Source organism: Myripristis murdjan, chromosome 16 (assembly GCF_902150065.1).
Source record: "Myripristis murdjan chromosome 16, fMyrMur1.1, whole genome shotgun sequence".
Lineage (NCBI taxonomy): Eukaryota > Metazoa > Chordata > Actinopteri > Holocentriformes > Holocentridae > Myripristis > Myripristis murdjan.
The window spans coordinates 11332721-11476899 of record NC_043995.1 but is presented as its reverse complement, the minus strand read 5'-3'; the positions used below and the strand labels follow the sequence as shown (position 1 = coordinate 11476899).

The 144179-nt window shown below is 41.4% G+C and overlaps 4 protein-coding genes across 9 annotated transcripts; 2 read left to right on the top strand and 2 right to left on the bottom strand.

Annotated features, from left to right (window-relative positions):
• Window positions 1-11774: 11774 nt before the first annotated feature.
• Window positions 11775-25985, bottom strand: pomgnt2 (protein O-linked mannose N-acetylglucosaminyltransferase 2 (beta 1,4-)). The gene is made up of 2 exons (XM_030072949.1): window positions 25695-25985; window positions 11775-15880 (listed from the first exon to the last, which is right to left on the bottom strand). The coding sequence occupies exon 2, from the start codon at window positions 15793-15795 to the stop codon at window positions 13987-13989; it is 1809 nt and encodes a 602-aa protein (XP_029928809.1). The 5' UTR covers window positions 15796-15880; window positions 25695-25985; the 3' UTR covers window positions 11775-13986.
• Window positions 25986-32627: 6642 nt separating this feature from the next.
• On the top strand, window positions 32628-93963 carry snrka (SNF related kinase a). The gene is given in 9 exon segments (XM_030071598.1): window positions 32628-32858; window positions 33710-34417; window positions 65034-65175; window positions 78073-78285; window positions 82746-82880; window positions 88741-88942; window positions 89237-89352; window positions 89725-90304; window positions 90307-93963. Coding segments are annotated over 8 exon segments (2673 nt in total). The 5' UTR covers window positions 32628-32858; window positions 33710-33744; the 3' UTR covers window positions 90919-93963.
• Window positions 93964-94657: 694 nt separating this feature from the next.
• ano10a (anoctamin 10a) lies at window positions 94658-123007 on the bottom strand. 3 transcript variants are annotated; one of them, XM_030071599.1, is made up of 15 exons: window positions 122925-123007; window positions 122400-122467; window positions 121168-121323; window positions 120635-120832; window positions 119674-119808; window positions 118283-118402; window positions 117783-117967; window positions 117090-117474; window positions 116023-116078; window positions 115828-115902; window positions 115454-115642; window positions 114985-115176; window positions 114195-114323; window positions 105638-105754; window positions 94658-95907 (listed from the first exon to the last, which is right to left on the bottom strand). In XM_030071599.1, the coding sequence occupies exons 3-15, from the start codon at window positions 121301-121303 to the stop codon at window positions 95866-95868; spliced, it is 1959 nt and encodes a 652-aa protein (XP_029927459.1). In that variant the 5' UTR covers window positions 121304-121323; window positions 122400-122467; window positions 122925-123007; the 3' UTR covers window positions 94658-95865. The 3 variants fall into 3 exon arrangements, with proteins under 3 accessions (XP_029927459.1, XP_029927460.1, XP_029927461.1); XM_030071600.1 differs by having other exon boundaries at window positions 122400-122464; window positions 122925-122967; XM_030071601.1 differs by lacking the exon at window positions 122925-123007 and adding an exon at window positions 122552-122594.
• A 165-nt stretch (window positions 123008-123172) lies between these two features.
• On the top strand, window positions 123173-132510 carry abhd5a (abhydrolase domain containing 5, lysophosphatidic acid acyltransferase a). 4 transcript variants are annotated; one of them, XM_030071602.1, is made up of 8 exons: window positions 123188-123228; window positions 123803-123883; window positions 125245-125330; window positions 126147-126522; window positions 128395-128549; window positions 129294-129405; window positions 130095-130281; window positions 131289-132510. In XM_030071602.1, the coding sequence occupies exons 1-8, from the start codon at window positions 123197-123199 to the stop codon at window positions 131376-131378; spliced, it is 1119 nt and encodes a 372-aa protein (XP_029927462.1). In that variant the 5' UTR covers window positions 123188-123196; the 3' UTR covers window positions 131379-132510. The 4 variants fall into 4 exon arrangements, with proteins under 4 accessions (XP_029927465.1, XP_029927462.1, XP_029927463.1 ...); XM_030071603.1 differs by having other exon boundaries at window positions 123192-123228; window positions 123842-123883; XM_030071606.1 differs by lacking the exon at window positions 123188-123228 and adding an exon at window positions 123576-123608.
• The last annotated feature ends 11669 nt before the right edge of the window (window positions 132511-144179 follow it).

Genomic DNA, 144179 nt, shown 5'->3' with positions numbered 1-144179 from the left:
ACCACGGTGGAAATTTCCAGGCAAGCTAGCCTAAGGTTGGGAAACTGTTTATCTTTGATTCAGCTGCTTAATTTCTGATTGAACTACTGGCATAGCTGTGATTACAGTGTCGTTTTCTAATCACGGCCATGCTCATATTCAGTCTAACAGCACAACCTCGAGTGTGATATTGACTAATTACACTGCAGAACTACACCCAGCCATACTATGTATGTATGTGAAACATTTGTTCATCTGACATTCATTTTGTATAAGCAAGCAAGGTAGCCATTATATGCCTACCTTGTAGCTATAAGCTCATTGACTCTCCTGAGATGCTTTTAGGGCAAGAGGTCATAAACCTGAGTGACATCAATAATGAAAAAAGCTTGGTTTCATGCTGTTCAGCCCTTTGGAAATCAGGCCGTTGAGTGACATGAAATAGCCTTGGCTGGCCTTGTTTGGTCTAAGAGACAGGGCTATTGTTTCTTGAAGGCCTGCCAACCAGGCTGGCACATTTGATGCTACTGACTCCTGTCCCGATCCTCTGTTTCTAGCATGGCAGCCTGTCAGCCTGTGACTTCACTGTTTCCTTTATGCTCCTAAAGACTGCCAAGTAGCAGGTCATTATTCCAGTTCTGCCTTGAGTATATTGAATTATTCACAGCGTTACAGTCAAGTGGCATTGTATTCATTAATTTGCTCCCATGGTGCATTCACTTAAGTGAAATATTCACAAGATCAAACAAAGGTATAGGTAAGGTACAGTACAATAATGTGAGCTTTTCACTGGCCAATTTGAGATGGCTTGAATGTATATAATGCACAAAGGAGAAAACTAACACATTCACTAGTGAAAAAACGCATTTTAAGTCAAAGACATCACACCTTGAGCTGTAACATCTGTGAGATGCAAGTGTATTTTGTTTTTGAGGGAGAGAGAGAGAGAGAGAGAGAGAGAGAGAGAGAGAGAAATTGTCTCCATGTTTCTGTTTGTGGTCTGCGTGACCTGACTGATTCGCATAATTCTTGAAATATAAAAAGCCCATATAGACAATGACGCTATGCAACATTGAAGTTTGTGCTTCAGTGATGTTTGTGCCTGTCTGTGTCCTTTGGCACACAGCAGCAGCAGCTTGCACACAGTGGCACACAGACGTCAGGCTTCCTTTTTCTCCACTTTGCAGACATCTGAAACCAGACAAGGACAGTGGATGACTCAACACATCATTATGGAAGTCACCATTTGCCTTATCTGAGTCAAATTAAAGATGGACAGAAAATGTTTTTTTTTTTTTTTGAGTTTGATGTTGCATGCACTGGTATTTTGGTTGTTCTATCGTGCAGTGTCTTATGTTGCTATTTTTTATGTGTGAGCAGTTCCTCTTGCCTCTTTGCTGTTCTTTAAAATCCCCTTAGTGATGGCGACAGGCATTTCTGTGACTTTCAGTGACTCAAACTTGACACAGATTTCCACCAGCATCACATCAACTTACAGCAGTCAGCAGCTCTGGTCCAAATCGGTTTAGTTCTTGGATGAGGAGTTCTGGGATGAACCTCTCTGACTTTTCCTGGAATGGAGAGCACCTTGTCATCCCAGATGGAGGGGGAAAGGAGGTCAGATGGTCTGTGGTGCTCAGCGAGCCAGAGATCTTGTCCAAAACTGCCTTGGTGACTTCAGCAGCTATGTCATCAGCCGCAGAGAGGGCAAAACAAATGTCACGCTGGGTTGATGGAGCCAGAAAGCCCAGAGCACATTGGGGACAAACAGCACCACTGCTTCCCTCAAGCTGAAGAGGCTGGAACTGGGCCCTTCATCCATCCTCTCCATCATTTCTGTCACAGCCTGGTCAGCCTGCTTACAGGAGCTCTTCATCAACAATAAAAAAATAAATAGTCCCTGCTTAACCCTAATGTAATCTGTCCATCTAAGTGCTCGGGTGCAAAGAGTTTCGTTGGGAACTATTTCCTGAATACCGGAAAACTATTCTAATCTATTAGCTCCATCAAGTACAAATCAGAGGCGGGTAGATACAGCTTGAAAATGTTCAAAATAATTTCTTCTTTGATTTTTTTTTTTTTTCCGATTCTTCCACTGTGTCTGCTATCCATGTGATTGTCTTTGGAAAGAGCTTTGGATGGGTTGAGCACCACAAAACAGCACCATTCATCTGGGTCTTTTGTAGTGCGGTGCTGGGCAACAGGGGAGATTGCATTAGACTGGAATCCTCACCCAATCACCAAGAAACTATCCAGATGAATTACACTGCGGCAGGTTAGCCTAGGTGGGAAAGCATCGTTTTTCTTGTATTTTGGGTGAACTGTTCCCGTAACAGTCTTTGGCTCTTTGTATATCAAAGTGATGGGGAAATAAAAGACTAAAAACACATTTCTGTGGATCGCAGTATCACAGTATAGTAGTAAAGTCTAAACTGAGTGGTTTATCTGCTGATTTACTGTTGACTCTTTTTCAACAAGTCACATTTGACTTGATGCAAAATCGGGATTTCTGTCATCTGGAGAACTGAGCTCCATTTGGGCTTCAAATGCAATATCACTCATTTTCATGCCGCTGTTATACCTCCCACATCTGAAATAGGAAATGGGACGCATCATTCACCTTTAATATATTGACAGGAAGCCTCCAGTCTCACTGTAGGTGGATGTGTTTTGCATATCTAAATTTGCCAACATAAGGACAAATATACTGTCAAAACCAAAACCAAGCCACCATAATACAATCTTCCATCTCAGACAAAACATCATATTTCCTGTTGCTTGTAGAAACAGACATAACCAGAGGTACTGATGTGGATTTCTGGGTGGACTGTGTGTCTCAGTAACTCTTTCCGCTCTCTGAGATTTTTCCTTTCTCTTGCCCCAACAGCCAGTCAGCCATGTCTTTAGCTGTCAGCTCAGATGGGACCTGGATTTACCCCTGAACCCCAAATTTATACAGACGATATCAGAGGTTTAATTGAGTTTATCTGGTGTTTTAATGTGGGTTAGGTCTGAAACACATGCAATCTTTACTTGCTGATGGTTGTATTTTCTCTTCCAGCAGAACTGAAGAGTCCTTATAACAGAGTTGTATTGCCACTGCTGCTGTTCATTATCAGTTCATTAGTTTCACGTGTTCAGCTTAGTATATAAGTTGGTCTTGGTCCTTTGTTCTGTGCTTGGTCATTTTGCTTGGATTTCTTTATTTCTTTACTTATTTACTTATTCATTGATTCATCCATCCATTTTCTGCCAGTTATCTGGAACCGGGTCATTCTGGCAGCAGGCTGAGGGTTAGATTTATTTATTTATTTACTCTTCCTGCGTTTAGGTGCTCGCCTCCACAGCAGCCTTTTAACAGGCATAAAGTAATCCTTTAAAAATTACCCCAATTTAACTTGAAGGGCTTGCACAAAGCTTTCAACACCATGGATATGGGTGTTGCACAGTATCAGGATTCAAAGGAACAAACTAATAAAAAATAAAACTAAAATAAAACTACTTCCAAACTAAAAAAAAAAAAAAAAAAAAAAAAAAAAAGTTGATGATTGAAAACTATTTCCAAATTAACTACTGTTACCTCTGTTCCTTTAATGAACTGGAGGCTCTCTAACCTTTCAGGATGAAATACTGGACTGTCCACTTTATGCTCCATCACTATAAGAAACTATGTGGCTCTGGCTCTTAAGGCTGCAGCATCCAGGGCCAATTTTTTGGCAGCAATGATGTGCAAGAGTCTTCAAGAGCTGCATCAGCATTATTGCTGTAATGGCATAGGAACATCGTTCTGCAAGGACACTAATCTTCTTCTCACATTGTGTTAGTTATTAATTCTGCAGCCAAGCAAGTCATATTGTGCATTATAACTCACAACAGTTGTTGTTTTTTTTTTCCCCTTAATGTCCTCACGACACTCCAACATCGAGTAAAGTAAAACATTTAACACTTCAACCAAGCGGGTCATAATATTCAAGGAGGGAATTCAATCTATTAAAAGAATCACATAATTACAGCCAGGCAGGAGGTATTCTGTGAAGTAAAACATTCACAACATTATAGCAAAACAGGTCATATTCACCAGAGGTGGTTTCAGTCCTGTGAAATATTCATGACGGCCTAACAGTTTGCCTCCGTGTGCTCTTGCTGCTGAAAATCTTTTATTTCATTACAAGGGCTTTTTTATTTTGCCATCTCATGAGCATAATTCTTAGTCTATGTTTAAAGCCCACCTCACAATGCTCTCTCTCTCTCTCTCTCTCTCTCTCTGACTTCTTGACTTATGTGCTGAATTCATTCCCAGAGTTCTGAATTGTTTTGTCGGGCTTCTTGGCGTCCCCCTCCTTCAAAGAAAACATGAACATCCTCCCCGGGGAACCCTTACCCTGTGCTCCCCTCCTTCTGTTGAGCATGTGCTCGCTTGTGTGTGTGCGTGCGTGCGTGTGCGCATGCGCGCGCGCGCGTAGTAATGGTACACCACCTCATGCCTTATTTATATTGATGTCTCTGTGCAGGCTCCCCTGGCTTGGAGGGTAAAATGGAGCGATAGATGGGGAGAATGGCTGGAATGGATGGATGAGAAGGATAGGAAGGGAGGGAAGGGAAGAGAGTGGGAGAGTGTGGAAGAGAAGAGAGGAGATAGAGAGAGACTAGACAAGGCAAGGCAAGAGAAGTGATGATGGCACTACACAGAGGAGAAGAGCAAGACAACAACATAACGATGAGAGCATATGAGAGCACAATAAATGATGTAGAACCACAGTAAGACCAGGCCAGGAGGCTGTAGAGAATGATGGAGCAGTTTTCTCAGCTGTCATCCGTTACCATGAAGCGTTGAAGCAGGAGCTGTCTCATTAACCAGCCCGAACACACAGCTCCTCCCTCAGGTGCATCGCCATAACCATGATGAGCGATGCATCTCCATAATAACTCTCACACACAGGGATACTCTGCCATGGCAGTAATGAGCACAGGGATCTGCGTGTTCTCTAATTCCCATGTACCTCCACAGAAACTGCGTGAAAATGATTGGTGGAGAAATGAAGCTAATGACAAATCGTCTCCATCTGTCCCCACCAAGGTTGAAATCTCAGAGACAGCATGGTGCGCTCATCAGATCCCAACTCCGAATATTTATCTTTTTTTCCATTGATACATACACAGCAGCTCTATTATTCAAAGTACACTCTCCGAACATCAGGATGCCACAATGTCCTGTTGAGCCATTTGGAGGTGTTGCGCGCTTAATGCAGCCAAACATCTGTAAAGGGAGGTGCTCACTCGAAAGCTTCAGCAACATGCCTGCTCTCCCACCCCACCCCCTCCTACTTCCAAGCTAAGTTTACACACTCGGGGTTTGATTCATTTTCAGTACATGAGTCACTGGTTGGTGATTTGATTTAAGAACTTTTTTTTATTTTTTTGGAATGAGTCAGTTCAGCTGAGATTTTATACCCATTTTTTATACCCATTTCATTCCCAAATAAATGTACCACAATGTCAGACAATGATGTTTCTTTTGCAATGTTAAAATTAGTATTCAGACTGACATTAACACTTTTTATTTTTGAAAATAATTTTGATTAAAAAGTTGCAATTCATAATATTCTGTTCATCACCAGATTTGTTTTTGTTTGTTTGTTTTTTCAAGACTTGTGAATCATTCGATTCAAAGCATTTCATATACTGATTCAGACAAAAGTCTTAAAAATTCATTATTTATTTATATTAGCAGATCAGTGCAGTTGAATTGGTGGCATTTGTAATCGATGCACTGATGCAATGAATGAATCGTTGCACCCCTTTGACTACTACTATTCAGAAGAGCTGTATGCTAGATAAAGCAAGCATGGATTTCAACTAACAATAAACATATGTACCTAACAATGAGTTAATAGTGACTTAATAGTCATCCCTCACCAAGTAAAATCATAACATAATTATATCTTTGCAAATTCATCAGCAAATGATTCATTAAAACAGATGATGATCATCATTTCAGGCTCATAGTTCTAATTGAGAATTATTGGCTGTACTGATCAGCATCTGTTTTAATGAATCATTAGCTAATGATTTGTGAAGATATCATTTTGTTATGACTTTACTTAGTGAGCTACATGAGTATTAACTCACTAATAAGTCACTATTAAGCACATATGATGATGGTTATTGGTTTTGATAGTGCCTGACAGGCCACACATCCACACTAATGTTTGAGGTCTGAATGATTTTGAGCTGTTGAAATGGTAAAACCCGGCTGCATGTTCTCTGTGTCCCGCCTCCCACCTGTGTCCCGCGTTCCTGTCCCATGAACGACAAGGCATAAGATAATAAACAGATGCACCAGTTGATCTGTGTTAATTAACACATGAATTTAGACTATTAATTAATGCTAGATGTTCATAGGGAATTAATCCACAATGGCAGACATTATTAATAGTGATCCTATATGAGTCAGTCTGTTAATCAGATAGATTCTTTATTAGTTGCTGATGTGGTAAACATTGATGCATGGTTTACTTCTTCATGGGCCATACATTAACTCACTATGACCTGTGCATTAAATAAGCACTGATGAATGCATATTTGTGCATCGGTATTGTAAATTGTATTGTATTGTATTGTATTGTTATTAGCACCAGTACTTTGATTAACAAAGTCTATCTCTGATGCAAAAACATGGTGTAGGGCTTAATTTGTGATGGTTTAATTAAAAGGACTCATGAAGCGCAATTACTGTAATAATATGCATGTACTAATAAAAGTGTGCACGACCTATGCAAATAAACCATGAACTTTTATTATGCTATCAGCTGCATTGACAAAGCCTCCCTAACGTGAACTTTACACACTCCCTGCTTTGCCGAATCCCCCAAAGTCACCTTAACCTTTTAACACAGATCAAAGAGGGGTGAAGAAAAAAAATACAGCGAGAGACACCAAAAAGCTTTGGTCCAAGTTCAAAGCGCTGATGCGAGTGTGCAAGTAAGAGAGAGAGGGAGAAAGAGACGGAGAGAGAGAACATGAGAGAACAAGAGAGGTGAAGAGAGAGAGAGAGTCAATGAGGCACAACCCTGACTTCAAACGCTTACAGATTAACCTTACACCCTTCCTCACAGCAGCATGTTGTTTCTCTGAAAAGCCAGAAACCCATTAGCGAGTCCGAGCTCTCTTTTGGAGGATCGCGATGGGGTTACGGCAGCATTGTCTGAATACAAAGCTTAATGGGGAAATCCAGCTGAAAACTGAATTCACACACTGTACAGTATGATGGACCTGCAGCCCTAAATGGTTCAGTCTTGGTTTGGCATCAACAAGCCAATAATACATCGACAAATGTCATCCAAAGGTGGCTGAGAAAAAAGAGAACCGAGACTTTTCATAGTGTCGTCAAGAGGCAAAGACTAAAGCCGCCCTGCTGATATTGAAAAGTCAGCTGACACAGTGGGACCTTGATCTTGATCTTGGGACTAGCACACAGTGGGTGAATTTTGATTTAGGGTGGATTTTCATTTGAAAAACCCTACTGCAGTTTCAAAACAGATGAACATTTGGCCTCTGCCGTGCTCATCTAGGATCATGGTAGAAAGGACATTTGCATCCGATCCTGTGTGCTTGAAATGACGGAAACAAAAAAAAAAAAATCTTGGTTCGGCTTTTGATGTAGGTGTATGAGAGTCTTGGGGAAAAGAGCAGGGAAGGGTTAAGTAGAGGATAAGTAGTGACTGTCAAAATGTGCTCAACTGTGACGATAGGTATTCTCAGAAGAGATGATTTGATTATGCGGATGTGCTTTGAATGTTTATTGTTTAATGATAGCCCTGTGTGAGATGTGAGAGGCCCAGATGTCTCGCCTGGTCAGGTCAGATTTGTCTGTGCCCGGCTGATACAGTGGAAACATCTTTATGTTTAACCTTTGAGCAACGACAGCAAATTCATAACTTCAGTGTTGGCCCGGAAAAGGCCAGGGGTCAGCAGAGGGTGAATAAAGGCCAAAGAGCCGTAAAGTGACAAGACACTTCAGTAATAATAAAGGGCAACATGTCGCAAAGCAGGACAAAGAGAATGAGCATGGCAGGATCGCTTTTGTGGTCACTGAGCCCTTCAAGGATCTTACAAGCCCAATTAAAAAAAAAAAAAAAAAACATAAAATAATTCCACATATTATGAGGTACAGCTGGGTAATATATCAATATTATATCAATGTTGTGATATCAGACTAGATATTGTCTGATGTTTTGGATATTGTTTATATATTTTATTTTCTTCCTTTAATGTTAGCACATACAAGCTTCCACCTGTGAACTAGCCGACACTGTAGAGTAATAGAAAAAAGTAAAGTTGATCATGCCGTATTTTTTTTTTTTTTTTCAAGTGGGCCTGCAGAGATTGATGTACATAAATTAACACTTCACATTTTTAAGCTCAAAATAAGTTCCCATCCCCCACATAAACACTTTTTCTATGACATAGAAATTAGGTATTATGACAAGAAAAGGATCCAAAACTTTTATGACCTGTAGATAATTCCACCATATTCCAAGCAATATTTTCCCCGATGTGTTACCCCATCCATATCACCCTGTCACCTGCAAAAAAAAAAAAATCTCGAGAGGGGCTTGTCTAGAATTCATTTACACTTCATACATACCTGATAAAAATTTTTTTTTTTTCTAATCGGTTTCTCCTAAATGTGTAAAATGTAAATCATCAGAGGGATCAGCAGCATATATGTTCTGGTTGTATCCAATGATACAGAACTATTGGACAAATGCTGCATATTTCACATTTCACTTGATTACAACAGTCAGTTAGAAAATATACAGACTATAGAGACTGAGATAGAAGAGCTGATGCTCGTGATGGTAGCCGCACAAACTGCACCGCACCACCTTCCTTTCAAAAGTGTTTAGATGACATTGCAATTAGACCCATGGAGGGAATATTATTAGAACTGATCATATTCAACTGACAGACTGATTAAAATGTGAGGAGCACTTATTATATAGATCAATGAGAGATAGCTGCTCCTTGCAGGGTGCACTCTCAGCACATTTGCAAACAATCCACAGTGCATCATGTATATCTGATGCCTTTTTTGTTTCGTTTTAGTGTCTACGGTTGGATGTCTGCATTTGTTTGTTCCCATCGAATGTGGAACATCTGAAACCCTTGAAAAAATTCAGCTTGTACCATGCTGTCACAGCCTCCTCTCTCTACCGCTCTACCCTGTGTGACTACCACAAAAGCTAATAAAATGTTGATGGAGGGTGAAGGAGGGAAAAAAGTACACATCTGGGAGGCTGATTTCATGTAATTTCGACCCTAATGATGATGAATCAACTCCAGGGGGCTATTCAAGTAATCAAGGCTCGGGATGGAAATGGAAATGGAAACATTTTCTCGCCCTACAGGCTCATGAAAACACTCCATTATTATTGTCAGGTGAAAAAACATATCCACATCGACTTGGATCCCGACCAGTGTTAGAAAAAATGCTGGTTCACATGTAAGCCCCCAGTCGCCTCCATATCCAGCACTCTGTCTGCTTGACAGTGCTTACAGTGTTTAATGTAAGTCAAAGAGCACAAGATGAGGTCCACTTAACTCCTCTTACCCCCGGCTACCTCTTCATACCCACCACCATTCTGTGTTCCTTATCACACAGACACACACACACTCACACACTCACACAAACCATTACATTACAGCCAGCCTCTGTCTCCCCTCTCAGCACTGCCGCTGCAGGCTCCCTCCTCTCCCACTCCTGGGAAGGTCATTGTCACTTAGCCTAGCGCTGCCCATCTGCACCTGTCACACAGCATCTTGTCTCTGCAGTTAAGCTGGCAGAAAATAGCCCTGGGAAGAGAGAGCACTATGGCATCCAAAGAGAGGAGGCAGCCCGAGTCTCAGCTCTGACCAGTGAGATTCGCCAATTGTCTGGGTGCTGCACTGGCTGCCTGTGCACTCTGCATGCTTTTTGAACTGGAGTCACTTGTGCCACTTCCTTCTGGTTGTTTTCTGGGCAGAAAATACCGCCTGTGCCCAGTGAGAAAAAAGGTTGACTACAATGATTCAGTGATATACATGGACATACAAGGATGTAGTGGTAAACTCAGTCAACACTATTCATGTAACAGATTTTACCTTTATGACATTAACCTGTTGGTAAGTTGCATCAATTTGTGGTATATTAACACAGGGAGCTGTGGGCATGTGGGAAGGGCATAAACTATTGCTTTTCTAAAAATATAATCAGTATATCTTAATTTATTTTTTCATTCATTATATCATAACATTGTATATGTGCATTTGTGCCTGAGACTACAATAAATCTGACAAGGTGTGTCACTTTCCTCCCACAGTCCAGACACATGCAAGTCAGGTGCAACTCCATGCAACTGTAAATTGCCTCTGGCCAATTTTGAATGTGGAGAAAACAAAACAAAACAAAACAAAACAATGCACTATAACATAACATACATATTACCCTTAATGTAAAAAAAAAAAAAAAAAAAAAAAAAAAAAAAGCAGATAAGCAAAAGAATGAAATGAAAGATCATGGTGATGGCAACGGTGCCTGTAATATATTCTCAATTTATAAGCCCGGTTTTTGTTTCTTTCAAGAGAAGCATTTATCATCAGTTTACCATCTGAGGTATCATCCATAAGGAGACACCACATTAACAGATTTTTAGGAACAGGAGTCAAGGAAGTGGCTGGCTCCATTCACTTCAACACATCGACCTGGTATTGCAGTGCTGCAGGGAACAGCTCATTCATCAGTGTGACCTAGTGGTTTGGGAGGCTGCGCTCCAGCTGGAGGACCTGGGCTTACAGCATTTGCACTACCTAAGTGTCGTTGAGCAGGACACTGAATACCTCAGAGCGCTCGGCTGCGGCTGACCCTGGCCTCTGATCTACCTGTGTGGGTTAGGTAAGTGCAAAGACAATTTCCCTACAGGGCTTATTCAAGTATCACACTCAGCTGGCTATAAAACACCACACACAGCGGCTTGGGACTAAGGTGGCATGTTGAGACTGCAACTTAATAATAATTTCAGTCAATTTAGGTACAACAGATTGATTTCACATAATAGTAAACTGAGCCCCCCTCAGACTCATAAACTGTTATCTTCAGCTCTTGCACTATAGAGCCCACTGCATTCTCGTGCTCATATTACATTCAGGTCAAAACCACTGAGATTTCTCAAGGATGCTTTTAGCCATCCCAGTGCACATTAGGCTATTATTTCAAAGTGTTGTAAATAGGGTCGGGCTGTCGAAAGAGTGTCCGGGTCTGATTGCCTGCACCTGTGTGAGGGCTTTTAAAAGAGTCCCTATGCAATGTTTCACCACCTCACTGATGAAAGCCACGGGCTGGGCTGCAGACGCCTGTGTCCATCTCCAGCTCCACCGCTCCACACGCCCTTGTCGTTCACATTTGCAAACCTCAAGGTTTAATTATTTTTGGTGATGCAAGCCATAGCGAAGCTGCTTAGTTTTCTGAATGCCTTTGCTTTAAAACTGTGCCAAAAATAATTGTATAATGAGCTAGAAAATCATTTTTAATAACTTCCACCCTCAGGGAAATCTTCAGGGCAATCATCACTTATTTTAAAAAATCTCCAAACCAACCAGCTATTACAAGTATAGGATTTATTCATGAGGCCAAAAACACTCTTCTAACCCTTTTTGACTTCTGGAAATCCATGACAGATTAATCTACAACATTTAAGCCATAGTATGAGTGGATGGAATAAAACTGACATTAATAAAACACATAGCAATTCTGCAGATAAGAAATAAGCTTCTTTATTCAATCACAATTAATCCAAATTAAATTCCAACTATTTGCTCATGTAGAAAACAGAGACTTATGCACTCTCACTTCTGACACTCAACACATAGAATTTCTCCTCTAATAAGGGATGGAGGAGGGAACACATAGATCTAACAAACAATACAAACACATACATATCTAAACTGTCACATTCTTCTCACTGAACAGTGGTTCAAAATAAATAATCTCTTGAATGTTCACTGACAACAGAACTGCATCTGAGAACTTTAATGTATCAAATAAAAATCTATCAGTGAAGTAAACAATTGAAAAAGGGAAACATGGCAAATTCCACTTTAAGATTGCAGGTTATCAGAACATCATGTAGCCTAAAATCAAGACCCTTGAATTTGGCCAGCAGACAGAACAATAACAAAAAGATAATTGTAGATAACTGGCAGAGGATAAAGTACATGAAAAGTTGACATCATTAGAAAAATGGCACATAGAGTTAACACATAATGGTGGCAGTGTATTGTTATCAAACTGTGCCACTCAGTAGGCAAAGACCCATTTCTCTGCTATTTTTCCTGCTACCAATTACTTATAACCACCTCTAGCTCCAGTTTCTGGAAAAAAAAAAAAAAATCCCAAACAAAGATGTTTGCTGTCTAGCTAGCAACAAGTACCGGTTCATTAGCAAAAAACACAAACAACTGCAACAACCGGTTGTGGATTTCTCTTGTTTCTCCCGATTCAAAATCCGGCAAAAAACTTGTTCTTACCAGCGAGAAACCCTGTGAGGGCTCTGGGGAAAGTGAAGAGAGATAAATCTGGGAGTTTTATCTTAATTAACAGAGTTTCACACAAGGCAGTGGAATCCAAGAGTGCAACATACCTTGTTATCTTAATTAAAATGGTTTTGCACAAGGCAATGAAATCCTCGGTCCAGCACAGTGCTGCTTAGCTCCAAATGTACAGTATTACAGTAGCTGGCTGACTCAATTTATGTGCCAGTGAGACCTGTGTTCACATGCTATTTAGAGCAATGTAGTCTATTTTTAATGGAAAAAAATAAATAAATAAAAATAAATAAATGAAATAAATAAATAAAACTGGCCTACACTAATTATATTATGGGTAAAAAGATGTATACAATCTGCAGAAATTAGAATTATTACAGTTGTTATTGGTGCCAAACAGTGAGTGAAAATTTAAGTTCATTTACACTGTAAAACAAATGCAAACCAGTGGTGGTTGGACACTCCAGCAACACAAAAACACTCGTCTTGCTATATTCATAATTACATGGGAGAACTACTCAAATCTAGTGGCATGAAGGAACAGCATCTTCCACCACAAAATGTCACATAAATTATTATTAGCTTACAGATTTTTCAGGCTACAAATAATACACCTTTTCAGATACAATTATTTTTTTGATACACTTCTATTCCCTTTTAAATTATGAGACTTTTGTGAGACATTGGGTAAAACTGAATGGGTCATAGAAACAGAGTATAAAAGATCCGCAGTATGAGAAAGCATTAAAAAAATGAATGATTTATGCTGATGTTGGCTGATACTAATTTGAAATTTACTTTGGTTTTGGCAAGATTCTGGAAATACAGGTGTAATTAAGCAATCCATAAGGAAACTAAGCCACATGGGTATCACACACACAGTAGACATTGGTCAAGACAGAAAAAAAAAAAAAAAAACACATATAAAACTTTGCTATCCTAAAATCTCACTTGCTCTCCACAGAAAAGCTACATTGCATACTGTAAAAGGTAAGGGATCAGTGTTTTGACGACTACTAAAAAAACATGTTATATAATATTAATTTGCACATAAATAAACCTGTTCATTTGAATTTTATTATCATGAGTAGAGAAGTGGTATTTAGCACTTAACTTCCTTTCATAGGTACAGGTGATACGGTTTCCATTTGCGCATTCATCCAGTTTTTCTGGCCTTGTGGAACAGTTCAAGACTTCTTCGGTGTTGTCCATGAGTAAGTAACAACTGTACTTATCTTCTATGGTAAGCATAGGAACATCACGGTGCAAGAGTTCATCACAGAAACAGGCCAAATCACATTTATCAACTCCCGTTAGACAAGCTGCAATCATACTGTCCACTGTTCCAATATGTGATTGTCTGGAACATGTGTTACTCAAACATTTGTGCAAACAGCACAGCATCAGTTTGACAAGTTGTTTCTACTAGGTCCTGCACATAAGAACGTCTGCAAAGGGCCCCAAGAGGTTCTTGTTGAAGATACATCTGACCCAGACTAGGTAAGTGGTGAAGGGCTTAATGTTCTCTGAAAAAGTGTAGTTCTGCTGGGGAAGAATATAAGGCATGTAGGTGTTCTCTCCCTGCTCCTGGATCCACACCTCATACTTCACCTCTCTTACCTTCAGGTATTTCAGATTCCACGGGATCTGCCAGGAAACTGTGAGTTTAGCCTCATTGGTGGCTTGGACCGAGGTGTGGCACTGAGGTTCTCTTACTCGGCCTGGATGAACTGTGTTGGCCAGCTTGGTCTTCTTCAAGTTGGGCCTGGTCCTCAAGCCCTCTTTGAGGACTTCCAGGAATGAAGGGATGTCCACCAAAGTGTCCTGATAGATTCGGAAGAGCCATTCTGGGTTGCGGCAGCACAGGTGCCTGGGAACATCCTTGCTTGCCAGTATTCGTTCTTGCTCATCCTTTTCCAAATGGGTGATGCCTCCTTGTTCCCAGGGTCGATCTGGGTGGGTGACAGTGTTCTCTTCCATGGTGTTCCTCCAGGAAACATACTGAAGGTCCATGCCTGGTAGGGAGGCAAGGGTTTTATATGGAGTGTACTGTTCTGGGTTCACAGCAAAGGGGAAGAGCTCCACCACTGCAGCTCCTCTGGGGAGGAAGAGTGAAGTGACAAGCTGAGCTCCATGCATACTAACTAACATTGAGGCCCTGCTGATAATCTGGATGATGCTGGGGAAAGACTGTTCCTCCAAGGATACTGTAACCACTCTCATCTGAAATTCCTGGGCTAGAGCCATGATTAGCTCCGCTTCATTCAGAATCAACCTTGTTGATGAACGACTAAACACCACAATGTATTCATCCTTCTTCTCTTTCTCCTTCTCCTCTTCAACGCTCCCAGCATCCTTCTCTGTCTCTTCTACCATTGTGATGTTCATCCTCTCCATCATAGCCTTGGCAAACTGACGGATCTCATTCCCTGAGACCAGGATGTTGGCTTTGGGTCCCTGTGGTTGGACAAAGCCATACTGATACCATGTGGTCATCTTGGACAAGCCAACATATGACTTGGTAAAACACATTAGCTTGCCAAAGTTCCTTAGCTGTTCTTTGAGTAGTGGCTGCTTGCTGCTGAGAAGTCGGTAGAGATCAAAGTGTGGACCTTCACCCCAACCCTCCATAAACACCAAGCGGGCCTCATCATCCAAGTCTGAATACTGTTTCATAGTATAAAAGGCTGGGAGCAGGTCATCATGGAATACGTGCATTAGGTTGTCGGGATTGAACCGGTTTAGAATCAATGTGACATCTGGTACGAACACAGGCTTGGGCATGAACTTTAAAGCAGCAGCAGGGAGCTCCAAAAAGTTGAAGTACTGTGTGTTGTGATCCTCTACTGAGGACAAGTCCAGCAGGGCAGGCTGGAAGCGTCTGGGCCCCAGGTTAGGCAACATGACAGAGGAATTGGAGTGGAAGAACACAAACTCCTCTGCCTCCGAGCAGTAGCAGAGGTAGTCAAAGCGGCAGATGCGGTCGGTGTGCATTTTGCCAGTGCAGACCATGCGGGTGCCGTGCTCCTGGAGAGCCAGCAGGGCGGCATGATAGTCGATGCGGGCCTGGGAGACCTCCTGGGACTGCCGTGTCAGGTGCAGCTCCTCCTCCAGCAAGGCAGCATGCTCACTCAGCATGGAATATTTCCAAAGCAGCGCTGCAACCACAGACACCAGCAGCCCATTGAGGAGTGCACCCACGCTCATCCTGCAGCCCGCCACTGAAGCCCGCATCACTGCTGCTGAGGACCCACCTCCCAACTCCAACCGGCCACCGATCTCAGGGAAAGGCAACGAGACATCCGCCGACACGCGATGACTGGGGAGGAGAGGTTGGAGCATAAGAAAAGAGGTTTCAAAAAAAGGGACGGGGAAAGGGATGGGTGGTGGAGGAGGAGAGAACAAAGGGTAGGCACACGAGATGAAAGGGAGAAGGACAGAAGAGGAGAGATCCAGGACACAAGAGGAGAAGCAGGAAAGGACAGTGTGGCAGAGGAGAACGGGAAGGGAAAAGAAGAGAAATGTTAATGTACAAATCATAAAGCTACCCTACATACATAATAAACAAAGTCAATATGCTCACCTACAATTTATGTAAGCTTTAAGGCACGACAAAGCAGAGCAGCCATGAGAGAATTCTAATGTGGTCCAACAAAAGCAGGGACTTAAGTCTATAAAGCTGCAGTGTCAGTGATGTAGTCAATACAATCCAGCGATTAATCACAAAATGATTCAGAGCACTCGCCTTTCGAGAAAGTTGTTGTTTACCTCCGTGAATAAAGACAGAAAGACATTTTCTTAACCTCACATCCCCTCCTCCCATCCTTCCTGGATATGTCAAGACAAATTACATTGTGAGGAGGCAGAGAGAAAGGAAAGAGAGTATTGCTCTCAACTCTACTCATCTGCATATTGAGAGAACAAGTGAGTCATTGAGAGACTCTAAATCAAACCAGCGGCTAGTGGCCAGCAGCTGCCTGCCTGCAAACACGAGGCAACTAGCATGCTAAATATCCATCTGAAGGCTAGCCTCACTACCTTAAAACAAAGGTTTCCATGAGAAGGCATGGGATAAAATATCACTTTCCATTTTTACTGGCCTGTTAGATTACTGCTCTCACTTTTCCCTTCCCAATGCATATTACATATACACATGTACACACACAAACACACAACTTGGAGTAGGGAAAAGGCACTCAAGGCAATGCTTTGGTGTGACCTCCACTGTGTGACAAAATGGGATTTTGAGAGCAGAGCAACTCTTCCCTTCTCTGAAGTGTGTCCTCAAGCAAAACTAAACTAAATCAGGCCAAACCAAACAAAGCTAAACTGCACATTTGCTCCTCAGTTTTATAGATTATCCACAACAGAGGAATCTAGGTGTACACATGCACACATAATGCAGATATTCATATAGACAGGGAGAACAGGCTATCCAGTCTATTGTCTCCACTTTTTTTTTTTTCTTCACTTTTTACCCTTTCATTCTATTTCCATCCTGCTGTCAACTTTCTTATCTCACTCTCTTTCTGTTACTGCAATCAATGTCATCTGATGCTGCCTCTTATCCTATACACTGTCACTTTCTATTGCTGGTTACTGTCTCTGTGGTTTAATTGTTTTCATAATTTTGCTTTCACTTTCTCATTTGCCCCCTTGTCTTTCTCTTTTCATAGTTCATGTTTTTCCTCTCTCCCTTTCTGTTCTGCAGTAGCCGCGCGGAGTCCCTGGGCTATTGCTGACATCCCAACAAGTACAATATGTCACTGGCAACAAGGTCAGTCTTTGTGATCAAACTCTGCAGTGAACACACAGCCGGAATATACAAAGTGCAAAATACAGTAAACTAGAGTTACTCCAGAAAAGCAAGAACACTGGAAGCTGACCCCAAAATGCACTGTATCATACTGAGGTCTTACTGGACACAAATGTAGGCACAATGGTTGACTTTTAAAGATGCAAGCAGCATTGGTCTAAGATTGAAACAGAGCATATATTTATTACAGTTCACCAATCAAACACTTTTTGAATTTATTGTGAGTTACTTTCCGATTCAAAGTGAGTTGAATGCTTGCGTGGTGGTGGATGTAGCACTGAGAACTCTGTGATGGAGTCCCAGAACTATCAAATGTTTGCGTGAGCACCAAAACTTTTTAAGCTCATAAAAATGGAAGACTATGATTTACTAACCAGACACAGCGGGCGCTTTGCATGTCTAAAATATGGAGTGAACCAGGGTGTAGGATTTTTGCACGTTAATCCTACTACATGCTGTATATATTAAACACAGAGGACTAAATGGAGATTTATCAAATAATGTAGACAAGTATGTCTTTGCTTAACTCAACTTATTTCCAGGCTGTAGAAGAAAGGCTTACAATTGCAGGAATAATGTTTTTTTTCCAGATGTAAAGTTAAAAAAAAAAGATGACTTTTCTCTTTCCCAAAAAAGAAACCAGAGAAAGTTGATGCATGAACAAATTAGTAGAATTGTAGAGTGGCAAATCTGTTTATTACTATTTAAGAAATATCTTATTAAATGATGGGATACTGTAGTATTGGTGCTATTAAGAATAAAGGACTAATTAGGCTTTAAAAACAAATGAAGGAAAAGATAGAGACTATGTTTGCTCCATTGTCACATAAGGCATGCTATTAAAATACTGTCCAACAACAAAAACATCATTCTTCTTTTTTCTTCCATCTGATGCAGTGTATTAAGCACAGTTAAACCTCTTCAACTGTGCCAAGCTCATTTGCATGGCAGATGAATGCAGCAGAGATTTTGGAGCACCTACTAGGACCTAGCCTATGTATTTCTGCAGCATTATAGTGGTTTCTGTCAGGCTTGAATTATCATCACTAAATCCACTTCTTTCCTGAATTGGCTTGAACTATTATAGGCTTCACAAAAGGAGTGGGTAAAGGTCATCTGCTCCCTCTGTATCCTGACATAATGGTGACTGGAGGCCAGTGGCCATAGTGAAGGCGGCAGTGTAGTAGAAATGAAATCGAATTTGTGCTGCTGTTGACCCTCACGGCTCTCCGGCTGTTGACCTTAATGGCCAAACTGCAGACAGGACAAGACAATATGGCTGGCGCGGTTATCTCTTAGGCTGTATCACATAAAAATAATGTGTTGGTATTTGAGCTTTTAGTCAGAAATCTCAGAGAGACATAAAAAAAAGATAATAGTGAATCTAGATTAGCAGCCAACAAAAACTGCAAGGATAGTAAATTCATGGAGACAGTAATACATGTCTGGAAGAGTGACATATAAACGCTTTGTCTCCACTTTCCAAAAGTCACACGCCACATAATAAGCTAATACAACAAAGCACGATGCTGGTTCCTACTGCAAAATGTCACCGAGAAAGCACAGTTTCTGAGAATGTATACGCATCATATAGTAGAGTCCTCGGTGCTGAAGCAGCAACCAAGATGAAATGAAATGAAGTGTGGAGAGAAGGCTGCTAGCGAGACTAACATCGGGCAGACATCCTGCTGCTCCTTCAATCCGCAAGGACAAGAGCTGCGCTAGCCGCACAGTGCCAGTGGTGCTGGTTAATCCCTCTCACTGCACACTGGCTCCCACAGGGATGCATGTGGATGCCCACTGCTATTTGCCCATGCCAAGAAACCAAGAGCTTCAAAATGTCAAAGCTGCTGCATGACAAGTTAGCGCGCAAAAACTGTTACACACCCCCGTTTGCATTACCATAAGCTGTGGGCTACAAACAGAGACCTGGAGATTGTAACCTGCCATGAGCCTGTTTTCTGTTAAATACACTCAAGTTATTCAGAACAAGCAGGTTTAAAACAGGCTTAGGGATTACCTGTGATCATGAATGAGAATGCCTACAGCATGAAGGTTGCTTAACTATCTGTCACAAACAAATATTTTATATTCTCAATAAAGAATGTGTGTGTGCTGCAGCTGGTAGTAATTTATGCTGACCTTGAAGACAAGTGGCTTTTGTATCTCATCAGCGGTGTGAGTGAGTGAGCCAAGATATTTCCCAGGAATAAAAATGTTCAAATTAGGAAAAGGTCACAGCAGCTCCAAATATAATAAAATGCGAGCTGGGTACCATCTCTCGGGCTATGTTAACACTGGGGAATGGTTTCAGATTTATATTCTATTTCAGAGTACTTTTTCCTTTAAGTTACCCACTCATTCGGTGCTCCTGTCGCTCCATTGTGTCTTCTCCTCCATCTGCATGCAGCAAATGTCCCCTGAGCTCCCACCGATCTTTCCAGAACTCACCCACCTCCAAAAGGTGTGCTCGCATATCAGCTTTGAGATCAGTCCAAACATATTTGTTATCCTCAATATTTAGACTTAATGAAACTATCATTTGATTTAGAGCAGTGTATTCCCTAAAAAGACTACCTACCAGCCCGTGCCTGTGTACACTGCGGACAAGAAAATATGTTTCTGAAACAACAGCAGCCTAGCTGACTGGCCAAGGCCTCTGTTACGCTAAGAAAACAGCACACCCCCATTTCTGCTTTATAAATCTTTCATTCTCACTTGGCTTTTTACAATGAAATCAGCTTTTGTCTCCTCGAGAGGAAAACAGAAAAAGTCTAAAGCTGAGACAAAAGCTGCTTGAGGGATGACTATGTGTGACCAACTGAAACCCTGCCCAGTGATGTTGTCTTCTTTACTGAAACAACACAAGACAAAAAAGGCTCCAGGTATACGATTTCTATGTAAAGGCACACCAGCTGCTACAGTATGCAGATGCAACAGCAGCTAGTCACATCAAAATGTGACTTTGTTCTGGCCATCACTTTCAAACAAACAATTCCATAAATAGATGCATGGGGTGGGAGGATTACTTAGACCAGTTTAATTAGAGCAGTATAAAATGTATGCACTACAGATTGATTTTCTTTACATTCAAATAAAAATTCAAGACCACACCTGAACACACTCCGCTGCACACCACTGTGCCTCGACACACAGGTTAAAAACCACCTTTTGAGCTATCTAGCAAGTTATATCACATACACCCTTTTTGCAAATCAGCACTTCTGCACTTAGTTTTCCCTGAACATTAAACCTTGAGGCAGCACACCTACATGTGCAGTGTTTTTTTTTTTTTCCAGCTGCCGGAAAGAAAGAAATTCAGCGAGCTAGAAGCTGATATCTGTTCCAACCAAGAGGATTTTGGGCTGAAACTATAAAAATACACTTTTGGTGTTGTGTGTGCCTGTGCGTGCTTGTTCCCATTAACTTCTCAACCCTCCATCCTCAAGCAAAACCAAGCACATTACTGATCTTACTGCCTCAGACGTTCTAAATTTTATGAAAAACCATTTCAAAATTTTATGTTGTGGTCAGTTCAAGCACCTGGCGTGAACTATGCCAAATGGGGGCTTTGCACTCACCCTGGCAACCGGCCAAAACAGGTCAAGAACTGAGTCAAGATCCCATTCAGTCCAATAAATCACATCTACCCACTGTCACCTAGGGGCTGAGTCAGAGGATGAAGCTACATAATTACATCATTACATCAATTTTGAACAGTATTTTCCACTCTTTTGTGTCTGTCCACCTATATTTGTGAAAACAATACTGCTGCTCATTTCAATAGCCTCACTGCAGCATCATATTAGCTAGACAGACAGACCTAAATTCTAATCATTAAAAAGACTGCAGACAGTCCAATCAATAATTTAAAGCACCCTTCCATTGACCTGTGACATGAATGACTTCAGCGGCTGCGGTCTGCGCCATTTCACATGGAACATTCATGTGATTTCTGATTTTTGTTTACTGCTTCTACACCTGTTTATGTAAAGACAGCGGAAATCAGGCACAAAATTGAGTGCAGCCATACATACAGAGGCACTGTTTCAGGAAGAGTTTTGAAAATGGCATTTATGAAGTCCCCGGAAGGGTCTTTCACTCTCCCTTATCCAGAGACAGTCACATAATGTTTGTCAAGAGTGTTCCCAACCTCATGACATTGAAGCACAGAGCGTTTAACGGCTGATATTTTGCCCCATGGTTGCACTGTGCAAGTTCATCAGTATAAAATGAACTCTGCTTTGTAAATCTCATGCTACAGTGGCTTTCGTAAGGGTTTCCTTCATGAGCAGGGGCGCTTATCTTTAACTGCCCTGCCTATTTGACCATGTCATTCCTCATGATCTTAGATACTGGAGGTTCAGGAACATCATTCCCCCCTCCAAAAACCTTTACACGCGACCGGTCTCACTCTGTCTCTCCACCTGTCAGTCAGCCGCTCTCTCGGTGCTGCCTTCGATGCTGACACTAAAGCGCAGGCTTCCCCAGTGTTACTGGTTAGCATATCTGTTTGCTCTGGAGATGATAAGCACCCCAATGATGTGGTGGAAGGCACTGCGGGGCAGCCTGGAGAGTCTAATGCATTTTAATGAGAATCCTGGAAAGCCAAAGCTAAGGGGGAAGGGGAGGAGAGCAGCGGCAGTAGCCAAGGCGCTGTTGCTGTTCATTTTGTCTGTGGTGTTCATCATTCCTTGCAACGCACTGCTCTCTCTCTCGCTCTCTCTCTCTCTCTCTCTCTCTCGCTCTCTCTCTCTCTCTCTGTGAAGTTTAGCATCTCTCGTTCTATATATTTCTTTCCCTATTGGATCACCTTGGAGGCCCTTGATAACCCCTTCAAGAGGAAAAAGTGACTCAAAAAATATCCAATTAGAGAGACAGTATCTCTTTTGACCCTGCTCTTTGTGCGTCCACTTTCCCTCCTCCCCTCCGGCCACTTGATAGCCTATCTCTTCTGGCCCTGATGATGCGCCCCTATTCGTTGTCATCTTTATTCCTGGACCAAATGTGGCCTGTCAGGTTGTATCAAGCTGCTTGGTGCTCAGTGTGACACTGGGGAGAATTAATGGCCCAGCAGCCATTATCTCGCTGTACAAAGTCTCTTACCCTTTCTCTCACTCTGCATCTCTTTCTAAAACACATTTGGACAGAGGGGAGACACACACAAACACACAGACACACACACAATTGTTTTGTTACAAAATATGGAGCAATTCTATTGTGGTTTAGCGGTGAAAAATCGGCTTGCTGCTTCAGAATGACTGGCAGTGGGTGTCAGAAAATGCCCCTAGCCTGTTAGACACATCATGTGTCTGACTTATTCGGCCATTCCAAATTATGACTGATTACTTGCTGAACTGATAGCCCGCTGGTTAATAACATTTTGTCATTCTCCAAATCATATGCTCAAAGTGGCCCACAATCCCTTGCATATACAGTAATTATCAGGCCAGCACTGTGTATCACACATTAAAGTCCCTCCCTGTCTAACAGAGGGCACGTGAGATAGCAGGGTTGATGCAGGCATTCTGCAGTGTGTGTGTGTGTGTGTGTGTGTGTGTGTGTGTAAATGACAGACAGAGTCAGAGGAACAAAGTGAGAAGGACATCCTTTAAAAACACCGCAGCACAGCACTTCAGCAGTGCCCCAGGACAACAGGCACTATTCCACACAGGCACAGAAATAGAGTACTTTGGGTGGACGCACACTTAAAGATATCCGAAAGTGATTTAGCTCCCAAGCTCTGCTCCCATCCATTTTGGACACTGTGGTGATTGGAGAGTACCTCAGAGGAGGAAAAAAAATATATATCCATCCATCCATCTTGTCAGAAATGCATGCAGGACACTCTAATCTCTTGTTCATAACCTTCCAGTGCACATCAATCCCAGGATACTGTGTTGCTCTTATGTCAACTGATGTCAACTAGTCAGTTATGTAATTATACCCTAGCTCAAAACAAGACAAAGGCACAAAAAAACACTTCTTTGTCCCATTGCTGTAACCAAAAGGACCACAGCATATGAATAAGATAGGACACAGACAGACTTGTTTAAATGTCAGCTTCAGAGCTGCACTTCTATATCTATATTTTTAAGGATTTTTTAAAATAGACAGTTCAAATTTGGATGAGGCTGTTGTATCCTGTTTCCAACATGAGGCATGCTGAGGAAAATAATGACTCCATTTTAAATCTGAATCTTTAGTGCGTCCAGAAAAAAAGTACTGCAAACAATTTGGATAAATTATTGTTGTCAAAAAGTCTTCAAATTACAGCATACATGGTCCATAATGAGCTGATCAAAACTGGAGATTCAATTTAAGTTGGATGGGATTTCATTTTTTGGAATATATGATGGAAAACTAGCTGCCGTCTGGACTTAAGTTGTTCTACAGCAAATCCGTTCAGATCTAGTAGTTTACTCAACAAGAAAAACAGAATTGCCACCAAAAATGCCGACAGCCACAAGTATCTTATTAAACAAAAAAAAAAAAGATCAAAAATAAAAGTTAGACAGACGTACATCATGCACCTCGCTGCTTTCAGATTTCAAAAGCACAAAACTTGTCAGAGCAGACCATTGTTCTGAATGGTGCATAATCTGTTTTCTGACAAGCTACTGAAACCAACTAAGTGGGAGCATCCAGTGTGACAATTTCGAAAGCTGTGGGAGTGAGTCTCTCTCTCAGCGGCAAGGAGACGTGGAAGTACATAAAATATCAGCTGTTTTAGAGAGGGCACTGCTGTGCAATTTCCTCTTAAAAGGCAACAGTATTCATGGAGGGTGATTCAAAGTCATCTTTCTTGCCCCAGTCAGCCCTTCAGCTTTGTGCAAAGTTTCAAAGAATGGCTTTCAATTATTCTCAGGGACAAGAGCAGAAATGCAGATAAAAGCCGCAGTCTAATAGAGAGAGATCTGTGCAGTGGCCTGTACATATGTTCCTTCAATTTTGGGGTCAAGACCTACATTTGGATGGTAGAGGGATTTAAGCAAGCTGAATAACTCTTAAATGAATAATTCGAATTTCATGAAGCTTCCGGCTGTGTTATTTTTCCATGTCTGTAAGGTGGGCTGAAGAGAATGTTGTAAGCTAGTAGCTGTTTAACATCAATCTTGTTAAACTAGCCCACAAAGTAAACCAGTGCATAACCTGTTAGGGTCATTTAAAACATCTTGCACAAATGTGGGCATAGAGAAAATAGTTTGTAAAACACTGACCAGTATAAATTTCTAAAAAGTAGTATAATTTTATCTTAGATGGAACCTATATTGGCACAGGACATTATGAGGATTAACTGACTGGTAGACTGATAATGATGGACCATAAATCCCATATTTTTGATCAGGCGTGACACAACAGCAGTTTAGCACCATAGCATTTCATTGTCACAGCACCGGTGTCACTGCTGTGGAACAGACCTTTTTAAGAAAAACAGTAGGATAAAAATGACAAGTGATTTAGAGGCAGGAGTCAATGGCTGTGGATTGATGATCGCTCTTTTTGCAGTTACTGAAGCATCGTAGCTGTGGCACTGCCCAGCGGCACACAGTGATTACAAGAGCAGCAGTGGTAAAGCGTGTTGGTCCTCTGTGCCATGCACCGTGCCACTGGACGTAATGGATATGTGATGAAGCTGGGTATACACAGGTACGCAGTGGGTTCACTCACACTCTGATGCCCACCCTTTTATACAGACTAGAGTTCACCCATCTTTTCAGGTTCTTTACATCAAATATCTGTGGCATATGAAATAATAAATAATATCAAATTTTAGGTTTGAAGATGATAATCTTACAAAACACTGGCTGAAAGTCAGTGTTTAACTACACTTTCATTAAACTCTACATGTCTGAGTACGCCCAAGTGTGTAAAATACATTTCACATGTACTGTGGAACATGTTAACAGCTTTGTTTCAACATATTGGCAAAAGCCATGCACCTGTACATGTTGATGACATTCATCCAAAATACATATTTTGGGCAAAAGAAACATTTTTTTCTTCCTATGCACAGCTGCCCGACATTCATTTACAGAAAATCGAGGCATATTTTGGACATGCAGTTTAGATAGACATGATATTGAATACAATTTGGGACCACTTTGTTAGACTGTTAAACATATCTGTAATAAAGTATTTGTATGCTTTCTCCAAATGGGAGCAGATTGGCACACTTTTTCCCCCCAGAAATATCAACACATCCGCAAAGGCAGAGCCCTGTGGCACCAAAGTTGAAAAGGTTGCATCTACAGAGCAACATATTTCGGTGACAAATCAAACAAATGAAGGCACGCCAGCGCATGACTGTTCTTACCTTGTGTTTGAATGAAAATGTTATTGTCTCTCCAGGCAGTTGAGAGGTTAGCTCAGCTAGGCAACATCAGTGCCTCAGTGTGTTGCAGAGACGATCCTGGAGAGGAGCAGGGGAGATACTGTGGGAGGGAAAACAACAACACTCGCCGACACAGCGACTACCGCTAAAAACAAAGGCGCACTCATTCATTAGATTTTCGGAGAGGCAGCGGGGCTTTTTGGTGTTGTTTACAAGCTAGCCTAGCTGTCAAACGGCAGGGATAAGGAGCAGCTGGCTGGACACCCGACTCCACTCCGCTCTGCCCAGTCTCCTCCTTCCGCGCGGCAAATCTCGCGCTCAAATCTCGCGATGACAGCATATCTCCCTAATCGCCACATTTACTGTGTAATACAGCGATTAGGAGACAGTTTATCAGGTGCTGTGCTTGGAGGTATGGAGTTAAACATATGAAGGGGAAAAAAATAACAAATAAAACATTAAACAGAAATTTGGCAACAAATAAGGTGCTATTACTAAAAAGTAAGTCAATCGAATGTGTTTAATGAGGTGATTTAAAAGGTCGTAGTAGACTGACGTGTGTGTGTGTGTTTGTGTGTGTTTGTGGTCAGGCTTTCTATATATGTGGTGTGTAGCTGCATGCAAAAGCTCGGTAAATAAATGATGGATGAGGTTTTGTTTAAGGATCATGTTTGGAGAGTGCTAAATGAAATGAAAATGAAAAGTATTGCTTGATGTACTGTTGTGATTATAATCAAAAGTGCTGTATTGCCTAATCTTTAGGTAGTACAGTACGTTAATGGAGATGGATCATAATGGATGTCATCTGAGATCCTTTACCATCTTGCACCTCTGCTACATCCTATAGTCTTTTCCATGGAGCTCCTCAGGAACCAAGCTGCAGAATAGATGAGGAGAAAATGTATTGATCCTCATGGGGAAACTGGGTCATAGTTGTCCTCAAGAAATGAAACCAGCCACATCATAGAAAGATAACATTTATTGTAGTTTCCCTCCATCAAACAAACGTGGATCCCCAAGGAAACAGAATCCCCATTCCCATTTTGACAACTGGGCGTAAGCGCGCGGGGGTAAGTCAAACGCAAAGCAACACTGCCCCTTTGAGTTTGAAAAGGGAAAAACAACTAAAATATTCCATGCACTTGGTATCATTTAACTAATCAAGCAATCGTCCTTGGCCTTTGTCTCTCAACCAGTATGGTCAAAAACCAAATGAGTTAACAATGTAAATTCAGTTCAGAGCCAAGGTCTCTGACAGCTGACACAGGCTTACTGCTTGCACTCCTCAAATGATGACAGAGCCCAGTGCACCACTTGAATAATTAGTTGACAAGTCCAGTGGTTGATTATTATCCATTAATTAAATGAGTATTAAAATGGCTTGGTCATGAGCTGCAGAGGGGCAGATTAACTTTTCATTGGCCAATGGGGTGCTACAGTGGGCGTGGCCTATCACAACAAGGTGCAAAACGCTGAATGGATTCACGCAACATGGCAAAAGTTTGTGGACAGCTGGGTCTGGCTTATTACAAAAAAGGTTCACAACTCACTAAGTCGCACTCCCTAAATCAACCACACACATACACACACACACACATACACACACACAATTTTGTCAACTTTGTGGTGTGGAAATGGCATAACATGAGAGGTGCATAATGTTGGTGGTGGAGGTATGTCTTCTACAGAGAGCCATCTTTATGTTTTTGCCAATGTATCCACTGGTTGTTGCTTTACTGTTATGGCTAGTGCACCCTCACCTGTTAATGTCAGATTTTGTACATACCCATCAAATCAAGGCATTCTTTTGAATAATTGCAAGTAAGTACTATAAGTGTGCCATGTACTTTGAAGCTCACGTGTTCTTGTTTTTGGTCCATTGTGATGAAGTCTTATATCCAAAGCATGTCTTATTCTAGCTCGCTCTGTCAGCTTGTTGTGCACTCGTGTAGTTTTCTCTGTGCTGTTGTGAATACTGAACTGTTGTGGTATTTTCCATGGGAATCTCTCATTCAACAGATCATCTGCTCATCTGATCATGCTGTTCTGTGATCTCTAGATGATTCTACTCTTTTAGCCTTTCCCATTCACTCCAAAGAGATGCCCAGCATTAAACAATAAATACCTTTCATGTTTTATTTTCCTGCACTTTGCCTCAGACTATTTGTGAAAGAACCCTCACTGTCAACATTGAGTTTACACCAGTGTTATGGCTCACCCATTCTTAACCATTTAAACTACTCCAGTGTACTTATTCTAGTCTTATCTGTGTGGTCTAGTGTGGCCTTTTTCTAGCTCAGAATGATGAAGTTCATATGTACAAAAGATTTATTTCACTAATCCTAAGAAAATTGTACATCTATAGTACTTACAGTTGACTTAAAATTTAGATTTTTACAAGCATTTAACTTTGTCTTATCTAGAACATACAGGTCATGTTAATGAACATGCTGTCTGCCTCCGTGTAAAGGCAGCGTTACTTGTAGCTGTTGTTATTCTGTTGCACCTCAACTGTAATTCAGCTCACCAATGTGAGGTTCCATGTTAACAACGAGCCAATACCAACAGTTCTGGAGAAGCCTGTTAAAAGCCTTGGGCGCTGGTACAGCGCAGAGCTCAAGGACTCGAAACAGTTGGAGCAACTCAAGCAGGATACCATCAGTGGCCTCAAGCAGATCAACAGCACGGCTCTGCCTGGAAAGCTGAAACTGTGGTGCTTTCAGTTCGGGCTGCTGCCCCGTCTCATGTGGCCAATGTCCATCTACGAGGTCACACTGTGAGGAAGTGGCTTGGTTTGCCGAAATGCCTTAGTAGCATAGGTCTTTATGGCAACGGAGTCCTCTCCCTACCGATATCAAGCTTGGTGGAGGAGTACAAATGTGCCAAATCAAGGCTGGAGATGACTCTCACTGAATCCCGGGATCCATGTGTCAGAGGCGCTGCTCCAACCCTAGCAACGGGGAGGAAATGGAAACCATCTGCAGCAGTTGCGGTGGCAAAGACCGCCCTCAGACACCGGGATATCGTGGGGCATGTCCAACATGGCAGAGGCGGCCTTGGATTGGAGGCAACAACACCCACTTGGAAAAAGGCTACTCCAGCTGAACGGCGGCACATGGTGGTGGAGGAAGTGCGCCACCAGGAGGAAGCAGCCAGGTGTGCCACAGCAGTCTCCCAAGCCCAGCAAGGCCGCTGGATGAAGTGGGAGGGCGTGGAAAGGAGGAACATCTCATGGAGCGATCTGTGGAGCATGGAGTCCAACAGGATAAGCTTCATCATCAGAGCTACATATGATGTCCTGCCTTCTCCAACCAATCTACATGTCTGGTATGGAGAGGACCCAGCCTGTCCCCAGTGTGCAGCCCCGGCGACCCTAAAACATATCTTGGTGGGTTGCAAGGCCAGCTTAACACAGGGAAGATATACCTGGCGCCACAACCAGGTGTTGAAGTGCTTGGCTGCCGAGCTAGAGAGCAGAAGGGTAACCACCAATGCCATGCCTCTAAACCCCCAGCCCACCATCCTACAAAAAACATCCTTCATTCGGGAAGGGGAGAAAAGAGGGACCAAGTCATCTCCTCCGGATCCAGGCCCACTGAGCGCAGCCCGAGACTGGGAAATGCGCGTGGACCTCAACCAGAGGCTCACCTTCCCACCCGAAATCGCAGCGACCAACCTGCGTCCAGACCTGGTCCTCTGGTCCAAATCCTGCCAACGTGTCTTCATCGTCGAGCTAACCGTCCCATGGGAAGATGCCATCGATGAAGCATTTGAACGGAAGAGACTGCGATACGCCAACTTAGCAGCTGAGGCAGAGGGGCGGGGCTGGAATGTGAAGGTGTGGCCAGTGGAGGTCGGCTGTAGAGGCTTTGTAGCCAGGTCCACCACAAGGTTCCTGAAGGAGGTAGGGATTAGAGGGCAGGCCCAGCGGAGGGCAATTAAAGAACTCGCGACTGCAGCAGAACGGAGCAGTCACTGGCTGTGGCTGAAACGTAAAGATGCAGTATGGGCTTCCAAATGACCGCGTGGTGCCACCGGCTGCCACACACCCAGGTCTGATCACCCTGTGGTGGGCCAACCCCAGCAGAGGGTGTCTTGTTGTAAGCGGCCGAAACACCCAATGACGTGGGGGCAAACAACTGATGATGTGCCGGGCTGGTGGCACCACGTGATCATTGCCAAATCATCGCCAAAGCGCACCCCATCCAAGAAGGCATCTCCATCTCCAACAATGGCCCAACCGATGTGCTGAATCTTAGGGATCTTTAACATCTAGTCCTATTAAGAAGTTGAGGTACAACAGGAGTATTATTCAGTTATTATCTCAGTTATTATTCAGTTAGTTAGTCAGTTATTATTCGTAAGCCAGACCTGCTTCATAACTCACGATCGACATTTTTCAAGTTTTTCCAAATGTTTATCCTTATTTTGAAATCAACAAAAAGTTTTACATCTTACAAAAAGCCTGGAGAGCTTAAAAAGGGTTTTAAAGGTGAAATTAAATTTAAAGTTTTGGATTAATCTCTAAATTTGTCACTCCCAATATGTTTTCTACTCTCAGATTTATTTATGATGTATTCAAATATTTTCTCAGTCTTTAAAAATCAGTTTTTCATTCAGATCTTGTTGGGGCTGTTGCGATGTGGGTGCAGTGCAGAAGAGGGGGTGTGGTGAGGGTGCACTTTGACAGGTCGATCTCTTCTCTCCACCCATTAGGCTGAACATCTTGCTGAGCCAGCAGACTGATCAGTCATCCTGTCATGACAATAGCTTATAAAATTAATATTTTGTCATTTGAGTAAATTGTAGCACATGTACTCTATTAACTTTAAACCTTTCACACATGAAATATCAGTGAGGGCCAATGTGATTCTGTGTGCACTGTATATGCGTAAATGTTTAAATTATTTGTAAATGAATCATGCATTGTTCATAATAACCTACACCAATACATTACAGACAATGTGAGTAATGGTATAGTGCAATAAATGCCAGTCTTTATGTGAATATGGGATCATGATCATTCGGCCTAAACATTTTAAAACTCTAAACTTTCCATTGTGCAACATATCAGTACCTAACCTCTACTCCATACTATCCTCCTTCAAGACTCATTTAACATGATGAACAATGATGAAAAGGAGGAGTTTGTTTGTAAAGACAACAAAGGTAAGAAGTCACAGAGTGTTTTTCAACCCCAAATTTCTGCAAACCGTAGTTGCAAATTTCTATCCTGTGGCATACGGTGCCAAACCATATGTGGTTCCAACAGTGGTACAATACATGAGCAGTGGAAAAAAAAAAAAAAAAAAACATATAGCAGCCTTAAGGGGCTTCCCTACACCCACAGAATAACACAAGAAATGAAAACAACACTGCAAACAAACTCAAAATGCACAACCAGGACACAAATGAATTGCAAGATGGTATATCAAAGAAAGATGCATAAGAAAATGTAATAACAAAACAAAACGGCTTTTTTTTAGGCAAGGAAATAAATTTAGTAAATCCTTAATTTATGCAGAATTTTAAAATTATTATCCCACCATAATTGCTCATGGGTAATTATACTCTATGGCCCAGTGTCAGCAGTCACCATTTGTCTGTGTACATCTGCCCCATAAAGTGCATCACATAGGTCAGGCAAGCATTTCAACTGCTTAGTGTACAACTAAAAAACCTTGCTGAGATAGTGTGAATATTTGCATGAAACAACCAATCTACAATTCAGGTACAAATGCATCTATATAGGCGTTCCCATCATTGTGAGGATCATAAGTGCTCTGACGCCCTGGGGCCCTACAAGCCCTGCGGACAATCCAGGCATGTTCTTAGAGTGAGCGATCTGTCAGTCACTCACACAAGGAAAAAGCTTAACCTGTGCTCAAGGCCACAGTTTAGTCATGGCAAACGTGACCCTGGATTTTTTACAACCCTATCTTAGAAAAAATAATGCAGCCTCAAGCGTTAGATAGCATTTTTGAAGTCACAGTAAACATCCAGTCAAAGATGACAGAGACACCTTCAGAAAAGCCCAAGTGGGGCCTTCACTATATTTCTGACGTGTGTTGCTGTTCTTGCCACTAGATGTCACTGCACGCCGTTTAATGGAACATACTATGGCTAACTACAGACCCATCAGTGGCTCATCCATTGAGAATGACTGTATCGAAGCGTACTTATTGTATGGAACAAAAGGTGAGCATCTTAAGTGTTGACTTTGACATCAGTGTGCTATTTTAGATTATGGGCAACCACACTGCACATTGCATTATACAGGCCCTATACAGAGTATTATTGAACCTTCTCCTTCATGATGGCCAAACTCTTATATTTTTGATCGATTATATTGTTATTTTATCATTTCTTACTTATCATTCCGTATATAAAGCATGTTTCCTCAGTCTCTCGGATCAAAAAACGTTTGTTTGACGTCAGAGCTGAATGCAGTTGGTGATGCTCTTATGCTACATTCATGTGCTCCTCGTAAACTCATACTTCTAAACTCCCTCGTAGAGAAATAGGACTTGTACGTTCAAGCGGTTGTAGTCGAACATTGTATTAAAACTAACCTTTTGATGTTTAATTGTGTGATTGCGTTGCTGTGTCAGAATAAATATGATAAACTGCGCATCAGGCATACGATGAATTAACCATTTTTATATGAACTACAAATAAAAGTTACACAAAGGATGAAAACAGGTCTATGCAACAGAAAACGCAAAAATAGTGCTTGTTTATAACTAGAATGCCGAGCAATGCCATGCCATTCACCGCTCGTTTCTGAAAGGCAAATGCTCTCCGCCACTTTCGTCTGAAGACAGAGACATCGCGCCTGTATATTCACACTCGCTACTATGTCCAACAGCAAGTGAAGGCGGCATGACAGCTCAACGGCTCCGGCTGGGAGGATACAACGATTCCGATGAGGGCTGCCGCTGCCAACGATGCAATGCCTCGTCTTACGGATGAGCCCTGGGCATAGGCACCTCCTGAGTGCCACAGAGACCACGACGAAGGTTTACCATTCCTGTCTGTTACGATAGTTTGCGATAAGCTTCAAAGAAAGAAGACCCGAAGCATCCAAACTAGCCGGTGAAGACCGGACTTTGGGCTTGATGTTTACCGGAGAGAGAGGCTGGTGAGGTGAGTCTAGCGAGCCGTAGTAACCTTAGCTTGCTAACGTGCTGTAGGCTAACTATAGCTAGCTGAGTGCTAGTTAGAGCAGCACTTGTGATCCTCTGCACTCAGTGCGTTTTGTTAAATGGTGGATTATGTCTGGATAACAATTATTATTAGATTGTTTTAAGAATGAACGGGTGGGTTTGTAAACAACAAAATCCGATCAACGTAAACTCGTCAATCAGATAGGATAGTTACGTTAGCTAACGTTGATCAATCAATGAACAACGAGAGCTAGCCGCTGGTACGCTAACATTAGTTGACTGTGCCGCCGCTGGGCCTGTTACTGTATGCAGCTGACTTATGAACCGGTCACCTAAACTCTGCTGCGACAGCAAGACCGGTAGCTTAACGTAAGACTGTGGGGAATCCTTTCAAGATACTTATCAGAAAACTTTGTGGCTCACTGTGATTGTACGAGACAACCCGATAGAGGAGCTAATGCTATAGCTACGATGCAGAGGTCCTGTCAAAGCAAAACCAACGTGTGCTCTATAAATATTCTACCAGGTGGGGATACAAGTATGTAAATAAATCTTGTTCCAAAATGTATTTTTACTTTATTCCTTAAACAGTTTATTTAATGGAATCCTGTTCATTTCTTAAATCCTACTATTATTGTACCTAGAGATTTGTTCACACTGAGTAAGAGAGGGTGCATTGGTATTCCCCCCTCATATTTAGCATTACAGTGAACAAGCATTTTTAATTTCCAGCCGTCAAGACCCATCCCCTTTTACACTCTCATACGTCACTCTTTCCTGTGTCATGCAGTGAGCACTTGCTTAAATTGTACTTTCCTTTGTGTCCTTTAGGAAGCGGGAGCCATGGGTTTCTCCTACAACCTCCGATGAACGGAAATAAGCTGGACCCACACGACTCAGCTAACCTGCCCCCACCTCCAGGGGGGGCTCCCCTCTCCCCATCCCCAGCAATGGCAGGTTTCAAGCGGGGCTATGATGGCAAAATCGCCGGCTTGTATGACCTGGACAAGACGCTGGGCCGTGGCCACTTTGCTGTGGTCAAGCTGGCTCGCCACGTCTTCACTGGGGAGAAAGTGGCAGTGAAGGTGATTGACAAGACCAAGCTGGACACAGTTGCCACTGGCCACCTTTTCCAGGAAGTCCGCTGCATGAAGCTGGTCCAGCACCCCAACATTGTGCGCCTCTATGAGGTGATAGACACTCAGACCAAGCTCTACCTCATCTTGGAGCTGGGTGATGGAGGAGACATGTTTGACTACATCATGAAACATGAAGAGGGTCTGAATGAAGAGCTGGCTAAGAAATATTTTGCCCAAATTGTCCATGCTATCTCCTACTGCCATCGGCTCCATGTGGTGCACAGGGACCTGAAGCCAGAGAACGTTGTGTTCTTCGAGAAGCAAGGGCTGGTTAAGCTCACTGACTTTGGGTTCAGTAACAAGTTTCAGCCAGGGAAAAAGCTAACGACCAGCTGTGGATCTCTGGCATATTCTGCTCCAGAAATACTACTGGGAGATGAGTATGATGCTCCAGCCGTAGGTATGCAAAACATTTATAGATCCAAGCTGAATAATGTTGTTGAAATAATAGAATGAGCCATATGGTTAATCAGAAAGTCAAAGAGAAAGGCAAGTAATCATGCAGCACTATCAGATGGGAACTGAGCAAGGCTTTTTAATGTCTGCCCATGTATGGTGGTCTGGTGCTTTTAGCCAGGCATAGTACTTATTTTGTCTCATATGTTCCATTGATTGCATTAAGCTTGATGGACTAGGCTTGTTGCCTTTGGCTCTTACTCAGTTGACCAGTCCACTTATTAAACCCACCTGCCAGGCTTGTCCCTGTATCAACTCACAGCCTTGCAGCACTGAACCATGCAGTGCCTCTTTTTATAAAGCCATACCCGGGTTTGCACTGTGGTGTAATGAGTTTGGCATTGTGGCTAGCACCTGCTTCACACATTTTGGTCACACCTTGGTGTAACACCTAGGCCCTGTTATTTGTTAGCTTACAGAGACATGTGCTCACCATGGCACACTTTGTATTGACACAGTCTTGATCCAGAGTATCCATCAATGATGTGAATGGCTGCTGCGTGGCAGAATATGCAGAGCTGAACTTGTTTTGAATATCAAGGTATGTTTCCTAGCATTATGTTTCTAACTGTACTTGACACTACCACATGCCTGTGGTGGACTGCTATAGCTGTATGCTACAAGGTCAGTTCCACTAGGGTTGGTGTCAGTGGGTGTTCCATTGCACTAAATTAACTGGCTCATTGATTTTCTATGAGGGCTGACAGAGACCAGACAGACAGACAGATTGTGTGTGTCCTTCACTGGCTGATATGATACAGACTGTCTCATCAGGTAGGTTCCACGATGACAAAAACAAGGCATTAGGCCCATCTTTTGAAGCAGAAAATAAGATGTGCCTAGTTAAAGCTTATTTTTGAACCAGTGTTGTTGTTCTTGTCCTCCTAATCTCACAGGAGTCTGAAGTTGGTCTCTTGTAATAGAGAACACTTTCACATGCAGTCAATGAGATATTTGTTTTCTTTATTTTAGTCACAGTTCTTATACAGTTAAGGGATGTGACTGAGGCAATAATTACAGTTACTTTCTTGTACTACACATACACAATCAAGAACTTTAATAGGGCATGTTGGACCCTGGGGGGTGTGGCAGTGAAGGAAGTAGTGTGTGACTTTACCCTACTGTTGTGTGCTGTACAGTGGCTGCTTGTGAGGTGACTTGTATTATGACCTGTGCAATGATTTGATGCGATGCACTAAATTGACCGATCCTAAGTCTTGTCCTCCTTAGTTACTGTTGCTAGGTTGGGCAAAGTTTATGCTCTCAGCCATGGAGGAAGTGACATTCAGTGATAGCCTACTCAGTGTATTTTCTGACGCAGTTTTAAACAAACATACAGGTTATATGTATATATCTGGCATCTATTGCTGAATCTAACCATGCTAGGGTGGCACCACTTTGACCTCAACTTTTTATATGATGACCTTCGAAAAGGTAGCTTTGCCATGTCCAAAGCACACAAGTGTGCTTGTTATTCTTAATTAATATTCATGTGTGTTGTGGGGCATAGGTGTATCCAGAGGTAGCGTGTGGCTCAGCCCTGTTTTGGTTTTGTTCAGTTTCTGTGTCTCTGCTGCAGGGACCCCCAGGCACAACGTTTCACCAGGGACTTTTTTTTAAGGCAGCAGCATAAACCTTTCAAAACATTTCAACATTGAGGGAAGCCTCATTCACAAAATTCATGGAAATGGATGTATTGCTGATTATCCATTGAAATGTGTCTTAAAAATATGAGGGTTAATGTGAATGTATGCATTCCCTTTGGCGGTTGACTGATTTATCGGTTGGCCAATTAATCAGGCCAGTATCTGACATTTTGAGATAATCGGCATCGACTGATGCCTTTACAGTGTTTTGTTTATTGATTACTTGCGGACATTTATTTAGGTGATACATTTCTTTAATTTGCACTGCAGACAGAGTGAAGATCTACTTAAGCAAACAGAGACAATACAGACAATAACATTATTTTGAAAAACATGTTCATTCAAGTTCAGCAATTTTTTTGTCTCATTTGTCATTATTAAGTTGTTGTATTTCATCAGACACAAAAAACTACAACCATGACATGATATCAGCCGGCTCCCCTGCTCTCTAAAAATTGGCAACCCATTTTGGTCGAACACTAATTTTCCTCTTTGTTGCTGATAAACATACCTTTTGCTAATGCATGGTTTGTCCAGCATCAATATTATATTTGCTGTAGAAGTCGCTCTTAGGCTTCAATCTTCTATCCCAGTGACATGCTATTGATGTCAGCGCCTGAAGCCAAGGAGTTATCCTGCTTATCTGTTCCTCTCAGTACTGAAGCTGTATATCAGGGCAAGTACAGATTCTGAAGGGACTTTACATGAAAGCAGTGTCTGGAGTATTAAAGTAGTCCACACTGTACTCCTTGAACTTTTTATGCTTCCTTTTGTCAGGTTGATCTTATGTGTAACAGTAGAGCCTAACACATTTGCAACGTGTTATTCCATGAATTTGTAGTGTATCACCATCTGCAGTGGCTGTCCCGAGTGGCTGTCATGTTAATTGTTACCCTGCACTCAGTTATTGATATCCATTGTCCATATGCAACTCAATATACTTTGCTGTGCTGAACAGATCTGTTTAGTAGGCTTAACAGGCTGTAGTGTCTGTGCTACATTTTTATTATTATTATTTTTTTTTAATCATGAACCACCGATAGTAATTGCCTAGCTCCTGCTTTTGGCTGTACAGTGCAGTTTAGTCCTCTGCATAGCCTCAGTCCTCTGCAATGACTGTGTTGAGAGTACTTGGAGCCGTTGATGACCATTGTGTAGCTCTATGGTGTTTTGCCTGTTTTTTGTCTGTGCTACACAACAGTTTGGTCTGCCTAAGTGTTTAAGTGTTTGCAGTGGCTGTTGTGGTACTTGTGATTTTGAGGTCAGAGCTATTAGCCTTTTGTTCATGTTGCTCTCAGGATGAGCATAATGAGGTGAGAAAGTGCTTATCATGTGCCCACATGTGAGTCCATGCTTACAGTGGGATTTACTTCAGGCTTGTCCCCTGGGATTGTAGGACTTTTTTTTATTTTCATCCACAACACGTTTTTTGGAGCAAAGTTTTATTGAGGATGTTTAGGATTTAATAACAACAACCACTGTTTTAGTTAAGCACAGTAAAAAACACTCAAAGGTAGAATAAAGTGCAGTGTACTAAATGGTATTTTCTTTAATTAGAGGGGGTGACTTTTTGTGTTTTGTGTAAATAGTTGATAGTGGAAAATGAAACTTGTGTTATGGGCTCAAGCTTTCATGCTCTATGCACCCCATAGCTGCTGGAAAGCCCTTAAATCGCAAAAGTCATGCCATCAACTAAGTGTCATTGCCATTGTCAAGCCATCTGCAGCTCTGTCTGCTTGTGCAGTGCAGAACTGGTTAGCAGGCGTCTGCAGCGCCTGTGCGTCAGAGCAGCGTCTCCAGAGAGCAGCCAGAGGGGCTCTTAATTGCAGCCTGGGTTACTGTTGCCTGCTGCTGGTGTATGGGAGGAACAGTTAATCCGTTCTATTGTGTGGATTGGGCCAGGAGAGGACGAGAAGGAGGCAGGCTGCAGCGATTACGGTCCCATGTTGACACAAACTGGATGGTTTTGATTAGGACACATTCATCTGCTTCCCCCAACAGCGCCAAAGCACATCTTCCTCATTATCTATACTATTCCATTTTCTACCCCAATCAAAATTTTTGTACGTTTCTCTTCAAGTCACAACCACAAGAGATTGTTTATTAACCTGGCTTTCATATAGATAAAATGCTAGTCCTTTTTATTTAGGCCAACCTCTGTTTGCCCTGTTGTTAATAAGTTGCTGTCCTCTCTCCACTTTTACAGTGGCACTAGTGGAAGTAAAACACTTGCAATATTACACTTTAAATGGTACCTGGATTACCTGCTGTTCATCTATACTTACAGTTTGTATTTTTGTCCAGGGTAGTGTTTGTCACAGTAAGGCTGTTTCATCTTGTTAGGATTGCTTTTCATGGATTTAAGCTCTGTCTAACCGCAGCATGGTGACAATGAACCTTGGCACATCACAGAATCATGGAGCTAGCAGTTTCTTGGAACAACCACAGTGTGAATAGGAGACTACATGATGCAAAATACACAATTGTTTCTTTTTTGTGGATGAGCCAGATAGTCCTAATCTTGTTTAGAAATCAATCATGAGGGGAGTCTAGGCTTCTTCTGTGGTTGCACTTGGACAGTGCATGCAAAATGTGTGTGAGAAATTCAAATTGTAGAATGGGAATACGCTACACTGACGCAAACGTCATGCTCTGCTGACTGACTATTTATCTTTCAGCTGCATTTGCTCTGTGTTTGAGGAATTCTGTAATGGCAGAACAGGTTGGAGAGATGCACACATGTTCACCTCTCTCTCTATCTCTCTCTCTTTCTCTCTGTTTCCCTCTCTCTGGCAGAACTGTTTCCAGTCATTTGGAGGTGTCAGAAAGGCCATTTGTGCAAATATTATGTGTTATGTAACCCAGCAGTTACACACTGACTGATTGTAGGTAGCAATCATATTTGGACAAACAGGTTCATCAGGGAGGCATATAACATTTGAATCAAACCACCACTTAATTTTGCACACAGTCAGTGAGTATGATAGCACTAACAGCTCAGTGCAATGTCCGTGTTTGTGATCCCATTTTTTTGTATGCTTTGACCCATTAAGTAATTAATGCATTTCCCTGGTACAAACAAGGTGTAGCACTAAAAGGAGGTGGGATTTTGTTGGCGTGCTACAAGATTAGGTTTGTTATACACAAATTTCAGCTCATGTTGAAATGATTAATTAATTACTTGATTTACAGAAAATGAATTGTTTTAGTCATTTATCAAGGAAAATACTACCCTTTTGTTCATTAGAGCTTCACAGATGCTAAGATCTGCATGCTTTTCTCCATTTCAATGAAAACTTTGAGGCTGTTTTGGTTTGCTGGTTACATTAAGTAAGCAATTAATAGACTTCACTTGGATGTGATAACTAGTGAGGGTCATTTATCATTTTGACATTTCAGAGACACTGATTAATTGATTAATCAAAATAAATAAATAAATAAGAAATAAATTAACTGATAGTAAACACAAACCAGTAATGCAGCCCTTGTTTCAACTAACAGGAGGCTATTTAACATCCAGTCCGCAGTGAAAATGAAGATGCTTGTAGTTTGTGTTGTGCTGCTCTATGGCATGTAGCCTATTTGATAGAGAGACATTACTTTGCTTTGAATTGATTGGCTAGTGGTCTCAGAGTATATGGTGGCTTTTAGGGACAGGCAGTCACCAAAGACTGTCTATAATCAAGGCTTTGAAATGTAATTTGTTTACTGTTTTTGCCTGCTTGTTCCTGTTCGGGGTCATGGGAGGCTGGAGCCTGTCCCAGCATATGTTGGGTAGAAAGTAGGGAAACACCCTGGACAGGATGCCAGGCCATTACAGTGCTAACACATGCTGACACATTCAGATTCACACCTATGGGCGATTTAGATCCAGTCCACCTGACCTGCATGTCTTTGGGCTGTGGGAGGAAACACACACAAACACAGGGAGGACATGTAAACTGCACACACAAAGGACCAGAACGTTCTTGATGTGAGGTGACAGCGCTAGCTGCTGAGCCACTGTACCACATCACATTCACATTATCATCTGAAAAACAGTTACTGATGGTGGGTAACCCCTATTGATTTATCTGCCACAGGCCAATTTTACAGGCATTTGGTGTTTGATGGATGTTAAGTTTGTACTCTGTTGTACATTTATCCTTAATGCACCATTGCTTTTCACCTGCATGGAGACTTTGCCATTGTACATTCAGGTCACTCAATGTTCTACAAAGCATTGCTGTGCCAAACCTTTACAATACCTTTCATACCAAGGATTTTTAAGTAAGTATTTAGGGAATGCAGAATTACATGCTTCATACAGAGCAGTGAATTGTGCCAGTTAATTCATGTGTCCACCGCTTTAAAGTCATTATAATAAGACACTAAAGAGAGAGCTGATTAGCTTTCCAGCCTGGTCCAATAATTTGCTTTTCTTATTGTAGGACATCACAGTACTTAACAATGTGATGTATGATTTGTTATGGTTTGGCTGTGTCGCTGGACATGCCTTTATTTAACAGAATAGAGGCAGTGAATTGTGTGATAGGTTTAATTAGATAATTGAAGAGGTGCTCCAGTCCTATATAGATTGAGTGACTGGTTCTGTCTGCCTGAGAAGCTATGGGTCTAATAAGCCTGTCAAACTGCCAATGGTAATTGTGTGTGACCCACTCAAACTCAGTGAATTTAGAGTTGCAGCCTCACAGCTAAGTCTCAAGGAAGAGAGAGGACTGTGGCAGTGTAGCGTGTGAATGATGCTAGAAATCTTTATGAGCTTGAACCCTCCCTACCCATTAGGACTGTGCCATATCATATCATTCACGAGTATACCAGTATAAATTTGTCCGTGAAAAAGAAGTGTCTTATCACAATATCAACGAAATAGCAACGTGATGGCATGTTGACGCATTTGCAAACCCTACCTGTCAGCCTACAGGGTTCTCTCACCACGACAACAAACAGAGCAGTGTCAGCCTCTGGCCAGGAATTCAGCGTTCTCTACACTGGCCAAGGATATTGACGGCCCCCTTAGTGTAATTGTTATAAGAGACAACATATGTACCTTGCAAGCCTTGCGAGTTCAGCATGCACCACAATAGTTTAGATTAGTTTAGATTTACTTGTCTGTGGCAATGAATATCCTTAAATCTTGCTGTGTGTTCCAGGTTGTTACATTCCAAGTATTGAGTCAGTGACGGAAAATAAGCGCCTGTTGCTTCTGTTATGTAATGATTAGGCTATATCTTGTAATCTAGTCGGGCATTTATATGTGCTCAGCATGATGAGAAATCTTCCCAGTATTGCCACAATGCTCATACTGTAATTAACCGGAGGAAATATTAAGTTAGCTATTGTGAGCTTCCTGTGTATAAGTGGAAGTAGCACAGATAATGCTGGTGTGTATAATTAACATAATGGTGTGTCCATTTGGAGACGAAATGTCCGTTGTGTGTACGCCATCTTTTAGCATTCTCGATTAACCTGAAGGCGTCACTATTGTCATAGTAACCAGGTCAGGAATACATCTGTGAAGTTTATTTCTCTGAAGAGCAATATTCTTATTTGTCTGTAATTCTAGGTCGCTGTTAAAAATGGACCGTATAATGTTTGATATATTTATGTTTGAATGAACATTGATGGTTTGATTTGGTACTATATTCAATACATATAGACATGTCATTGAGGAAAAAAAGCAAGGTGAGCTGGGTAAAATTTAGTAAAAATACTAAATAAGATAGATGATTAACTATAGTTAAAATTGAAATAATGAAATAAGAAATAGTAGGCTAGATATAGGCTAATGTACAGTGTCATTCTAAGGGAAACACTGTAGTTATTGTTTTTTTTTTAGCATAGACTTTAATGTCGTTAGCGCAAATTACGCTGAAATATTGTGATATTATTTTAAGCTTATATTGCCCACCCCTACCAACCACACGCATAGAATTACCCTTCACACGTTTTTTAACATGGCGAAGGTGATTGGATTGTAATTGGATTAGAGCTGCAGCTATCGAATATTTTAGTAATCGAGTATTTGACCAAAAATTCTGCCGAGTAATCGAGTAATCGGATAAAATGTGTTTTTGCCAAGATAAAGAGCAATTGTGTAATATATATATATATATATATATATATATATATATATATACACACACACACACACACACACACACACACACACACATATATATATATATATATATATATATATATATATATATATGTACGGTATTATAACATTACAAATGTATTACATTAAAGGACAGTTTTAGTCTTCGTCTTGTGTCAAATGCCCTTATTAGTTTTAGTCATATTTAGTCAACTTGTATTCTTTTTTGTTTAGTCACATTTTAGTCGACGAAAAGTCTTGGCATTTTAGTCTAGTTTTAGTCGACTAAATTACAAAGTATTTTAGTCTAGTTTTAGTCAATAGTCTTTTTTTAGTCTTTGACCTGCATCATGTTGGCTTTTTTTTTTTTTTTTAATTTAACAATATATTAAATTATTATTATTTTAAAAATTTAAATTGCTTATCAAACAGACCTAACAATTCAGCTACCAATGAATGAGCAGTAGTATGCATGTGATAACATAGATTGAAAAATAAGCCGAAGTGATACCTCTTCTCTGAATAGACATGCTAAGCCAGTGTGCTGCTGTTAGCCAATGAAAATATAGCGGAGTGGCGACTCTTCACTTTTTTACACAGTCTATGTCAGTGCGCTGCTGTTTTAACTTTGTTCTCACCGCGCTACGCTTCAGACAGCGCCGGTGGGTGTGTGCTCCTCTGTCTCACACACACACACCTCGGCATGAACACACAGCAGCGCAGGAGGAGAAAAACTAACGCGCGGTTGTGCCACATTAGAAATAGTCCGTGCGAAACACCGTGGATTTATATTTTAATTTCTTTATTTATTAAGCGATTCTTCGAGGCAGGAAAAATTACCCGAGGCAAAAAAAGAATCGAGGTACTCGATTACTTTGAGTAATCGTTTCAGCTCTAAATTGGATACTGCATAAAATCCAAGTGTGAATTAACTCACAATGCGTTAAAGATGCATTTATTCTAACCACCTCTGGGCTGGTCCGAGACTCATTTGACCACATTACCAAAGGAGTGTAAATGCAGTGTGTTAATATAAGAGATACCTTAAAGGAGATTAAGTTTCAGGCTCTGATCCAAACACAAGGAAACTGCAGACACCCACACACAGTAATATACTACCAAAGTCAGATTGACAGGATACTCATTAAAGGGAAATAAGCGATACAAGCTGTTTGCTGACAGTTTTAAAGGATGTAAATATAAAGAGGATAAGTGACGTGCTTGACTATCTGATAAGTGAAAGAGAAATTTGATCCCAATGTGGATGTGTGACTCATTTTAACATCATGTGTAGATGTAATCCAACTAAAAGATATCTAGAAACATTCTGAACACACGACTACCTAATTCCACTAATGTCAGTTTTATTAATGACCCAGGAGTTGGCAGGTCTGTTCTAGTTCTTCATATCAGTGATAACATACCAACTCATAATGGTGTCAGTAGTATGCTACATGTTAAGGTCTTGCCTTCCCTGTGTGGAAGCTGCGACTTTGGTTTTGAACTTTAGCAGAGGTCTGTCAACAGTTGCCTTGTGGCATGCCGGCTTTCACTTTGGGTTCAAGTCCCAAATACGTGGGCTTTACCTTTGAAGTATTAGCACAACTACAATAGCAAGATGTATCTCTGCACTGAGGTCATGCTTAGCCATTGTCTTGCTTGGATTTCCAAGCGTACAAATAGAATACAACTAAGAGCTAAAGTGATCCATGGTATGTATGTGTATCTGTGAGAGAGAGCAAGTTTGAAAGCCAGGGGGTGGAGCCTGTTGGTCAGTCATGCTGAGCAGTGTTTCCCCTACATGTAATTGATCGTGGCGCACCACCACAGCAAAATAAAAGCCGCCATGCCTTTCGAATGATGAATTTTTTTTTCTATAATTTCAGCGATCACAGAATTAGTGACGGAATCGCGGAATTAGCTAAATAAAATGCTGGTACTGGTACGCTGGTACTGGTACGCTTGTGATACTTAAGTGCTTTAGAAAAGCATACACCTCTTTTGTATGCTATGTCTGTAAACACTGAATGTTCTGTCAAGTGAACAACAGACATTTGACAGCTATTACAAGGTTTTAAAGGTATTGTCTTTTATTTAGCCTTTTTAGCTGTGGTAGTGCCTCTCTTTGATCTTTAAGATTTTGACGCTTCATATCTATCAACAGTGTTTAGCTGCACACAGGTAGGAAAGCAACTCTACCGCTCAGAGGTAATTTGTCAAATGCAATTTGAGTTTTAGCTGAAGCTTATCCCTTTTAGTCAGCATATAAAAGTGAAATTTTAATGGAGATGAGTAAACCGATTAGTAGTCAGGTGTGCAAACTTGTCACCTTTCAGCAAAAATTGTTGCTTTGAATCCAATATAGGTTATTTCTGTGATTCATGTTGATCCAGTTAGTTTTTGAAAAGGGTGGGCGGTTGGTCTGCAAAGACGGAGTCACGGGGGATGAAATGAGCACCACGCCTTTTGAGAGGCACCTGAGAAGAGGGAAGAGGGCCATCTGTGAGAGGTCACTTTTCGACTGCTTATGATGACCTTGATGACGCTTAAAAAAATCCGGACTTAGTGTGCAACGACCTTTTAATGAGCCTGAAAAGGTTGAGTTATTTTAATTTAGTGAATGTTAGCCATCACAGTTTGGATGTAGGTTTGGGATGTAAGTCCACTTCTATAGTGTTACTGAAAAGAAACACTTTAGGTAAAATTCCCTTTTCTATCTCAAAACTATGGTTAACCAGTCTGTATTCTGTTATATTTTTTCTCTGTTTGGTTTCAGAAGTGATCAGCTATTTATTTGACCAGTTCATTCTCTTTGTTTTGATAACATTGAAGCTTATTTTGGATTTAATTTCAGTTCTCCAATTATCAGTGTAGTTTTCTTTTCAATTTAAGGTCAATCAGTCACATCTTTGTCACCTTTTTCACCTCTGATAAGTGTGCACCCGAGTAGCATTATACCTTAAGAGAGATAAAGTTTCGGTCACAGATCCAAATGCAAGGAGGTCACAGGCTACACACAGTAATATACTTCCAAAATTGGATTGACTTTCAATTCATCTTTGTGCTTTGCTTCACAATTAAGCACTTCTGCTTTCCAGTAAAAATGTTGTGGTTTATTTGATTTTATGTATTCTATGCATTGTATTCTATTCTTTTTATTTTTATTTCATTGTGTTATTACTTACTCTATGCATTCCTGTTTTCATCTTTATTTGAATCTTGTTTCATTATTATCAAGTGGGCTTTATTTTCCATCTTTTGTTACGGCATTCTGTCCTTGTTCTTATGTTCTTCCTATGTCTATTTTCTATGTAAAGCACTTAAAGCTGCATTTCTTGCATGAAAGGTGCTATACAAATAAAGACTATTATTATTATAGTAGTAGCATACACAGGACCACGGGCCTGTCCTGATTATCTAACGGAATAATGGATTAGATGTGAATGCACTGCTGCACGCTGGCAAATTTTTTGCTTTTGAAAGCAGGTGATGGGTCCAGTGAATTCTTCAGAAAAGCTGGCAGACAGTTGGGGAACTACCAGTCACTAGGGACAGGAATAGGCTCAGAGTCTTGGCCTGTGTGGTTCCCTGGAGCAAGCTGCTCAGTGGGTGCTCCTTGCTCAGATGGAGGGAGTATGCCAGTTAGTGTTGGAACTTGAGCTGAAAGTTGGAACCTGAATCAGGAGGTGGGATTGACCACTCGCGACTCAGTAGGATTTTTATGTTAAGTCTTTACTTGACTAGCTTGTTATGGCAGAAACAGAGCAGCAGTTTTTTTTTCATTTCATTGAGAAGGTTCATTGTTCATGGTACAGCTAGTTGATTAATTGCACACATCTCTTAAGGTGCCCTAAAAGTTACAACTCTTGTTTACAGACCTGCTGCGTTGCTGTCCAGTATGATAGTGACCACTTTATGAATGACTGCTTGTTTCACAGCATTAATTAGATTAAAAAAAAAAAAAACTAATTTAACAAACCCACAAACTTCCCTCCAAGATAAAAAACACACTCCACCATTATACCATCTTATTTGTTCCACATCAGTATATTCAAATATTCATTACAAGGAAGTGATCTATGACCAAACAGTAAAGGTACAAAAATTACAGAAGTGCAGCTTCTTCCACTGCACTTACACTCAGTTATATTTAAAGTTCAAGGAAATCCACTGTTAAAAAGACAATTAAAAAAAAAAAAAAGAGGTTAAGTAAATGCATGACGTTCCCAAAGTTAATGAGTAATCTTGCTGAATAATCGTAATCTCAGTATTGACAAAAATAATCAACATTATTTTTCCTACAGCCTAATCGAGCAGCCCTAATTCATGGGACCAGATCTAGGACTGATATTCTTTCTGAGAATGGTTATCACTCACATATGAAGGACATAGAATGAAGAGGGCATTGCGTGCGAATTGAACTTCCTGCCTAAGGGCATATAGTTAGTAGCTGCTCTATTCTTAAATGCTGGTGCTCTGTCAGCCCAATTTGACTCTGTCAAAACCTCACACAACCTTTTAATCGCCAGCCAAGGTTGGGTCCCATTTAGCAATTCAGAACAGAGGGGTGTGACAAAGGGCTTTGTGGTGCAGGAGTGGAAATTGAAATGAATGTCCGGTATGTGACAAGACAACATGGTCACATTGTGCTGTATTGACTCCCATGTTTTACATTGACTTGCTGTAAACCACAGTTGTACCAGTAAAGTGACAATACAAGGTTATCTTGACTTGAAGGTGTCCTGATTAGTGATTATATATCCCATATTTCGTATTTGTTGTCTTACTCTGTGAGGCAACATAAATATGTGTTATGTTTATTATACCTCCTTTGCTTAGATATATTTGTGAACGCAGGTTATGATCTATTTTGGAAGTGAAGGTGCCTACTTCTGTGGTGTCTCGGTTGACGGGTATTTGTCACCTCTTGAGTCCTTGACTCTAACCTTTCTCTCTCAGGCTGCAGGCAGCTGAGACAGCAGCTTGTTGGCTGGTCAGAGAGGATCTGTTGCTACCAATTGCTGCAGGTTGTCTGTCAGTTAGCCTGGCAGGGGCACACTATACACTGACTAATCTGACTGTTCAACACAGTATATAGACTAACCAGCATGTATAGATGAGATATTGCAACTATTAGAAAATCCACTTACATTTGTTGGCTGTGGTAACCTAACCGTGATGACAAACTCTTTTAACTCATTTGCCCAGTTTTGAACTGGGCAAATGTGCCCACATTCAGTCTCTATCTTTTTGTCTATATTGCAAGCCAACATTTTCTCTGACTACCTGTGAAAAAAAAAAACATAGAAAATGTGTCCCAAAACCAAAATCCTTTTGTCCTTAGCAACATATCTGTAAGTTTTGTAGGGGAAAATGTGTGCAGGTGCTCAGATTGCTTTTCATCACATAAATCACCAAATCACCAAAAAATCTGACAGTGTATATTATGCTTTGTCTGTGATAATTGTACAATGCTTCTGGTAGTGTCTTGTTAAATGACTGGAGTAGTCCATCACTGAACAGAGCCCACCCAGCTGGCTGTATTACCAGCCTGTCCAAAGCGAGGCATAACCTTGATATGTAGCCAGAGTTCATTGAGAAGCACAGCATGGTCAGTGTGTTAGCAGTTTGAGGCAGTAGAGGTGTGTGATATGTCCCTGCCATGCCTGTTTGCAGCATCAGTGTGAAGTGTTTCCACTTTGACTGCACCTCCTTTTGCCTCTTTTCATTACCTCAGCTCACATTGGCTTGTCCTCTACTCTTCTCCACTCCCCTGTCGTCTTCTTCTTGTCCCTTCCACTTCCCCAACAACAGTCCAGGTTGAGGTGGCAGATGTCTAGTCTGCTCTGGATCTGACACATCTGCTATTAATACACACACTGAGCTGCTGAGCGGGACTTGCTTTTCCGAAAGGCCACATCCTGGATGGACCAGGAGGACTAAGTCAGCACAGTACTGCATCTTGCCTTCACTTAGTCAGCCGGTCAGCCAGTGAGTCAGCCAGTCAGTCAGTCAACTGCTTATCATTTGTAGTCACTGCTTCTTTACGCTGTCACTTAACATAGACTCGCTGAAGATTTTTGGGTGTTGTTTTATCATAACCAGTTTCTCCCACCACTTTTATTAGGTAATAATTAGGAAATGACGGCCTGATCTTTTTCAATGGAAATGTGAATGGAAGAGACAAACTTCCTTCTCATCTTGACCAAGTCATAACTATAATGCAAAGATTAAAGTTGCCTGTTGCTGTCTGCTTGTTCGGATGCCATCTCATCTGTTTCACCTTTCTGAGCCTTTATGTTTGATAAAATTAAACTCTATCTTTTTCAACACTATCAGTGCAGAGGGATGAGAGGAAAGGAGATGAGGACAGGAAATGATCTTGGCCTTATTGAGATAAAACCAAAGACAAAGCCAGCTGGATTAACCATTATCACAGTGTGATTCCTCTGCAAAGGGAGAGCAGGCAGGCAGGAAGACAGAGACACATGATTAAGTGTAATCATCCCTTTCACTGATCTGTGAGAAATGAGAGTTGGTGCTACCGTGTGAAAATGGGGCCCATCTCTTTGTATTTTTACAGGCCACTGAGTAGCTGGCTGCTTGGCCGACTGGCTGGCTGGTTGGCTGACTGACTGGTTGATGGGCAGAACTAACTTGTTTGTGGGATGACTTACCAGCTGCTTGGCTGCGTGACTGCACAGATTTTTCCATTAGGAACTTGGATCCTGTAGCTGCCCCAAAGATAAATGCCTGTTAATTAGTGGCTCTTTCGGGATTTGAAAATAGCATGCCTACTTTAAAGTGCTTGGTAGTGGATATGTAATGTTATGAGTGAGTGCAGAACATATGCTAGCTATTTTCACTGGTGGTCAGGGAAGTTTGTGAGCAGCCTGGTTAGTGCGATTTCAAGAGCTTGTGTGTTGAGTTATCACACGTCATTGGATTCAACACTCAAATGTGAATAGTACTGGGTCCCTGTGAAAAATGAGTTAAGGGACAGTATTAGAGCATCCCCCTAACAGCACCTAGTTTGGGTTTACTGGCCAGTGATAGTCTCATATCGCCATTATGTGAAAAAGAGAGATGAAAATATAAAGAATAACACGTTCTACCAGATCAGGCTACTTCATTAAGCTTTTCTTAGTTCCATCAGTCCAAACAAAAGATATAAACAGAGTTAATTTTACTGTGGTATTACACTGTTGTATAAGAGTGTTGTGGAACTTTGAAGGGGAAAACAGACATGATTAAATAGGGCTGGTCAATTTGAACAAATTCAAATATGACATGAATACCTTAATACTGATATTGCAATGCAATGCTAGGGGTGACTATTGGTGCTTTCATAAGATATTTACACAACAAAAACCAAAAGGCAAATAGAAGAACAGTTAGCTTTATAACTAGAAAAAGACAACATACAACAACTTACATCACATCACAGTATTATGATATCCAAAATCATGCAAGCTGGGGATATAAAATTATGCTTATGTAAGATGCCTTGGTAATTTTTCATCTCTAGAATTCATACAATAAACCTACTGTTTAAAACTATTCACTACACACTTCAGTTTTCTCTTTTTGTATGTAGAAGTGTATCGGGAACACAGGAAACAGCAATGCTGTGACCATCAGTGAGTGATGTGTGCCACTTGGTGCCAATCTGGCCCCCTGAAACACCCCCCACCCCCACCCCAGGAGGCTCCTCTGTTATTGGTATTGTGGATGTTGTCATTTCATGCTGCTTGGTGCTTTATCAGAGCAAAATGCTTGAATACAGAGGAGAGGAAATGATGCCAAGAGACAAATCCCACAGTCGCTAATTAAAGCATCACGACAGTGCTGTAATGTGGAGAGGAGGAGGAAGGGGAGAGGATGTTCACGGGATTGCAGAAGGAGTTTGGGTGGGGGCAGCAATAGAGCATGGTGCTCAGAACCAAAAACACAGGCATAGGCAGTGGTGGAAAGGGGGAGGAAGGTGGAATGAAGGAAGAGATGGGGCACAGTACCAAGACTGCAATACTGAGGAGATATTAGCATTGGCCTTGGGGGGATGGGGAGGGATGGAGCTTAGGTGTAGAGGAAGGAGAAGTGGGAGATGGAGAGGACGGGAGTAAAGGCTGGTTTATGGGTGGGTTGGCGGGTGAGAGTGCAGGATGCCAGGAGAATGGCTGGTGGAGAGGAAAGGATAGGGATGAGAGCACAGAGGGCCAGGGGAATGTGAGTGTAGGGGGAAAAAATACTTTTGACAATAGGGTAGGTGTGGAGTGTCAGAGCATTTTGGGACAGGGATAGAACTGAAGATAAATAGCGTTGATTTTGGGGGAGGGGGGTAGAACAGGAGGAGGAGGAGGAGGAGAGTGAAAGCAGGGGCTAAGCCCTCCCCTTCCTGTTTCCTCAAAGACCATTGTTTTCGCGTTTTTCCTCTGTCATAGGTTGCTGAGATCCAAAGGGCGAAAAAGAAAACACTTATTTCAGTAGTTTCTGAGCAGTTCTCATAGCCTAGGCAAGCACGGTAGGTTTGCATTCATTATTGGCCACTAATAATGTTGATACATGCATTCCAGCTCAATCTACTTGTAAGTCACTCCAGACAAAAGCTTCAGCATAATGTCTGAAAAGTAAATGTAAAATGCAATAGCAGGCCAGCAGTTTTCACTTTGCCAGGCTGTGTGACAGAGAAAGATGGCTGACAAATATGGATGAGTAAGGTTGCCATTTTTCTTGTGTGTGTGTGTGTGTGTGTGTGGACAGATTTACCAGAGGGGCCTGGCAGAGGCGAGATTAATTCTTTAATTTGAGACAGGCAACAAGCGTTGCTATGGGAACAGATGCCGCGAGTGTGAGCCAGGTGTGAGGTGCTGGTGGCACGCCTGTGGTCCCTGGCGGTCTCTCTGTCTGTTTTCTCTCTCTCTCTCTCTCTCTCTCTTTCTCACTTTCTGTCACTCTGGGTCTCTACCTTGAGAGCAAATGCAAACACATAAAAGCCACTCTTCTATAGATGCATGTGCGTATAATGCAGCCCAACATACTTGTAATCATAAACAGTAAAGGTAGAGGTTTCACATGTATAATGCATTCAACTTTCTGTGATGACATGCAATATTGACTCTTCCACACTTTCTCTTGTATTATACTATAGTCTTCCAGAGCTCTGTGTTTGAGGCTTCATTTAATACCTGAGTAGTTGTAGTAATGTAAATGCTAGCCCCTGCATTAGACCCGGCTGGGAGGGGACAAGCTGCTCTGTTGGGAGACTTTATGTCCTGCAGGTCATTTCAGGGTTATGGTCTTTGACCTACTTGTGACACCAGTGTAGTTTCCACACTGTAGTAGGTCTCAGAGGGGCCTGGGATTATGGTTTAGTTATATAACCCACTTTTCCACCGCAGAGTCACAGCTAAATGAAACATGTTTATGGGGCGAGATCAAAAGCTCTGTTAGCTGATGTGAAACTGCAGCAGTGGCACAGATCATATTTTTTGCAGCCAGATACACAGGGAATCACAGACCGTTTAGTTCTTGGGGAAATTTAGCGACACGAGTGTTTGAATCAAGCCCTGGTGAGATCTTTTTAGTAACTAGCAGTAAATGTCCTTGCTCACACACACGTTGCTAAAAGATGGCCAGGGCTGTCAGGGCATGTGACAATAGCCTTGTAAACTGAATGCCTGAATACCTAGGCCTGTCCAAACCCATGGGACACAAGCTAGATTGGCTTATTAGGCTAGCTCTTAGTTTGAAATGCAAGACAACGAACCATGGCAGGTTTACTTCCAGCATCATCACACTCTCTAGTGAGTACTTTACACCAGATATGCCTGTTAGTCTCATTTTGTTACAAGGAGACAAGGACAAAGCATGAGTAATATTATGCACTTGTGTTAATTATATGTGCAGGGGAGAGATGATGAATGATCTCCGTTCTGCTTGTGTTTTTTCCTTAGGTGACTGTCAAGAATCATGTGTATTAACAGAGAAATATGCTAGCAGAGTAGCATTGACTTACCACAGCACTTACAGATCCATGTAGACTTGTGTGTCGTTATGCATCATAGTATTTTTTACTAAACTTACACACCATGATCTTCTACTATCCCCATTCCCAGGCCTGCTTCTCAGCGTGATGTCTCGCTATTAAATTTAATGACAGGTTGTTATTACATTCTACAGCTAACACCACGCTGTTCGTCAGAGCAGAGGAAAGGCCTCCAGCACATCATGCTAATGTAAGACAACTCGGGGCAGGAGATGCCTGAGAGAGAGCTGCACTTTATTCTGGGGCTCTGGCTCTCATCCATATTCAGCAACAGCAACTCTACTCTTCACTGAGAACCAGCGGATCTCTCCTCTCTCTCTCTGTCTCACTCTCTCTGTCATTTACTCAGTCTCTCCCTGCACACACTTACTCTACATGTGCATGTGCACTCATGTACATGCACACATATTGCTTCATATTCTTTTACACTGATTCTCCATCAAGGGATCCCTGCTGCTCCTCTGTGCCAGGGCTCTTTCAGCATCTGTTACTCTTCATGTCACTCGCAGGGCAAGGAAGAAAAAGAATGCCCCAGTGCTACAATTAGCATTTGAAATTGACAGGAAAAATCCTTTGCAACCCTCCCACAAAAAGCGCTGCCACTGTCATTTTTCTATCAGCTTGTTGAAGTCTTTAGAGTTTATGTCAATCAGTGAGAAATTTGTATGTTGCTGAATGCTCAGTAGAGTTTGTTAGCTTTCGCACGTCTGCATGTTTAGCCTCACTCTCCTGCAAGACTGGGGTTAGTTCAGGTCAGCCTGCAAAAGATAACTTCGCCAGGTTTGCCTGTAAGAAGTCACTCAATCACTGTGTTACACCTGATATAGCATTCTTTAGATTGGATTTGAGACCGATACCTTTGTTTATTTACCCAAAATCACTTCAGTTGTTAAAGTAGTCTAATAAATTGAGAATTAGATTACAAGTATCTGAGAAATAGTTAATACCGAGTGCATAGAAATGCTGGATTGAACCCTTGAGTAGGCTTTAGAAAATAATTGCACACTTGCCAACACTTTTTCAACAGCTAGATTTCAGCCAACATCTTCTGTGTCAGCTAATTGACGAGCTATGCTATCTCTCATAGCCTCTGTGGAGGAATGAATGTTGATTAGTTTATCTCTTTGTTTGTAATATAGATGTTAAACCAAACTGTCCTGTATAGCATTAGACTGGAGAATGTCCCAAGGTCACTCTGCCATACTCTGATAACAGCAGCTGTTTTTTTTTTTTTTTTTTTTTTTTTTTTTCAGCTTTGTGTGTATGTGCGGATTTGCACAATTTGCTGTAGGTTATAGCAGAATCATTAGCACCTCAGGAGGCGTGAAGGATATGTTAGGAGTGGATCCTACCACTGTCTGAGTTTGGCTGTCTTCACACATGCACAAGTGGTTGTATACTCCCAGGACATGAATAGGGGAATATGTTTGATTCAGACGATAATATATTGTTGAATGATATAGAATAATAATAATATTGTAGAATAATACAATACAGTGGTGTGCGATATTGACAAAAAACATCTCAATATTTTGGGGGATTTTGCCGATAACGATAATTAAGAATATTTTGCATTCTTAAAAATGTGATTAAAAAATAACTCAAACATGTTTGTAAAAGTCTTGTATTGTTCTAGCTCTCTCTTGTTAATAGTATATTAGATGCTGTTAATGATATTATCAAATCTGTTGTGGCAAAATATGAAACCCTCTGCAGTTTATGCTCCAGAGTTTGGCGACATGAATCATAAGATTTAGGCAGAGCTGTATGACTGAAATATTTCCGGCTAGGCAGAGTTGATTGAAACCATCTCTCTCAGCTGCTTCATTTGACACCAGATCCTCTGCAGTGTAACTGGTGACAGCGTTTGTTATTTCTTGCCATCTGTCGCCCTTCTTGTTGTAAGGCGCTCTTTAGCAGAATGACTCTGCCAAACTTCGCTGAGTGTGTTGTTGTTTTGCCGGTACCTTAGCTGGTCGGTCGTGGTTGACCGCTGACTCGTGAAGCTTTTCATATGCTGCATATTCTGTGCGGTGGTTAACTTGCAGACGGTGTAACAAGTTAGTTGTGGAGATCGAGATTGATGTCTTTTGAGCAACTCATTTTTCACCTTAGCCATGCAGGCAGCTACGCTAACTTAGCTTTTTGTGGTGCATGAACACTGCATGTGTTCTCAATGCACATGTGCAGTCGTCTGTCCTACCTGGCTTCATTACATGTGTGCGGACTCTCAAGGCGTTTTTTGATTGGTTTTTGCAAAATGAGTGCCATACTCAAGTTTGTCATTTTGCACACTGTTAGCAAGGCATGTATTTGGGTGGCAAGCTCCATAGCTGCATAGCTTGTTTGAGAGGTCAGAGTGACAACACAACGCAACAATGGTGCCGAAATTTTGTGCTGTTTGTGAATATAAGTCCTTCCCCCTTGTGGTCTCTTAGATTGTGCTCCCTCAGAATTATGTTGTCCTAATTCTTACAGTATAAGGAAATTTAACCAGAAAACAGCAAAACAGCACCACTACTGCAAGACAAAATGAGCATATTTGTGTTTAAACTGTATTTTACAGTTGAATGTTCCTTTTTAAGAAGAAAGTTCTACAGATAGGCTACAGGTCCCTGATGCTTGAACTTGAATGTTGGGAAGCATTTCTTTGATAGCACACAGCTACTACACTGAATGGAATCCTTTTTCATGCTGGAGAATGATTTTTTGTGTGTGTGTGTGTGTGTGTGACCCATTCATCCATTGATTTTTTTTTTTTTCTAAATGGAATCAGACCATGCTCTGCTGCTTAATTTCTCAACACAAATACAACTTAAAGTATCCATTATTTTGAAAGTTTTTGACAACCTCTCACTAGGCTACAATCTGCTGTCCTCAAGTCTAGTAATGCATCAGACAACAAAAGCTTAGAAGTGTTAGACAACCTTGGCATTTTGGAAAGCAGAGTGAGTGCTCGGCTCTTTTGAAAGCAGAAATGTGGTTGACAAAACTTCACATACAAGCCAGTAATGGTTCTCTAGATAGAGGACACTCAGTCAGACAGTCACTAACAAAGGCCTTGTAACTATAGACCAATATAAGATCCAGACCTCCTATCAGACAAAAGAGTGTGTGTGTGCCCGTGTGTTTGTTTATGAAGCAAGTACATCATGCTTATAGAAGTGGATTACCTTCTCAACATTTTCATCAAAATTATATTGTATATTTCAAGCTCTATTCAGTTTGTGTTGACATTGCCAGTGCCACTCAAAGAGCACTGACTCTTCGATCAGCATGCGTTGTGTCATAGATGTCATTTTGATGCTTCACAGCATCAGAGTGATATCTTGTTAGTTTTTCATCCCTTTTTTTGCAAAGTGGATATTGCTTGGTTGCTTCTGCACTGCACTTTCAAGGGATCACATGCCACTCAAACAGTATGTCCAATACTGTGACATACGTTTCCATGAATTTTCTGTTGATGAAATTTGAGTTTCTGTAGGTGGCACCTCTTTCTTTGTCGGTTCAACAATGGTGGCTGTCACTAAGGCTAAGGGCATGATAAAAATAGTACTGTGATAAATTTTACAAAAATTGTGATTGCAGTATGATTTTCAATTTTAGCATTTTTGCATAATAATATCTATGTTCATTGAATAAGCTCTTAAAATGGTGATGGTGTGATTTTTGAAAGGTTCTGTACCAAACAAACATGTTATCTTACATCTGGAGAATACAATTTACAACATTTTGTCACACGTTTTACCTTTATCAAAACATTGCAGCTCCTGTGATTTGGATATTGCAGTTGGCCATGTTGTGATTTCAATCGCAATGTTTCAGTTTTAATTTTTTGTTCAGCCCTAGCTGTCACTGCTCATGATAACTACCCAGTGTAGTGTTTCCTCTACCACTGCTTTATTTCTTTCTCCAAAAGAAACAAAATATTTTATTTGTGTTATTTACCTAATTTATGTGCACTCGTTTCGTTTCAGCTCAGTGTGACAGTCTCTACTGTGTTTTGCTGTCTTTTCAGTCATGCTTGTTTTTCTCCTCTACTCTGCTCTCTGTTTCACTGAGGGCAGGGCTGAGCCGCTCCACATGCACACAGAATGGAGCAGAGGAGAGACAGGTGACGTGAAAAGTTACTGTAAGTGCAGTAAAAGCTTCATGACCAGAGCACTTTGGTAATGTAATCCGTCTAAAACCAAAGATGGACAGATGTCGACCCCAAATTCAGGCTAAAATATGTGAAACATAAATCCTTGACTTTGGCTGCTGTAAAACCATACTTGACTGTTGTTAAATTGCTGTTAACAACACTGCTTTTCAAAATGTACACATTGACTAAACATTCACAACAGGACAACTCCTTCAACTTAGGTAATGTAAAACGTGCCATATTTATTTTTATTAGGGTTACATGATATTGGATTTTTGTGCTGATACCTCATATGCCGATATTCATTTTAAAACCTTTATCGGCTGATACCAATAATGTGTCGGTATTATCGTGCATCCTTATTCAAAACCAAAGTTTACACTTACCTGGCTGTCCTGCTCAAGTGTTAACAGTATATGTATGTATGTGTGTGCATGCATGCTGGTTTGTGCCCCAAGAAGTGGAATAATCCTGACACAATACGTCATGGAAAGCAGGACAGCAGTCACTTTTTCTCCAAAGATTCGAGAGTCAGAGCTGCAGTCAGTCTGTATGTGATAGAGAGAGATCTCAGGCAGCCCTACCAGCTGTTGCCCACAGTGCTCTCTGCGCTCTGCCTGTTTATGACAGGGCCTATTATGTTGATGTGATGAGAGGGTCTGTGTGTGAGTGTAAGGGTCTGTCCTCAAGAGTGTGTCTGCATGTGTTGGATACGTATTGTGTGTGTGTTTGCTCCTCCATTTGACAGCTCCCTGCATGTGTCAGTGACAGGCTGTAGAACTGCTGACCATTGAAGTGGATGTGTGTGTATGCGTGAGCGTGCGTGCGCAGTAGACTGTCTGTGCTGATAACAAGATACAACACATGCAAACATGCAAACACACATTCAAAGAGGCACGCTCAAGGCGGGACTCTATCCCATGGTCAAATAAACTCACTGAGGAGCTTTTTTGCCTAATGACTCTACTGCTAGACATTTCATATGAGAATTGTCAGATGGGATTTGGCCAGTGTGTAGCTCAGTGATGGGCGAGTGACGGCCCCTGATGAGCATCTGAGGCCAACCAAAAACTCAGTGTCTGACCACTGCATGCTAATAGATGCTCGCATTTTTACTTAATTTTTACCAAAATCCACCAAAGGTGTTGGTGCTGGTTGTTGGTGGAAAGGTTTGAATGCCAACTCTGTCACTGCACCTGAAATGAACCCAAAATAAGTTTACATGTGCAGATGCTAATTTTCCTGCGCACACCACCCAAAAATACCATTATACAGGAAGTAGGTGTGTGTGAAAAGTAGGCCTATGCAGGGATAACCATGTTTATGTGGTTACATGGATACAGGTTCAACTGAGTCAGCCACCTTTTAGAAATGCCATTTGTTTAGATGACAGTGACTTTAACATTTCTCTTAAAGCAGGAGATCATAATATCTTGACAAGATATCCCTCCAATTGTCATAATTTGTGCTCAGAGGACACAGATACTCAGACGACACAGACGGCAGGACCAGCCACAAAAAAGCACTGTAGTAAAGTTCAAATCATTCAAGAGCACACTAAATTGATTAGACTAAATTGATTAGTCATGGCTAATGACCTTTTAAGACATTGCTTTCTTATCATTGTCATTATTAGAGTTTGTTGGTTTAGACCAGATTGCCCAGCCTCTTGTTTTGAGCCGTGTAACATTTAGTCAGATGCCAAATATTTAACCAGGAATTTTCCAGTGTAACTCATTTGAAAGATAAATGGTTGTTGGGTTACAAAACATGAGATGAATGTTGTTTGTTGCTGTACTGCCAGCTATGGCTTCATCTGCCAGGAGAATTAAGCAACTGATCTGTAAGACTAATTGGGTTGTCAAAAGATAATTAGCTCTTCTTGAGGACATTTTATAGGTGTGGAAATGATGATGATGATGATGATGATATGTGTTTGTTTTTGGTTTTTAGTTTTTGACTACTGCCTAGCTGTCTAATCATTTTTCTAGGTTGCTAACTAGTAGAGATTCATTGAATTTTTTTTTTTTTGTGTTACATTTTTGTCTTCCAATGATTACGTAAACAAGATAATCAAGATAAAATGGTTGTGGTGTCGCATTCCGTTTTGCAATGATGGTATTGTTTTATCTTGTGTCGCAAATCCAGTGCTCCATTTTCCTTTGACCCTTTTCGTTTGCAGCAGTGCAATTCAGTGAGTAATCATGTGAAATAATCATGATCTGAGTATTGACCAAAATAATTGTTATTATGTTTTTTTTGTTTTTTTTTCCCATAATCAAGTAGCCCTACTGCAGATCTCTCTTTAGGAAGTTAACTGATATACTTAGCTGGAAGACAGGCCACCAGGAGATTGCTCGACAGATGAGACTAGATTTCATCTATGCTACGCTGTTAATATCCATTCCAGCGAACCTGTTAGTCAGCATTCAAGTTTGTGTGTTTGAAGAGTCTGATGTCCTTGATACCACAGCCTGTCTATAAGACAGTGTTAAGGGTCAAAAACGCCTCATGCACACACAATTATAGTGGCCTGACCAGTTAGTGTAGAGAATTTGTTTGCCATTTCATTTTATTTTCAATTTTATTTAATTTGATTGCATTAATGAATTTCATTTGGAACAGCTGAGTTTCAAAGCTGGATACAGCAATTAACAACATCTTCAGGTTAAGAAGCATCACTACAGAGGTAGAGGGGAGTATTATAGGGATCAAGAGGATGCTCAGTGCCACGTTATTTCTGTCATCCTTAAAATGGAATGTCAGAATCACAGTCAGTATATCAGACCACGTGAGCAATGATCTTAAGAAGTCTGTTGTCAACACCTCCAATTAACATCATTATAATGACACGTTTCACTGCATCACTACTCTATTGCTCAAGCCTAAGTTAGTCAATTAGCAAGCTAGGTAGATGCACTTCCAACTGTTGACAGTTCTTTTGTATTCGTTGTACAGTTTTTGGTAATGCAAAAAACAGCAGCAACAGACGGACTCATTTGTCTGTGCTGCCACCATAAGTGAGCACCTGGACTATAGAGTTTCCTGCAGGAAACACAAGGTTGTCTATATCATTCCATCACTGCATTTGAGGAAACAGTGCTGAAAGTTTACCTATAGAGACTGACAAAGACTTGCTCATTGCTCACATTTTACTCTTTATTTGCTATAGCCAACTTTGGTGTGCATGCTATGTTTTAGGGTAAACAAACCATCAGAGAACTTATGCATCAAAGGAGCTGAGCTGCACACGGATGCTGTCTAGCACACACACATGGTTACACACAAACAATGACAGATGGGCGCAGTGGAGTGGCAAAGAATCACTTTTGCATTTGTTACGTCATTAGGCACTAACCGATTGGATGGGGTGCAACATGCAGATACGAGTAAGGCTCAGTGTGACCAGATTTGGGAGACGCAGCCTGCATTTTAACCAGGGATGACTTTAAAAAGAAGTCAGCTGAGAAGGAACAAATACTTGGCTCTCCAGCTGGCGTTCAGCAGTCGTGGAGCTCACAGCATGCATGCTTTATTAGATATTTGGGTGAAATTTCTGTGAGTCTAATTGTAAAGCTTAGCTGGAGGAAATGGTTAGGCCTGGAAGCCTCCTCAACAAACCAAGGCAGACCTGATCCATTTAAGCTAGCCAGTCACTTGCTTGGTCGTTTTCAACTGTCACTTACCATTCAGCAGCATGCATGCACACACACATGGCCCTGGCTTCCCTCAGTGTGAGAGCAGAGGAATAGTCTGATCCTGTGTTTGTCAACATATTGTGAAGAGCTAATTGGTACACAGATCGCTGAGCTGCTACACTGATGTCTTGCTGAGCTAACCTTTCCCTACATCCAGGTATGTTAATATTTCAGCAGGAGACAAGACGTCAGGAGAGCTGTTGGTTGTGGTGTAGGGTTGTCACGAATTCTCAAATTAGAATTTCTAACGTTGATACCAAACCCAGGAAAATACCAATAGTTGATACTATCTTGGATCCCACAGGGGTAAATACACCATAGTAAAGGGCATAAAAAATATATTTTAATAAGGATAAAGTAACAATTTGCACTCTATGAGCTGGAATGGTCATGTTTTTATTTAGAGAAAACACTAGTATTGATACTGAAGTATTGGAACCGTTTTAATTCTATTGTGGAGGCACACCAAAATATTGCTGATGTGTTGATGTTGAGCACAGTGACCAGAGACTTACCCCAGCTGTTTTTTAGATTTGCACCACACCAGAGTGACACTTTAGCCTCAGCATTTCTGCTTAAGGTTTTATGTCAGCTTGTAAAATAGGAATAGCTTTCATCATCTTTTATTCACATGGCTTTTTGATTTGAGAAAAGTATCATAGCCAGTTGAAACTGGAATGCTTGGTCTGATTACTAAAACGTAAGCCAAATGTAGCCATTGTCGGGTTCATAGTGGCACTAATAGTGCACTTTTTGTCATAGACCAGATCATCAAGAGGAAAGAAGTCCTGCTAGTGTCCCTACAGTTCCTCATTTGTTCAGCTTTAGCAGTGGCTCAGTGTTGATAATGCCTTTCATTTTTGCCTGGTTTTAGCCATCTCTTAGACCAAAGGACCATCTGGACGTCAGAGAAAAATACAGGAATTATCCTTTTACCTACTGCTCAGCTTTTTATTTGGCTTGCTCTGGGGACTGTGTTCTCATAAAGCAGTCTAAGTACAATATATGCTGCATGATACAGCAGCTTGTGTATGCATTCTGATTCCAGTGTTTATATTGCCATTTTATTTCAGTGAGCCTGAGTGCACATGAGTAAATGGATCCTTTCTAAAAATGTTTCAAAGGCAGTCCTCTCCCATACTGTACCAAGACTGAAGTTGCCTGAACCTTGACCCCGATGGCTGTTATGACAGACAGGATGGGAGAGGCACTCATACTTGGAGCACAGCCCAGGATGACTGTCCACACACATAAGCCTGGAACAGCGGTTCACTAATGTGTTGGCCATCCATATTCAGTGTGGCAGACTTTTAGCAGAGGTGTGCCTGGAGATTGAACTTGACAAATGTTTGAAAAAAACAGTGTCAAACAAACTGTTCAGGTGAATGCACTCAGTGTCGAGTCCTGCTCATTTTTTCCCTGACCCGTTTTGTATGATCACACAAGTCTCTCTGTGCAGTGTACATGTTAGACAGATTGCTGAAGTTACTGTACATCATCAGGTTTTGAGAACCTCTTGCAAGGGATCCAGTTCTGTTTTTAACTTGGTTTGGTTTGACACCTGATACTGGTTTCATGGTTTAGTATTATCACAATATTTTGAGCAAGCTAATTTGTGAAAACCAAAGTACAAACCACAAACAGAGTGACTGCAGGTAGGACTTTAAGGTCTTATTAATGCCAGCTCAAGTTAAGCCCATATTCATTCACAAACAAGACTAAAGAGGAAAAGCCAACAACAACAACAACAACAAAAAAAAAACGACAGTAAAATGAAACAGCTATATTTTATACCTCTGAAAACATATTTCAGGAGTTTTTAATTGTGATACTTTACAATAAATCGATAATATATCACAATACTTCCTCTTGTGATACATTATTATCGATGTCCTTGTGCAAAGTATCAATATTTGAGTTTTCAGTATGCACATTTGAGTTCCTATGAGGTGAATTTATTCCTTGCCTTCAGGTATTTGAACCAGAACTCTTCTGTCATGTTCATGTTGCATTCACCGTGAAGATCAAAACACTGAAAAACACAACTAATTCCTCCTTATTGGAAAATTATTTTTCTTTTTCTTTTTCTTCTTTTTCCAGGTTATTTTTCATCTTCACTCACAGATATCATGATGTATCATAGCTGATTATCTTACAATATGTATCACAGAATTGCCTGTATCATAATTCCATTGTTGTCATGGGTAAAATATCATGATAGTATTGTATTCTTACCCAGTGATTCCCACCCTTACTGTGTGCTGCTAGCACTACCTGTAAGGCATGGCTCTGACAAAACTTGCAATCTGTCTTTGTTGTGTCAGTTGTATTGTTGCTATTTTCTTAGCTGTAATCCCAAAATGCGACCTTGTAAGAGATTTTAAAAGTTGATGGAGTACCCTCAGCTTCATTTTCACCCTAAGTCAACCTGGTCTCCTGTTTCTCTTAGTCTCCGAAGGCTAAAACTTGCTCATGTTCTTTAGTACTCAAACCGTGTAAAAGAGAAAGAGAAAAGTTACACTGTACCTGTAATTACAGACGTTTCAGTTCCATGATGCATATTGTTGGAGTTTTTTTTTTTTTTTTTTTTTTTTGTCAGAAACTGTTGTTACATCCCTATTGCCTGAGGAAAAACCATAAGCTATTGTATGTGGGCCAGTTATTGTAGCCTAAAACTAGTTTGACTCCCAGCCAGCCAGCCATGCAGTCTTTCATAAATCAGTCATATAAATTAGCCAACAGAGCTGTGATTTCAGAGTGGAGCTAAGGGAATGTTGCTGTTTATAGGTGAGGGAACTCATAAAATAAGGACTGACAGTGAAGTGCTGTCTACATCTGAGGCACTGACAAAAGCCTTGTGCTGATATGGTAGTGGTTGATATTGTAAAATGAAGAAAGAGTGTTCTGCATTTTTACTCAAGGTTAGGCCTAACTACCAGAGTAGTTGGAGAGTTATTATTAGTGATCAGGTTTACCTAGGCCTCAGACGTCAGATGTAAAGTTGTCGACAAACCTTTGCCCAAATATGGAATTCTGCGTCAAATGCATGTTCCCTTTGGGGAAAATCCACAGGGTCTTCACTTAATTCTGCCACAGTGTATGATTTAAGCGAGTGTGTAAAACCTTTATATGTTTTATCTGCTCATTTCTCTTCTAAATAGGACTAGATCCACTGAATTGTATTGTCACTTTCACTAGTAGCATTTTATACAGCATTTGTTAGCTTAAAACCAGACTGTGCAATGCTGCCACTAGCTCAGCAAAGTCGGGTTTCACATTAGCTGAGCCAAAGACAGGGTTAGTCTAATTTGGAATGGATCATCGTTAAGCACTAGTTAACCCAAGGCTGAGCCCTGGGCTGAGTGCATTTCATAATCAGCGTGAAAAGTACTTATCATGCTATTCTGCAAAAGTTGAGTTTTCTTTGGATTATTCACTATCTGGCACTTTTTTCCTGTGTGCCATTAGGGCTCCACTCTGCCAGCCCAATAAGTATTTCAGGGCATCTGAGCATTTGAGCTTAATTAGAAAGTTACTTAAAAATCCTCATCATGGTAATTACTTCAGAGCTGCCAATATTTGACTGCAGCCGGTCTGATGTCTTTTTTTTTTTTTTTTTTTTTTTTAACTTTCAAGTGATGAGTTGGCCCTGCTTTTGTGCTGAGCTTCAATGTATGTTTTACAAGTGCTTTTTATGGACAGGGTTTGTGTGTGTGTGTGTGTGTTTGTGTGTGTGTGTGTGTGTGTGTGTGTGTGCGCGCGCGCGTGCGCACATGAACAAATGTGTGTGTGTTTGAGTTAAGGAGACTATGCATGGTATAAGTAGTGACAGGGTGGTGTTTACTGTCCTCGCCCCATGCTGCAGGCTGTTTCTCACCCTCCTCCTCTTAGTTCTGTTACCACAGTTCACACTGCTGGAGAGAGGCTTGTGCCTGTGTGTGTGTGTGTGTGTGTGTGTGTGTTTGGGTTGCTTGGAGTCTACATGGCCCAGTGCTTCTGCATGCTGACAGTTTGGCTTCTCAGGGTACACCCAGCAAGTGCAGATACACACTTAACCCCACACACACTCACACACAAATGATCTGACATGACATTCATTATGCTGCAGACACAAAGGAGCGCACACTCACTCCTTTATATGCTCACATTGTACACAAGTCCATTTATTGGGTACTCATGAAGACGCGCACACACACACACACACACACACACACACACACACACAATCACAGGACAGAGACGGGTGAGTGTGTGTGTGTATGCTTGTATTCTACCTGACAAACGACAGGTCTGACAGAAGAGGAACAGTTAAAATGCCTTGAGACAAGCACAGTGGGGTTTTAGCCAGGCTGTTGTTTTTAAAGAATCTGACATTCAGGACATTCTTTCTCACATTCTCCTCCGGTCTTGTCATTTACCTCACTCTCATGTCTCTTTTTCTCTCCCTTGGCATCTCATTTTTTTTTTTTTTTTTACCTCTTTCTTTATGCCTGCAAAACCACCCTTTACGTGTTTCCTGTCCAGCATGTACACCTTATTTGAAGATCCTACTTTTTATACAGTGTACATAATTCTCTAACACATGTAGTGCATCTTCTTCAAAGTGTTTATATTAAAGATGGGCATTCCCAGCAAAAATGTTTTTTTTATATTGTAATGGGTTTTGGTAAATTGTAGTTTATGTGATATTTTTATGGCCTTTTATCTTGTATGACTATGTGGCATAGCTCATGTCAGCACAGCCCATATATCCTTAACCTGTCCAATCCGTTTGATAATTCTTTGATGTTCTTGCATGGTTCATTTTTGAAGATGTTGCCCATGTTTGCCCTGTCTTGCAAATCCATTTGCCTGGAAAAACAAATTGATTCTCGTTCTAATTCTTATTCACAAACTCTCTCTCCCTCTCCCTCTGTCTTTCTGTCAGATATCTGGAGTCTAGGTGTGATTCTGTTCATGTTGGTATGCGGCCAGCCACCCTTCCAGGAGGCAAACGACAGCGAGACCCTCACCATGATCATGGACTGTAAATACACTGTACCGGCCCATGTTTCCAGCGCCTGCAAAGAGTGAGTAATAGAAATACGCTCAGAGATGGTCATGGAATTATTTCATGTACTCATGTGAGGAAATCTCTGGGGAAAAACCTCATTCTTTAAATTATTGAGGTATACTATCACAAATAAGTCTTATCTGCCAAAAGGTTTTTAGTCACAGTCCCAAGCCCTTTTTAAACCTGTGTTATGGCAGAACATAGTATATTTATGGCTGTTTTGAAATGGTTTCTCAAAGGCTAGCTGCAGGTTTTAGAGGCCCTAATGCGCATAGGGACTGTATAGAATCTGGACAGGTTTGATTTGCATTCCAACTCTATGCCCCAGTTGTCTGCTAGTAGCTACCATGGGCCTGGACCTGATATGCTGCATAACAACACTGACTCTCTGTTGAGATCTGTCTCATTCTCTGTCACACCAGTGTTTCACTCTGCCTTCTCTTCTTTCCTCTACTCCCTCACTTATCATCACATCCCCCTATACATACTCCTGTGTCCCGTGTTTAGGGTGAACACGTGTTTGGCCCACAGTCAGCATATATGTGATCTGGAGAACAGCCAGTCCCATTAAGCTGATATAGGCTCTGCTCCGTAGTTTGGGGCGTTGAGCTGTAACCAGACTGCAGTTGGCTTGCACCAGAGCTGATAACAGTAGAGGTGGGGTACATGGACGGGTGCCATGTCACTTACCTTGACAATATTATATGAGAAGACAGTATGATATGATGCAATGAAATATAACAACTCCCATATATTGTTGCTGATGTTCTGTGGCCATGCCAAACATTAAAAAACATATAGAATGTGTTCGTTTACTTGTCATCAGCCATATAGGAAGATTTTTGAGATAGCTTTATTTTTATTGAAAAGTCCAGTCACTAAACACTGACCATCCATGGTTCTGGGTTACTCTAATCTGCACAGTGCATGGGAAGGCACTGGAATATGGCAGAGGCCACAATGATTTATTATAGGCCTTGTAGACCAATTTGCTCCAGGAGCTGGCAGGGGAAAAAGTCCCTTCAAGCATGCAGCCCAGATGTAGAGCAGTTGAATCCAACTGCAGACAGCACTGTGTGTGCCACGATCAACTGAGTTTGGTTGCTTACATATTGTAGCACAACTCAACACAACACAGAATTGTGTGTGTATAGTGAACAATTAGCCATGTATCTGCTTGTAAAAAGCAAATCCTTTCCAGTTATTTATTGTTGAATGTTTTGGCAACAAAGAAACATTTCATTTATCATGCCCACTGTTGTTAAGTACTCATGATGCTAAAAGTGCAGTGGGAAAAATTTGTCTAGATGTATAAATCACACTTGTAAATCATCATCATGTCTGCTTAAGACTATCACTTTAGCCGTAATTGTGTGGCCTTACACATTATAATTGAGTTCTTCTCCAGTTCTGGGTCATTTCAGTTTAGTTTTGCTTGATCATGATCAAGTAAATTTGCTTAATTTACTTTAACTACCTTAACTACTTTTTACAGCATAAGTAGGGTAGGTCATTTCATGTCCCGATAATAATGTATATCATGATAGTAAATTACATGAATAAATAGTTTATGTAAGATGACCACATGAAGATGCCTATTTCTTATTACATTTTGAATTGTATACTTAATAAATAAAAGGTACTTAATCATATTTTATTATTTTTCTGTTATTTGGAACCTGTGTGCAAATTTTCAGTTCAACAGTAAACAAAATATATATAAAATAGAAGTGTAATGATGGAAGGAGTCTCTTGCCAGTCTATACATGTTTCCCGATGTTGGCACATTTTTTCCCAGGCAACAGTAGTGCCGTGCCGTACCACATGAAGAAACGCTACTTCAGTCTGTTATCCAGGCCATTTACTTTTCTGTCAAAATGCGGCCACAGCTACATTGCAGGTGTGTGTGGTTCCTGCAGAGGCTGTTGCAGGGTTAGGGTTAGGGTTAGGCTTCCTGCTCTTCTACGGAACTGTACATGCACGAGGGGTGACGCGGGATGTATGCCTCAAAACATCTTACAAGTAGTCTACTTGTATATTTATCCTTAATATCTGTTTGAAAAGCTCTAAAAGGTGCATTTTTTAAGACTGGGAACAGCATTATATTGTGGCTACAGTGGCTATAGGTTTTCCCTACAACATTTTTTAGATTGCAAAAGAAATAATAAAAATATTCATTTTCTATGTTAATTGAGTTTGTCTTATTGTGTCAACCAAAGCCGTCATACAGCCACTGTGGTCTCTGTTGCCTTAAAATATTACTCGGAGATCACATGATCTCAGTTCATCTGTCTGAGTTTTTCTCGCTCAAAATACCTCTGGTAGGAATCAGTGTAAACGAAAGTGCTTAGCTGTAGATGTGGGTTGAGTCAAATACAAAATGACAGTAGTGCTGCTTTTATTAGTGAGAAATGACTAATCACATTTTGAAGTGTATTAGTATATGTTATCTTGTCCTCCCAGGGCGGGAATAGGATAAATGACCAACACTAATATTAACAACAAATGGCTGCCATTGATTTATTGAATTCTGACTTCTGACGTCATATTAAATACGGTTAAAATGTGTACAGATCATGGTAGTGCTGCACCTACCAATCCCATTCAGACCAGGAGAGAGATAGAGGGAGGATTCATTGACATCACTGTTGTGTGACATCAGGGCGTAATGACTGTGCAGAGGCATTACCATAACTTTAGAGTGTCAGCTTCTCAGAAATTAGGGCGACTGTGCATTTCTGAACCGAGGTTGTGAGCTATGAGTGGGTTTTACCGTCAGTAGCAGTGGCAAGAGAACCTCTGCATTCGACATGTTGTGAAGAGCAGTTCATTATGTCCATGCTCTTGCTACACATCTGAGTATTTTTAGACACAGGAAATAAACACTTATCTCCTGAGTCGAAGGAGAGATCTGACTAGATTGAAGCGCTAAGCGGGGACAGCTGTGAGCAATCTAATGGGCTTGACTTCAGAGCAGAAAAGGTATTTGTCTCATTCTGAGTTGCAGGCTCATTTTTTGCCGTGTCACTCCCCAGTGAATTATGCACAGATATCATGGTTTTGAATTTCCACACCTGCCTCCGCTAAAGGGACCGAACTTTATTGCACAGTTCTTTCAGTTTTGCCAATCAGAGAGATACAATGAAGCGAGATCCAGTCTTAATCAACAATTTACAAATGCTAGGTGTGTAGTGGTGTGGCTCACAGCTTTGTGAGGTGCCTGAGATGAGACCGAATCACAGAAGAGGTGGGAAGACAGTGCCAGAAATAAGAAGTGATGAAAGATGTCACATACAGAGGTGCTTATGAAGTAATAGCTCTAGCTTTCTTTCCCCCCGGTTTTTAGAGAGGTGATAAGATCGACAGTGGGGGGGTGACTTTCACACAGGAAGTGTAGCTTATTACCATGACATGCCCTTTTAACATTTATTAGCCTCATTTGACTCCAAAAATAACATTAAAGAGATTTACAAAAGCAGTTTGACAAGTTATATACACATTGTGACTTGTTAGAATAACAATTAAATACATGTACACTGACAATTTGACGAGTAAAAATGACAATAACAAATATCTGTAATTCAATTTTGACTAATCAAAATATCATTTGAGATCCGCAGTGATGCCATAGATATCGTCATTCAACTCATCACACATCCGAAATGAAAGTGGAATGTATCTGTAAGTCTGTGTTGGCTAGACAGTTTCGGATCACTCATTTGGAATTATGACATTGGATATTAGGCTTGTAATTTGATCAGTGTAAGCAGAGTAAACTGTGTTTGCTGTTGCAGATAAAATAGTTATAAAATGCCATAAAATTGCAAAAGCTTATCACAGGAATTAGTGATAAACAAGAGCTTCATTAGATGGAGAATTGTGGTATCTGCATGCGTATTTGAGGAAATAGGAAGAACTGTGAGCTGACAAACTGCTGAGGCTTGTTGTAGCTTCTAACTTAAATGAAATGGATATCTACAACTGCATTTAATTCGTGAGAATGCCAATTCTGAAATTCAAGATCTCTTTAATTAAATTTTGACAAGTCATAATTCCTAGTTGAGATGCCTACAAATTGTATTTAACAAGTCAAAACCTAATAGAAGATGTTTAAAAATGATATCTTCTGTAGAGCTTTTTAACAGCAGCCATTTGACAGAAAATAGCAGGTAAACACAGGTGGTATCAGTGTATTTACAACTTCCATCAGCATTTGCAGTTTCCTGCAGCAGAATAAAAAATCAAGCCACTAAAGGTGTACTGGACAAAAAATGCAAAATCAAGAAAGGGGTCTGCAGTCATTCTTCATTTCTAATTTCACAAAGCTAAAAATGGAAATCGGGCTGACATTGGTTTGTTTATTTATTTGTTGCTGATGGCCCAAAGAAAATCCATTTCTTGTTTTCCAATGTCTGGCAGCAGAATCAAAAACTCAAGTGGCCAAAACATACAGAAATCTGGATGCCCTGCTCTCCCAAAAGCAGTGATTTTTTTTAAAAAAAAAAATCATTTTTTCTATTGCTTATCACTCAACTAGAATATTTCACATAGATCTATAATATTTTTTAAATTATAGATAAGTGTTTCTAACAGCCGAGTTGAGATCCTGCTAAGTATTGTAAAGAGTCAGTTAAAAGCCTGCAGGGTATGGCACAGCTCGGTGTGTTCTTGCAGTTGAAAAGGACCATATTGTTGTATTGGTTGTTGATCAAAAGAGGAGGGATGAGAGGAATATACCAGCTGAATAAGGCGCTTTTTGGTTAGATCGTGAAAAATGTGGTAGGTGAAACTGGTGAACAAGTGTTTGCATGCTCACACTTCTCTGGCGAAGAAAAGGCAAATTTGGAATGTGTGTTTGGCTTTGCGGAAATTCCAGGAGGAAATACTTTTTTACTGCTACGTAGACACTTTGACGCAAATGAGAAGAACTTGCATTGTTAGATGCCAATATCTTGTTGGATCAAGAGAGGGGAGAATGTAAACAGTGTGACCACGAGAAAAACACATGTTTTTCTGCAGACATCTGCTGTCATTCTGACTTGTGGCTAATTGGGACTATGGAGCTTGTCTGCTTCCTTATGTTTTGGGTCTGTGAAATGGCAACAGAGGCAGAGGGATAGACACACAGAGGGAATGCAAGAGACAACACAATTAGAAAGACAATAGTTTGTGTATGTATCAGAGAGGGAAACAAGGGCAAGACATGGTTTGTATGAGAGTGAAACAACGAACATGTGCAGTAAGACGCTGAAGAGAATGAGAGAACAAAGAAGAAGAACATGACAGAAAGGAAGAGACTTAGATGTTCAAAGTAGTGTGGGAGGCCTCTGGCCTCTGAGGAATCCCATCATCTTTGTTTTGTGTCTGTCTCCTCTCTGACAGTTTGATCCACTATTCGTGACACAGCAGGGAAATCAGCAGCCCCAGAGAACTGTTGATGCAATAGTAGAGAAATTAGGATGTTTGAGACAAAAACTTTATGCAGCCTCATTGTAATTGTTACTTTACCACAGGTTCCCTGTACGGAGTTATCATTTTTAACTGACATAGAGCAAAAGGGACTAGTCTCTCCATGGACTGTCTTTAATAAGTCAGTTAGGGAATTTAAGTAGTTAGGGATTATTGCCCCAATCAACAGTTCAGAAAATATAGCAAAGAGATCACTCTCATCACATTTAAATTTGTAGTTTTTATAAGTCATTGCTCTTGTACTCTAAGACAGTCTTACAAAACAGATTAGGCCCAGACATTTCCAATTTTAACAGTCACTAAGCAAATACAAGTCTTCCATTCAGAAATCATAATTTGAACCTGCATCTTTTAAGATTTTTTCAGAGTCTTTGTGCAAACAAATTTTACAAAATACCTTAAATACTTCTCTTTGTTGGGACAAAATAAAATCAGATGGATTGCTGCTGAGTTCATTGCAAAAACCTTATCAGTTTTGTAGCTCTAACCCCCATACCCTTATTCTGTGGTTTTGTCCTTTTTCTGTGTTATCATTACAGCATTTTGGTCTTGCAGTGGAAAATTCACATCATTCATTTCACTCCTCAAATCAAACTTCATCACTGTTTACAGCACTTGGGTAAATCATATTCTACAAATCATGTCTGTTCTGGAGCTATATTTACTTGATACAATGATGCAAAAGACTATTTTTAAAATTTCATGTTAAATATAAATCATACCACCTCAGCTGTGCTTCTCCACCTCCCACAGTGCTCTCCCTGTATTCACAAATCATGGCAACAGCTGAAGTGAAGCTCTAACCTGCAAGCAAAGAGGAGTTAATAATTAAAGACCAGTGAATTTTAATGGCCATGAATTTGTTTCTCAAAAATGAGAACACAGTATGTGACAGAGACAGCACTAAGACATTTTATCTGTTGTCAGTTTACAACAGGTGCAGAATACGGGAACAGAAAGCCTGAATTTTAACATTAACATTAATGGTGTCTGCCTTTTTCTTCATTTCTTGTTTCAGCCTTCCCCTCTGTTTCTATCTGTGGGACTAGATACATTGTCTCTTTACTTTTGATCATTATTTTTTGTGGACACTGATACACCTAAGCCCTGGGCCTTGTGGTTTCAACAGTGTGGAAAACACAGACAGAATTGCAGCATTTGATCATGACAATGGAATCAACTGTAAAACGTGGAATATTGTGGAATTTGCCGAAATGACGATGCAGTTTTTAAAAGTCAGCGTTTTCCCCCAACCATTATAAGCATTTTTTCACAGCGCCTAAGCTGAATGAGGAAAGAAACACTATGCTCAGAGTCTCCAAAGTGTTTTAGTATTATTTAGGGGCACACAGCTGCAGCTTCTGTCCTCTGCTGTCTGCATCTGTTCACCAAGGGCGGGGCTGAGCTCCTCTTCCACACTCACAGAGTCATGTCGAAGTAACCCTCTGCGATGGCTAAGTCATGGAATTTGGTTAAAAATAACACGGAATCTGGAAAAAATTGAAACGTATTTCATAGGGCCCCACAAGCCCACCTCTGCCCGCTGTCCACCAGTGGAGGCTTTGTGCCATTATAAATGGCCTCTGCCCTCAGGAATGAAACACCTCACTTAAATGACATCAAAAACAGGTTTGACATTTAACAGTATTTTAAACTCCTAATTACTGAATTTTCAAGTGATAGCAGGTGGCATGGTGGGGCTGGCAGCTCCATGGACAGGGAGTGCAGAGTGCAGCTGAAGCCAGAGGACTGCTGATTCATAGACATGTAGCTGCAGGCTGGCTGAGGTTGACTCTTGTATTAATTGGCTGACTGGCTGGTGTTTGACCTTTATCTTTATTATATAGTGCCCTTTGACAGAGGGAGAACAGGGAAAGGAAAGAGTCATAGGCCTGGTAACTGATATATTCTGACCTTTGACACCACTGGGAGGATGGGGAGTGTTGGATAGGTGGAAGGGAGGGAGGCCACCTATGATCAGTGTCTAGGATTTATGATGTGGAGTATTTTATGAACACAAATTAACTTAACAGGCTCTTATGTTGGGATCTGATAGAAAAACAACCTGAATCTGGATCTATAATATTAAGAAACATTCAGATAGATCTACAGACTACTGTAAAGTTGTGATTTAATATTTCAGTATAATCTTGAATGTACCCGTTATACTTTTTTTTTTTTTTTTTTTTTTTTTTTTTTAATACTTGACTTTAATACTTTAATACTTGACTATGGAAAAGTCAAGTATTTGAGCTTGTATATGAGCTTGTCAGTCAGATTGACTTTGAGCTTTTAACATTTACTGCTGGCCTAAAGACCGTAACTGACCAGCAAAACAAACAAAATGTGTGTGTGTTTTTTTTTTCTTTTTTTTTTTTCTCCTGAATAAGCTGAATCTGATATGCACAATTTAGGCTGCCTGTTGGTCGTATTACCATAATACTCCAGCACTCACGTCTGACTCGTCTTTTCCTTCTACAAGATTAAAGCCAAAGTTCTTCCAGACTTTTATTCTAAAGTGTGGAGCTTGAATCTCGGTTTGTCCTCACAGTCTTTAATGCCTTTGATGATAGGCTTGATTCTCACGATGCAACTGTGCACCACAGACCCAGAAGTAAATTTTTGTTTGAATAGACTGCGCAGCCATCTGTTCAGTTCGACGCAGCAACATTTTTTACACCTTGACTAAAATAAAAATATGTAGTATTTAGATTCTGGGTCAGCATGGCGCTATAAAAATCATCAAACAAAGAAATTATTTGTAGCCTAACTGCACCCCCCAACCCCAATCCCAAGTTCCTATAACTGATATAACCTTGCATCTTTCATGCACACCAACTCAGCGCATGAAATTTGCTCGGTGGTTTTGGTTCAAGGTCAGCTCTGCTTTAGGCACTGATTTGATAATTAAGGTCATTTGCTTTTAGCCTCGAACCAGTATGGTGTTTGATCCTTGTTGCTGTTTCTCCTCCCCTGGGTCTGCAGTCTTCTCCCTCCAGATAAAAATTCCCACTTGGGACACAAGCTTGCTCTCTTGCTGTTGTGTGTGCCAAGTTACTGGATTAACACAATCTCCTCATTACAATACTCTCTCTTTCTGTCTTTCTCTGTCTGTGGCTTGTCTCTGTATGTGTGTATATGTGTGCACGTGTGTCTTGCTGCTCTTTATTTCCTTGTTGACTCACCAAAATGCATTTACACGCCTCAATTAATTAATTATTCACCAGCTCGCTTTTGCAGCCCCCCTCACCCTTCTTCCTTCTGAGCTTTGTTTGTTTTTGTCATCCTTGATTTTAATTTCTAGGGATTAGACTTGGAAAATATGTTTATTTTGCCCCCCCCCCAAACACCACCACCACCATATCCCCATTACACACACACACAAACACACACACAAACGCAGAGACAGTTCTTGTCTTTCTCACAGTGTGACGTGCGGATGGTGATCATGTGGTTTGCGTTTTTGAGCCAATTGTAGGCGGACAGAACACTGTGTTCCTCAGTTTCCTGTCATTACTGTACAGCAGCATGGAACACACACAAACAAACACACACAATCACTCTGCCTTCCTTCTCTCTGTCTTTCTATCTGCTTCACACACATCACTTAACAGTGAGATGTGACAGAGTTGGGATTTGGTTGATTCATTGCTTAGTCTCTGCATTGTTTTCACGTGGGACGTGTCGTGTAGGTTCTTGCCAGGTGGAAGGCCATTATGTCAGCCTGTGTTGAAGCTGCTTGTTTTTGTGCTCCACATTTCACATTGTGGTATCTAGAGGAATGCTGAAAATATCCACAGTTCGTTTGAACTCCTCTCCCTTGGTGCTTTTCACACACTTACACTATCTCTGGTTGGTGGGTTGGTGGGATCTCTCATGCTGTACACATAGGGGGCTCACACTTGCCTCTGCAAATGTGCAGACAAGAGTGTGGATAGAGAATTTAAGAGCAAAAGTCTGCATTGTCTTTTCTAGAAGTACTGTAAATGTCTATTCTTTTGTAGATCCCCAGAGAAAACAAATTCTTTTCCCATCAAATATTAAGGGAGGTGTCCAGTCATCTGGCATGTGACTGACAACACCAAAACAGTAAACATGGATTACTTTAAAGCCAGCATTATGTTCATGATTATGTACTGCTATGCTGCTGTGATGTCACGTTTGGTTTTGGAGAAGAGACGTGCAGAAATTGAAAATACGATTGAAGATGCTAGAGAACCACAAAAAAGAGCAAACTACTTTTACATAGAGTAATGTGAATCAACATGATGTGCAGGCATAAACAGAGACAAATAGGATGCTTAATTCCCAATTATAAGCTGAACCATCTCTTGATAGGATGATCTTTTATTTGTGCTCACGGTTGCTTGCTTCTGTTTTTGAAAATGGTGGAGGTGATAATCTTGCACAACTTGCATCATACTTTTAACCAATCAGAGGTGCACTAAAACACCACCCTAACAGCCCGCAGGAATTTGAGGAAACCTACCTTGGTTGCACAAACTGTTATGAGTTCAAGAATTCAACCCCTCAGGCAAAAAGAGGGACTGGTTCCTCTGGCCCAAATAATGGTTAGAGTTCTTGGTTCCTCAAAGGGGTTGCTATGTTTCAGGGACACTTCCTTTGATGGAAAAGGGGTTGAAAAGTGAAAGAGGAAAAAATGTCAAAGAAGGGACTGAACAAGCACAGCCATTCCAAAGGAAGGAGTGTTTGTATGAAACCCACATGTAGGGGTCCTCATCCCCAGGTTGAGAACCACTTTTCTATTAGACCAGTAGAAGTTGAATTTCATGAACTGGTCGTAAGCTTATTTCTTTTCATCGGCATATGAAGAGTATAAGCCAGAGATGGTGTTTTGAAAGCCAGACATGTCAGTGAAGTGAAGGCCAATGTCACTTTTGTTCCACTGTAGTAATAATGGCACGTTCGCTTAACTATTGGAATGTTCACCAGCAGCTTTTACAGCACAGGCGCACCACAACAGCAACAGTCAGACTTAAACTTATTTGGGGCATTTTTTTTTTTATTTTTTTTTTTGACCTAGTCATGGGTGAACCGTGGATCAACCAATGCTTGAGCCATGCACCAACATTTTAATATGTCTGCTCAGTCACATTTTATTTCAGTCAGTGGCTTCAATCAGAAAACTGAATGTTTGGCACAATAAAATGTTGCTTTATTTGTCGGCACAGAGCTGGAAAGACAGATAGCAAACAAGGCTACAAAACAATGTAGCCCAGAGAAAAAAAAAGGTAGGCAAAGATACAGCTTAAAAACACAAAGCAAAAAAAGATCACAAATATTCCTGTAGTAATGCTATAAGGACTCAGCATGGCCATGGTGCTCTGTACTGAATTTTTAGTGTCACCATTTATCCACTGGTTCTACATCTCACATTCCCACAGCAATGCTTTCTATGTGCCCAATTGACAGCAACAGTGGAGATCATGGCTGTGTGTCAGCTCCAACACACCTACCGCTAAATACCGGATCAGCTTCATATGTGTTGGCTTTAATTGACAGTCATTGGTGTTGATCAATAATTCATTTCACACATATATTATGGCCCCTTTGTGCAGTGAGGCAGTAGAAACCTTACGTGTCCCCTTTTCTGTGTCACTGTGTGATGTGTTTCATGGCCAGTGTGTACATGCATATTCTTGTGCTCATGCTTGTATAAGCATACGTGTGTGTCTATATATAACTGCTTCACTACGTGTGTGTGTGTGTGTGTGTGTGTGTGTGTGTGTGTGTGTGTGTGTGTGTGTACATGCGGTTGTTAAACCAACACAGCAGTGTATGTTTCTTATCTTTCCGTGCTGGTTGTGTGCAGATAGACCAGCCAGCCCTGCTTCCTGGATCTACCCGCTCCTGCTGCTGGTTGTGGTCCACGGGGAGCCCAGCTAGCTCTGACTAATCCCAGCATGACTGACTGACAGCCCAGCTCTGCTTTGCCCAGCCTGTTAGCCTGTAGCCATGGGGGGTCACGGGGACCACCATCCTGTGGTTTGGTTTTTCTCTGGAGGATTGGGGGGAAAAATTCAGTAGAACCAAGATGAGCTGAAATGTACTGGCTTGGTTGCAGGGGTTTTCTCAGCCTCCGGTCTTTCCTATAAAGTTTTGTGTGGGTGGATTGGACTGGGTGTGTTTGTGTGCAGCTGTCAAAAGTCCTGTGTTGGGGAGAAAAAAAAAAATCAGCCTGGGATCCATACTCATTAAAAAATGTTAGTACCGTACCATAGGGAATAAGGCAAAAGTCAGCTTCTGGCCTATTTTGGGTCCAAACCTGCACTTGACAGTCGGCAAGCTCACATTCCTTTATTTTTATTCAGTCCCCGACAGACTGATCTCTGCTGGCTATAAGAGCCTTTAAGCTTGTATAATAAATGTCTTCACAAAGATCTTTTTTTTTCTTCCGGGGTAACATGTCTTTACAGTTTCTTTGTCACACCCACACAGTTTGTTCTTTCCCTTTTTTATTATTATTATTTTTACTTTTTCTTTTTTTTTTTTTTTTTTTTTTTTTTTTGCAAATCAACTAAACATAAATCTTAAGATTTTATGCCTTACTTGTCTGGCTAATTATGCAAGGCACTATTTCAAAGATGGCTTACTTTCAGATGCATGATGCTTTTTTTCTGCAGTATTAATTTTAGCCTTCTCGCCAGATTTCACTTCCCACCTAATCCTATTAAATTGCAATCTCTGCTTTCAGCGGTGTCATTTGCGCGTGGATTTTAAGCTGCCAGCTGACCAGCTGTGATTCCACATCCTCAGCCCTGTCAAAGCCAATGTCTTGTACTGTCTGTCGCCATGTATTGTTACTTGCTTTTTCATAGTGACTTGGTAGCATTAATGTGCCTTTAGCACTGCACAGAGCAAGCTTTTGGGTAACTTAAATGGTGAACTGGCTGTGTACTTGATGTAGCAGTATTTTATGTACTAACACACCTATGTGCCCAGCCCAATGGGTCCTGTGCAGCTTTGAGATTTTAGCAAATGTAGTTGAACATGTTGTAGAACCAATTCCAGAATACTAAAGGATACTGCAACCTTTCACATGCAGGTATGCAGTTAATTACAAGTAAAATGCACAATGTACTTTTCATGCCTCTTAAGTTGCTTTCCACAGCTTCATTTCACAGCAAGCGTTGACAAATGGCCCAATGCCAAAGCAAAACCTAAGAGGAGAATCTAAAACAGCAGTCAGCGAGTGAACCCTCCAAAGAAACATGGACTCATCAGTGTTAGATTATCATTATTTGGCATGCTGAGTCTGTATGAAATTATTCACCTCTTGTCTAGACCAAACATGTTTATGTTTTATGGAAGAGAGCAGATTAATTACCTCAAGGCAGGAATATAATGGCTAACAGATTTTGTTCTTTTTTCTTCCCTGTCATCCACTTCTTTGTTCTTTCTCATTCGTCCCTCCTGTCTCCAGTCTAATAGACCGTATGCTTCAGCGGGACCCCAAGGGCCGGGCGTCCCTGGAGGAGATTGAGGGCCATGCTTGGCTGCAGGGGGTCGACCCGTCACCGGCTACCAAGTACAACACCCCACTGGTTTCTCACAAGAACCTGTCAGAGGAGGAGCACAACAGCATCATACAGCGCATGGTGCTGGGAGACATCGCAGACCGCGAGGCCATAGTGGAGTAAGTAACCACTGATTTCTCTCCTGCACACACACACACACACACACACACACACACACACACACACCAATGAGAACTATACCCACCCATAGCCTCCATGTTGACCTGCAATTACGTTGACAGCAGTCAGAGGACACTAGTAACACCCCGCACTTTCCCTTTCTCATTTTTTGGCTTTGGAAAAAGTCTGTCAGCCTGTTTCTGTGTCACTTCACTGCTGACTTGTGCTGAGCGATATTACATGCCACCCGTATAAGATAAATAGTGTGCCCGAAGCATGCTGACAGCCAGTTAAGTTGAAGAAACTCTCCTTCAGGGTGAGAAAAAGAAATGGAGTTCCTTGGTAGAGCATTGAAGGGGAGAAGAGAGAACAGCTGTTGATTTCAAAATTTACACTTGTTCCTGTCAGCCTTTGTTCCTCACTTTATCTTCATCCCGAGTTTTCCACAGAGCTATAGGAACACCTGTGGTGCTGATAGGCAAACCCACATATATACACATATCTGTGTGTTTCAGTTCTCCGTTTGCACATTTGCCTCCTTTATTAATCCTCCTCCTGCTGTCAGGGCTACAGCACAACAAAATATCACATGTATCTGAATACACCCTCTAATGGGGATTGTTTTTGTGCGGGCTTGTACGCCTGTAGGTGTGTGTGCCTCATCCATAGATGCTGTGATCATATGCGCATAATCTCCTGGGACGATAACAGAGAGCTAAACTGTACATTTGTTGCCCACTGCTTTTACGAGTCAGGCTCCCCCACTAAGCATCAATCATTGATGGGATGTCTGAAGCACATGTATTGGTGGTGCGATAGTCTGCGCGGTAGTTGCACTGTACTCCACATACCTCTTCATATACCCATGAATCATGCAGCTGAGACATAGATTTAGATGGGCTCAGAAATAAATTAAAATGCATTTCCTCACTACCATCACCTAAATTTATCTCTAGTTATTTTTTATTGTTTTTTTTCCATATGAAGAACTGTATGACAGGGCACAGCAATAGTTAGCAGTGCAGTTATAATTATGTGACAGTTATACATCCTGTCATCATTGTTTAGTGTATTTCTTTTCATTCTATTTTATAATAGTAACGGCTGGGTGTTGGCAGGGACCTCATGATGTCATTTTAGTATGAAATAGCAGTTAAACACAGGTGTTACTAATGACATTAAATAAGGTTCTGTTCAGTTTATGTGTGGCAGAGTCTTTGGAACAGAGCCTTCATTAATGTCATGAGCAGCATCTGTGTTTTCCTGCTATTTCATATAAAAAAATAACTGCTGTGGAAAAGGTTTATTGAATGAAAATGGATGAATGTAGCTTAAAACCTCTCACACTAAGGTAAACAACTAAAATATATAAGATATATAGTCGTATGATGAATAGGGTGACAACCTGACTTAAAAAAAAAAGTTATTTAAATGCATATTCTGCTCTATTAAAACAGAATTACTACAATGCACTTACTTGACAGAGCACATAAAAATGTAGATGTCATAACATCACATGAAAATGAAGTGCATAAAATATTGCTACAAATAATATTGCAGTACTCAGTTGTCATTTTTTGTTTTGCACAGTTATAATAATAGTGCTTATAAATCCTTTATGTATTATATAAAATCTAGTTGTCTGAATGGGAGATAGCGGGTGTTGAGGTTATAGTTAAACTCAAGGCTTGATTAAAGGAGCAGTTGGCAGAACCTCTCTTAACTCGAATCAGTGAAGGAAAACACAGTAATTTACCTGCTGATTTTCCTGTGATCATAGCCAGGCCAGCTGCATTGGATGTGAGATAGCAAAACATTCATGCTCAAATATATGCCCAAATTACTCTGTCTACCTGGTTACTTCTGTTTTTTCTACGGCATGCAAGAACACAAGTTTGTTTGTCCTTTCAGATATAGACATTGAAATATATAGTGACTAGTCCTTACAACGTTTTACTGAACAAAATTAAATTGAATTTTTAAAAGAAGGTTGGTAAAGAAGCTAGTGTTCGTTTGAGAAAATAACACATAGTAGACCCTATATATTACAAATGAACGTTGTAGTGAACACAGTGTCAAGCCGTCAATCTGTATGCACAAATGAACAAAAAAGCTCAAACTTTTGCAGTACACACACACTGGATGTACAGTAGGTCTGCACAATATATCATTTCAGCACTGCGCTTGAAAGATGCACTTGATCAGTATATCAAACAACCAAAATAGGCCATACTAGTGGTCCTACCACCACCTGAAAATCAGCTTTATCTGAAAATGAGCGCTGTCTTATTTGGTTGTTAAATCATTTGATCAAGAAACGATCGTGATAAACATTTGAACATTGCACATACAAAGTCCACTTGTAAAGTTTATTAAGAAACGTGTATTTTTTCCAGTACACATTTCATAAACAAACAAACACAACCCTCCTGTGTATGCAGCTGTTGGCAGCAGTCCGGAGGATTTGATTAGTTTGGTCATTAATATGCAGAGCTTCAGCGCTAATCCCATTGGCTGCCGTGGGAGTATGGGAAATGTGGTTCTCTCTCAAGAGGTCATTGGTTACATCAGGGTCAAAGAGGTGAAGAAGTTGTTAAAGGATGGCATTGTGGTGCATGGGGATGGCATACTTTGGGATAATATAGGGATTATTTATGAGGCTATAGATATTGTAGTTTGACATTGCCTGCTTTATCTGGACAAAGTCTTTCAAAGTTTTAAAGTTTCAGAAAACTGGGATAATATCAGCATTTATTTGTGAGGATAATATACCCTGAGCCTATCAGGAGTGCTAATTAGTATATTGAATAACTTCGGTTACATATTGACATCCTGTTGTCTTTTTTTTCAGGAGAGAACTGGTTGACCTGTTTGATTACATAAGCTTAATATAAACATACAAGTGTAACATAATATAGATGCATCACTCATGGTTGTTTACTAGATTTGAGAGAGAAGAAAGGATGTGTTTCTTGGATATGGTCATAATCTACAAATTGCTTTTTTCCTTTAGGTCAAATCATACATCCATAATAATTTAGTAAGTTTAATAGCTGGACAGTTTGAATATTGGTATTATTTCCATAACCTAAGGCTTGCTAGTGTACTGCAGAGGTCTTCAGAATCTCTGACATGTTTCGTTCTGTCTGGCGCATCATCATGTCTGTTGAGTATAGGCTCATAGCTTTGTCAACACAAATATTGTGGTTAGATAATTAGACCCCTGGAACATCACAACCCCCGGGCCTCGTCTGCCGTCACAACTTGCCAGACAAAGCTTGTATTTTGACACGGCACACGACATGGATGACATAACAGTGTTGTGCTGCATTGTGTTCAGCGGTCGTCTGCCACATTGGTTTGCAATCCGACTCCGACTTCTCCCTCCACCTTGCCGGTGTTGGGACATGTCCTCCTCCTGTTGTGTGGTGGCATCGCTCCTCTGCAGGGCGTCTGCTTTTCCTTCAGCGGCTCGGTGTGATAAATTGCGGGTCGGGACCCAGAAGACAGCATGGGCTTAATGCTGCTGAGCACCCCTTTGAGTGAAAATATTTTAACTAGACTGGATCTCAGTGTGACAGACTAAATGTCTCCTTTGGGTGCCTGTCTGGAAAGATTTTAAGAAGCCCTTGCCTCATGCCTTTGTGAAACCTCGGTAGAATATTTTTCCTCCTCCTCCCTCTTGATTTATATACTGGACAGTACATGGAGGCAAGACAAAGGACTTCTGTTTACTCAAATGAGCGAGCAGGGTTCATTGTAATTACTGTGGAAATGTTGATGGGTCAATATGTCAAGTGATTGATAAGGATGATTTCAATGTTCTTAGATCCTATTAGCTTTTATTACAGCATTTTGTCATGTTATTTTCTGTCCCGAGTTTGTTGATGCTGTGACTATTAAATTTCCCTCCAAGATTAATAAATCTCAACCCTGTGCTACAGCACTGTGCCGTCTGCTCTTGTCATCACTTTGCACTGTGCAACATAAGACCCATGATGCAATGGCAAAAACGCTTCTTCTGTGGTGTTGCTGAAATAATTGACTTCCTCTGTGGTGTTTTGACAGTTCTTTTGTGGTGTTATTTTTGACAGCTCTAGAGACCAGCAAATACTAAAACATCACTCCCATATACCATTTATCTTGTTCCGTGGTGTTGGGGACAGTTATATGTGACATTCAAAAGTTGTCTTGCCTGAATTCCTGGAAACCACAAAAGAAATAACTACCACATCATAACCACATCAATTTTTTGTATAATTATGGGGTGTTGGGCTCACAATAATGAGGACATTCAGTACTGTTCTTGACAACCACAACATAGCAACCCTTATCTGTTTTTGTTTTCATAACTCTGTGTATCACTTTTCCCATGTGTCCTGTATTTGTTTATGTTTGCCAGCTGTATATATATGTATGTATATGTATATATAATTGTAATGTAAATGCATGGTTTCAGAGCCCTGGAGACCAACAAATACAACCACATCACAGCCACCTACTACCTGCTAGCAGAGAGGATCCTGAGGGAGAAACAGGAGAAGGAGGTCCAGACCCGCTCCTCAAGCCCAAGCAACATCAAAGCACACTTCAGGTAAAGAAACACACACACACACACACACACACACACACACACACACGCACGCACGCACGCACGCACGCACGCACGCACGCACGCATCAGCACCTCCAGAGAAACAACAAAATGCACACCAAATGGCACACCATGCGTGAAACCATCATCGTTAAAACTTGTATTTGAAATCAAAACCTATCATTCCCATTCCCAACTGCGCTGTATTTGCCTTGCTGCTGCAGCCGAAGCGGATGTTCTTCCTTTTTGGGGGGGTCGGGGAGGGGGGTCAGATAATGACCAGTGCGAGTAAGAAATTTCACTTCTCATCATCATAATGACTATGTGAGTCATGGTGTGCTGAGGAGAGGGTATTTGACCCATCTCGCTCCACTGCTTCAGCCTGCCTGGCCTCATGACAGAGAGCCCAGCCCCAGCCCAGCCCAGCCACAGCCACTTAAGCCTGGGTTAACTCTCACAAGCCTTTATTTCTGTCCCTGGGTCCAGTGGGCCCCCGTCTGCATAGCTGAGAATTGCCCACTGGGCGTAGAGGAGGGAGAGGAGAGCACGGGGGGAGACTGAACTATTCACCGTCCAGGTCTTTCTTCTTGCCTCCTCGCTGACGTTGTTCCTCTTAAAAGGAAGAAGAGGAGAGTTGGAGGGTGCACAGTTATAAAAGGAAGAATGACAGAGGAGAGGAACAAATAAGGAAGAGGGCAGTGAGAAGTTTCCAGGAGGACAGTTCCGATTATAAAGCGCAGACATAACTCTTTCCTCACTCCTCTGTCTGCTGTAGGGGCCATACACTACATCTGTGGATCCTTGAAATGTATGAAAAAGTCTTCTGAATAAATTCAAGGCCTTGAAAGTGTTTAAATGTCTTTTATACTGTTGCTAGAATTAGAAGTCCTGTTTTTCTCACCATATAAAGGCAGACTTTCCTGTGCGGCATATCAACTCTGAAATGAAAACCGTGTAACTTCTCCCCCGATGCACTAATATTCCTCTTCTTGAACTGCCCACGTATATTCTCAGAACCTTTTTTTGCTATATTCAGTTGGAAATTGTCTGTTTTCCCCACTTTTTCTTGAATTAATTTTGTTCTTATATTGGTACTGAAGTCTAGGTAACATGAAAAGTTTATTAAAAGTCTTTGTTTGACTTTGTGAAACCTAGGATACCTTGAAATTTGAGAAAGTATATTGCGAAGGACACGCCTTGATGCAGCTTCATCTTTTACACTCCAGTATTTTAATTAGGAGCGACTTTAATTAGGAATATAAGGGCAATAAGGGCATATAAGCAAATAAAGAGAGGACAAAGCAGTAGAAGTGTCTACAAACAGTTATCCACTGAGCAAAAAGGCCTTTTTTAGATTTATGAGCTTGGGATTTTATTCATGTCAAAGGTACCTTGTTCAAAAGGTCTTTCTTAATGGTGTTTTAGTAGAAACAAAAGTTTTGAAGGAACTTTTCAGGGGAACAGAGATGAGCACTGGAGTGTTTCGCACCCAGATTTTCTGTTAGAGTATAGATTTGACAATACTGTAGTTTATCTACAGAGATCAAAATAGAAGTGCATTCTTATGCAGGGATAACCTTAGGATATTGAGCTGTAGAAGTGACTTCCTCCACACTCTCATAGTGGAGGAAGCAGGAGCAGAGGAAGGAAGGAGGTGTAGGGGGTGTATAGAGGAATGTACATCAGAAGTCTTCAGCCTCTGGTGTATCTCATGTTTAAATAGGAAGGAAAATAATGTGTGTGTGTGTGTGTGTGTGTGTGTGTGTGTGAGTGAGTGTGTGAGAGACAGAGAGAGAGAGACAGAGTGGAAATGAAGAACTGGTTTCTAGTAAGAAAGCTTGTTGGTGCTCGGCTGCAGCTCCTTCGCTCTGCTCTCTGGGTAAAGCGAGAGACTAGAGAGTGGAAGGGCACCAGCAGCAGGTCAGCCTGCGTTACTGAGCCCTGGTGAAATGAAACTCTCTCCAGTCTCCTGTGGTGTGATCCTTGTCTGTGAGGTGGTGACAAATGTGTTTAAAGGAGACCTGCACTAATTGGTTCAGACTGACCCAGATACCAGGGGACATTCACGCTCTCTCTCACACACACACACACACACACACACACACACACACACGACTTGATAACAGAAGTTGTGTCTCTCACCAAATGGGATGTCAGGCACCCTCTTTGCAATACTTGGTCCCCATCAGCTAGATTACCAGGGGATTTTTTTTTTTTTTTTGCATATGTGGGTGTTGCATATTAAAGGGATAGTTCACCCATTTTGAAAAACCTGATCCCCTAGTTATTATGTAGAACAGTAGTGGTGTTATCTTGTTCTCATCATTGCTGAGAGCTGGATCTTGGCTGGATGCTCCAAATGCTAACTGTTAGCCTCCTGCCACTAAGTGGACTTCCTCACAGCTAACATTATAAAAAAATAACCATATTAATCCCCTCAGATCGAAGCTTATTCTTAGTGTTTGCTTTTGCTTTCTTCATTGAACACACATATGCATGTTGGAGTACTGAAAGATAACTGAGAAGTAATGTTGTCATTAGCTTCTTCTTTTCCCCCACTCCCTTTAAGCGATGCTTTAAGGGACCTTTAAGGTTGTGTAAATACACGTATGTCCTCAATGTGTGTGCAGGCACCAGTGCTACACTGGACTTCCCACATAAGGCTGTTTGAGACTAACAAAATAATTTGCTTGAGGTTTGTTGCTGTGGCTGCAAGACCAAAACACTTACCCAATCACAAACAGTTGTGTAAAGACAATGTCCAATGGTATGCAAGTTTCTTATCCAATCATGAGCAACCTCCCTTCAGTTGTAAACTTGTGAGTCACTGGTGTGGATGTGTAGTAGCACTGGGTGACAAATAATGAACAGACATTTTTTAACAGATCATTCTCAAGCTCTAATTATACTGAGTTTGGTATGTTGTGAATCTCCCACTGAGTTTCCCATGAAACATCTTCCAGTGTGCTTATCCTTTTATGATCTATGTACGTACTAGAGGCTACTGTAAACCGGGATCAGATTCCTTGTTTGCAAAAGCACACTTGGCCATTAGAGTTTTTGCGGTTTTTTTCCACGGTGTGAATGAAGTTTCATTTTTCAGCTTGGTTTGTAATTATGTTTTATACAGTATATTTGCATAACTAAGCAGTATTACAGACTGCACTTTGCAAATTAATAATAATAAGTTGTAATAATAAATAAACACATACATCATTTAGGAAACCACTAGTATGGTGTTTCAAGTCACCATGTAAAATGTAATGATACAGTCAAAAAATAATAAAATAGTTGACTCCAGTGAAGTATTACATTGGTATTATTAGTGTGCCCTGCCCTCTACTGGGCTAAAAGATATGCATGCTTAATTGCAGTTACTGCGTATCTGTAATAATTACGTAATTCACATTTATTCCATTACCTTTCCATTACCTTGAACACTTATTATAGTTGTTGCTTTTCATGTTTAACTTATCACAACTAACTCACTCATTGGAGTCATTTTCCCCAAAGGAGTAGCATAGCACTAGCAACAATCGATTTAAAAATAAAACGTGTGAATGAAAATTCACCATGATGATGTTAGGTGTTTCGTTTTATCTCATGGAACAAAATGTGGCTCGTAAGTCTCTGAGTGTGCTCAGGCTATTTTATTTTTTTTATTGGGTTTCTTGCACATCCCCCTCATATTTTCCACTGGGATTTGTGGCTGTACAGTGAATGGTGGAAATGGCAATTCACAGCCTACAACGTAACGTCAGACATGAGTTCTCGCTAGGAGTATTGGAAGGCGCTGTTATACATGCAAGTAAATATAGCCTGCCGCTAAATCACCAGCAGCAAGAGCCATAACAGCTGTGCTAGCAACCGTTTACATCCACATTTATAGCACAGCATGTCCTATTGTTCACCGTAGGCCAACAACTGGCCAGTTTTTTTGTTTTTTTTTAACTACCTGCTTCAACTGTTTTCATTTGAAAACAGTTGAAACAAAATAGACTATTTGTTTCATTTATTCATTTTACTGGCTATATTGGGTGAGTGTGACAGTGTGTAAATGTTCAGAGTTATGATTATAGGCTGAGTATAAGCTGTCAAAAGCTTGCATTAGCGTTGCATGAGTTAAAGTGAATGGCAGCACATCACCAAAAAAAGGTAGCCACTGTGATTGTGTGCACACTTCTTCCTGTGCACTTAATGGTGCTGTGTGAGTCTGTGTGTGCAGGGTGTTTGCCTGTCTGTCTGTATGTATGCAGAAGACACACTCTCTGAGTGCAAGTGTGCACTCAAGTCAGCAAAAGTACACACGTGTGTGCTGAGTCTGACGGCTGCTCGAGTGTGTGTTGAGCTAACAGAGATGGCCACCATGGGAATAATTGTTTTCTGACTGTAACTGCTTCGCCAAGGGACCAGCTCGAGCTTACTGTTTGTTTTCAGCTCTTTGCTGTCAACAGAAACCTTCCAGAAGACTGTTTGCCGAGCTGTATAATCAAGTTCAGCAATTCACTCACTGCCACAAACACCATCCCTTCAAATGGCATATCTATCTATCTATCTATCTATCTATCTATCTGTGTATCTGTGTATCTATTTATCTGTCTATCTCTCTCTCTCTCTCTCTCTCTCTCTCTCTCTCTCTACATATATGGTCATCTCAGAACAATTGTCATCATCCAGAATTGAAACTGAATGGCTTGTGCCCTGCATTTAGCATTAGAGGACGAATAGGCAGGCTATATAATGCTTTGCTTATACTGTAAATAGATGTCCTGTATGTAGTCTCAAATTACACCAAAGCATTTACATAATAAGAATGGTACAGCTAATGATTGTTCCAAGAATTGGCATACAAACACACACACACACACACACACACACACACACACACACACACACACACACACACACACACACACACACACACACACACACACACACACACACACACACATACACACACACTGGAAACGGTTAAAATCCTATTCATATAATTCCTGGGTATTCTTACATGTGTTGGCTGCTTGACTTGCAGTTATTGTACAAGCAGACAGAATGACACTATCTCCCAGTATAAGCTGAACTGTAATGATACTGAGCCTTTACACTGACTGACATTCAGAGCTCTCCCTCCCTTGTGCCACTGACTAATCGGCTTTACAAACTCAATTTTTCCTTTTTTGCAGGTCTATGCAGACTGCATTTAATTGGTGCATTACTCATTGTCATTGAGTTCATGGTTTAGCCAGCACTGAAAAAAGATACACAGTTGAGTTGTTGTGCAGTAGCTCTATACAACAATGACAAACAGCAAATAAAGCACAGCATGGACATAAATAACTTCTGGTCAAAAGCACAGTCATTGCATTCATTTTATTGGTGGAGCCCTTTTTTTTTTTAAATCAAAAAAGACCTATTAGATTAAATTAATGAGATGGTAGAGTTCAGTGGTGACTAGCTTTTCAGTGAGGAAGCTGAGTTATTGATCCTCCTCTAGTCAGCATGACCTTTACATAATTCAGTACTTGACAACATATAAACTGCATCTTAAAAATCACTGGAAAACCACTTTCCCCTCTTCTTTTTGGATCGCTTGCAAATTGGGTGTGTAATTTGTACTTTTATTTATGTAATATGCACACACACACACACACACGTAAAGCTAGGAAAAGTTGGAAAATAAATATCTCTATTTACAGCAAATCCTCTGTTAATATTAGAGGTTATCTGTTTTTCCCTAAGTGTGTTGGAAAGTGAGTGAAGGCCTTTAATCATCCAAAGAGCTAAAAGCCAAGGAGTGAACTAATGCATTAAACTCAAATTTTATCTTCACCCCTCTTAACCCTCCTCCCCTCCCTTTGCAGGCAGTCATGGCCCACCAGAGTGGACATGCACCAGGACATCGAGGACAGCCTGGCTGCCTCCTCCATCTCCCATGCTGGGGGACCCCAGTCGCCGGCCCGCAGCGCTGAGAATCTGCTCAATGGGCATCGCTCCAAGGGCCTGATGGAGCTGGGCCGACGAGAGGAAACCACAGTGACAGACTCTCCAGGACAGTCAGCACAGGTACCGTCTTCTCTGCCACAAGTTGAAATTTCTTTTTAACGCTGTGGGGGAAACAGCAAGTTCAAAAGAATCTGACCCAGTTTGTTTCAAAGTTTTTTCTTTCCCAGTTTGCCATTAGTTCCTTGGAGCCCTAAAGGCTCAAACAGCAGAACTCAGCCAGCACCTTTATACTAAATTAAAGTTATCCACCCCAAGACTTGTACATAGTTACACAGACAGTTCTCCAAGGTACCTTAGTGACCTGTTTTAATGTATTTTACTAAATTTGGCTGATCCTGTTTCATCCGGTTCCAGGGAGCCAGTGCTGCCACCCTGGGCCTTGCTTCTGGATCTGGCTCTGGGCTCCACAGGACCCCCACACCCTCCACCTCAGCTTCAGCCTCCACCAAACAGCGAACCTGCCTGTTCAGGTATAATACAGTTATAATCAGTTAGATTCTGTTTTCACAGCTCCAAATTATTGGCTCTGTGGGTGTGAATGTGCTATGAATATCAAAAATCTACACACCCCTTTAGCATTTTCAAATTTTAATTGCCTTGAGGCTTGAAGTGAAAATAATTTAATGTTTTGCTTTTTAGTTGGATAAAGTAACCATCAGAGTCATGATGAAAACAAAAGGCAAAAAAGTACAAATGGAAAACTTAAACATCAAATAAATGAGCACACCCTTCATGGAATAAATATATATTTACATGTAACTTTGAATGTGTGGCATGTACCCTGGAGAAGAAAAAAATGGAAACAAAATCAGTAATCTGCCTTATCTGTCCTTGTCTCTCAGGGTGGAGGAGGACGAGGAGGAGGAGGAGGAGCAGGACCCGTCTCCTCTCCCCACCCAGGTGATCCTGCGGCGTAAGCCCCCGTCCATCACCAACCGCCTCACCTCCAGGAAGAGCGCCCCCGTGCTCAACCAGATCTTTGAGGAAGAGGGAGAATCCGATGACGACTTCGACATGGATGAGGGCCTGCCACCGAAACTCAGCCGCCTCAAGATGAACATGGCCGGAAACTCTGCAGCGGCAGGGGCCGCCAACCTAACCTCCGGCTCCGGGTCCACGTCACCCCCGGGGCAGACGCAGAAACGCTACCACCGCCGCAAGAGCCAGGGCCGGGGCTCGTCGTGTTCGAGCTCGGAGACGAGCGATGACGACTCGGAGAGCCACCGGCGACGCTTGGACAAGGACTCTGGCTTCGGCTACGGCTGGAACCGAAGGGACAGCAGCGAGGGGCCTCCAGGGAGCTCAGGGGGCAACGGGGGAGGCAGCAGCTCAGGGCAGGGCAAGCCACCAGGAGAGGGAGGTGGCTCCTCCGGACCAGACAGGGGGAGCCCTCCTGGAGGGGTGGAAATGGAGGGGGAGGTCAGGGAGGTGGAGGAGGAGGGGGAGGGGGAGGGGGAGGGGGTAACAAAGGGCAAGGCAGCCCCTCGAGTTGTTGTAACAACAGTAGCACTACCAACCCCTCCATAAACTCTTCGTCGAGGTCGTCGCGCACGGCGACCCGCAGCACAGAGCTGGTAGAAAGCCTGAAGCTGATGAGCCTGTGCCTCAGCTCGCAGCTCCAGCACCAGAAGTCGAGGAGTCGAGGAGGAGGCGGAAGCGGGGGGAGGTTCATCATAGACCCTCGGAGTCTCTCGGGAGGGAGCGTGAAAATCCAGGAGAAATCCACGTGGAAGATGTGCATCGGCTCCAACGGGAGCCTGGACACCATCACGCTCCCCACCACTGCCCTGCCCCGCACACACACGGCGCACCACCACACACACACGCACCGAAAGGTGGTGCCGCAGGGCTCGCCGGGCCTGCAGGCGGGGCCGGGCGGCAGGAACAGTCATGACAACTTGAGCAGTCTGAAGAACGGCGTGCTCCAACTACCTCTGTGTGAGAAGACCATCTCTGTCAACATTCAGCGGGGCGGAGGCTCCAGGGATGGCCTGCTCTGTACCTCAGCTCCAGCCAGCTGCTGCCAGGTCATCTGAAGCCAACGTCCCCGCTGCTTCGACCTAGTACACCCCCCTCTGGACCATCAGTCAACCCCCACCACCCTCAACCCGGGCTCCATTTGTCCCCTCCTGCCTGTTTTTTTATCAGCCTCTCAATCCCCTCTTTCAGCCCCTTTTCACATCATCCCTCCAAAGTCACAAGAAACACCCCTCCATGCCACTCATATATCTCTTTTCTCCTCACCACCTCTCTCCATATCATTTATTCAAACACTCCATTCCCTCTGTCAGACTCACTCTTTTCAGTTTCTTCTTGTTTGGCTGTAGCAGATACCTGACCTCACAGCACCTCACCACCGACATCACACCTGCCTTCTGCTGTTGTCTTAACCACTCAGCACTGCGTCGCCCCGCTCTCACTTTCTTGTTGTTTTATTAGTTGTACTGCTCTGCGTAATGTATGTACGAGGTGCATGCTGCTTGTGGTTAATTTGCTCTCCAGCTTTCATTAGTGTGTGTTTCAGTTTTCCTTTTTGTTCTGCTCTCACCCCCCTCCCGCAGAATGCTTTTGAACTGTTTTTAGGGTGGTGTTGATTGTAACAGCTCACAACTATGTGGAGGGTTTGATTTTATTTTATGGCAACTTGATTGAATTTGGAAAAAGACCAAATTTTTTTTCCACAAGAGGCGGTAGTAGGGCATGGTAGCTGAACGGGCAAGCACTTAAAAGGAACTATGAGAGTTATTACAGCGATATAGCTCCTCACTAGCACTGGAAAGTACAGGGCAGCTGAGTGGAGGGGAGGGAGGAGCGGAGCCATCAGCGGAGGAGGAAAGAGCAGATCTCCATGTCAACACACAGGCCCTGTGTGCACACTCCTGAAACGCATCCGTCTCTCTTTCCCTCCGGCCTCCTTTCCCTCCTCTCCTCTGACTTTTGGTCCACTTTTAATGCCTACCTAGTATCCATGGAGAAATCATTGATCAGACAGTGCTGGATTAGTTCAGCCACGTCAAGATATCTGATAAGTAAGGGAAGAGGAAAGGGTTTATATTTGTGTTAGTGACCTCATTTTTAAAAGTTGATGGAGAACTCCAGTCTGGACAGTGCTTTTTACTCCATATTGCACTCAGACAATCTGTTTCATGTTCTTTTTATTTTCATTTTTATTTTTATTTTTTTTAATGCATGGATTTGAAATGTAATTTTAACCAGCTCTCACACATCAATTTGCAGACCCCAGCAGTCACAAAGTCCATTTCAGACCCCTTTAAATTTGGATAAGTGCCGCTTTATAAAGACTACTTGTGTTTTTAATCTTAAAAAAAAAATGGGACCGTAAGGGAAAAGTGTGGTGATTCATCAAAGTCTGCTTCAAGTGCACTCCTCCATGGCAGCATAAAGATATCCGTTCAGGTTATAGTACACAATACTGTAGCAGATTAATGCTCATAATCACACCATCTTCACCAACACGTTGTGGACACTTTACTCAAGTCATGCTGGGAAATCGCTTGACAATGAAAATGTTACTGCTGACCATGCATTTCTAAATCAGGTATGTTTTTTTGTTTGTTTGTTTGTTTTGTTTATTCCTGTTGCATAATCTGCATGTACACAGCGACTGTAACGGACGCCAGTGCGTTCAGCTAGTGTTTGTTGTTTGTGCTGATTCTCAGAGTAAAGAAAGAGTTCATTAAACCACAAAGTCGGCATGACTCTAAAAAAAAAAAAAAAAAAAGAAGAAGAACAGGGCCCAGTGGACATGAAAACACAAAGATCGTCATCATGAGAATCCTCGTACTAGCTTAAAAGAATTTTAATGTATTTTGATTTGACCTCTGCAAAGTCCCTTCAGTCCCATTTGCACCCACATGTAAGCTTGACTTTTGTTTTTTAACCTGTTGACTTTGTGTTCTGTCCAGACAGGCAGGCTTTGTCCGTTTCTTTTTTTTTTTTTTTTTTAAGGGTGTTTGCTGAGTATGTATATATGTTGAAAACAAAGGTTTATTTTTCAACTTTTTTGAGCGATCTGCTGTTTTTAAAAATGCTGTGTCGATGTGGGCCCTTAAGTTGACACGTCAAGTCGATGCCTATGTGAAGTCTCTCATCGGTTAGAACAAGCGTGTGTGTCTAAGTGCACGTGCAGACAGCTGTGTTTATGCGTGCATGTGAGTGTGTGTGCACGCGTGTGTGTGTGTGTGTGTGCGTGTGTGTTCCCCGTTAACCTCATGAACAAGGGAGGTTTGTAACTCAGTGATTTCGTAAGAACACACCTCTGCAGGAGAATAGGCTTTTGACTTACTAGCTTTAAAGGACCTGGCAAAGAGATGAACGAGAGAACAAATGAAAGAGAAGAAGAAACAGGGCTAGGGGAACGGGGAAATACTTTAAGGGCATTGGCAATAAGCTATACAGTATGTTGCAGCTATCTGTACATAAACATTTTTCATTCATTTTGGAATTTTTTTTTTTTTTTTCATTTTTTTTTTTTAAATTCCAAACCTGTGCAGCCTTAGAACGGCCACATTGGACTGAAAAGAAAAAAAAGGAGAAAGCTACCTTTATGTTTTTTTTTTCTTTTCGTTTGTTGTCCTTGATTTTTCTTTTTAAAAACAAAAATGTGTGTAAATAGAGTTGTAAATATGGTGCTCTTTCTCTTTATCTAGAACAGCGGAGTGAACCTTTTGGTGCATAGCTGTACAGTAATATAGCCTTATTATAATTAGTAATATGGGTGTCTGAGAAAAATAAAAATGTGTGAGAAAAACGACACGAATTCTATTCATAATGTCAAGTCTCTTGACTGTTGTCTTACTCAGCTGTATCCAGGTGAATGACATGTGCATGTGTTTCAATGTTTGACATTATCGCTCCTATGACACTGAGAGGAGAGGAGAGAATCACCCACAGACATGATGTTACTGGACCAAAACCGACAGAAGAGGAAAAAGGAAAAAAAAAAGTTTGAAATGACAGAATTATTCAGTGTATTATTCTGTAGTTGATACCTGTTGTCAAACGTTACATATAGCTATGGTAATATCCAAAAATAAAATGTTGTGGAAAACTCTGTCTCATATTTGGGTCTTGTGAGTCTTTTTTTTTTTTTTTCTTTGGGTTTGGCTCAAACTTGGGGTATGACTCATGCTGCATGCTGCGAGAGATTCTCCATGACTGAACTGAAATTGGAAAAAGATCTTAAATTGATAAATTCAAAAATGAAGTGCTCTCAGTTTAGTGAATGATGCCTCTGGTGCTGGAATGGCCACATTTTTTTATTTAGTAGAAAATGAATTGGGATCGGATTTTGGAAAGATGAGTGACTTTTAACTTGGTGAACCTAACATGAGTGCAGAGATAGATGATCAGCCGTCCAGGCCAGAAACTTTAATATCTAAAGGCGTGATCCGGGTCATGGGAGGCGCTGAAAGGCAGTCGGTGGTGATTAAGAGGCCACCTGACACCGGAGAGGTTACGCTCTCTCTGCTGGACACGCTGAGCTCACCCCGCCTCGCCACTCGTATAACCTAGAAGCTTCCAGACCCGCTGGTATTCATACCTCGATCTTTCTATGAACTCATTTCTCTCACATGAGCTGCACTCACCCAGGAATATGTAGCAAATATCTTTTGATTTTGCATCTGGGAAACTCTTCACCATTGGCCTGGTAGCTCTACAGCCTGTTTAACATGCAGTTCAGAGTCTAGCACGTTTATGGCTTTAGGCAATTACATCCAATAATCACACACATAAAAAGAGTCACACTTTATGTAATTGCACTTTGATTTATTTGAGCCAGGGGTTGCAGAATGTGTCACTTTGGTTTCATTCTGCTTTTTCCCTGATAATTCCAACACATTTGGGAATACTGTAAATACCACTGGTTGGTCTAAGTATACAAAACAAAGTTGCTGATAGGCTTTGCATAGTGCATGTCTATATTTTAAAATAAATAATAACTCATCCTCTGACTTATTAGGAGCACTAGTGTTGAAACAAACTTAAATGACAGCTGTGCCGTTCGTACAATATTTTAGATCATAGATTTTTTTTTTTTTTTTTCAATCAGATAATACCCTGTTTGTGTTTAACATGCATAGATAAAGGGACAGTCCACCAAAAATCAATATTTTTACGGAGGTTTTGGAATGCAGAGCCACACCAGGACTCCCAAGACACACAAAACCGTTCTGAAGTCCATTTTTCAAGCAGCTGCAGTGCTTAAAGATGCTGCTCGCTGTTACACTGTGATAGTGAAGTGTGTTGACTGTGTGTACTCGATCATCCCGTATACTTCAATAGTAATTATGTTAATAGGTGGGCATGTTTTTCAAGGCCTGAAAAACGGCGTGCTGTCTAACGCATAATCCTTCAGCAACTCTGTTGATTAAATGTGACCTCAGAAGCTGGGAAAGAGAATGTATCATGAGGAAAAACTATTTTCATGAAAAGTGCTGGGTGTGTGATCAATACTTGCTACTGTACAGTATGTATAGAGAATTCTCCGTTGATTTGAACACCTTTCAGGTCCTTGCTAAATCCCTCACCGATAACCCATAAATGTGACACTTGTCCAGCCCACCACCCCCAAATACAGCCTGGTTACAGTACATTCGATGTGAAGGCCAACAGAATACATTTGGTAAACAGTCGTGGTCTATTCTGAACAACACTGTACAGTATTTCTCTATTGCTAGCGAGAATAAGAGATGCTCAACCTCATTTTACTTTAGTGTTGCAGTGAAGATATAAATATAGTACAGCCCGACACAAAAACTCAGCAACAGAAAACATCCAACACTCTTTTTAAATCTTTTTCGACATTGTATCGTAATACATATATGCATTAATACATATATGCGGGGATAAGCCTGCCAGTCAGCGAGGCGGTGTAAACAGCAGTTTGATTTGTTAAAAACCGCGTGAAGCTGTCCTCAGTGGTCGATCAGTATCTGTAGGCTGCTGCTCTCCTCTCTCCCTCACTGGGCAGCCTTACTGAGCTCCGAGGTCTCGAGAATTTTCTGAAACACAAAGGAGAAGCAGAACCAGATTAATGTGCGTTTGTTTTGCCAGGAAAAAGGTGCGGTGTAGTCTGTGGGCGATTTGATATGAGGTGAGCAGGGCTGGCATCCATCCTGCTTTGCTCGCCATAAATTCTGGGGGTAAAATGGAGCAGAAATAACACTCTGTCTTCCCGCCATCATGTGAACAAACTGGCCAGGTCTTGAGAGTTATGAAGAATGAGGGAGTGTGAAGAATGAGAAGGTACTGCCTGTTTTCATCTGGGTATGACTTTGGCTACACAATCAAATTGTAATAAACATATAATAAACTGAGAGAGGGACTTTAACTCAAAATGAAAAAAGTGCTACGACATTGATGGATATTTGAGTTGACAAGGAAGGCGGAGGGAAAAATCCATAATATGCATGATTAATAATAACAGAGGTTTTCATTTCTCTGAGTCGGGGCACAAGCTGCCCCAAGGATATTGTAGAAGTCAAGTAAAGACAAAAAAGTTGTAAACAACAGTGCACTGCTGGGTGCTACCTGTTTTATAAGACACCCAGAGGCACTGCCGTCTCTCTTTCTGTCTCTGTCTCCCTCTCTCACCCTCTCTCCTGAAATGTCATTATGTTTGGCAGAGAGGGAAGCAGAGCTTTTAAAATAGCATTACATCTTGACAGGACAGCGGCTCTGGTGCTCTTTGCAGAGGCCTGGAGAGTCTCAGCCAGATTGAGTTGGTCAGGGGCCGGGCTCTGTTTATTTGGCTTGCCGGGATGATACAGGGATCTTGGAATGACAGCGAGGTATTGTTTGTGCCGCTCTGCTGACAGCACATATCTCACCGTGGATCAAGGGGTCGCCGAGCTGGACAGGCCAGCTCATCGCCATCGACGCGGGCTGGAGTTACACTGCCGGCAAAAACCTGATCCGCCACGCCGCAGATCTGATCTTTTCACAGCTGTCCAAACACGAGAGAATCCAATCCCGTGGGATGTTTTTTCTCCCAAGGTTAAACGGCAGTGGAAAGGCCAGCTCTGGGTCACATGGCCATAAAAAAAGATCAGATTCGAGGTAGGTGTGTAAATGGAGACTTGCTGTACAGGCAATCTGTGGTTCTCGTTTTCACCGTCAGTGTAGACCGCTCCCGTCAGCCGTGATGCCACTGCGACAGTTCCTGATTGCTGATTAATAAATTGCGGTCCAAGACTTTGCATCAAAGAAACCCCTTTTTCCCCTGACGGTTATCTTGGCAGAGTTACATTTTAATCAATTAATTCCTCAGTGCCTCCAGCCAGAGGCAAAGCCAGCAAATTACATTTGGGGTTCAGATGTGTTGGATGTTATTAAGGTTTCTGTCCCGTAGACTGATCAACGGTTGGGGGGAGGAGGGGCAGCTGTGCTGAGACAGGCATTTAGATCCAATACTGATTCTTCAGGGGAAGCAGAGGGGTTAAATACTTATGGATTCCCTCAGGAACAGAAAGGAGAGATTAATTATTTTTAATAGCAAGGAAAGACAGTATCTTTCCCCTCGGGGAGAAGCAAATTAAAAAATACTAGAACAATTAAGCAAAATATTCTTGAAATCACAGTATGGCCAAGTGCAATGTCCAGATCGTAGAAGCTGCATGTTCTTTTTCTGAGAAAAATGTGTGACAAAATATAACGGTGCTCCAGAGATGCCTTGGCCTACAAATCATGTTCTCCAGACATAAAAACACATGTTTGTTTGGCACAGACCTCAGCAAAACATGGCATCACTGTTTTCATCACCTCTCTGTATTAGATGGGAGTAGCTGGGTAGGGTGTCCTCCTGAGCACATAGAGGAGTATCAGGGTCAGGAAGGCTTGCACAACTTGGACAGCCTCTCATTTTCAATTTTAGCGTTGTAATCTGCCGCTTAAAATGTCTCTTCCTGTGTCAGGGTGTTCATGTTAGAGGGATTGCTGTCTGCTAAATGCACTTTTTGACTGATCAACTCTCCCGGCTGTCAAAACTCCTCTCTCAGTACTCTTAGTGTCTGCCCCTGACGCCTTTGCCTTTGGTGATCCCACTGCTGTCCCACTATTTGTTCCCAAACAATCCCACAATAACTGCTCTGTAATTATATTAGTAGGATCTCAGAGGTTCAGGCTGCAGACCATGGGCCAGTTCTGACTAATTCCCGTGGCGCCATTGACTTGGGACCATATTCCACCAACACTGGCCACCTAAAAACTCCGCAAAATCAACTATGGGATCACCAACTAGGGGACACACAAACGCACACACTCCCGGCTCTCCAATCATAGTAATAAGATATGTTAAATCATAAGAGTAGTTAGCAAATAGGATAGGTCTACAGCCCGAGAGGACACTTTGTTGTGAGTAACTCTGGTAGGCAAATTTGCAAAACAGACTGATATCAATGGCAGAGGAGCTAAGAGAAGGAGGAAGAGAAAGCAAAGACACATGCACGAAAAGAGACAAGTGCCTCAGAAAACATGAGTGCAATGATGACTGAAACTTAAAGTAATGATGTGTAATATGTTCACTGTTTTCCTCCTCTCTATCACTGACTCATATAGCACAAGTATGACTCAACCTGTAGCCAGTTAATGAAAGCTTTTCCATTAGCTGATGTAAACACTCGGTGTCTGGTATGCCTTTACTGGAAAAATCCTCCGACACACAGGAAGTGGAGTTTTTTTTTTTTTTTTTATGTTTCAGCAACAGCAGCAACAGTTTATTTGAAATAAAGAGCAGATGAACTGGGTAGTTAGCATGAGCAGTGATGGCCACCATGGAAACTCAGATTGAATCCTGCAGAGAATCCAACCACATGTTTGGACACACTGTTTGATTGGCATGTGCAAAAATGCCACAGCGATGAGCGCTGAGCACCAAAGATGGAAAAACAAAAAGATAATAAACATGGACCTGGTGGATTACCACTTCGAGGATTTGGATTCCATTAGCAGCTCCATTAGCCCACGTTCAAATTAGGACTAGCGAGGACAATTTTGCACAAGCTTAGCCTGAAATTCCCCGACCAGACTAGCAGATTGGTAGGCAAATCTCCATCCCTGGTCTCCCTCTATGCTGGAGTGCAGTGAAGTGCCAGTGAAGTAAATCCCCCCGGCCCCCTCCTGTCCTCAGGGCATCATCTCTCGAGCCGATGCCCCCGGCACACCAGAGAGCTCTGGCAAACATGTCCAGCTAATTGTCCTGATATGTCAGTATTGATCAGAGGAGAGAGGAAGCAGAGCTTTATACAGGCTTATTTGATCTATCACACACACACACACACACATACACACACACACATACACAAACAAGGAAGGTCTAGGCTGTTATTCAGCCCTCAGGGGTTTGGAAGCTACTCATTGTTTTGATGGTGCACTGTACCAGGATTATTAAGGCTATAGCTAAGACAACACAAGTAATTCTCTCTCTCTCTGTATCTTTGTGTGTGTGTGTGTGTGTGTGTGTATACATGCATGTCGCACAGTGGGACTGTAATGACTTGTCACAATCTGTGCTGTAGTCATGAAGTTTGTGTGTGTGTGTGTGTTTGTGTGAATGCAAGTGAATTGTGAACGTGTGCGTTTGTGCACGCGTGCTGGGTGTGCACCCGTGGGTGTGTACGAACCACACGTACATGCATCTGACACTGTCCTATTGTAATGACTTACCACAATCTGTGCTGTAGTCATGAAGCGAGTGTGTGTGTGTGTGTGTGTGTGTGTGTGTGTGTGTGTGTGAAGCTGCTCTGTGCTCCAGTCATCTAGTCCCAACCTGCCCTGCTCGGTCCTGTGGGGCAGCAGAATTCATCCATGTCAAACCAATGTGTTCGCTATTGCTGACTCTGCACTACACCCTCTGATAGTGGCTGCTGGAGTTCGTTTTAACACATACACACACACACACACACACACACACACACACACACACATACACACACACACACACAGCCTTCTATCTACAATCATTGCTTTTTAAAGCTGCACTAAGCAGATTTTTTTTTGTTTTCAGCCTATATCATAAAATGCTGCTGGAACTGAGTCATCATGCCCCCCCCCAAGTGAGAGGCCATATATTTTGCCATGTTTGCCAAAATCCTGATTTTTATTATAGTTCTTTTGCTGTAAGGTTAAACGGTTTTTAGCAGGACATGTTCAGTGCCAGCAGGAGATGAATCAACTTAAGAGCGAAATCCCAAACTCTTAAACTGTAGTGACAAAGTGTTCCGCTCGGAGAAAGATTAAAAAATTTAGTTGACTGGCATCAAATTTTATTATTTCTTGGTATTGAAGTCGTTGAAATTCAAACAGTTGCCTCTCACTGGCATATGGTCCGCCAATATGTGAGAGTGCCCATTAAACTTAAATGTGCACTATGCGATTTAATCTGAGCCACTTCATGGTATTAAGAGCAGCAGCAACTTTGTATGGAAATTCTTCACAGAACCACTTGTCTCTCCCTGCCTCCCCGCCAATGACCCTCCCCTCTAAATGTAAAAATCATGGCAATATGGAAGCAGGCGGAGGACAAACTTTGTAGGACGAGCTCTGTGCCTGCAGGCTTACAGCTAAGCGAAGGCAACTGTGTTGTGTTTTGTCACGTTTCGTGTCATGTCCTCTTTATGAGTCAGAACCAGCGTGGTCTTTCTGCCTTACAGCAGTGCCACCTCTTGCCTTAGTTACTGCACTCACTCGCTGCATGGATTCTGAATTTCTACCTCTGTGAATTCTCAAAAATGGGAGGGAGGGGGCGCTTTCTTTAAAACAGGAGAAATAGCAGGAGGAGCCTGAGTCTTCTGGATTTTGGCAACACTGGAGAGGAGGAAAAACGGGCCTAAACCGCAACATGACTGGTCCGCATGAATAGGTTTACATCATTGCGTCTCTCCAAAGCGCACATTCGTTTCAGGGTTGTTAAAAGGTTCTGTAATTGCATGGTGTGGGTTTAAATTGTTCAGAGAATGCTTTTGCATTTTGCTGCATCATGCCTGTGTGTATCAACAAAACACCGCAGAAACCAGCCTGTGTGGTATCATGATATTTTGCTGTGCTGCTGCTAATTTAATGTGGCTGCAGTTGTATCCATCCAGCAGGCTGAGAGCAGTGGCCTCCAAACTGGGGTCCAGCAACTCCATGGGGCCGTCTTAGGGGTTCGCCAGCTACCAAATATTTTTTTCTTGGCTTATCACTTAATTTGCCTTCTGTCCTACGCATGCTGGGGTAGAATCCAGCCCACTCACAACCCTGAACAGGATAAGTGGGCATGGAAAATGGATTGATGTCACATCATTTATTAGAAGTTAGCACTAGCAGTGAATGCCCTACTCTAATCTGATACATGCACTAGGACAGTCTCTTTATCAAATGGGGTTCTGTGCTCTGATCTAAATGAGAGGCCCTTCCCATGAAAAAGCATGTGTTCCCCCCCTCTGGTTCCTGTCTGCTGTTTACAGTCTGCCTGGCTAATGAACTCAGGACTGAACTATGGACGGATCTCATGACGCGCCCATTCAATTGCTGTGATTGATCTGGTCAGATGCAGAGGAAGGTGACTTGTGGCTGGAGAAGAGCAGCCAAGAAAGTCACTTGACGATCACATCAGGCGTCTCGTGTGGGAAACCGAGACGTCTCCTGACAGCTCTATCTAACATGCGTCGCCTGTCTGTGTTTGTGTTTGTGTCTGGAGCTGCTCTGATGTGATTTTTGTTTTTCGGTGACCAACTTGAATATTTCATTTTACCACTAAGGCAAAGTGCCAGAATTACAGAGTACATTTTGTTCAGCTACTGTACATTATCACTCTGCAGAAAAATGTGGTGGAGAAAAAAACAGTGTGATGCAGTTTAATCCAATAATATCCTCTTGTCTAATTTTGTAATGTAATTAAGAGATAAAGATCATTTTCAGCATCATCAGTTCCTATAGTGTTCTCCTAAGTGCACAGAAATGTCTGCCTTCTGCATGTTAAAAAGCTGAAACTGTAAACTGAGACTGATTTGCATAGCCTCCATCTTCTCTTTTAAATTTACACTCATAAAGCACTTACATAACTGCCTTCATTTCAGTTTATGGGTGTGTTCACACCAAGCACGTTGGCAGTGATTTATTCTAACTCTGACACGTTTACTTGAGTCGCTTCAGGCAGGTAATGACAAAGTCATGTGAACTGTACTCTGAGACTACCTGTATGCAGATGAATGCTGACATCTGATGGCCAGCAGTTACTCATAACTGGAAAGCCAAGCAAAATGAAAATGAACAAGGGCAAATTGTCCTTCTGGTGTTCTTAACAAGAGCAAACACCAGAGAAGTCCATCATACTTGGCTTAGGTTACAGCAACTAAAATCTGATTTATTTTGTTACCATCCTGCTGCCTGAAGTCTCTAAACCTGGCAAGACAGTTGACCAAAATGTTATCCAAGAATGATCTACAGTGGTCCTTTTGTTTACACGTCCTGGTTCACTTGTATTTGGGTAGTGTGAGTGTAATAAGCCAAATACGTAAGAGAAACAAAGTTAATTCTGCTATTATGGTTCAGACCAAAGTGTGTTAACTCTCCCTCTCCCTCATCTTACCTGTCTGTCTCTGTGTTTAAAAGCCAGCTGACTTCAGTCGCTGTTTTGATCTATCTGACCAGTGGAAGACATGTGTAACTGCCCTCATTAAGTTCTTAGTCTGTCTCAGTGTTTCTCTGTCTGCCTGTGTCCCTGCGGCCACTGCAAACACAGATAATTGCCAGTGTCAAGGAAGAACAATGTTGGAGCATCAGGGGAGATGTTTGATACTGGGGAATTTCTTAGGCATTGGTTAGGTATTAAATTATGCCGGCTATTATTAAGCATCATCACCACTAAATTCATTTTAATGTCGGTTATCCTGATGGAGAAAGAAAATGTTGAGTGATTATTATTGAAATGTTAAAGAACACCAAACCTTCAAACAAATTACATCACGTTCACAACACAAAAATCAGAGTTAGGTCATTAAATGATTAGTCTGAATTAACAAAACTCATTATGGATTCACTTTACCTATTTATTCACCTGTGGAAGAAAAAAAAAAACAACCAGGGACAAACAAGCAAACACTTTGTCTGACGGACGTCAAACAGTTTAGTACATGACCAAAGTCTGCAAACCAATGTGATCCAAACTCACACAGCCAAAGCTACTTACCGTCCATGGAGCTGGCTCTGCACAGAACCAAGAGACCACAGAACAGCACTGATGAACCCAAACATTAACTCTCACCACAGGAAGCCAATGAAATACACCAAGCCATGGCAAGTATTTCATTGTAACCCCACCCCACACAGGATTGGCGATGTAATACATTTCAACATGGGATACTGTGGACGGACAATCGTGTTTTGAATTACTTGTAGCCCTGAGTAAATGTGAGCCAATGCCTTCAAATGGTAAACACTTCAAAATACTGCATGTATCCTGCATTAGTACCACCACATTTTCCGATCAGCTCCTCTTGTGGGTGGAGAAACAGCCAAGCAGCTATGCAAAAAGTGTGAAAAAACTTCCACAGTGGCTGCATCTGTATCTTATCACGGCTGTGCTTCAGCAGCCGGGCAGTGCAAGACCCTCTTACGGGCGGCACGTGAGAGAAATGATAACTGAAAGCCAAACAGCTCATCACAGAAGCACTCAGCCCTGTCAGTCGCCATCAAACAAATGGCTGTGGAGCCAGGCGAGCTAATGCTTTACAGTGCAGCCATATCGATACTATTAACATAGGACACACCATTCGTCTTCAGCAAAGTGCTCTGGGACATGCATCAAGAGCCTGTTCTGAATGCAAAATGGGAGGCTATTAGGCTAACATGTTATTACAGACATATGCATGTGTGCTCCGCTTTGTCTGGCGCGGGTGAAATGTCAGAGAAGCACACACCAGGCTAAGAAGCACTGTTTGTTCTGATACTTATTTTTGGATTTTGTGTAGTCTTAGTCTTTTGTCGCAGTGTGGCTAAAAGTTTTAGTCACATTTTAGTCATTTTGTTTTGATTTAGAATAATTACTGTTAACTTGACCTCTCTGACTGAATTAGTCTCAATTTAGTCATAATTCAGTCATTCTGTTTGCATACTTTATCGCTTGCTTGTATTACACCATACTCTCTCCTTTAGTAATCACAGATTTGCAAATGGGTGAACCTATATTTGTTGCTGGAATTTGAGGATGATGCTATTCCACGGTAGCATGCAAAAGACATGCAAAAGACAATTACTGGGAAAGTTTAGCCAGTGATAGGGTTGCAGTTTTAACTTTTATTTGCTGCTCATTAATGAATTTGGACCAAGATACAAGAGAAAACAAACTTGACTCAGTGACTTATGTGTTTGTTTTGTTATGTTGTCGTCAGCCATTATTATAAGGACTTTAGTTTTAGTTTCAGCAAGTTTTTTTCAGTGTTTTAGCCAGTCTTTGTCATTGTCAGTTGGTTGGAAAAAAGGGTGTTTAACATTAGTCACAAATTTTGTTGACTAAATTAACACTGCAAAGCAGCTACTGTGGCTTAGACAAGATCACAATGCAAGTTTGTGTGTGTGTGTGTGTGTGTGTGTGTGTGTGTGTGTGTATGTGCCATCTATCTGAGCTAACATCTGATAAAATGGTAGAACCTCATTAAGAGCACAAACCAGACACACAGAGTTAATCTGTTAACTCGTTAGCTAAGCAGAACTCAAGAGGCAGGAGCGGCGTTGAGAAGCCTGCCTTTTGGGTCATTAAGCGATCAGGACTGGATAACAATACTGATGAGGCAGGCAGGCAGCACACACACACACACACACATACACACAGAGTGATAATACTGATGAGCTTTCCAAGGTCTGCGTCAACACATTCGACAGTGCCGTTCACGCCCGATGCGGTGGAGTCACTGAGCCGTGATGCTGCTTGTTGCCTTGCTTGGTGCCGTTAGTCATGTCCTACTGTTGTCCGTCATTAGGTGACTGCTGTCAGCTCTGAATGACACAAATAAGCCTAGATGTTGTTTCTCTGGGCACAGACCATCTGTTTGTGTATGCAAGCAGTTATCATTAAGCACATAGTGATGGATTTTAAGAAGATACTTACTGCTGGGAAACCTATTAATGTTTTGCTTTGACTGATATTACCCATTGTATGTGACTGTGTATGGATGTCACAGTGTACGTATGAGAATTTGTCAATTTTTGCAAGAAGATCATTAAAGTGTCATCTTACTTTATTATGTGTCAGAAATTTGTCTTAGTATGTGTTATATGTCTGTTAGAGTATGTTAGTTAATGTCAATCAACATTTCTTGGGACATTACAGTCAGTCTATTGTTGAAGAGCTTTGTTATTTTTTCCATGCACAATGCAGTGCATACATGCAGTAACAGGAAGTGCACTGATTGATTGATTTCTTGCCATTTCTTGACATCTAATCATCATCCAAAATAAATAAAAAGACTGAACAGTTAATAGGTTGAAATCACATTCAAGGCTGCCACAAGATTTAGCAGCAGTGAAGTTAAAAAAAAAAAAAAAAAAAAAAAAAAACAGAACAGTTTTCAAAGATGATAATGCTATTACTGCTCCCTAAGATACTGCATAATGGAAAGTGACAGCTATATTTGAAACCATGAAATTGCAAATACACTGTAATACTTCAGCCTGCTCAAGCCTTCAGCTTTGGTTGAAGATACTGTTATTGTGAAGTCTGCCTCCATCAAGAAAAACCCGATAGCCAGTTCTTACCTTTTTCTTGAGAGCCTCCAGGGATTCAAACTCCAGCCGAGACAGTTTGATCTGGATGTGTTTGGGAACATCTGGGATGAGGAAGGTCAGGATGAACTTCAAGGCCAGTAGCCCGTGCTGAAATCACAGAATAATAAACAAATCAGGAGGGTTAATATACTTCAGGGTCACTGTTTTTTAACTTTGGCTGTGGAATCCATAATGGGCCTTGTTTCTGACTGAATCCCATTGAAAAAAACGTACCTCTGACCCAGGAGAAGACTACATTTTCTCATTTTACATCGTATGTTGATAAAGTTGAGAATCCCCTTTTCCCAAAACAGACACTCTACATAACTTGTACTACTGTTTTCACTGCCCTTGATGGAACATTTTGCTGAAAAAGCACAGAGAGGACAGAACGGGAAGGGAATGACTGAGTGGAAGATCAGAGAGAAGCAGAAAGCCTCTTCATCCACGTCCTTGAAGCTCAGTGAGGACAAGAAATAAAGCACTTTATAAGTCCTGGTCAAAACAGCAGAACACAGAATCAGTAAGGTATATTTACAGGCACACCAAGATCCTCTTATTGATCATAATAATAGACCTCATAATATACTCAAGTATCTGACTCGTGTACATAATCATATCTCATTTACCATGGCCGGGATAAACTCTCATTGTAATTACAAGCCTTTATCCTGGGAACGCCGGATAATCTGCCTGGGATATAATGCTGAAGAAAGTATACAGTATATCTCATTTAGCGTTGGTTTCTGCATATGGGTCAGTTTACATGAGCAGAACAACGTGTTTACTGCAGACAATGTTGATCGGGATGTGAGCATCTACCCGGAATGCTATGTAATTTTAAATTTGCTCACGGGGGAGAAATGCTGTTATATCTCCGGCTCTCCTCTCCAGAAGAACCCTGCTTCTGAAAAACACCACATAACTGAATCAGCACGGTCTGTGTTTTTCCCATGAAGATGTATGCTGAGCAGACACAGTTCCCACACACTTCGACACACACATGCTTGTGTGAATCCTCACGAACATGAACACGCACACTTATGAGGGCGTGTTGCACACACACACACACACACACACACACACACACACACACACACACACACACACACACACACACACACACACACACACACACACACACACACACACACACACACACACACACACACACACACACACACACACACCTGTGCCAGTCCATCTGGAGGACTGCCAACTGCCATCAGCTCCTTTGATTCAAACCCCCTTTTCTCATCAGAGTAATGGATTCATGTATGCTAGGTGTAACAAATGGTGTGGAGTGAAAGTAGATCAGAGGGCATAGATTATTTCAGAGAAATATGTTCCATGGTTATCAAGGTAAGTGGTTGGAGCGAGAAGGATAATTACCAGCTTCTAGGCAGTCCATGGTAGAAAAAAAGTCTAATATTCCCTTAAAAAATACATATATTAAGGGTTTTCAGGTGACGTAACGCCCCAAGCTGGTGGCCATGTTGGAGGTCCTCAGCTCCACAATGGCTGAGAACAGCTGATTGAATTTCTAAAATAACAACTTGCTCCTTGTAGAGTAGACATGATTAACTTGTGATCTGCCCTGGGAAACTGATCTTTTGCCCACTACTTCCTAATGTTAGCTTCTACAAGAAATGTTCCCACGAAGAAATTTGGACCTTATATGATAGTTCCCTTTTATTCACAAAACAAGTAAACATGCCGTCCCCCATCAACGGTCCTGAAGTGGGCATGGCTGTGGGTCAACATTTTGTGGCAGTCAGCTAATCCGTTTGGCTGTCATGTTACTTTTTCTAGTATGTCGCCCCCACTGACATGCCCCCATCTGAACGACATGAAAAGTTAATCAGGTTTTTTTCTGTGGCCAATGGCATACCTGGTCAAAGCTTTTTAATGAGATGTATCTGTTTACAGTCTTTTTGTAATATGCCACACTGACACGCCCCCTTGTGGCCACAGGTGTGAAAGCTGCTTCTTCCTTGGTCCAGGACCAACCTTCCCACCAACTTTGGTAGAAACTTGATTATCCATTGGGAAGTTATGATACTGTGTCTAACCTACAAACGGACACAAACCAATTATTAGTCCCCACCATTAGATTTCATCAGGATAGGGAGCAATGGCTAAATGCCCCACACCCACATCACTCCGTTATGAACTATCTTTTTTTCTAGCCTGATTGTTAGCAATTATTTGCCATTATTTGTCATTATTTGAACACATGAGGTGTGGCTGCAAGGAAATTTGCGACACAAATTCTGTTCTATTCTATTCTCCCAAGGCTTGGCACAAAGACAAGTGCAACATTCTGGCTCAAGAACCACAGACTAAGAAATTTTGTCATTCCAGTTAGCACAGCGACTCCACTAATGAAAAGGCAAAACAAGCAAAGAGATCCCTGGTCTCAGAGGCTTGTCACAGTGATTGAAATGGTACAATAAACACTCCAGCTCTTAGCTGATTGCTAATGCTATTCAAGACTAATTTATATTTCTCTGCGTTCAGCAGTACAAGGTTGGCCTGAGACCAGGAGAATGCCTGGTTAAGACGGGAAGGGGAATGTGACTTGCAGTTAAAAGGGAAGGTGAACTGTTCCCGCTCTTCTCAAGGCCAAACACTGAGTAGCCTATAAATTCGCTCTCTGTTTTACATAATGAATTCAGACTTATACTGCTCAGTTTGAAAGGTGCTCTCATGTCACTGCAACAGTGTAATGAGTATTTTCATTGGGCAATAGAATTTGGACCGATCCTGTCCTTCATAAATGTTCTAGATATGACCCACAGGTCTCCTGTCTCTCACATTCCCAACAGGCCCAGATGTCTTCCTATTGGAGTCCTGCTAAAGACACTGAGTTGGTGACAAGAGCATCACTTATGGTAGCCCAAATTATGTCTATTATCATCTTAACTGTTAGATTAACCACAGTGCAATAGTAATTTGAGGACTCAGTGGATGTCAGAGCCTTATAACAAAATCCTGTTGTCGTGGGATCACACAGGTCTTGGGGAGGAAGTGACTAATGAAAAGTACAGTGACAAGACTGGTACAAATCAGAGGACCATGGTGCCACAGCTCTTCCCGCTACTCAGCATTCAGCACTTAATGCTGTTACCATGGCACCACTTCATTGTTAATTGGAAAATTAGCATTTCAATCCACCTTCAATCCAACTGATGAGGAACTACTAGCTCTTCCATTTCATCTCTAATACGACATGAGCAGAATTTCTAATTCAAACTCACATGCTTTGGCACATGTTCAGCTGTGGCTCCATTACTAGACTTCACTGTATTTCTTCTGGGCCTCTGCTGCTTATACAAATCACCACAGGTTCATACCAATAGGCAGGGTCTTTACTGTGCTGAAGGAAGGCAGCCAGAGAGCATAATGACTCAGTCTCCAGACACAAAATAGAGTCATCAATCACAGCCATCATTTACCTTTAGATTAATAGCTAATAGGCGCCAATATGACCATCATAGGTTTTAAGAATATGACTACAAAAGACATCAATGACTTTGCTGTAATATCACCAACAATCACAGTAAATGTGTCAAGATACATATATTACTGCAGTCCCTGAAGCACATGGTATGACACTGAGTCATAGCTAATGAATCAGAACTTAGTCAAAATGGTGTGCATCCTTGCTTTCATATAGTTAACTGTTATAGTTAACAAGTACTATCCATAACCAGGATTACTTTAACTGTGGGATCTACCAGTCTGGCCATAAATCCCGATTATTGCTGGGAAAACCTTAATCCAACTTAATGTAACTCCAACCACACATGGGGGTTGAACTGTTCAAGGGTGCAGCTACACTTAAGTCCAAATGTTTGTTTTCCCGATCCCATGACCATCCTACTACAGCAGCTAAAGTGAGAAGATTAAACTGACCAGTGCACTGAGAGCTAAGCCCTGTCAGTGTGACTTGATGGGAGGCTGGGTCACGCAGTGCGATGCTTGGCTAGACTAGCCAAGGCAAGGCAACTGGCGAGTGCTGCTCGTTGCTTTTGGTGTTGCCGCTGAACAAATGCTAATCTGATTATCTGACAACCATCGTAATGGGATTGCTCTGTGGTTGGCAGCTGAAAATAACCTTGGAGAAAGTGACAAACACAAATAGAAAGTGACAACACACATATGTGCATCTGTGTTTGCACAAGCAGTCACTGACAGGCCAATGAACACACAAAACACACCTAAAGGTAATGGGTGTCACTGTGCTCAGCTGCAGTGACATGCAGCAACTGTGTTTGTCTCTTATGATATTACAACTGTTGTTCTGTACCACCTCAAGGGCTTAAGTTTAGACTTAATTAAGTGCAATTAGGAGTCGACCTTTCACACTAGTGATTATTAAAGCTAATTAAAAAAACTAATTAAAATCAACCTGCTAAACCTATAATGAATACAGTCCTGCTGAAAGTTTGATGCAGTGGAATTAATAATACAAACTTAGAAACATTCACTGATTGACTCATAAGGGCACAGTAACCTGAACATTGCAGAAAAATGTTCTAAAAAATGAATGAAAAGAATCAAAATACAATAAATAGCAAAAAATGAACTTTAACTTTTACTTGAATGTGTCACATTTCATTGTTATTACATGTGAGTAACAGCCTCTCAATTTTAAATTAGACTGTTGAGGGAGTTTGGAATAATTCCTCGTGCATGAGAGTGAATTTTGAAAAGAAGCTGATATTTCAAGGTGCATTTAAGTCGTCCAGATGCTCCACTAGTTTCATCAACAACCATTCACCAGGGTTTGTGATTAGCTAGAGCCCTGCTTTACATACAATGCAGATAAAAAAGGACTTCAAGATTGACCAATAACTGAGAAAACACTGACGGGAAATCCTGTACCACAGGTTCCTGGCTCCCAACAGGAGGGTCACTAAATCATAACTAGAGCATGCAAAAAGACAGGCCACAAATACATGCTGAGATTTTGTGATAAAAGTCCTTTTTATCATCAAATAATAAACACTTGCATGTTCTACGCTTCCACTATCAAGCACGAAATTGAAAATTAAATATAGTGTCCATGCCAGGTCATAAGAAGGCGTCCCTTCATTTTTAGGGGTTCGTGAGCTGAAACGGTTCAGAGCTACTAATCTGTTGGCTCCGCTGCTCTGAACTGGGCAGATTATAAGAGACAGACCCGTGACTCTGAAAGAAAGTCTCTGTCTGTTTCTGTAGCTGGCTGGCCGGTTGCCTGGTTACTGCTAAGTGAAGCGTATGAGCCCTATACAGTAATTACTCAGGTATCATAGCACCGCGGCTGGATAGCGACGGGGCGCTACCCTCTCACCCACCCCTACCTCAGAGCCATAACGAAGATATGAGAGGGCTGAATGGTTTCTTGTATATTTTTAAACCCTCAATTCTTTTTTTCCCTCTTTCATCATTTACTCCACTAAAAACATTAATGCTGAGAATGACTGGGGTCCAACTTGTGGCACCCAGTTGGCTGTTTGACCATGTTTTAGATGAAGTGGGAGAGCAATGCTGTTGCACTTTGAGCTAAAGAGGGTGACTGACCCGACAAATGACCATCAAATGACTCGTGAACAGAGACAAGAGAAAAGAATTCTCATAGCCTGAGAGAGAGGGGAAGAGTGTATCGGAAACATTTGTGGTCATGTACAGCTCTAAAACACACCACTAATACTGTTGGGGTTAGAGGTTCAATTCCCACTGGGAGCGGCCCTGCTAAAAAATGCATGCACTCACGGGCCTGTTAACGGCTTGAGATAAAAAGTGCCTCTCCAATGGCAATATACTGGATGTTGTGTCAATAAACCCCCCCACCCCCATAGTATGCTTAACATCCTACAACCCAATTCACATTATTCTTGTTCTCCTATCTCTTTAATAGCCTGCTTGCTCTACACTAAGAAAGAGAGAAAGAGAAAAGGCGAAAGAGTGAAAGAAATCCTCGCTGGCTAGAGGAAATGTGCTGGATGGTAACAGGGAGGAACGTGCTTAGATGTACAATCGGCTAGTGACTCAGGTTTATCACATACAAACACACACACACAATGCTTTTCCCTCCCCCTCCTTCTCTCTCCAGATCTATCTGTTCTTTCTCTCAATCCTCTTCTCCCTGCCTGCCTCTCCGTCTCCTCCCCTCGGTCTGCTTCTGCGTTTATTTCATTAGCCGACTCTTTTTCACTTCACCTATCTCTGCTTTGATCTCTGCCTTCTGCTATCGCTGGCCAAACCGTATATAGTATGGAAGAACACAAACCCACACTCGCACGCACAAAGCTGCCTGAGCTCGTGTGCCATCACATGCAGTACACCATGGTAAGATGGATTGCTGACACACACATCCACACAGAAAAAGAGACACCAACAGCTTCAAACATGCTGTGAGCTGCCCTCTTTTTTCCCCCCGTGTTCACCGGTGCAGCACCTCGCCTTCTCTCCTCATTCAGGTGAGAGGGCAGTGTATAAGTCAATAGAGAACATCACCCCCGGGGCCAGCATGCAGCCTCCTGCTATAAAAAGTCATGTTCACTTCTATTCATGCCAGGAGACAATAGGAAAGAGGTGGGGACCGCTGGGACGGTACGTGCTCTCTGTTAGTGCTAAGACATACAACCACTCTCTACAGGGAAACAGAAAATTGTGTTTTACATCCCAAACATTCCCCTTGTTCAATTTGATCAAGAATAGAAAACTGATTAAATCAGTGTGAATTAATGAGAGGGAGCTGAAGGAGACACCAGAGGGTAAATGAAGTAAACATGTTGTTTTGTTGTTTTTTGTTGTTTTCCCCACCAAGATTTTACATGGTATTTCGAGAGTATTCCACATGTTTGATTATAATTCATGTTTATGGTGTTTTTCTTTTTCTCCACTTTTTCAAAGTGTTTTTGCTCCTGCGGCTAACCTTTCACATCTACAGAAACTATTGGATTTTGGATTTTTGGCCCATCATAGAGCACCAGGGCCAAAATAGGGTCCAAAAAGAGACCCATTGTGTCACCCAGCAAAATGAGGAATGGTTTAGTTTCGGCACAATTTAGCCTACAGGATGTTAACCTTGACTTGGGAATCTTTACAAATGGGTTTCACTCTCATCATTCATCTCTCCTACATGTAGTGGAGACATGGATGCAATTCAATACTATAGTATCAACAAAACACAACAAAAATCTTTCAGTACAGGGTTCCCTGGAAAAACATGTGTGTTTATTTGAGCGTTCATGCAAAGAAAACATTTGAAAACCTGTATATTATGGGCAGAGCATGGCTAAATTGACGAAATCTATCTCCCAGGCTGCATAAGTTTGGGAACTCCTGCCAAAAGACAGATTAACCAAACAAAAGAACTGAAAAAAAAAAAAAACACACATCTACTTTCCCTTGTACTGTACGGTGGAGGTGAACTATTCATTTGGCTCTCGATGCACTCGGACCATACGTTCAATCAAACATGCAGAGGATCAATATGACCCAGTTTCTGCCTCACTGTAAGCAGTGTCTCGGCGGCACAGTGAGGTACAGTAGACTTAGCAGTGCATTTTTACAGCTGGAGACAAAAACTAGACAGTTAGAACAATTCCCCCTCAGGAGCTTGTTAGAGCAACAGAAACATACAAATGTATTCTCTATGATGTGTCCTAATGAAACCTCTCTGCACTGCATCCTCCTTCCTATTCAACACAGCCCAGCTATTTCTCTGTTTGTGTTGTTATTTTGAGCATTTCCTCTGGAGGCAAGAGGTGTGTGTGTGTGTGTGTGTGTGTGTGTGTGTGTGTGTGTGTGTATGGGAGGTGGGATGGGGTGTTGTCTGTGCTGTCTGAGTAGAACACAGAGAAAAGAGGAGTGGGCTGATGTTAACGTTAATAGAGATAGACTCGAGAGAGAATATGGAGTGGAACAACTGGATTAAACATGTACACACAAACAAACACACACACACACACACACACACAAGTACACACTGGCATGTCTCACACAATGCTGGAAAACATGCCTGTACACACACACACGTATCCATGTAAACACATTCGCACACATTTTTTTTTTCCTGACACACACACAAATACACATTCACACACATACACACAAATCTGCAGGAATCTACTTGTGACTCTGGCTCCATCTAGTGGGAAAAGCGCTCTAGCAGCGTTTCAGTTCATGGTGTAGTAAAATATACACATGCACGCAGATCAGGGATGTGTTCAGTTCACTTTTCATTCTACTTCATTTCCAGAGGGTAATTTCCTTCCTTAAAAATTCAGTTATAAAAATTTGTGTGGCGTAAAAAGAATGCTATACCCAACCAACAGGAAATTAGCCAGCAATAAATGCTCTAGCCAATGACTGGCAGTCTCTATTTGTATAAGTGTATAAGTGAACGGTTAAAAAAACTATAAAAAAATGTCTGAATTATGCTAAAGAGGTTGTGTGGACTCACTAATCACAGCACAGAGGCCTCCTGTAGGCTTGCATGTGTAATCCAGTGTGTCTTTGTGTGAATTTGTGTGGGTGTGCTGTGTTGCATTACCTCAACAGCCGCTATCCATAGTATGAGCTGTGTGTCCGACTCAGGGAAGTAAGCCTTGGCTTGTGGTGACATGCCAATGAGCGCACAGTTGGTCACTATGGCTATCACACTCATGGCCTCTAAGGCAAGCTGGGAGGCAGAGAGAAATACAGAAAAAGTCAGCTACAAACCGCTCTGTTTAGATTTGAAAAAATAGAAATGGGTCAATACTGCTGAAAAAAGAAAGCCAGACTGTATTTGAGGTGGATTCATGCCAGCCAGGAATTTACTGTAAACTAAATAATATCTTGTTCTTCATTTATCAATCATGTTCAAGAGGGAGAAATGTTAAAAAATGCCAATGGTGATTTTTTTTCTCACTATACAGGTGTAATATTGCTTTGGACAGCATACCCTCATTATATCTCAGACTCAGCTGTAGACATGATACCTGTGACCTAAATCTCTTCGACAACCTTTGAGCCTTTGTTTCAGTCTGGCTGCTGTACAACAGCTGCTGTTACACTCCAAAATGAGACACTAAAGGACGGCAAGCATGAAAGCAAAACTCGGTACTGAATTTCACTGCAGATATTAGCTATCTTGTGGTGTTTTCTTACAAACCAGTGAAAGTGTAGAGGATACATCCATCGGATCATGTGTTTTTGCTTGCTTTCTCTCATTTTCATGTTTAGAGAAGAATTATAGGAAGGTACTGCCTCCATTGCACCAAACAAAATCAGTCAATCGTAGAAAAGCAATTGAAGCCTTCTCATCTAGTAATTCAGACATAAGTCTTTGTGTGGCTCACCTGCCAGACCCCAATGTTAGACGCTGGGTCGGAAAAGGGCCGTTTGAACACTCGGCACATCTTGAAGGCGTCAGAGTAAACCTCGGTGATGTTGTTCAGCACCACTAGCACAGCAGCCAGGGGGTAGACGCAGGAGAACAAACTGACGTAACCAAACAGCAAGAACAGCTCCAGGTAGTCATCAAATGTGCCCTGGAGAGGCAGAAAGAGGCACAGGCAGAGACAGACATATGGACACACACAAACACACGGAGGCAATTAGAGCCATTACTCTTAATAAGATAACACATTGCAATCCATGACACCTTATCATTCCCCATTGCCCATCAGCTAATTCCAACAAAAAAACACCACCATTACATAGACACATTGTTTGACTTAAGTGAAGTTTAAAATCTTGTATACCTAAATAATACAAACATTTTATTTTGACTGTGAGAATGAGAGAATCAAACCGCAGCCTACCCACCAGGTATGTGCTCATGTCGGCTTCCAGCCTGACCTGATTGGCCAGAGGAAGCTCCTTATCCTCTAAAAGTTTCCTCTTCTGGACTCTACGGATCATTTTCTTGTTACGTCTCCTCTGGAGCCAGTAGGGCAGGAAGGCCTCCATGAACTGGTTCAGGATCTGGCTGGTAATCAACAGGGTGGCCAGACTCTGGATACAAGGAAAAAAGAGAGGGATGGAAACAATATAGAGCACACAGAAGGAATGGAGAGAGGAAATAATTACAAAAAGAAGGATGGAAAGAAGTAATAAAGGAAGGGGGAAAGAGGGAAGGAAAGACAGAGGGAAGGAAGGGAGTAAAGCGAGAGGGAAAGAGGAAAGGAAGATAGGCCTACCTGTCTGAGCAGCATCATGTCTTGCATTACAAACGCAATGTAGAATAACGAGGCAAAACAGTTGACGAAGTTGAACTAAAGAGACAAAATGAGACAAGATGACCAGGATGAGTGGAAAGCTGACACACAAACGGCTGCATTTGGATCGTTGCAAAATGAAAATGTCACTCAAAAGAGCAATTCATTTATACTTACGACCAACACTTTAAGGACCAAGTGATTCTGATATGAAGACTCTAGCCTGTGATTTTCTACATAAACAGAGGGGAAAACACAGTGGGATGCGTTAATAACACACACAATCTTCACTACCGATAACATCAGTCCCTGCCATTTTCCATGTTACATTTCATCCCTTATCCTACCTGCCTGGAGCCTACTTGTCTGACTGTCAGAAAGGAAATTTTAAACCCCACAATGCAAAAATGTATGCTCGGCGAAGTTTGTACATGAGGTACAGTGGTGTGGTTCCTTAGTAAAGGGTTTATACATTTCAGTATTTTCATCTTTGCAAGTGAAAGAGCACCTTGTCTGCTCTCATGAGTTTGCATCCCTGTACAAAAATAACCCTACAGGTAACCTCCAGCTTCTCTAAATAGAGAGAAGAAATTCTGTTTTCTCCACCTCCGAAAAACACCGCTGAGTCAACCAATGACAAATTTGTTAGGGGACAGAAATGCTCTGCTGTCAGGCTGATTGCTTCCATGCTGTTTATGTTTGAACAGGTAGTGTAAGACAGAGCACGGACAGCAGCACTGGCTGTGGAGACTCTCTTCGTAGCTTCACTGCCTTTGAGGCTGTAACTGCAACTTCAAATATTTTCCAAAGCTTTTAGCTGTGCATTAGTCACACAGTCATGAGCTCACTCATGACTTTCAGAAAGAAGTTGTCTTTCAGAAAGAGATTAACTTTTCAGTTTAACTATGCCTGATATATGAATAATACAATGTAAAACTGTTCATTAAATAAATAAATGACATTAATTGCATGTCAAGTCTAAAGATATTGTTTTTAAAACATGAAAGAAATTTTATTTTCCTGACACTAGTGGAATGAGCACCTGGTTCTGCCTTATGTCAAGATACTCACGCTCGCTCGCTTTCTAGAAATGTTCTAAAACCAGGAAACAAATGGATGCATATAGTGTGGTGCATGCAGATTAAAAAAAATTGGCTGCACTCCCAACAATGTGGCTCTTGCCCAAGTATACAACTAATCTAAATATAATGTACATTCTTAACACTATAGCCCCAACAACTCACCCCATTCAGTGAGGAACTCAGCAGCATATCTGTAGATAAGGTTCATGACCTCTATCACCACAGCATAAATAATACTGGGGATGAACAACAGTATATCTGTCCAGAATGTGGGGTTCTCATCATGGATCGACAGTGCCCAACCCTCCATCTGAAAGTAGATCATCATGACGTAGAGAGACAGGTAGAGACAGAGCAGGACGAAGGGCAGGGAGACAAGGTAGATGCGAAGTTGCCTCTTGGCATTGGGGTAGAGGGGCTCTTCACGGCCCGTAACAGGGTTGAATCCAAGGACGCCATGGAAACCAGGACGAGGCTCTTCAAAGGCCTTCTTCCTGCTCAGCGTGCCCCATCCATAAGCCAGTGAGGCGCTATTCCGCTTCCATACCTAGTGGAGTAAAAGTTCAGCCAATCAATCAATTACCCAACTTTGTCAAGACTGCAGTAGGCTACTTCCAAACTATCTGATGTTCATTCAACTCATGAATAAATTGGTCATGCAATACATTTATTTTGTTCGGGTATTCTTTTACAGTCAAGTTTCTTCTTCTTTAGCTCTGTGCTGCATGCTCCATTGAGGTGGGCAATTGACTACAGCAGTTTCTGGAAGCCAAGATAATAGAGTCTCATTCAGTTCCCAGGCTGAAAAGGTTTAATGTCTCTGGTTTTAGAGGATCTAAAATGCAATTGCTTTACCTCCAGGATAACAGTGCACCACACCAAGTTGAACGCAGCGAAGACAACATATTTGTCATAGTCCTCCCAGTCAAAGAGATAGTAAGGGACTCCTATGAGAGCCATAGGCACCAGGGCAAAGGTGAAGTACTCAAGGAAACCAAAGTACAGCGCCAGGCCTTCCCCGTAATAATGTCTGATGTCATCTGGGGACAAGGGATGGATTGGAAGACAATGAGTGGGAAAAAGGGGGGACTTGCACTTCACTCAAAGACATGACAAAGGAGCAAGAGAATAATTTCAATCCTTTCACTCAGAGTGTAACTGAACCATGCCCCTGTTAAATTAAAATAACAAAAAAGTCTAGATGAAGTCTGAACTGAAGACAAAACTGAGACAGCAGAGACAGAACACTGAATATGTAAATATATCATGTAGTATGTGCAAAAATCTTTTGCAAAAAAAAATCAGATGAAAATACAGTGAGTGATGTCAAGCAGTTGGTGCTTTCTTCCACCTACCAAGAGGCTGGAGGGACAACTTGATCTTTTTGTACCAGGAGAAGGAAAGTCTCTTCAGCTCCTCTTTTTCATGGAGAGGAAAAATCTGGACCAGGATCCCCTTGGACTGCAGTCTGCGAACTGAAAAGCAAACCATAAAGTAATACATTATTTCATGTATAATCATTTGGTGTTTCATCTTCCCTGTAATTTTAGTGTCATTTCATCATCATACCATCATCATCTTCTTTGATAATATAACGATCAGGAGCTAGCAAGTTGTTTATATAGGAACACGAGTCACGTTGTAGTTGCAGTGTGGAAGACACTGGATTGTTGAAAGGCAGCATGGCTGCATATTTTTACCCCTTTCGTTACTTTGTCTCAACTCGTCTTTCCCTACTAAATAAACATACAGCTTAATTTTCTAAAACAAGGACATCCAGACAATAGCTGGGACCCAGCTGATAGTACACAATGTATTGTCTATAGCAGTAATTCCTATTGTCTAATACGGAGTGCCTAAATATGAGTGCATGAAAGCCCTATCATTTCATCTGTCATTTCTTGAGTGCATCATTTGTCGCAAATGATTACATTGTGCTTTCACACGACTTGTCAAACACAGATGCTGAATAGAGGCATCCTATCTGCTCTGCAAGTTCATTGCTTCCTTATCTCGCTTTGGGAATAATTCACTGCATTTGCATATTTATTGTTTCCATATTGCAGCCACAGAGAGCGCGGGAGAGACAAAGAGGGGGAGAGAGAGAAAGAGAGAGAGAGAGAGAGAGAGAGAGAGAGAGAGGGAGAGAGAGAGAGTGAGTGAGAGAGAGTGAGTGAGTGAGAGAGAGACAGAGAGTGAGAGAGAGAGAGAGAGAGAGAGAGAGAGAGAGAGAAGGGGGGTAGAGAGAAGCAGTAAAGGAGGAAGTTTGGATGTGTTCACTCTGCTTCCAAAGAAAGGTGGAGACAGAGCTGTTCTTCATTCTAAGTTGGTTGGCAAATTATGAAATATCACAACCACTTCTCTCCCCAAAGTTCAAGTCACATGCAACTTGAAAATCTGTCACAGCTGTTAAGAAACTCTTGGCAGAGTAGACTGAAAGAAAAGACTGATTGTGGCAGTAAAATCCTGTCACAAACTGAAACAAGAGGGACAAATTACACTCTGAAGACACAAGACATATAACACTAATTTTAATTATTAGCATATTAAATTATTTGTTTGTTGATTATTTTACTGTCATCAGTTATTGCGTATATGAAAATGACCTCTTTTTGTCATATTGTCACTCTTGACTGTCATAATTATTTGACATCAATTGCTTTAGCATCAAATATTTGAGTAATTTGTGACAACAAACCTCATTTGAATTTTGAATTAAAAATCATAGACAGAGACAGAAGCTCACCGATGGATTTCCCGGGGTAAAGCTTGGCGTGGGTGTATCCTGGTACGTGAGTCTCATCCTTGGCTCTCAAAGTGTCCAGCTCATGTTTTATGATGTACTGACACTCAGCCATACTGAGGAAGTCATCCCCTTCCCCTGGAGAGACAGATCAGGACAAACAGCACACACACGGCCACCATGTCATTCACAACAAAGGGCTGTTACATGGTGTGAAGGTTTTGAAGCAATGACAGTGAAGTTGATTATTTCAGTCAGTGACCAATATTAGTGTGTCCATCACAATGACAACAACTGCAATAACAACACAACAGATTCCACCCCGGCTCTCGTTAATACAGAATGTCTTATGAGATTTGCCGTTAATAACGCAGTCAGCCAGCTTCAAGCAGTTGTGACTAATCTGCATGCCTGTCATTGAACACAAATACATGAACAGTGCGCAGGGCTAGGGTCGAGCAAAGTTCAAATCAAGCAAAAAGCCTACATCAATAATCGGCATGGACATGTTCATTCTGTCAGATGACTGCCTATCAAAAGCGTCCTTGTCAAACACCACTAAATGATCAAGGATTTGTTGTACGAGAACTGACCTCTTGACATAACTGAGAGAAGCATCACCATAAAACTGTGCAACTCTGATGTGATTATATATACATTATATGTGTAGATAGATAGACAGACAGATACTGTAGATATTATGTATATCATATAACATCATTGGTTGCCCTTAATTGACCTTCAGGGATATATAAAGTGCCTTGAATTAAACTGCAGTAAAAATAAAAAACAGCAATTGTGCATATATTCCCTGTAAATCAATGAAGGCATGAAGCATTTTACAGAGAAAGAATGTTTATCTGTGACACAACATCCCCACTGATCACTGCATCTTGTTTGGCTGCATTTGTATATTAATACCCCTGCATGACTTCATTCATGTAGGTCACCTGCTTGACTGTACCTTTGAAGTCTTTGAAGCTGTTTTTGGTGGCACATGTGAAGCCCCTCATGGATCCGTCACTGAACTCCTTGAAAAGGCCCACATCCTCAGCCCCAGAGAGCAGCCTCTGCCAGGAAGCCCCCACCAGGAACATGTTGGGGTTTTCCTTTTCTGAAGCCACAACTCCAGGGCTCAGCTGCTCTACCAGCAGCTCAGCACCTGGCACAACAGATACAGCAGGGATGAGTGCATACACAAGAGATATGGAATATAATGGAGGAGAGGGGAGGGGAGAGGAGGAGAAGAGAGGAGAGGAGACGAGAGGAGAAGAGAGGAGAGGTATGACTATGCTGAAATTTGCTCAACTGGTTTCTGCTCCACTGCCAAGTGTCTATTTCCCAGGCTCCACATTCTGCTGCTTGTCTCTTATCCAGCCGAGCAGCCAGGCATTAATCTAATAATGTCAAACAATAATCTCTAACTATAACCTTCCCCCTTATCCCATGTGTCTAAATAACTGCCATTAATCCCATGTGTGTAAATAACTAGCATACCTCCATTCTGTTGTTTATCTCGTATCCTGTCCAGCAGCCATGCAATTGCTTCTTCCTTAGTGTCTGAGGCCAGTTCCACCACTACCAGAGGAGTGAACTTGGAGCCATAGCTATCTCCTGATGGCTCGTGCAGCATCTTCTCCTCTACCAGGGCACCTAGACAACAAACAAGTGACAAATGAAGGGCAAATGTTTCACTTGGCCTTTGTGCAGACTGGTGATGCGTCCCAGAGGGAAAGTGAGGAAATAGAAGGAGATTGACATTAGTTAGCCAGTGGTTATCCTGCAAAGAGGAGGGTAAACCCACAGGCAAGAGGTGTAAATTCTGATGGAATCACATGTAATGGTACAGTTTTGGGGGCAGATGTTTATTTTGTGTGGCAGCAGTTATGGATTGCCTACAATGATGCCAGAAAATGTTAATTGTGGTGCTACTTCATTTGACTAAATTGTTTATCCTGAGGTCATTAATGCAAAACATCAGGGTAAAATATTGCTGTGTAGCTCATTGCTGCGTCAATCTTCTTTCTACACCTGATTATTCCTGTAAAGGGCTGGTGTCTATCCCAGCATGCATTTGGTAGAAGGCCGGGGAACACCCTGGACAAGTTGCCCATCCGTCACAGGGCTAACACACAGACAAACAAACAGAATCACACCCACACACACATTCACACCAATGGGCAATTTACAGTAGAGTCTCAAAATCACGTGCATGTCTTAACAAGCACATGCCATAGGAATGAAGGAAGAAACCTACCCAGAGGAGAGCAAGATGACATTTAGGGCTTAGGTCAAACAAAGTATTGTGTAAATGACACTGACAGGTTTACAGAAGGTGTGTCAAGAGTTGCTACACCCAGGTATGCATAGTCTAATCCTCTCCATAAAGTGATCTTATCATCACACATGGATCTATTACAAGACAACATCCATTTCTGGGTGGGGTGGGGGGCAACTGCACTTTTTGACAGTCACAAGCAGCGTGGACAGTGGAGCAAAGTCCATGGAGAACAGATGACAGATGCAGCGTACTGACAGTGACAGCTGCGGCCAGGCTAACAGGCAGAGATGGCGAGGCTTGTGTGATAGCCTCACAGGTCAGTCGTGAGTTAAAGACATATTGTTGGAGGGGCTACAGTAAACAGGGCAGATTGCATCATGACAAATCAGCGCACTGGCACAATACAACAACACTGTAATTGTCAGTAAGTGGGCTGGCTGGTACTCACTCAGGTCCCTCTGACTCGGTGGGAAAACACGTCTAGTCCTGGGGAAGTTGTCTGGACCCAATTATCTGCTGAGGACAAAATTAGATCTTTACGTTTCAGCACATTGAGCTCTCTGTACTCTGTGGACCAAAGTTATGTTCCACGTCACTGACCAGCGCAGCAAACTTCAGTTGTCACACCCACCAACGTTAACACTGTAATTGTAGAGGCGCTGCTGTTGTGGACTTAAAAGGATAACTCAATCACTGCCTCCCACTGATTTAAACCAGGCACCAGCTGACCATTTAGCAAAACTAACGTCGGACATATTGTTTTTTATTTGCAACTGCGAGAAATACAAAGACTAACTGTGTGTATGTGTGTGTGTGTGAATTTAACGCGAGAGTGCGAGTTTGCAACGTTGCACACTGTCCGGTGTCAGTCAGCTGTGCAAAAAAAAGGTTGTCAGCACAAACAAACACAGCCCTGCGTTGTGTTACATATGCAGCGCTTTTCAAAAAAGAACAGCAAATCCAATTTACTCACCAAAGCTCTTCTTCCCCCTCTCACTTGGACAATGTTTAGATTCTTGACAGGAAAACCTCTTCCGCAGTCTCACGTTACACGCGCTGTCACGGGGAGTGCTTGTTTTGTTTCACGAAGAATAATGAGGGAGCGGTGCGAGCTCTTAGACCGCACAGCCCCGGTACGCACCGCCTGGCGGAGTCAAACCAAACAACAAATCAAATGCCTCCAATCCACAGCTGCTTTCCACTTGTGGTGACGTCACACCGCCAATCACGTGACCTCGGGGCAGAATGGCCGAACAAGCGGTGGCAGTTAAGACGGGGTGAGTGAAACTATTTTTTACCCTCAAAATTAGTTTACGCCACTATTTTCGCAAATGTATGCAATTCAGTGAGGTAAAGTAAGCTATATTAAATACTTTATATCAGTTGATATTACAACGCGACGCTGTGTTCAACTGCTGAATGGAAGTACACGCATGCTGTTGTTTACCTTTGACTACCAAAGTTAACAAGTCGGTCTTACTATCCAGGTGAACAGCCATAGACACGGTGCCGTCCTCTGGTTTAAATGTCACTAAAGCTGAAACAGCCTAATGTTACTGACATAACGTAACTTTGACAGGCTTTTCACCACAGCCTCAGAGATAGTCAAACATTTTTTTCGCAGCCTGAGTTTGTTAGTAGCATTCGGTACAACTCTGTAATTATGCGTAATTTCCCTTTATGTTATGCAAATTCGCGCTTACTCAACGCTTATTCTACCCGCTTCCTTTAAATTTACGAAATCCCGGCAGCTGTAATTGACCATAGAGTACATGACGTATGTTTTCCTTCGCCAGCCAGCCAATGTCTCCCCCCTCCATATTGTTTTGTTTCGTTTTGTTCTGGCCTCAGAGCGCTTCAGCGAATACTGACCTTTCTTGGTGTTCATAGTCTGTTCGGCAGTGCGATCGGCTACCTGGACACCACAATCAGGTAAAGTCTGCCCTGAGAGCACCCACCTGCTGCCCTGTGCGTGTATGGCTGTTTTACACTTTGACACAGTTGGTCCTTTTGCTTCCAATAATCAATAATCAAGCCCCCTCGATCTTGACTAAACATTTGCTGGTGAGATTGTTGGCTTTGTTTGCACTATGGTTAAATAGAGGCCACTGCTTACAGAAAGAGCAGCAGAGGCTCTTCCCCTCTTCTTTTTAGAATTAGTGATAATTTCTGCATTAACAGTTCATAATTTACAAGACATGGTCGTTATGCAGCCTCACTGCTGCCTTTATTCGACTTTTATTCATGGGTTCTTCACCAGTTCCAATGAACTTTACATAGTGGATAACAAAATATAAATATGTCCATTATGCTTTGTATTTAGAGGGATTACTGAATGTGCTTCAAAGAACATAGGTCATATTTTACGTCACACAAATGACAAATCGGCTTCTATATCTGAATATCATAGCTGCCATCTAACAATCATAACTGTCAGCAGACAATCCCATCCATAGCCCTGTTTCTGTGCAGAGAAAAATGGCTATGATAGTTCCCCAAGCTAATAAACTAACACAGCCTAATAAAAGTATTAATAGCATTTCATGTACATGTCTGGTCACTGCTCAGTTGAGTCCCTGTCCCTTGCCTTCCCTGTCATGCCACCATCACGTTACCTAACAGTCTAATATAGATTCATACATACATATATATGTGTGTGTGTGTGCCTGTGTGAGCGCGCATGTGTGTATAAAGCTTTTCTAAACGTTGCTTTGCTTTATTTATTGACAAAGTCTGTGATATGGTTGGGTCCAATCTAGATAATTTGCGGAAAAAAATGCTAAACAACATATGTGCCTTCAGTTGTGATTAATGTGTAATTTTGCTAGAATACTATTGAAATACAGATTGAAAAATATGAAATCATGGCCTGGACTTCAGCCTTGGTGTCACACATTTGGAAACCCTCTAGCACTGCTTTCAATTAAATGTATTGTGGGAGACTGCCTGTGAAATTACAGATTGCTTGGGCGGTGACTGGTAAGTACCCTGTACTGTATGCACAGCTCATCCCATACAGTACCAAACACAGCTGAGGTATAAGCCTTTAGTCACAGTGCCATTTCATGTGAGGTTGTTAAATAGGATCCAATAAATGCTAACATTCAGTTGTATGCTCATGTGCCACATTTCTGTCATTCTTCTCCAATTTCATTTTACTCTGTATCTATCCAACTTGATAGATCCTTAAGGCATAGTCCCACGCAGCTAGCGCAGTTTACATTCAATAGTTGGTGAGGATTATATGATTATAAGGATTATGGATGTGTATTCATTTTTTCTTTTCTGTGTAGGTCGTTGTGGATCCCCAGCTGGCTGCCGTCATGGTGCCCCACCTCTGAGAACCAGCTGAAGATGGCAGAGGACAGGATGCTGCAATGTAAGAATCAGGGCTGTCCAGTACAGTATTTTTTATTCCATATGTCTTTAACTTTTACATTTTAAATCATATCGTAATTCATAATATGGGTTAAATAAAAAGAAGAAACAACCACACACACACACACACACACACACACACACACATATATATATATATATATGTATAGATAGATAATAGATAGATAGATAGATAGATAGATAGATGAAGTGGCTTTGTAAATACTGTATATTTTATTGTTCAACTTGATATTTGTATTGATTGAGCCCTGTGATATTCTGACATTTTGAAAACTGATCATGTGTATGTATTGATACTAATTGGCTCCCACTAGCCCTCCGCCAGCTGGTGCTGATTTCACTGATTACAGAAGCAGCCTATATAAACCAGCTGATTTAGACTGACTGTAATGCCTGATGAAGGCCATGCGGTGAAATGCGTTGCCAAACTTTGAACTAATAAATGATATTAAAGTGACCACATTGTGTGCGGCGGAACCCTTTCTTCTAATATGTGTGTGTGTGTGTGTGTGTACATATATATATTTACATATATATATATATATATATATATATATACACACACACACACACACACACACACACACACATATGTGTGTGTATGTATGTATACATGCACACACACAGAGGACACAAGTGTGGTTGTTCGGTTATAGAGTGTTAAATAAATAGAGTGTTATATAGTGATCATTTCCCACTTTCATTTGTTAAAAAAAAAAAAAAAAAAAATCACAAGGTTTCTCTCTGTATTTTTCACCTCTGCCCTTCCTCTTTCCTCCCCTCCTTTTCTTGCCAGGTGTTGACGGCAGTTTCTCCAGACAGTATGTGCCTATTTCTGGCGGCAACCTGCTGTGGACACTGACCTTTAACACTGATGGTGTTAAAGGCAAAACCCCTGTGGTTCTGCTACATGGGTTTGGGTGCGGTGTAGGTCTTTGGGCACACAACCTTTGTGCTCTCTCCCAGCGTCGGCCCGTCTACGCACTGGACCTGCTGGGCTTCGGCCAGAGCAGCAGGCCGCTGTTCTCCACTGATGCCCAAGAGGCAGAAGAGCAGTTTGTGGAGTCCATAGAGCAATGGAGGGCTAAAGTCGGTTTGGAGGCCATGATCCTGCTGGGACACAACCTGGGAGGATACCTGGCTGCGTCATACTCTCTTAAATATCCTGGCAGGTGGGTGGAGGTTACTGTGTTTAGTTTATGAAAGTTTGTGGTCATGTGTTTTTGAATAATGGGGATTTTTTTTTCTCTTTTTGTGTCTTGTGCACTGGTATTGTTCAGTTGTGTTCTGTTCAGTTGGTTCATTTGCTGCATTTAGACCAACTTGTGGTTGACTAAAATAAATCACAGCAAAGCCACAGGCAATAAGTGTAGGCGCTGTCAAATCCGCAACTTTCAGCACTTAGGCTTTTGGATGTGGGGAATGGAAGGATTGATAATATTTAAAGAGGGGTATCTGGATGTGAGTCTGAGACAGTACTTCACTTTAGAAGAAAGACATGCATGGGTCATAAATGACTAGCAGTTACTTGTAATGTATTCTAAATAAGGGTATTTTTCATATCCAATTAAGACTTTTTGTTAATTGCAGTATTGGTACTGGCATAGTTATCTTGTTTGTACACATTTAGCCGCTATTGTTAATACAGAAAGAACAAAAGACGCAGAACGTGCCTGGAAGGGTAAAAAGCTGACTTTGGGTTTTGAGTAGTCTTTTGAATAATGTTGCTGTCCTTTTTGTGCCAACATGACTGTAGCAAAACATCCCGGCGTCTTTACAGGATATAGTTATACCAATGTGCCTGTAGGTGCTGCCAGCCTTTGATAACAGCAGTGTCCTCCAAGTCTCTCTCCTCCCACTGGACTGTATCTCTCCTGAATCATCTCCTCTCGCTGTGTCCCTAAACTCAGAGCTTCCAGCAGGCACCCAGCTCTCCCCAAAGGATGTCTGATAAAATGTCCTCAATACCTTATCGCTCTCCTTCATCAGTAACGCTAAAACATCCTCTCTTCCTGTCCTCTTATTGTTATCTCAGTGTTCCAAATGGCCTTCAAGTTATAACACGAGATGCTCTTGATCCAGGACATATGTCCTTATTAAACCTGAACTGTGTTTGTGGTTCATGTTGTTGCCTAAAGAAAAATCTTTTTTCTCTCAGCAGAATATACAATATACAGAACTAAGCGACCTAGAAGCATTTTGCACTGAGTCAATTGTTGTATTGTTTGGTATGGATTTTGGTATTGAATTCTTATGGATGGTCTGTGAGGGGTGCCTTCCTCCCAGTGCATGCTGGGCAGGCTTCAGGTCATAGGATTATGTGTGTAAAGCAGAGGAATGGATAAATGAATTCTGAAAGGAGTCATGGCAGTGTGATGTTATATGTTTTTAGCCTCTTAACACAATGTAATATATTTTTGCAGCATGAGTAGCTGCATATATTTTGAATTATCAAAAACGTATTTTTGATTTAACGTATCTTGCAAGAAAAGTGTCTGATTTTTAAAGTAATTAAACAAAAAAAATCAAACATACCTAAATTACGTCCAGCCGGGGCTGGGCAATATATCAATATTGTTTCAATTCATGATGAGAGACAAGATATTGTCTGGGATTTCATATACTGTATTTTTTTTTCATATGGCGTAAGTGCATAAATGTTGTCTTTTCCTGGTTTATAAAGGCTGCATTACAGTAAACAGAAGCAATTTTCTGAAGTTATTAGGCTGCTGTAGCTTTTCTACTGTTTGTCTCTACCTGCTTGGTCATCATATCCATATTACTAATAACTTAATCAAACATCTCTTTTGTGTAAATATCTAATGAAAGCACTAAATGTCATTCCTTTGGTGTCATCACAATTTCATTATCAAGATCTTTTGTGAAAGATATTGTGATATTTGATTTTGTCCATATCAGCCAACTCTGGTTCCAGTGTTTGAATCCATATAAAAATCCATTTGACTCATATATAATAAAACATTATTTAAGCCAAAGGCAGGATGATTGTGCATGAATTTTCTACATCTCTCCCTCTCCTTCAGAGTGAAGCACATAATCCTGGTGGAGCCCTGGGGTTTCCCTGAGCGTCCGGACACTGCAGACGAGGATCGTCCCATCCCGGTGTGGATCAAAGCCCTGGGAGCCATGCTTAGCCCCTTCAACCCCTTGGCTGGCCTGCGCCTTGTTGGACCATTAGGTAAGACTGATGCAAGACGGTAAAAGACAGAGGCGCACCATTGTGTTGACTACAACACGGACTCACAGTCCATTTTTAGCAATTAGATTAGATGATCCTTGTGGGTAAATTGGGTTGTTGCCGCAGGACAATAATATGATACAGCAAAGGATAAAAATATCTGAGTAGGAATAGAGCAAACAGGGTGGTATCAAACATCCAGCAACCAACAGTTAGAACAGTAAATTGTATCAAGTAGAAATCTGCATGAAAATGAGGAATTATAGCACAAAGGTATATAAAGTATATAGGTATATAAAATAATAGCAGCAGAACATCTGGAACATACAAAGCATATTAATTAAAAATTTGAAAACATTTGCAGCATGAAAATGTCAATCATATTGGTAAATGTACAGTTGACTTTAGTTTATCTTGTGGAACTATTCAAAACTGCTGTGTGACTACATCATGGTTGTGTTGATAAAAGCATTCAAGATTTTTTTTTTTTTTTTTAAATCTGGATTAGTCATGTTTGATTGTAGGGTCCTTGTTTAACTTAAAACTATATACAGTGTTGCCCTCTGAATATCTTTAATGGACAACTGATTAAGCCAGTGATCTGTTAAATGGGCAAATACACAAGACGCTTCACTGAGGATCCTTTCAAATCTTTTGGTCTAAATTTTAAACAGAAATCAACTCCAATCCTGGTTCTTAAGTGGCAGAGCAGCCAGAGGTTTGACATCCCTGTGACTCTTGCAGGTCCCACTCTGGTCCAGACCCTGAGACCAGACTTCAAGAGGAAGTTCTCCTCCATGTTCAGCGACAACACCGTATCAGAATACATCTACCACCTCAATGTGCAAACACCCAGGTCTGAGCCTCTCTCTCCTTCTGTTTCTCTCTGCCTGATTCTCTGTCTGAATGTTTCTGCCCACATGTTTCTGCTTAGCGTAGCAAGGCAGAAAAACAATCATGGAGTTTTGAAACATATTCCAGACAGGGGAAGTCAGGTAATTTAATGAATTCTTGAGACAAGTCATGAAAAAAAAACAACTCAATTTTGTCAATGAAAGAAAAAATCAGTTACTACTCACCAGACATATTTATTAAAGTTATAATCACATCCCCTGCAGAATAAAAAAAAAAAAACAAAAACATTTATACATTTTACTAAGACCTCTGAAATTAAAGTGCTTAAAATTCTGGTCAAGCAAAACAAAAAAAATAATACTAGTCATTGAAATTCAACATTTTAGTCATGGAAAATAGTGGAAATGTGTTAGTGGTGCAACAACACAGCCTCTGTTTCAGTCAGCCAGCCTTTGCCCCTTTGGTGCCATGGTTCAGGCCCATCTGTCTCAGTGTCTGTGCCTCCCTCTCTCTCTCTGCCTGCTGTGCCATATTTTTAGAAGGCAAGAAGTTATTTGAATACTTGCAGTTAATGTTTTTCCTTTGTTTTCACTGAAATCAGTGCAGGGAGTAGATGCCGTCCCTACCCTTGTCATCACCGTTTGATACGATGCACTGAAATGAGTTGTTTCTCATTTTGTGTTGTTATAGTGGGGAAACTGCATTTAAGAATATGACCATTCCCTACGGCTGGGCCAAGAGACCAATGCTGCAGAGGATCGGCCTCCTTCAGCCAGAGATCCCCATCACCATCATCTACGGTTCCCGCTCCAGCATAGACGGACACTCAGGCAACACCATCAAAGCCATGAGGCCCAGCTCTCACGTTGAGATCATCGTAAGTTCATCGTGTAGCAGAAGATTTGGGTTTGACCAATATGGATTTTTTAAAAAAAACAAAAGCTGATTCCAATCTCTATCTATCAACCAATCTACAAAATGTATTTTTTTATTTTTAACTGACACTGCATTATTAAAACATGAGAGATATTAAAATATTTTTAAAAAGAGTTAGAGAATAACCTCTTTGATATCGGAGAGGGAAGACATGGACACGCCGGTATTCAATACTCAAAAAAGTTACATATAGGCCCGATATATCATTAGACTGATAAAATAGGACTAACCTTGGTCAATATCATCCGGCGCCGGGAGGACATTTTGCTCTTAGTTCCACATTAAAAATTTCTTCTGCCTTGTCTCTGCTGTCTGAGTTCATGATGGATTTACCAGCTTTCTGTAGTATCCATTTCCTGCCCCATGTCTTTGGGGTCATGATACAGTTGTTTTGTCGATTGGATTTATCCTGTGGTTTGTGTATCTGTATTTGGCTCAATAACATTACTTTATAAATAAACTTCATTTGACTTAGTTTGTGGTTGTCAGCGGGGGAGTAAATTTATAGTCATCAGATATCGCCTCATACTTGTGCTCTAGTAAAGTCACTGGAAAGTTACTCTTGATCATTTTTTTTCCATTTTCAGTGCTTCTGTACCCTCACAAGGTCATTAATGAAAGGTCACAAGATGACTGTATAGGCCTTTCTGTTTAATAAAACATTTCTGATCCTCAGTTCTGCTTAGCTGAGATCATATCACATTTGTGAGTGAAAATAATCATTCATGCTGATACCTCCATGTTTCTCATCAGACATGGTATTTAGCTAATAATCAAGAATTATATTAATCGTGGAAGATAACATTTAATTATCATAATATTAGTCATTTTCAGTTAAAAAAAAACTGTAGGATATGAAAGCATTTAACTTGTCAAGGCTTATTCACGCATGTATGTAATGATTTTTAACCAGCCCTTTTTGTTCCCGGTGCCACGCCCTCCCCGCAGGCTATCCGAGGAGCTGGCCACTATGTGTACGCTGACCAGCCGGACGACTTCAACCGCAGAGTCTTGCAAGTGTGTGATCAAATGGACTGAAGCAGACACAAACTGGGTTTCTCTACAATGTCCAGACAGGCTCGCACCTACAGTACAACAGGTATTGCTTTAGCAGCCGGCATGAAACCATACTGTACGAATCCCAGTTTCTCACAGCTGGAGTGATGGGTGTGTTTCCATAAAACATCTTCTAAGACAAGCACTAATCTGATTTTGACTCACAGTTCATGTCCTCTTCATATTAGTCATGTCACCTGACCACTGATTCTCGGGACTCCTATTCTCGGAAGCTTAGTAAACAGTGACCTGACATCTCTGATCAAGTCCCCTTCAGCTTCCTGTTTAACAAAAAGATGAAGAGCCTGGACATCAGCCCTCCTACACTGGTAATCAGTGTGCATATGGGCCTGAATCACATGGCTCTTCCCTCTTGTGCATGTGCATCTGTGTACGAGTGTTGTCCGGGGTATAAAGTCCTGACAGGGACTTCAATAACACACACACACACACACACACACAGGTGAAACTCCAGCTGCTTTCATTTAATTAATTGCCTTGTCCTTTGCTTCCTACTTAGAATTAATGGAGAGAGTATGTTATATGGTTACATCTCAGAAAGTGCCTTTTCCAAACACTGTGAAATAAAGAGAGGAAGCATTTTGAAATTCAAATAATTATTCTGTACAGAGACCCAGAGGACGACTGTGTATAGTACATTGTCAGTGTATTGTCAGTATATGCCCTATACTCGTTTAGTGGTTTGTTGTGGTATCCTAATTCCACAGAACAGAAAATCAGATAATCAAAACAGATAATTAGATATAGATTCAGATCTGCAAAAGCATTTTTTTATGATATAATATTCCTCCAAAGGCTAAATTGCTATCATAAAGAATTATATTTCGAATATCCTTTTTCGAAAACAGATTTTCCATATGATTCCATATATGTTTGCAGTATTATGATGTTAATGTTAATGTTAAACTGAAACAGGAACAAACAGGAACACTGTCAGTGCATGGTATTACTTCATACAAAAAGCTTAGTTTGCCGGATGTACTTGCCAGTAGGTGTTTCCTGTTTAATGGCTGTATCCTGTTCGGTGCTTGCCTTGTGGTTTGTGGTTTTCCACATGATTATGATACAACCCAAAAGAATACTCTCTAGTATACAGAAAACATGAGACCCAGGAAGCTTTACCTGCCCGTCACATAGTATCTGCACTCTGTAGGGCATATGCACTGTTTTTGCTGTTGCTTTGTGAACTAAAATTCCTGCTTGCAGTGCAGTCATATTTTATAGACAGTGTTTCTCAAAAGCACATTAGGCCTGGAGCAGTGGTGGGCGAATGGTAAACTGTAAGACCATATTTATACCCTGAACCCAGCATATAGCACCCAGACCTATTTCAAACTTCAATGTGCCATTAAATATTAATCCAATTGAGTGCTTATTTTTTAGTATTTAGTGGTTGGTATTAACTTGTATTGAAAGAAGAATTTTTTTCTGATATGACTCAGAGATTATTTGGCATTGTGATAATGTGTCGGCATTTAGAGCATTTTTTTTTTTTTTTTTTTAAATTTGAGGAATAATGATCCTTACATTGTGATCTTAAGTGGCCAAATGCATGTGGTGTCTTTTTGTTTCTAAATTGAAACTAGTTATTGTCTTTTTTTTCCTGTGTGTTTTGTTTTGTTTTGTTTCCAATCCTCAAAAAGGAATGTTTTCAATTAGGAAGCTCTCACAGATAAAGATTACATCCTAAAAACCTGGACTTTAGAAGCAAGTTTTGACAAAACCGTTAATTGGATTGGATTGGATGGGTACTAAGCCAGCTTTTATCTCTCATTAAGGTGCGTTGACTGTACATATATATAGATTTATATAATGGGACAGTTTCACAGTCATGGCTCAAGTTTGTAAAAATAGAAATTTTCCTCGAAATTATCTTTGGAACAAGGCTCAGTCATGCATACATGCTAAAGACATCAGGCTTGAATTAACTCTGACCTGCCTTAGTCCTGCTAAATTACTTTGGACTGTAAAGAGACAATTATAGGCTACTGTCTCTAACAATGAGCTTTTACTCAGTGACTGTAGAGCTATAACAGAAGTTCAAATTAATGATCTACTCATTAAAAGAACCAGTGGAAAGTCTGCCATGTAAATCCTGCATTACAGGGTCGATTCAGTCTCTGCCACTCTACCTCTTCATTTGCTTCTGTAGAAAGAATATATTTGCTGAAGTTCTAGAGTTTGTTTAAATGAATAATTGAAACTTGGGAAATGAATTCTTTTTTTTTTTTTAAACACAGTTTGGTGTAATATTGATATCCATGGTTATAATATGAAAGGTGGAGACTGCAAAACATAGAAAAGCCTTGGTGCTTGCCTTTGGGGGAAATTCACCTAGATCCTTAACTGTGATCAAAAGTTTTCATGGAGAGCTGTGAACATGTATGCTCAGCAGCGTTTGTATGTGAGCTACTTTGTCACAGGGAATCATGTCTGAGTGGTTTGCTGAACACTCATTACGGTTTCCAAGTGTGGGAAACAAAAACTTTTCTAGGATAACAGAATGTAAATGACCTGAAGACACATCATTTTGTGCTCACAGGCAAAATTTGCTTTTCTATCATGGGGCCTTTTGTAACATCTTGCATCAAATTCTCCAAGCTCCAGAAACATTTCCCTGTCTACAGTATATTCAAGTGTAAAGAAACATGTAAATAAAATGTTTAATATATTATTATCATGTCTTTTTGGTTTATTTGTTTGTTTAATTTTACTTTTTCCTTGTGTGAATAATTCAGGTCTAAGTTGTGTTTGCATCATATGCTTAGGCCGTGATGCAACATTATATCATTCTGCCTCTCCCCTTTTTGCTTTTCACTTTAATGGAGCAAAGGTGACAGATCAGTCAATATTTTTCCTCCAGCTCTCCTTATCATTTCAGAGCTGTCAACTGTCTGGCAGTGAGAGAAATGATTCCTATTTATCAGTGTTTAGCAAAGGTCCCTGTAGTATCCCTCTTTAGCCACTAGAGAGCACTCATACGTAGATTAGCAGATGTGGAGCGTGTCAGAATGCCCATGGTGTCTTCATCACACACACTTCAGTTTTGCGCTAATGTGTGGATTGACACCTATTGACTTTTATTGTGCGACAAGGAGGCTGTAAGAGAACAAACATATAACGTGAAACACTCGTATTCTGGTTGCATCAACCCACACAAATATATTGCCGGTTGCAGTAAAGGGTGTATCAGGACAGCGAGCAAGGGCAGCGACCGAGGCTGCTGCTTCCAAAAGAGGGAGGGACAGATGATGAGGAGATGTCAGGAGGATGTGGGCTTATTTTTTTTCCTCCATTTCCATGCTCAGATCCGGACAAGGAGGCTTACACAAACATTAACACAGATATTGATTACAAAGACATCCTATCTGTTTATATTCTACTGCTCTTTGATCAATACAGGCAAATATGCAAGCTCATGTGAAAGTATTTCCGAGTCATATGAAGCCGGCGGGGGCAGTTTTGTCCCAATCAGCTGTTTGAGGAACGAGGGTGGGTGTAATGAACTTTGCTCTCGGAGGTACAGTAGCCGTTGATTAATCTTGGAAACACAGGACAATTCCCATACATGTCCAGAACCTCATCAGCGGAGATTAACCAATGTTTTATTTGCATTTTTTTTTTTTTTTGTCTTTAGTGCAGGTTACGTTGCATGTGCAAGCACTACTCACATTAGATCACTAAAGTACAGGCTGCTACATTCTACATTCAAGTTTCTCATAAATCTAATAATATAGCCCAGTTTAAAATTGATGAAAACCTCAGTTGGTTATATGTGGAAATGCATCCCCTGCCACTAAGATGGTTGAGACTGCAAAACTGTGGCCTTTCTCAGGTGGTTTATCGGTGGCATTAGTTTGTAATAAAGCAATTAACCTGGAGCACACCCAAGGGTTCAAACTCAGTGGCTCAGTCACTGACATGACACCAAAAGACAGAACATGGCAGCTTGGGGCCACTATATCCCTGTGAGTCGCACTGCTGACAAATATTATAATAATAACACAACAATATCCAACTGATCAATCATATCATTGATTACTGCAGCTGTAGTTTTCCAGCAGTCATGGTCAGATTGGACGGAAGATGCATCGTCATTAGAAAATCTAGTCAAAAGGAGGGTCACTGATCCTCCTGGGTAATAATGGGAGCAGATATGGCAGCACAGCAGTGAGCACAGGTCCTGATATACTCTAATACTCATCAGAGAAAACACAGCGCCGCTGTTGCAGTGAGTTAGATCGCCCAAAGAACTGTCCATTTTGCTGCGTCATGCCTCAAAGCGTCTCCAAAAGCCAGCCATCAAACCACCTCTGTAACATGCAGATCTGGGCCACAATCTGCCCTGCTTTGCTGTGCTGTGACTCACTGCCACTGTGCAGGTCCAACACTCCTATAAGTCCCATAGGAGAACAGGAGGATGGACTGTCTGAACATGCACACAGCGTAATGCTTATCTTATTTGCTATTACTGTGAGCTCTCCACATAATATATCAAATCCTCATGTGACCTGAGGCAACCACTTCTGCTTAGTCTGACTGACACCTGAACATTTTTGGATTTTTTTTTCTGCACAGAAATTGTTAATCTATCACACCTGTCCAAGGCAATCCAACACAGCCGTGACTATTTTTCAGATAAATTAAGTATCTCTCGATAATTAAGCCAGCATGAATAAAAGCCATAAATGAGGACACTGTAATGCTGAGGAATTGTTTAAATATCATTATTATTTATTTTATATATTTATTTTTTATTTGTTATTTTTTTGTTTATTTATTTGTAAGTGAAAGGGAAGATTTAGTTCAGTTTTCTTTGTAATTCTTCACCTCAGCGCCTCCTGAGCGTTATTCTTCTCTGGACAGAAAAGCCACTGAAACAGCATTTAGATGATGGGACACTATAGCTCTCCAGTGAAAGCCAAAGTAATGAAATTCTTCTGGATGGGTTAGCAGCTCTTTAAGGCAAAGTGACCCAGCCCTTCCTATTCAGAGGGAGGGGAAACTCAGCATATATGAGCTGACCTGTCTGGGTGTATTGGACAGTGGCTCAGTAACAGTCTAGAGTAATAATGTTGCTTTTGCCTGGGGCAAGTAGTGTAATTTCAGTTTCATTAAACTATTGCAGTTATCAATCAATACAAAGTTTTCCTTTGGTTACTACATCCACGAAGTAACAATTTGAAGTTGAATTATCAAAAAAACAATATACTCCCCCCTGCCCTGATTTGTATACACTGTATATGCGAGTGAGTGAGTGAGTGTGTGTGTCTTTGATTTCTCTGATCAGTCAGTCAGAGCTGTACAGGAGAAGTGATCGACTTGTTCCAGTTTTTGAAGGAAAGAGAAAATGCAGCTGTCAGCTTTGAGGGTGTAATGTAAATATAATAAAATGAGTAGTGTAAAAAAAAAATCATCGCTCTCAGTAAGTAGTTGATTATTTTTTAAAAGAGTAACACGCTACTTTTTTCGAGTTAACACAGGCGTCAACTGTGGTCTGCATGTGCCTGCGTTGTAAATCTATGGAAATTCACCCTTTCACCACAGTGAATGAATTTCCACCTAAATTTACTTGTCGATCCTGGTGATTTGGATTGTGATTCTGTCCAGTGATGATATGAGTGAGCGGAGGAGGAGGAGGAGGAGGAGGAGGAGGAGGAGGAGGAGGAGGAAAAGCAGAAGGAGATGGAGGAAGAGGCGGAGGAGAAAGACCTTTACTCTGGAGCACAGACCGGGCCAGACCAGGCTCGTCTTGTCTGGGTTGCTAGGAAACCAGCAAGGCGCCTGATCTAATTTATTAAATTCTGCCTCTCGCCTCCACTATATCTCTCTCTTTCTCTTCCTGTGTCTGTCTCGCTCGCTCACTTTCGGCCTCCATGCTGCTTTCCCTATCTGCCGTTATCTTTCCCACCCTCTAAGGCGCTTATCTCCCTCCCTTCCTCCCTCCCTCCCTCTCCTCTCACTCTTTCACTCTCTTCCCCCTCACTCCATCCAACCATCTCTGTCTGCCTGTCTGTATGGCTTGATATAGGTTTCTCTCTCTCTCTCGCTCGCTCGCTCTCGCTCTCTCTCTCTCTCTCTGTCGTTCCCTTCCTCCCTCCATCTCAGACCTCAGACAGTGTATACTCTCAGGCTGTGCGGCAGTGCCACCCCCATATCTTTCACACCAAGCCGTGAGTACCGCCCTCAGGCAGGCCAGACCTTCTGTGACTTACCAAGCACACAGAAGACAAGGAACACACACACACACACACACACACAAACACAAACACACCGCATTACCATTTAGACTGTGACTTTGCCTTGCTTGCTCCAGGAGTCTAGATTCATAAGTGTTGATGCATCAGTCCTCCACTATAATCTGCTCCACTGCTCTTATTGTCTGAATTATTCAACAGCACCTTTGCTATCTCCAACCAGATCAACAATCATTCAAGTTCAAGATAATCGATAAAAGAGTAAACACCCGCAGGGAAGCCGTGGAGTACTTTTGCTCATTTTGTTCCCACATGGAAACATATTTGAGCACATCAAGCAGATTATCCTCGACTTGCCCGTATTTCAGGCTGAGTTTAGCACCAGCAGGGCAGACAGAGGTTATGGCATGTTATGACGGTCAAGGCTTGATGGGATCGGGCTGCTACAATAATTATGTCTGGCACAGCCCTGTAATATTAGATACCTACACTGCAAAAAAAAAAAAAAAAAAAAATCTCAATTGTGACAAGTCTCATATAGATCTTGTTTTTCTTCTGCAAAAATCTGCAAGCAGGATGAAATAATTTGGCCTGTTTCCTATGCAGTTTCACTTATTTCAAGCATTTTTTTTTTCTCGAAATCTCTTGAAACAAGGCAGATCAGACCATTTGTGTGACAAAACTGACGCTTGATTCAAGAAAATTCTAGAAACAAGTTGAGAAGCATTGGAAACAACTATAATTATCTCATTCCACTGGCCGATTTTCACACTTGGTTTAAGATAAACACACTGAATATGAGACTGAGTGGATATTTTTTTCAGTGCAGACACAAAGTTGAGCAGCAAATACATTTGATTATCACGTTTTGTTTCCCCTCAAGCATTTGTAAGTATATTGTATTTCCAGCTGCTGTTTTGCCAGTGATCTGCGGGAGGCAGAGATGATGTTGTATCTAAATCAGCAGTATTTAATATTCCATTTTTGTTTATAGCGCTGCTCATGATGGCGGTCACGCAGCAGCTCTCATCACAGGTCAGGACAGGTCATGAGCAATGAAAGGCTGTGTGATAAGGGAACACTTAGAGCAGAGCACAGTCATTTGACTGATGTCACACGCACACAAAACACACACACACACACACACACACACACACAAACAGATGACAGTCCCTCTGTCCATTCACAGCGGGACCAGCATGCATGCTATAATTTGAATCCACAATCTGCAAAATAAAAAGGACACAGAAGCCGTGATACAGAAGTGAGCCAGAGTCATCCTCACGCATTCCACATCACTGCTGCCAGGAAGCCAAGACAGTTGCCTCCTGGGAAATGTGGTTCTTCTCATCATCAAGGGTGTAGTCGATTGTGACCTCAGCGAAATGAGATCAGCGGCGCTGCCCTACATGCGTAAGCCTCAGTCATCATTTTGTCAGCCACGGTGACACAGCAAATAGGGAGGTGGGAGGTTATGCAGGGGTGCCATTACCCGCGCTCAGCCCCTCGATGAGATGTGAAGCTTCAAAAGACCCGCTATAAAAGGCCATTAAAAGCCTTGTTAAACCGATACCCCTCCTTACCTCACACACATGTGCACACACCCCACCCCAAACCTAGCTTTGGGTGCCTCTGAATCATTACCCCCACACACACTTTAGGCACCCGTGAGGATACCAAGAATGTGTATGACAGAATCAGAGGGTGATGAAAAAGAAAAATAATACCAACACACTGGAGTAATGCCCCTAGGGAACTGCAGGCTCGAGCAACATTTGAATAAGGAGGAAGTAGCGGCATGTGTGTGTTTCTGTGTGTGGTCGCGCATCAGTATGTGTTTACGCATTTTTCTGGGAGCATATGTGCGTTCCCAAGGTTTCTGTTTTCCTAGGGCCTTGTATTCCCTTGATGTAATTTCTACCACGCACCATTTTCTAACACCATTTCAGATATTATTTACTGAGCATGTCATATCAAACCATGCATTTTTGTTAATATACCAGAGGACATGGACGTTATTCTTTTTTTATGCCGAGGGAACATAAGATGCTGCTAATATTTGTTACGTATTTGGCTAATACTCTTCCCACTTTATTCATATTTTGTAATGTTATTAAAAAGTGTGTTTGAAAAATGAAAGCAACTAGACCATAAGCACTATTTCAGATATTAGTTACTGATGCACTGTCATATTTTGCATGTTTTAAAATAACAGAAGTGTGGAAGTTTTTGTTATTATTAGGTTGAGGGAACCTGAGTCTGTTTTCCAGAAGGGGATGGAACATAGGACCCAGGGAAAACCCCCCTTTTCTGTGTGTGTGTGTGTGTGTGTGTCTTTGTGTTTCAGAGTGCCACAGTCTCAAATTAGCGAAGTGATGCACTATTAAAACAACAGTTAAAAGTGTTAAAAGTGCTCTGAAAGCCGTAAAGTGGCGGCAAATGAGCTGCCACCGACTGAAGGGAGTAGGAGCTTTTTATGGCTGATGTTTACACACCACACACAGTCTCCTGAAAACACTCCCCGGTACACTTTGAGGCCCCCTCAACTCCTGGCATTAACATGTGTCTGGAGCATTAACATTTTATGCAGATGTAAGCTCAGTCACATCAAAAAAAAAAAAAAAAAAAGCAGCTGTTTATGTGTCAAAGAAGCACTGGTGGTGAATCATGAACCGGTCAGAGGCTCATTTGGGCTCTTTTGGCCACATTTGACCCTGCTGATCAGATGTCAATATGCAATGTTTCCAATCCAGATACAGTCACTTCTTACATCCAAATAAAGCCATTTCTATCATTGTGTTCTCAGCCGGGTGGCCTGATTTTTTTCGTATTTGTCCCTCTCTTTGAGCTAAAAATGACTCTTAGTTGCGGCTGAATAATATAGTCGTGTGATTGACAGCTTGCTTAACAGCAATGAAACAGGGAGGACCAGCTGTTGTCTGCAAGCCTATTGTAGATGGAAAAACACATTTTGAAAGTGAAACAAAAAGTGTGTGTGTGGTGTTGCCATTTACCCAGAGTCTGTATGGTTTCGGTTTTATATCATATAAAAATCATAGATTCCAATCATATCACATATAAAATTCAAATTTTGCAAGCTTGTCTGGTGTTTCTCCGTATTCTTTTTCGTCTTGTTCTTTTTTCTTCTCCGTTTTTATATTGTTTACCCATTTATCTGCACTTATTGCTATTGCTTTTTGCTCAGTATTGGGTCTGCCATCTAATCATCCTCATCACCAGCTCTGTGTTTGGCTGCTCTCTTAGTTTCTTTTCACAGTCGGCTTTTCTTGGCTTCTTCAAAACACAATCTTGCCGTTTTGAAACACTCTAGCAGTGGCGGGGATGTCAGGGGAGCATCACTGCTCAGTTGAACAACGCCTATTTTGTCTCATTGTAATTCCTCACCATTGCCAGTACTACCGAGTTCACAGAGAACTGTCAACCAGATTAATGAATTAGTTCACTGGCCATACACACCCACGCATAACCCCCCCCCACCACACGCACACACACACACAGACACACACACAAACCTGTCTCTTGTCTCAAGTTCTGACTTTGTGGCAGGCCACTTTCAGCTCTGTTTTAAAACATTTAAATTCACAGCCAGGAGTTTCTCGCCTTGTCTCTTCATCGACCCGCAGAAGGAAACAGCAGGATAGCTGGCAAGCTGCAGTGTCACTTTGTATCAAGTTTCATCCATTTCATGCAGATGGGCTCAGATTCTGTTTATTGTGGGTACTGTGAGTGAGCAAATAGTCACATTGTATTGTTTCTCATACTGTATCCTACGCTTGTGAATGACCTTGCAATATAGCAACCTGTTGTATCTTGCTTTTTTTTGTTGCACTACCATCCAGTATGCTTAGCTGACTTATTATATACTTATTATATTTTACTAATTGTGCTAGAATTTTTGCATTGGGCTCCTGTACAAAGTCCTATGCTATACTATCACACAAGATTGTGAAGACTTTGATTATTACTGTTTGATTATGGCCAGAAATGGTACCAAATGATTTACATTAGTTATTAGACCGGGGTTAAAATACAATTTGAAATAAATCAATTTAGTTTTCTGAATTTTTTTGATCAAGCATAAGAAAACAAAACAGATCGCAGTTTAAACTACTTCAAATCCCATGCCAAGATGCTGAAAATAAGCAGGGATGCAGGGATTTACAATTACACATTTACATTTACAATTGCACCTGTAAACTGAGTCACCACTCTTGTCTCAGAGTAGAATCTGAAAGGGGTTCAGTTACTTTTCAAGGACCCATTCATCCTGTTGTTTCTCATCTTGTCTCACTGTGGAATCCAGCAGAGTGCCTCAAAAATGCAAAACCCAATCCTCGCACAATCCAGGCAAGCGAAAGTTAACACCCTGAGTTGAAAATATTTGATTTGGTAATTGACCTGCCGAATCATAATGTATGAGGGCCAGGAGTCACTCTGCTGATCCAACACAAGGCTTTCTCGCGTTGCACTCAGCCCCCGGCTAATTGCAGTGTACAGCCTTGATATGAGAATAGCTCTCAGTGGAAGAGATGTTGAAAATATGATGTATATGAAATGGCTTAATTACGACTAAATCTGAGCAAATCCTTGAAATATTTTTACCCCTCCAGTTAATGATCAGTGGCTGATTAGTATATGATTACAATGAGCAGAGATCACATCATAAGACCATATGAAATGAGGGGGGCTGTTCTATGATTCACCTCACTCCAGGCTGAGAGAAACATTTGATATGCAGCCAGCCATACTTTTCACTTATATAATGTGCCTGCATTTGTGGGTACATGATACAAGAACTTCTCAAACCGCACTTTGATGTATACTTGCTTGAGTACTGTACTTAAGGACATTTTTCGAGCATCTGTACTTTACTTGAGTTTTTTTTTTTTTTTCTGAAAACTACATTTCAAAGACAAATATTGTACTTTTGACTCAGTTTTTATGAAGGTTGTAGCTACTCGTTACTTTTAAGCATAGCTTTGAGGTCAGCTATTGAATTTTCCAAAATGTAATTGGCTGCATGCTGTGTTCCTCACAGGAGAAAAAAACAAAAAACAAAAAAAACAATCACAGACTCAACTGGGTTTGATGTAAAGGCAGAAATACATCATCCAACTCTGTGGAACAAACACAAGCAAGACATCCACTTTCCAAGAGAAACGCGAGTCAGTGCATTCATTATGTGGTTTCACAGAGTTACAAGGTTCTGTAAATGCATGGGAAACAATACAGCAATGTGTTGATATAAAAAGAATATGCACTTGTGGACATTTAAGTAATTTTAAAAGCAAGTGCTCCAGTACTTTAACTCAAGTAAAATATGACTAAGCAGCTTTCACTTGTAGAGTAATATTTGACCAGGAGTATCTATACTTTGACTCAGTTAATGGGGTTGTGTACTTTGCCCACCACTGGTTATGTCATAACTTTGTATTTCTACCTTATTTCCTGCCTGGCTGTAGCCCTGGGCTAGTCAAGGATATTGGTGTTGGGAGAGAAGGAGGTGTGCTTCTGAATTGGCTTGGAGACGGTCTGGTTCAGAGACAAAGGCTACATGATATAAGTTTGATGCTGGGTCTATGACCTACATCAAAAGAAAGCTCTAGTCCTTGCCAGTATGAAAAATGCCAACAACACTGGCACATTATGAAGTGTGATATTTGGCCAAGAATTTCGCAAGCCCTGCACCGTCTGGGGGTTAAGGGAAACATCCACTTTCAGTTATACATCATCAGTCTGTGATGTCCAGAGTACTCCAGTGTATCTTCTTTTTTTTTTTTTTTTTTTTTTGGCACACCGCTTTCCATCAACCTGAACCCTTGTACATGTCTACTTCAGTTTGTTCATTGTTATGTTTTCCAGAGTTGCAACGCTACACTCAGACAAGGTGTGCAAACTTGTTGCTGTCAGCTGTGGGTTACACTTCTAGATGGAAAGATCAATAGTAGCAACAGTGGACCAAGAGTTTTTCCTGCCACGCAAAAGCAATAGTCATATCCGGTGCTCTGAACGCAAAATTGGTATCTCTGTTGGTATCTCTTCCCCTTCTGATGGATTTTTCCCGGAGTGACTGTTGGGAAAATGGTGAGTGTGCGATTCAGTTCTGAGAGACGGACGCCACACAACATTGGAGTCATTGCTGCTGTTAAGCTCCGTTGTAGCTGTGCTGGAGTTATGCCATCGTGATGTCATGTTTGGCTGGTTATTCACAGGAATAAGGAAAACACACCGCCAACCAGCAGAACGAGCCCAGAAAGACAAGGTACATTATAGTATCTTTAAAACGGTGCAGGGTTAACAGAGCAACTATAGAGCGAAATCTTGTGCTGACTGTTGCGGTGTAAAAAAGAGGCTAAATTATCCAGGGGCCATCCAGGTTGAGAATTCACAGTTTGAAAAGCGCTACAGATGCCTACAAAAACCTGAGCACAAACAGACTACACAAGAAATAAGAGCAGCATAAAAAAGCATCTGGAAAGAGGAACAGAGATGTTGTTATATTTTCAACCACCCTCTGAGGCTCCTCTCTCTCTCTCTCTCTGTC

Excerpts from the sequence above, each read along its gene's own strand:
- abhd5a (XM_030071602.1), top strand. The coding sequence starts at position 123,197 with ATGGCCGAACAAGCGGTGGCAGTTAAGACGGG. Across the intron at positions 123,229-123,802 it reads GCGGTGGCAGTTAAGACGGG|AGCGCTTCAGCGAATACTGA; the intron begins GTGAGTGAAACT and ends TTCTGGCCTCAG. Across the intron at positions 130,282-131,288 it reads GCTCTCACGTTGAGATCATC|GCTATCCGAGGAGCTGGCCA; the intron begins GTAAGTTCATCG and ends CCCTCCCCGCAG.
- ano10a (XM_030071599.1), bottom strand. The coding sequence starts at position 121,303 with ATGCTGCACGAGCCATCAGGAGATAGCTATGGCTCCAAGTTCACTCCT. Across the intron at positions 117,968-118,282 it reads GTTGTCCCTCCAGCCTCTTG|ATGACATCAGACATTATTAC; the intron begins GTAGGTGGAAGA and ends CCTTGTCCCCAG. Across the intron at positions 116,079-117,089 it reads TGAGTTCCTCACTGAATGGG|AAAATCACAGGCTAGAGTCT; the intron begins GTGAGTTGTTGG and ends CTGTTTATGTAG.
- pomgnt2 (XM_030072949.1), bottom strand. The coding sequence starts at position 15,795 with ATGCGGGCTTCAGTGGCGGGCTGCAGGATGAGCGTGGGTGCACTCCTC.